This window comes from Sciurus vulgaris, assembly GCF_902686455.1.
Source record: "Sciurus vulgaris genome assembly, chromosome: 2".
Classification (NCBI taxonomy): domain Eukaryota; kingdom Metazoa; phylum Chordata; class Mammalia; order Rodentia; family Sciuridae; genus Sciurus; species Sciurus vulgaris.
The window spans coordinates 203,234,336-203,374,072 of record NC_136462.1 but is presented as its reverse complement, the minus strand read 5'-3'; the positions used below and the strand labels follow the sequence as shown (position 1 = coordinate 203,374,072).

General features: G+C 53.9%; 4 protein-coding genes and 1 long non-coding RNA gene across 14 annotated transcripts; 3 read left to right on the top strand and 2 right to left on the bottom strand.

Annotated features, from left to right (window-relative positions):
• The first annotated feature begins 19,858 nt into the window (after positions 1 to 19,858).
• On the top strand, positions 19,859 to 29,751 carry BHLHE23 (basic helix-loop-helix family member e23). Its single transcript, XM_079128033.1, has 2 exons — positions 19,859 to 21,653; positions 29,230 to 29,751. The coding sequence occupies exon 1, from the start codon at positions 19,992 to 19,994 to the stop codon at positions 20,664 to 20,666; it is 675 nt and encodes a 224-aa protein (XP_078984159.1). The 5' UTR covers positions 19,859 to 19,991; the 3' UTR covers positions 20,667 to 21,653; positions 29,230 to 29,751.
• Positions 29,752 to 52,956: 23,205 nt separating this feature from the next.
• Positions 52,957 to 67,815, bottom strand: SLC17A9 (solute carrier family 17 member 9; the record flags this gene model as incomplete). 3 transcript variants are annotated; one of them, XM_079128012.1, is made up of 13 exons in its annotated part: positions 52,957 to 53,287; positions 53,898 to 53,927; positions 54,048 to 54,103; positions 54,550 to 54,665; positions 55,573 to 55,607; positions 56,434 to 56,521; positions 57,197 to 57,293; positions 57,463 to 57,559; positions 57,995 to 58,125; positions 59,350 to 59,449; positions 60,247 to 60,386; positions 60,722 to 60,919; positions 67,601 to 67,815. In XM_079128012.1, 13 exons carry the CDS (start codon positions 67,813 to 67,815, stop codon positions 53,124 to 53,126), a joined length of 1,467 nt encoding a protein of 488 aa, XP_078984138.1. In that variant the 3' UTR covers positions 52,957 to 53,123. The 3 variants fall into 3 exon arrangements, with proteins under 3 accessions (XP_078984138.1, XP_078984139.1, XP_078984140.1); XM_079128013.1 differs by lacking the exon at positions 57,197 to 57,293 and having other exon boundaries at positions 58,015 to 58,125; XM_079128014.1 differs by lacking the exons at positions 55,573 to 55,607; positions 57,197 to 57,293.
• Positions 67,816 to 67,896: 81 nt separating this feature from the next.
• LOC306654453 lies at positions 67,897 to 69,765 on the top strand. The gene is made up of 2 exons (XR_013761970.1): positions 67,897 to 68,033; positions 69,537 to 69,765. It is a non-coding gene; the product is annotated as an uncharacterized lncRNA (long non-coding RNA).
• Positions 69,766 to 74,528: 4,763 nt separating this feature from the next.
• GID8 (GID complex subunit 8 homolog) lies at positions 74,529 to 81,182 on the bottom strand. 3 transcript variants are annotated; one of them, XM_079128030.1, is made up of 5 exons: positions 81,023 to 81,182; positions 78,248 to 78,377; positions 76,605 to 76,801; positions 76,009 to 76,206; positions 74,529 to 75,214 (listed from the first exon to the last, which is right to left on the bottom strand). In XM_079128030.1, exons 2-5 carry the CDS (start codon positions 78,363 to 78,365, stop codon positions 75,041 to 75,043), a joined length of 687 nt encoding a protein of 228 aa, XP_078984156.1. In that variant the 5' UTR covers positions 78,366 to 78,377; positions 81,023 to 81,182; the 3' UTR covers positions 74,529 to 75,040. The 3 variants fall into 3 exon arrangements, with proteins under 3 accessions (XP_078984156.1, XP_078984158.1, XP_078984157.1); XM_079128032.1 differs by lacking the exon at positions 81,023 to 81,182 and adding an exon at positions 80,954 to 81,015 and having other exon boundaries at positions 78,248 to 78,378; XM_079128031.1 differs by lacking the exon at positions 81,023 to 81,182 and adding an exon at positions 79,748 to 79,886.
• Positions 81,183 to 81,316: 134 nt separating this feature from the next.
• DIDO1 (death inducer-obliterator 1) lies at positions 81,317 to 131,551 on the top strand. 6 transcript variants are annotated; one of them, XM_079127985.1, is made up of 17 exons: positions 81,318 to 81,449; positions 98,998 to 99,204; positions 100,100 to 100,207; positions 100,850 to 101,684; positions 102,380 to 102,701; positions 104,291 to 104,503; positions 105,418 to 105,631; positions 113,632 to 114,100; positions 114,238 to 114,397; positions 115,237 to 115,353; positions 115,501 to 115,605; positions 115,936 to 116,071; positions 116,303 to 116,798; positions 117,244 to 117,397; positions 118,083 to 118,172; positions 119,112 to 119,307; positions 126,838 to 131,551. In XM_079127985.1, exons 4-17 carry the CDS (start codon positions 100,852 to 100,854, stop codon positions 130,068 to 130,070), a joined length of 6,738 nt encoding a protein of 2,245 aa, XP_078984111.1. In that variant the 5' UTR covers positions 81,318 to 81,449; positions 98,998 to 99,204; positions 100,100 to 100,207; positions 100,850 to 100,851; the 3' UTR covers positions 130,071 to 131,551. The 6 variants fall into 6 exon arrangements, with proteins under 6 accessions (XP_078984110.1, XP_078984111.1, XP_078984106.1 ...); XM_079127980.1 differs by having other exon boundaries at positions 116,303 to 116,831; XM_079127982.1 differs by having other exon boundaries at positions 81,330 to 81,475; positions 116,303 to 116,831.
• The last annotated feature ends 8,186 nt before the right edge of the window (positions 131,552 to 139,737 follow it).

Genomic DNA, 139,737 nt, shown 5'->3' with positions numbered 1-139,737 from the left:
TATGACAAGCTGACAACTGGCTTCCCTACTCCCAACGTTCCCGCCACAGAGGGGGAGCGCATGGGCACCCAGCAGCCTGGTCCCAGGATCCTGGCCAGCCTGCAGTATGTCCGTCAGTCAGCCCGCTTCCCACCTGGCCACCCTGCACATGGGTTTCGAGCAGAAGTGGAGGACAAGAACCTGATGCGTCCTCACCTCGGGGCATGTGGCGACCAGGAGAGCGTGGGGGCTGCAGTTCAGAGTGGAGCCACTGCAGGAACCTCAGAGCCTCTCCCCTGCCAGGCAGAGGGCAGCAGACCCAGAGCCGCACCTGTCCACACGCAGCCACCACCCTCCCCGGGACAGCTCCATCTCCCCGCCCCTCCTTCCCGAGGTGCAGAGGCTCCTGAGCGCTGAGGCCCAGAGGGTGCGAGGGCCACTCTGGGGTTTGTGGCTGTGGGGGGCACACGGAAGCATCCAGGTGTGAGCGCCAAGAGCAACCCATCGGCCTTCCTCCATCCGGGGAATCTGCTCCTTGCCACACAGGGCTTCCAACGCTCACTGTGGTGCCATGCTAAGGCAGGTCACCATGGGTCTGTTTACTGTGGCCCCACGTGCGGGTCCTGGCCCAAGATGTGCCAAGCAGCCTGAGGGTGGGGAGAGGGCCCCAGCTCCTCTGCAAGGCAGGGGCAGGTCCCAGCCCAGCACGTGGCCCAGAGGGACAGACGGGGACAAGGCTGGAGGGGCGTGCAGACGGCTTGTTATTGTGAGATTTCCAAAGCGGTTCCTTTAAGTGCACCGAGCAAACTGTGAGAGGGTCCTGTGGCTCTGGACAGGAGGACCCACCCGCACTCCCGGCACTCAGGGTGCCTGGCTCAGCTCCCAGCAAACAGATGCCACCTGCCATTGCAGGTCCTGGGCCTGAACTGGAGCCAACATTCAACGTTCCGCCAAGAAAAGTGGCCACATGCACAGAGGCCACCAGAGGCCGCAGCGCAGGAGCCACACGGTTCCGATTTCTTGGTCAGTGATGGCAGCTGGGGCAAGTGCCCAGGTGAAGAGCTACCATGAGGTCCCAGCAGGTAGACGCTGCAGGTGGACCAGCCAGCCCTGGGCTCAGTGAGCAGTATGTGCTTCCCTTCTGCCCCAGCAGAAGCAGCACCTGTGCCCATACGTGAAGCCCGACTATGAAGCAAGATAAGGAGGGACTCAGTCCAGGCTGAGTGACCTCACCAGCCACTAGGCAGCTCCAGAGAACTAGCTCAGGAGGGAGGCACCCTTCCTCCTGCCTGCAAAGGAGCCACCAGGCTGCACCACCTGAACCCCACACAGCAGGGAGGCCACTTGGTGTACCACGAGGATCCCTGGTGACCTTGGCAGGTGTCATCACTGGACCAGGGGGTCACATGCCCTTCATCTTGTGATTCTCAACCCCCAAGCATTGTGACAGCCCTTTGCAGAGTTTTGGGCTGATGGGCCCCAGTGAATATCATGGTGTCCACCCCGTCATTCTGCTCAAACCCAGATCTCTGCTCATTAGTTTTCTCTCCTCACAGCAAAAACCTGCTCATGAACTTTTAGATAATGTAAAACCCACTGGGAAATTCCACAATGGAGAAGGAAAAGGTCAACTGAAGAAAACCTGGAAGAACATAGGAGACCCCCACCCAGGAATGTTCCAGCAAGAGTGAGTTACTCAGGGTCCTTAATCCATCCCCCAAAGAAGCCCTGGATTGCCAAGTAAGCATGAGGGACAGGTGAGGGCTGGGGCCACCAGGGGTCAGTTAGGTATGGGGAGAACACAGCCCCACTGGGGGTAACATAGTACCAGTTCAGAGGCATTGGGAGGTGGGGGCAGTTGGAGAGCAGCAACACAGGAAGCCAACACCACCCTTTGGGAGGTGGGCACAACCACTGTTCAGGGGCCAGGAGAGCAGCTGTGGCAGAATGAGGGGACATGGTCCTGGGATCAAGCTGGTATTAACCTCCTACATTGCAGTACCTTGAGATGCACACTGCTTTCCCGGAGAATCACTGAGAACATGACTCAACATAAATTTAACAACCAACAGGGGCATCAAGAGGGTATGCTAGAAACATCTGCATAGCAGAGGTGGGTGCAGTGGAGGAAGGACAGAGAAAGAAAAAGACATGAGACACAGAAAACACACAAGTGTCAGATGTAGGTTCTTCTCTATCAACTATTACACTAAATGTGAATGAACTAATGCTTCAGTTGACTGGCTGAGATCGTCAGACTGGATAAAAAAAAATCAAGGTCCACCCTATGCTCTCTATAAGAGGCAAAGAGGTTGAAAGAAAAAGGATGGAAAAATACATCCCATTGAATAATGATCACAACACAGCTGGAATGGCTGTAATTACATCTGAGCAAACAAACCTTATGAGTGTGAGTAGACACAAAGGGGCTTTCATGGTGACAAAAGCCAGCATGACAGAGCAGCACCACTGTCATAAATGTGCACCCACCTAACAGCCTCAGAGAACATGAAGCAGATTCAACAGGACAGAAAACAGAAATAGATCATTCAACAGGGTTGAACAGTCTCAATCACGGATAGCTCATCTATACAGAAAACCACAAAGATGCAGAAGAACTTACCAACTCTCGGCAGGTCAGCTGTACCGTTCCTGAGGACACCCCACAAGACAGCAGCAACCCTCTGCTGTGGAACACTCTCCAGGACAGACTCCAGGCCAGGCTGCAAAAGAAGCCTTGCTCACTGAAAAGGACTTAAACCATACACAGCATGTGCTGCAACTAAAGTGGAATTGATTGGAAATGAACAACAGAAATAAATTTGGGACATGAGCAAATATTTAAAAACTCAACCACACATTTCTAAATCATTAATGGTAAAAAAGAAACCACAAGGGATCTTAGAAAATAATCGGAACCGAATGAAAACTAAACAACACAACCAAATGCACAAGAGGCAGCTAGGCAGTGCCTGGAGGGAAATCCATAACCCCAGACACCACAGATAAAAGACAGTCTTGAATCAATATTGTATTATTCCACCTAAAAAACAGCAACAACTCGGAAAAAAGAAGAGCAAATCAAACCCAAAGGGAGCAGAAGGAGGGAAGTCACAAATCTCAGAGTGGACAAGGATGAGTAGAAAATAGAAAGCCAGTCTAAAATCACATGAAATCAAAAGCTGGTTTTTTAAAAGAGCCACAGAAATGATTAATGTCTAATGAAAATGACCATTAAAAAGTGAGAAGAGTCCTAGTGTTAAAATCGGGGTGAAAGAAGGACCATGGCTACTGACCTCACCCAAGCCAGCAGAGTGGTGGAGGAGTGCAGCTCACGCCAACCCCCGACGACTCAGGGAAGCTGACAGGCTCCTGGAGAGACAAACTTCCAAAAGAACTTACAAAGAAATGGGAAGCTGAGAACAGCCGTAGCAGGGACCAGAATCGACCTGGCCACAAAGCCACCCGTGCAAGAGCGCACCTCAGGGGCTTCAGGGGCCAGTTCTGCCAGACATTCAGGGCAGGATGTGGGCTCACACAGGCAGGAAGCAGGGGCAGTGATGCTTTGAGGTCAGCCCAGGACCAGGTTCATCCCAACCAGACACAGGAGAAGAGAAGGCCACACAACACAACCTCTCGGGAACGCAGACAAAGCTCAACCAGCCTGAAGGAGATCTAGCACACCCGCAGCCAACATGCACACGGGCGGTGGAAGATGGACACTAGACGGGGCAGGAGTGGGCAGGGATGCTGCTTTGCCATTTCCAGGCTACAGAGCAGGCTAATGGGACCACCAGACAGACAGACGCTGTCAGCACCTAAATAGGGACACGATGCCCATCCATTCAGTCACGCCCCTGCCCACCTCTACAGGCGTGCCTGTATCCACAGGCTGTGGGGTGGGGGCCCGTCTCTCAAGGCCTCCACTGTCCCTGGTCACATTCTAGAGCACATGAGAGGTGGGCCTGAGGAGCCCCAGAAGGCAGGGCTGGGGGACCAAGGCCTAGACCCTGCTGACGAGGAGGAAACAGGCCGTGGGATCCGCACATGGCCATTACACTTGCCCTTCGCTGACTCCTCTGTGGCCAAGCTCAGGACACAGGAGGACCAGTCATGGCTCTTAGGACACAGAGAATGTCTAGTCCTATCTGAGCCCCTGGTGCATCCCTCAGGGGATTATTCTCCCTCTGTCTTCTCCCCTTGTGTAAGACCCCACGACTCAGCAGGACATCCGGGAGGGACGAGGCCCAGAAGACCCAGGGAGGGAGGAAGGGCAGCCCGGAGAAGGGGGAGGCCAGAGGAGGGAGGCCCCCTCTGCTCTGCTGAGCTGCCGTAGTCCAGCCGGCCCCTCTGGGTCCTCAGACCTCCTCTCTGCCCAGTTTGGCCAAAGGGCCAGCTGTCCACTGAGGAGAGCTATCTCTCCACATGACTGTAGAGCCCGTGGACACGAAGGGTGAGGTGGCGGGAAGAAGGCCAGAAGGAAGCCCGTGATTGCTCCTCCAGTGGCACAAGGCAGAGCGACAGTTCCAGGGAGCGCAAGGCGGCCTCTGGCTGACTTTACAAGCCAGTGATGCACACAGTGCCATCAGGATCGGTCACGGTCAACGGAAGGGCACAAAGGAACAGGGCCACTCACCAGGGGAGGAGGGAAGAAAAGAGCCGGGATCAGCTCCCACAGCACCCTGGGCAGGGGACCCTCAGGGTGGGTGCAGCTCCCACAGCACCCTGGGCAGGGGACCCTCAGGGTGGGTGCAGCTCCCACAGCACCCTGGGCAGGGGACCCTCAGGGTGGGTGCAGCTCCCACAGCACCCTGGGCAGGGACCCTCAGGGGAGGGTGCAGATCCCACAGCACCCTGGGCAGGGAGCCCTCAGGGAGGGAGCAGCTCCCATGAGCACCCTGGGCAGGGGACCCACAGGGGAGGAAGCAGCTCCCACTGCACCCTGGGCAGGAAACCCTCAGGGGTGGGAGCAGCTCCCACTGCACCCTGGGCAGGGGACCCTCAGGGGTGGGAGCAGCTCCCATGAGCACCCTGGGCAGGGGACCCTCAGGGAGGGAGCAGCTCCCACAAGCACTCTGGGCAGGGGACCCTCAGGGTGGGTGCAGCTCCCACAGCACCCTGGGCAGGGGACCCTCAGGGTGGGTGCAGCTCCCACAGCACCCTGGGCAGGGAGCCCTCAGGGTGGGTGCAGATCCCACAGCACTCTGGGCAGGGGACTCTCAGGGTGGGTGCAGCTCCCATGAGTACCCTGGGCAGGGGACCCACAGGGGAGGAAGCAGCTCCCACTGCACCCTGGGCAGGGGACCCTCAGGGGTGGGAGCAGCTCCCATGAGCACCCTGGGCAGGGGACTCTCAGGGAGGGAGCAGCTCCCATGAGCACCCTGGGCAGGGGACCCACAGGGGAGGAAGCAGCTCCCACTGCACCCTGGGCAGGAAACCCTCAGGGGTGGGAGCAGCTCCCATGAGCACCCTGGGCAGGGGACTCTCAGGGAGGGAGCAGCTCCCATGAGCACCCTGGGCAGGGGACCCACAGGGGAGGAAGCAGCTCCCACTGCACCCTGGGCAGGAAACCCTCAGGGGTGGGAGCAGCTCCCATGAGCACCCTGGGCAGGGGACCCTCAGGGGAGGGTGCAGCTCCCATGAGCACCCTGGGCAGGGGACCCTCAGGGGAGGAAGCAGCTCCCACTGCACCCTGGGCAGGGGACCCTCAGGGGTGGGAGCAGCTCCCATGAGCACCCTGGGCAGGGGACCCTCAGGGAGGGAGCAGCTCCCACAAGCACTCTGGGCAGGGGACCCTCAGAGGAGGGAGCAGCTCCCATGAGTATCCTGGGCAGGAGACCCTCAGGGGTGGGAGCAGCTCCCACAGCACCCTGGGCAGGGGACCCTCAGGGTGGGTGCAGCTCCCATGAGCACCCTGGGCAGGGGACCCTCAGGGTGGGTGCAGCTCCCATGAGCACCCTGGGCAGGGGACCCTCAGGGGAGGGAGCAGCTCCCACAAGCACCCTGGGCAGGGGACCCTCAAAGGAGGGAGCAGCTCCCATGAGCCCCCAGGGCAGGGGACCCTCAGGGTGGGTGCACCTCCCATGAGCACCCTGGGCAGGGGACCCTCAGGAGAGGGAGCAGCTCCCACAGCACCCTGGGCAGGGGACCCTCAGAGGAGGGAGCAGCTCCCACAAGCATCCTGGGCAGGGGACCCTCAGGGGAGGGTGCAGCTCCCACCAGCCCCCTGGGTAGAGGACCCTCAGGGGTGGGATCAGCTCCTATGAGCACCCTGGACAGGGGACCCTCAGGGTGGGATCAGCTCCCATGAGCACCCTGGGCAGGGGACCCTCAGGGTGGGATCAGCTCCCATGAGCACCCTGGGCAGGGGACCCTCAGGGAGGGAGCACCTCCCACAAGCACCCTGGGCAGGGACCCTCAGGGTGGGTGCAGCTCCCACCAGCCCCCTGGGCAGGGACCCTCAGGGGAGGGAGCACCTCCCATGAGCACCCTGGGCAGGGGACCCTCAGGGGAGGGTGCAACTCCCATGAGCACCCTGGGCAGGGGACCCTCAGGGAGGGTATAGCTCCCATGAGCACCCTGGGCAGGGGACACTCACAGGGCGGGAGCAGCTCCCATGCCCACCAGCAACCTGGGCTTGTGTTCTCCGGTCTCTGCCTGAGCCCCCGCCTGTGCCCCCGAGGCCTCCCCGGCTGGGTGCAGGTGGGAGTCCAGCCCCACTCCTGTCCTTCTCAGCTCATGTCATTTCTGATCATGGAGATTCACTAAGGCCAGAGGCTCAGTGTGGGCCTGACACCTCAGCGCATTCAGGGCTCCGCCCCAGGCCCAGTGCCGCGACAGCTGCCCGACTCTGCCGCAGGTTTTCTGGAGGGCACCCCATGCCCTGCATTTCCGCAAAGGAGAGTCTCCCAGCCAGCCCAGCCTGCTCTGGAGTCCAGATGAAGCTGCGCTGATCCGGCCCAGCCCCAGCATGGAGGGGCGGGCACACGAGCCAGGACACAGGCCCTGCCCACAGGACATGTGGCCGCACCACCCGGCCCCTACCCAGCCCCCAGAGAGAGGAGAGGTGTCTATTCTGCCTTTTTCCTGCCAGTGGCCAGATTCACAGGTGCTGTGTTAGAATGGCGCGGGCACCGCCACCCCTGTGGCGACTGTGCTTCTTAGATAATAATGGGACTTTTCCAATTGGGCATCTGATTAGATGGTCACACTTGCAGCCCGAGACCCTGGACAGATGAGATCACCCAAGACCAGGCAATTCCATAGGGTCCTCGGGCCCCTGCTGGCCCTGGGGACAGGAGTTGGCCACCCCCAATTAAGTCCAGCCTCCCCTGTCCTCCTGGGGGCTGTGCTGTCCCTGGGCAAGAGCCTTCTCCCCAGGCCACCCCACTCTTCCCCACACACCCTCCTGGGGCCTGAGGCTGACAGGAGAGGTTTCAGAGGGGAGGCTGCTAGAGCCTCTTACCCCTCGCAGCCCACAGGGTGGGCCCCGCCAGGAGCAGAACTTGGCCCGTCCAGAACTCAGTCACCTCCAGGGCCAGAAGCCCTGGCAGGTGTGTTCCAGCCTGCCCATCACCTGGGGTCCAGGCTCAGGTCCCTCTGTCTCAGGAGAGGCCAAGAGCCCAAGACCCCCACCCCACGCTGCTTCCCCTCAGGGTCAGTGTCCCTCAGACCCTCCCAGCCTGGACAGGGGGGTGGGGAGTGTAAACCAGGAGCAGAGTCCCTCAGGGAAGGACTCCACCCCACCCTCAAACGCCAGGGAAAGTCCACTCCCTGGCCTGCTCGGCCCCGCGTTCCGTGCAGGTGGAGGGGTCTGGGCCCGACGCTCGGTGCTGGACGCCTCCTCAACGCCTGCTTCTGCACCAGCAACAGGGTCTGGTTTACGGGAAGCAAGGCCTCTAGGCCAGCAGCACCACTGACTGTGGCAGGTGCATGCACTGACCTGGGCTCCCTCGGGGGATCATGGACGCTAACGTAAGCAGGGGCCAGGCGTCACACCGTGAGTCACGGTGGCCCCAGCTCACCTGTAGGACGTGAGGCAGACCCTCCGTGAACCCCAAGGTGCTGCCGCAGCGTGGACCATGCACAGACCCTTCTGCCTGGGCCACATGGCTGCTCCCGCGAGCTGGTCGTGCCTCCATCAGTGACTGTCCTCATGCACTGGGGAAGGAAGGGAGGCAGGGCACGCCCTCGCCCAGAACCCAGCAGGCAGTGGCCTGGCCATCTGGGATCCGGGACACACGAGCACACAGCACCAGCAAGTCCTGACCAGACCACGGGACGTTCGTTTTTCCTCTGCGTCCCTCCATGCTGGAACAACTTCTGACCCGCACTCTGGGGACAGAGTAGGTCCATCAGCAACAACTTCAAGCAAGGGCGCCCAGTGGCCCAGTGGACCTGGTGGGCAGCACCCAGGACCAGTGGCTTCTACGGGTGCTTCCCGCTTCTCGCAGCCTTGTCTCCCAGGCCTGGGCAAGTGCAGCGCTCCTGTGTGCAGAGGAGGCCAGCAGGGTGGAGCTGAAATGGACCTCCTGGCCAGGCGTCCAGTCCAGGCCCAGGGCTCAGACGAGCTGGCGTCTGCTAGCCAGAGCCTGCAGGTGGTCCCCAGCCGCCTCCTCCCACACTGCACTGAGGCAATGCCTGGCCTCCCTCTGGGCAAGGAGGCTGAGGTGACAGCTCAGGGCTCCCCCTACTCCCAGCCTCCTGCTGGTCACTCTCAGGAGCATTCCTGCAGGCAGAGAGGGGGTCCCACACCTGGACCAGTTGAGCCCTTTCTCTCCACACAGAGAAGAGGCTTCCAGGAGAGCCAGCCGACCCCAGTGCCTGAGGGTGGGCGGCCACAGGCAGACGCCAGAGGTGGCCTGTGTTCTGGGCTCTAAAACAGACCCTTGTCCTATTATTTAAATCGTGAGCTCTTCAAAGCAGAGGACCCACAGCCACATCCCCGGCCTCCTCCCAGTGCAATGCCGGGGCCCTTGGCAAGCCGGCCCCCGGCGGGCGAGGGGCCAGGAGCCCTCAGGTCTAGAGACACTAACTGCTGGGGCTCTGCTGGTCTGGTTTTGGTCTGAGAAGTGACAAATGCCTCTCCAAGGTGGTGTCGTGTGGTGCTCCAGCTCTCACCGAGAGGAAGCCCCAGGTGTGAGTGTGACAATGAAAAGCCACCCTTCATCCACCCTGCCGCCCCACTCCATTGCCCACCGACCTGGAACCTCGGTGAGGCCCGGGGAGCTGAGCAGGTAGCAGGGGCTGCCCAGAGGGGAGTAGGCTGCCAGGGACCCCAGGAGGAAACAGCGGTCAGAACACACCACCACTGGCACCCAGCACTTGAGCATCTCCAGCTGGGCTGAAGCGGCCCCCAGGGAGACCCCTGGTGCCCTGACTCAGCCCTCCCCCAAAAGGGCTTACTGGACCCTGGGACAGATGCCGTCAGTCCTGTGGCAGGGGACAACTAATACACTGCCATCAAAGCCAGCCTCCTAAGGGCCACAAGCAACTGTAGGCAGGAGCCACTCTTTGTGCCCATAGTGGGGCCAGCCACAGCCCCAGGCCCTCGGGGCTCCCCCAAGTGGATGGGTGGAGCAGAGAGCCCTGTGATTCCCTCTGTCCTGGGCTGGGCAAGTGGCTCTCTCCAGGCCTCCAGTGCAGAGCTGCAGAGACACAGAGCCCCAGGTCATCCCGGAAGGCAGCAGCATCCGGTGGTCTCCAAGGAACAGGCTCCTCTGCAGGGAGAGGGAGGAAGAGGGAAGGGGAGCGAGGGAGACCAGGCAGGGGTTCCAGATCAGCAGCAGCCCCAGCGCTATCAGGAGGCCTGGCCAGAGAGCCCGTGAAATGGATCAGGCTTTGCCTCCCAGCGGACAAGCAGAGGGGCTTGGGCTTCCACCTGCTTGTGCCCAGCTCCACAGCCACTGGGCTGGCCAGTGTTCAGGCAGCCAGGGGCCAAGATCCCATGGAGCTGCTCCCCGGGAGCTGAGGGGCAGCAGGGTCCCCTGCCACAACCCAAGGAAGAGCAGACCAGGCACTGCCTGTCACTCACCACCTGCACGAGTGTGGGGCTCAGGTGGGCGTCCTGCAGAGCACTGTGGTGCTGTGTGCCTCATCTCCACGTCCTCCAGCGTCACATTCTGCAGGAGCTGTGCAGAGTTCTGATCTCCTGCCCTGTCCTTAAAAATCACTCAAATTTGTCCATTATCAAATCGGCTCTGAGCAGGTGGGTGCTGTGCACATGATCACCACCAGGTGGCGCCACCACAGCTGACCACTGTGCCAACCTCCGTCCTGGACCAGCCCCTGGGGGGTCCTCCTGGCTGGGCGGGGCTGGGGGAGATCCTCCTGGTGGAGGGGGAAGGGGGTCCTAGGCTAGGCCCCAAGGCAGCAGGCTCTCTTGCAGGACCTGTTGGAGGGCACCACGTGTTCACACACACCTCATTTCCTCTGCCACAGCCATTCCTTTCCTGAGACAGGTTAACAGTAGTGGGGTTGTCTCGATCCTCCACTAGGGTGGACCTGGGGCGAGGCTAGTCGCAGTGGAAACTCCCCCAGGGCGGGCAGCGTGGACCACGGAAAGAAGTGGAATCCAGACAACGGGTGGAGGTGAGCCCAAATCTCACTTCAAAGAGGGGAGGAGGAGGGAGGCTGGCAGAGATGGACAGGAGCCCCTGCAGGTGAGGAGGAGGCAGGGAGGCTGGTGGAGGTGGCCAGAGATCCTGCAGGTGAGAGGGAAGAAGGGAGGCTGGTGGAGGTGACCAGAGCCCCTGCAGGTAAGGAGAGGCAGGGAGGCTGGTGGAGGTGGCACACCATGTGGCACCTCCCTGCTAAGTCGGGAGGACCCTTCATAAGGCAGCTGACCCAGGTCTGTGTAGCTGACGAGAAGGGCAGACTCTGCCCACCATCTCAGGTGAGCACTGTGGTGCCAGTGCCAGTGCTCACCCTGCTGCGTGGACTGCCCACAGAATGTCATGCCCACTGGCCCCTAATCAGGCCCTACACCACTGCAGGGATCTGTTGTAAGTCCAAAGAGGCTTGACGGGAGCTGACGGACCAAGGAGAAGGGGCCGCCAGGTCTCTGGTGGCCCCCTGGAGCTGCACACCCATGTTATGGGTGGGAAACTCAGTCCTGCAGAGCTTCTGGGAGGACACTCGGGAGGCCAGAGCAGAGCAGGGACACCTGGGTCCACACTGCACCTCCAGCAAGGGTGCATCCCAACAGGCAGGTGCTGCGACGCTGGTTCACTCACTTCACCTCAGGCGAGGAGAGAGCTGGGGGCCCAGCCAGCAAAGAACTTGCCTGACCTCCTCCTGGAGGCCATCTCCCATGCCCGACGCCTGTGCCCTCCTGGTGACCCAGCCCCAGCATGTGAGCCACAGCCTGCCCCTCCCTGTCCCCTCCATGTCCTCTCCCACGCTGGGATTCCCATCTGAAGTGTCCACCCAAAGCTCACCAGGGGCAGCGCTGCTGCACCCAGGGGCTTGAGGGTGCGGCGGGCGTAGGGCAGGTCCACCTCATCACCCTCCCTCTGGTCCACCCAGCACAGCCCAGCACTGGCCGCCACCTGGCAGCATCCCAGTTGCTCCCAAGGGCCCAGGGCTGCCATCCGACCTCAAGAACTGTCAAAGAAAACTCGACCACTGCACTCCTGCTGCCCCAAAACCCAGCCTGGAATCGGCCGCAGTGGTGCAAAGCCAAGGACTTGCTGCCCCCTGGAGGCCAGAAGGAGGCCTGCCCAAGCCCACGGCCCCCGCCCCCCCATGACTCCCTGCAGGGACAGTCCTGAGCAGGCTCCTAGGGTGGAGGTGGTGGGGCCGTTGACACAGGAAGGGGAGTCTGCAGCAGCACCAGACCTGAGGCCCACCCAGGGGCTGGGGTGGGGAGGAGGAGGCCACACGGGGAGCACTCTACCCGAGGAGCCCTTGAGGTGAGGGCACCACGTGGCAGAGGTGGACAGGCCCAGCTGCATGGGAGGAGGTGGCCGCTCCACTCAGGGCAACAGGCGGCCACCACAGAGGGCCAGGGTGGCCGCTGCAGAAGGGTAAGATCTGATGTTTTCACAGGTCACATCAACAGGTCACAGGGAGGTCAACTACAAGGAGACCGGCTGGTCACCTACCGCAGTAACAAGCCTCCAAAACGTGGTGACCCAAAACAACTGCCATTTTATTGCTCAAGACCCTGGGGGTCCCGAATGGGAGCAGGGCGGAGCTGGTAGCTGCTCTGCTCCCTGTGGTCAGGGCTGGGCTGTGTCAGAAGTCCCAGGCAGCATCACTGACACTCCTGGGGTCTGAGGAGGCGCTGGGCCAGGCCACCTCCTCCTCAGCGGGAGGCCTGGACTGGAGGCTGCAGGGGGGAGAGTGGAAGGCAGAGGCCACCACACCCAGAACTGGCATGGGCCCCCATGCTGCGTGCAAGGTGGTCACAGGCCAGCCCAGGTGCAGGGAGGGGCAGAAAGCCACCACCCAGAGGGGAGCCACAGTCCTGGGCAGGTGGGAGGAACCGAGGCAGCTCTCAGCAGAACAGGCAGGGCACCAAGGCAGGCACAGGCTGGAGCCGGGGTGATGATGGGGCTGGGTGGGTGTGGAAGGAAGGGCCCAGCGGCGGGTCTCAGACGCCCTGGGCAGGGTGCATGGAACAGTGTCAGCAGGCCTCCCTCCTGAGCAGCAAGAGATGGATCCTGGCTCCGGTCGCCCTGCCAGCCAGGGTGCGGGGTGGGCACTGGGACGCAGGAACGTCTAGATCCACCCGACTCCAGGCCTAAGGCCCATTCCAGGGGCCCCAGAGGCACACCCCTCCCCAAACCAAGGGGAGCCATGTCCCACCACCCAGGACTAGACACAGGGAGGGGCTGTGGGAGCCTGGCTGCCCTCCCTGGCTGGACCCTGCACAGCCTCCAGGTGCCCCCACCCAGGAAAGCCAGCAAGGAGGGGCAGCCCCGCCTGGCCTCTGCGGACTGCACCTCCACCACGCACATCCACCCCTCCTCAGGACCTTGGGGCCTGCTCACTGGAGCACAGCCGAGCCCAGGGGCCGGACACCCTGTCCTGCTCTCCCTGACCGGTAGGGGGCGGCTCTGGCTCCCCTCTGCTACTCTGAGTCTGCCCAGCACATTCCTAGCAAGAGCTGAGTGTCCTCACTGCACCCAGGACCAGGGCAGTGGCTGCTGGGCACACCGCCTCTCCCAGAAAACGCCCTTGGGAGAACTTCCGCAAAGGCGCCAGCTCTGAAGGACTGTGCTGAGACAGGGCCGCAGGATGTGGCTTCCCAGGGTTGGCGCCAATCCGGGTGCTTCAGGCCGCATTGGGGGAGCTGGTGGCCCCATGTTCGAAGCTGGGACAAGAAAGAGCTGTGCCTAGAGGCCAGCGTGAATGGCAGGCTCGCGAGGCGGCAGATGACCCAATCCCGAAGACCTGCAGTGGCCGGACAAGGGTGGTCCCGGGTCCCTGGTGCCCACTTCTTCAGAAGTGAGCGAGTCCTGCTGGGGGAAACAAAAGAGCCCCTAATGATTTCTGCAGAAGAATCTCAAAATAGGACATCCAGCACATGACAGAAGTTCCAGACGGTAAAGGCAGCAACTCCCCGTGCGCCACGGCAGGGGCTTGGCAAAGGCAGAGGGACAGGCAGACACCTGACTGCACGCAGTCTCGGAAGGAAGGCGAGATTTAGGTTTCAGTAGAGACCTGCAAAAACACAGAAAGTCAGCACAGGAAACAAAATGAATCGTAAGGGTAGGGAGAGCCTTTGACAGAAAATTCAGCTAAGGAGAAACTTAGCAAACCGGTGGAGCTGGAGCGAAGTGTGAGAACCCAAAAGGGCCCAGGAAGAAATGCTAAGACGGCCAGAGGCAGGGAGAAGGGCCAGGGCCAGCGTGCTGCACCCACAACCCAGGCAGGCTGAGAATAGGGCTTCGGTGCTGAGAGCTGATGGCCACGAGTGTCCAGGACTAGTTGAAGGCATCAAGTCACAAAGCCAAGAAGCCACACACCCAGAGGGGAGCGAGGAGGAAAGCCCCCGCCCAGCACCCAGGAGAGTGATCTTCTCCCCTCCCCTAGACAGCTGGACAAGCCAGCCTCAACCCTTAGGTCCACCAGGTGCTGTGGTCTCAGGCAAATGCTGCCCCCAAACTAGGGACAGTCCACCAGGCGAGCAACCTCCCTGGGAACCAGGCCAGGCAGAAACACCACACTTGAGGCTCAGCGTGTGCAGGTCGGCAGGACCAGGTGTAGAGGGCTCACCTGTACTAACTTTACCTCCACAGCCCCTCCCGGGTTCTCCCCATAGACACTGGAGAAAAATCCCCCCGTGCTTCGGCAGAAGGGGCAAAGTGGACACTGAAACATGTACAGCATCCTCTTCTTACCAAGCCCCACCCCCAAGACAGACCTTTGCCAGGGCCTACCCTGATGGGTCGTTTTTTTTTAAATATACATTTTTTTTTTTTTAGTTGTAGATGGACACAATACCTTCATTTTATTTATTCATTTATTTGTATGTGGTGCTGAGAATCAAGCCTCAGCCCAGCCCCCCAGTGGGGTTTTATTGGAGCTGACCAACCAGGGAAGGGGATACCCACTCCGGCTCCCTCTAGCCTGCCTGCCACGCTGGGCAAGGAGGCCCAACCCCTTCTCCTTGCTGCTCTAGTCTCCCCCAAGGAGAAAACAAAACGAAGTCGAGGTGCTCCCAGTCCTGAGGACAGGCTCTCTGAAGCACTGAGACTCCAGTGAAGCGCCACATGCCTAACAGGGAAGAGAAGAACGGGAGAAGGGGACAGAAGAAATATGTGAGCAATGACCATGGGTAGTTTGTGAAGCTCAGATCCAGAGAGCTCAGACAAGGCCAAGCAGGATCAGTATTACAATCTACAGCAGGCACACCCTAGTCAAGCCACACACAAAGATCAAAGGCAAAGAGAAAACCTTGAAAGAGGTCGGATGGGAAAACTCCTTACCAGAGAGAATAAGGACAAGAATCACACCCGATTTCTCTCCAGAGACTATGCAAGCAAGAAGAGAGTGGAGTCTAATTTTTAATTTGTTAAAGAAAAAACTGAAATGACCCATTGAAATGATCTTCAGTAGTTTTAAAGAAATGAAGACTTGCTCAAACAAAAATTGAGAGAATTTGTCATCAACAGATTTGCCTCATGGTTAGGTAAAAAAACACACCTTTTCTTGTCCCCATCTCCCTTGGTTCTCTGGTGGCACCTATAGTTTATCTCTGCTGGTCAGGTCGGGGGCTTCCTTCTCCCCTCCTGTCTGTCAGGGACTCTGACTCTTCACACTCTGGTGTCAACCGCCTGACCTTTCCATCCTGCTGTTTCCTCCAGCTGCCTTTCCTACATCCCCAGTCATCTTACATTTAAGGCTAAATACTGTGTTCTAAAAATGGGCCACAGACTTGGTATTTCTCATGGTGCTGATGTGTGCTGCATCTTCTCTTGGACTCCTGCGAGGGACGCTGAAGGTTCAGTCTATGGGCCACTGTCTGGGGTCACCAGTAATTCTGGGAGGTGGTCAGTACCAGGGGACTATCTTACATGGGTCCTGGTGGCTGGCATCACGCTAAAGCATCCCCTGAAACATCCCAAAGTAAGAGAAGCAGCCACAGCACCCATTCCAGCATGAATAGTCCAGGGCAGGTGAGTAGAGAAACAGAGTCGGCAGCACCTGCTGGGCTAGGGAAGGACGGGGCGCAACCGGGATGCAGGGCCTCTTCCCTGGTGGTGGAAACGTGGTACCGCAGATTGTGATGTTTGCACAACACTGAACTCACAGGCCAGGAAACTCTGAACCACAAAGGTGCACTGTGCAGCGTGTGAACTGTGTCCCAGTGAAGTCTTCTAAAAAGGCAAAACCAAAAACCTCCCTCTAGCTCCCGCAATAGGCTGCAGTGCTGCTGGAGGGGAGCGGGCAGACAGCAGGGACGCAGGAGCAGGAACGCCAGGCATGGCGAGTGAGGAGCTTCCAGTCTCTTCTCCTCTTCCCCAGGGGAGTGGGGGGGGGGGGCACCCAGAAGGGCTGCAGGAATGTGGCTCCCTAAGCGCCCTCCAGGGGCACCTGGCAAAAGGGCCCCTAACACGAGTCAGTCCACCCCCGAGGCCAGCCCCCACCAGAACAATGGGTCTTAGGGCAGGGTCTCCCCTGCACTGTCAGGTCCCAGGGAACAGCCAAGCCAGGCCTGCTCCCTCAGAGGCCCTCCGAGCCCAGGCACAGCCTTGTCCCAGGGAGCCTGCCCCAGGGAATGAGCCCAGCCAGACGCACGCTCACCTTCCACAATTAGGAACGATCACAGGAAAAGACAACAACTCAAAGTAGGCTTGGGTTGTAGCACAATCAGTAGAAACAGGAAGAGGTCTGGAGTCAGCATCCTCTGGGCACGTCCAGCCTGTGCTTTGCCTTCCTGGCCAGCGCTGGCCAGCGCAGCCTTCTGTGTGAATGTTTCAGGGATTTGACAAGAAAACCGCAGGCACGGCTAGGAGTGACCAGCACCAGCTCTCACCTCAGACGGCCTCACCACCCGAAGCGGGCCAGGCCCCAGAAGGCCATGTGGTTGCACTCAGGGCTGCGCGGTGGCCTCTGCCAGGCTGCCCTTCCTTCTCTCTTCTTGAATTCTCCAGAAGACTCTCGCGTTGGGTGGTGTGTGCATTTGGGGGACGCTGCCTGGGTCGGCGGCCGCCTGGATGGGAGCCCTGAGGTGCTCACGATGTCTCCTGGCTGGACACTCTCCACCCTGCAGACGAGGCCGCGTGCCTCCCCAGGGCCCTTGCACTCTGTGCACCCCGCCCGCTCTCCACACCCGCCGCCTCCTGCCTGCCAAGGGGCTCCCTCCACCGCACCTCAGGCCCCGCTGCCCACCAGCCCTCCTTTCCTCAGACGTGGCAACTAGACCCCAGCAGCAGCCACAGGGTGCCCACATGGGCCCTGACAGTGTCACCATGCTTCCAGGGCCAGCACTGCTGTCATGTGGTGGTGCTGCAGGGAGGCGAGGGAACCTCGGGGCTGAGGTGAGGCCATGTGCGCCACAAAGATGACCCTGCTTGGCCACAGCCCAGAGAGGCTGAGCAACTAGCCAGAAGATGCCTCAGAGCAGAGTCACCGCCCACTGCCCCGCCCCGCCCCGCCCAGGAGAGGTGCCAGAGCAGGGCCAGGCTGGGGCTCTGCCTCGGCACCTGCAGGCAACTCCCAGCCTCAGAGGCACCCCTGCCCTCGCCAGCCAGGCAGCATCCAGCCGAGGACAAGGAGCACAGGAAAGCAGGGAAGCCAGGTTTGTCCTCCTAGGGTGAGCCCCACCAATCTGTGCAGGGTGGCGAGGGGCCCAGGAAGCTGCACTGCAATCTTCCCTCAGGGCAGCAGGTGGCAGCGTCGCACCAAAAACTGGCCTCGCCAGCGAGTGTTTTTAATCCCGTGGGATCCTGCTGAGTCCACACTGGCCCAGCAGGTGGCTTTCCCCAGATGCCCTTTGGAGGCCCACCCCTGTGCCAGGCCCACCCCTGTGCCCTGCCCGCCCCTGCCTCCAGCCCTTCAGAGCTGGTAGAGGCTAGCGGAGGTTTTTGATTGGCCCCCAGTCCCACTCCAGTCCAGCCCACCCGCAGGGAGGGAGCCTCTGACTGATGTGACTTCAGGTCGCCACGCACGAGGCCCTAGACCCAGCTCTGGGTGGAGGTCGACCCTCGACTGCAGATTGACGCCTGTACATCCCCAGACTCACCCTACCCTTCAGAGCCCTCGCCAATGCCAGCTCTGCACCTTCTGGCCTCCCATCCCCTCCCGCAGCTCTGAGTCCTGGACCCCATGGAGGCAGCCCCTCTGCCCCTTGCCAAGCCTGTCGGCCTCCAGGACCCATAGGATCTCCACCGCCCCACGTACCCTGCTCGCGGCAGCCTCAGCTGGGGCAGTGCCGTTCTGGAGGGGACCCTGGAGGGGACCTGCAGGGAGTGCTCCACCCCCGACAGCATGGCAGCCAGAGTGGCCTCTGGAAGACAGGGCTCTCACCAGGACTCCTCACACCTGGGGACAGGACACACTGGTGGCAGGTGACACCCTCCAGAACACAGTCAGCCAGATGGGAAAGCCAGCGGGAGACAAGAGCTGGACCCCTGCCGCTCCTCTCTGGCTTCCCTCCCAGCCCCAGAGCAAGGCCTGATGCTCCAGGATCGCTTAGCCATGTTGTGTCTTTCTTCTTAAGCATGAACACTCAGCATGGCATCTAGGGAGGCCTGTTATGGCTAGACTTCTAGAACCTTCCAGAGAGCACACAGCGCTCACTCCACAAATGTGCACTGGGCACGGACACAGCTGCCCAGAGCACTCGATGTTGGATCATCTCTGCGTTCCTCTCCCTAGTGGAAGCTGGAGGACAGAGATCAAGCAGCTCTGCCAAGGCACAAGCTCACAGGCAGGCCTTCCGAGTGGTTCCGCAGCTTGCTAGAAGCCGGGCCTGTCTCACTGAGCAGGGAGCAGCCACTCCTCACTAATCCACCCAGCCTTTAGGCAGGTTCCCACCTGGGAGTCTGGGGTCCTGGCCTTTGCCCGCTGTTGGAAGGATCGACGAGGTGGATCTTGAGCTGGTGCGGCTGACAGGGAATGGGGGGGTGCCCCTGGAGGGCTGGGGAAAGTCCTCCAAGTGCAGGCACTCTCCACACTTGGGGGTTTTGTTGATAAACACAGAGGAAGATCTGCCAGCAGGGGTGGACACAAGCACCCAGCTCCACATGCTCTCCTAATAGGAGAGGGACGCCTAGTTCTTCTACCCTGCCCAGGTTGAAATGCTCATAGGGTTTTCAATCACATAGAAACTCCTGACAGTCAGGCATGGGCCCCCACCTCCACTCCCTGGAAAGATTTTTGGCTCTAGAGACTCCTCACCCTGAGGGAAGCTGTGTCCAGGGACCCATTCAGCCCCAGACCCATTCCTACAAGTGGGAGAAATTTCAGGATTGGGCATGCTGAACTCAGCTGTCACCCCTGCAGGCATCTGGCAGCACCGTGGTGGGAGGCCACCTGCAATGCCCCAAAGACTTCTCGACTGGGACTCAGATCAGGGACAGAAGACACCCCCAGCTCATGGTCAGCTCCAAGAGTGACAGCAGGAGCCCAGGCCCCTCGCCAGCTCTCGCTGTTCTGCTCCCCAATTCCACCATCAACCCCTCTACTCACCTAGCAAAGAGAGAAAATTCACATCCCACACAGGACAAGATGTGGGAAACTCTCACGTGAAATACCAACTGAAAGAAGGGGCTTCAGGCAAGGGTTTTATCCTATAAATTCTGATCCCTGCTTCGAATCACTTCTTGATGTTGGGGGATGTGGGAGTCACCTCAGCAGGCACCGGGCACCTGTGGGGGACAGTGCGGCAGCTGCTGGCCAGGGAAAGGGCCCCCGTGCTCACAGATCGCTGACCGCCCAGCTGATCAACCTGGTCACTAACCACCCGGGAACGCACTGCTCAGGCCCATTCGGGATGGAGGGCCAAGACTTCCAGAGCGAAGGTCCATACAGCGAGGGCAGTGGCTGGGTAGGCACTGCGCCCACGCTTGTACACAAGCTACCGCTCAGCTGTCGTGGCTCCTGCGAGCTTATGAGGGTGCCCACGTGAAACGCAAGCGTCTGGGGGTGCCAACCCGGGACACCAGGAGGCCGGGTCGCTGAGAGGCAGGTGAGTGCTTCTGGATCCTGCCTCCCTTACCCGCCCTCCTGGCCGTCTGTGCCGCCGGTGGAGTCGCGCTGTGGGAGAGGCAGCCACCAGGTCCCCTCTGATTGGACGGCTCGAAGTCCCGGCCTGCGCCTCCGCGGCTTAAAGCCGAGGCGGGGGCGAGTTGGAACCAGAGCCCGCCCCCGGGCCGGCCGGGCGCGCCGCGGTGAGGAGGAGGAGGAGGAGGAGGAGGAGGAGGAGGAGGAGGAGGAAGCGGCGGCGGCGGGGCGGAGGCCGGCGGGAGAGGCCGGGCGCTAAGGCTCAGGAACAGACGGGCAGCCAGAGGGGCTCACGGGGCCGGGAATCACGTAGCGCCGGCCGGTTCGGGCGGGCTATGGCCGAGCTCAAGTCGCTGTCAGGGGACGCATACCTGGCGCTGAGCCATGGTTACGCGGCGGCCGCAGGCCTCGCCTACGGGGCGGTGAGGGGCCCCGAGACGGCCCGCGGCTACGGCGCGCCAGGTCCGGGCGGCGACCTCCCCGCCGTGCCCGCGCCCCGCGCCCCCGCCGCAGCGGCTGAGAGCAGCGGTGAGCAGAGTGGCGATGAGGACGACGCCTTCGAGCAGCGGCGGCGGCGGCGCGGGCCAGGGGCCGCAGCGGACGTGCGGCGGCGGCCCAGGGAGCAGCGCTCGCTGCGACTCAGCATCAACGCGCGCGAGCGGCGGCGCATGCACGACCTGAACGACGCCCTGGACGGGCTCCGCGCGGTCATCCCCTATGCGCACAGCCCGTCCGTGCGAAAGCTCTCCAAGATCGCCACGCTGCTGCTCGCCAAGAACTACATCCTCATGCAGGCCCAGGCCCTGGACGAGATGCGGCGCCTGGTGGCCTACCTCAACCAAAGCCAGGGCCTGGCCGCGCCCGTGGCCGCCGCGCCCTTGACGCCCTTCGGCCAGGCCGCCGTGTATCCCTTCTCGGCGAGCGCCACGCTGGGGCCCTGCCCCGACAAGTGCGCCGCCTTCTCGGGGTCGCCCTCGGCACTCTGCAAACACTGTAACGAGAAGCCGTGAAGAGGCCGCACCCCTTCCGCTCCATCTTCCCATTTACGTTGCCCCCTGACTCTCACCCTGCCAGTACTGGAGATGCGTGGCTGGACCCCAAGTGGAGAAGGCTGGCGGATCTCGCTCCCAGACCTTGTGCGCCCAACAGTTTGGGGCCGTGCAAAGCGCGAAGCTGATCCTGGCACGGATAGACCTGGAGTCCAGGCGCTGAAATCCACGCCTGAGAATCCTCAGCTCCTGCTGGGCACTCTCCCTGACCATTGCCAGGGGCCATGGAGTCTAGGGACGGGCGGTGGCGGATGACTAACCGTGGTCCCCTTCGGCCACCGCCAGTACCTCCCAAAACAACGCGGAGGAGTCACAGGTCCTCAGCGGGGGTAGATACTGGTCCCACCGAGGACGGGGTCTTGCCTGGCGCCGGCACAGAGCGCAGGCACCGAGCGTCGGAGGGGTTTGGCCGGTCGATACCCCACAACCAGACTCGACCACCACCTGGTTGGCCCTTACAGCCACACTGCAGGGACGCGCTCCCTCTGGGCGCGTTCCCAAGAATGCGCGTCTCTCGGCACACCCCGCCAGCGCAGGTTCCAGGACTCCAGCCCTCCCCATGATTAGCGTCGTTCGCTCTGAGACTCCACCACCGCGGTTTGCAAAGGAGCTGCTGGCAGTGCGCAGCAGGACCCCGGGCGACTCTCCAGCCTTTTCCAAGTCTGAGTTTGTTCGATTATTTTCTTGCCTGCCTAGAGGCACAGGAAGCGAAGGCCTCTTGGAAGTCCGCGATTTCGGATTCGTCCCTAAACAGGTCTGGACCCCTCAGGCACCGCTTTCCGCCCCGTGGGATGGAGAACTTGGTGCGCCCTCTACCTAGGACTGCTTGATGGAGCCGGGTCCTCACAGCCTGCGCGGGTCAGCACAGGACCCGAATCTAGCCCCAGGACCTCCCTACCAACTCCCGCACGTTTCCAAGGGTGGAGGGAGGAGGCCCGGCTACAACGGGTGAGTAATCTATTGGGTCCCCGAGACCCCCATGGCCATGAGCAGTAATGGGGTCTGTCTCTCAAAATTGGTACGCAGCTCTGAATTCTGTCACTGTCCTTGGTTCAAGGGGCAGCGCACGCCCACCAGGCAGCCCCACACAGAGCACCCAACGCCTTCTGCAGAGCCGGCAATTGGATTTCCCCTTCATTAATACTATGCTACTGTGCAGAGGCTCTCTGTCCCAGGGAGCCCCTGTCCACGGCGCTTAACTCTAATTAATACATTTTAAAAGGCCTTTTTGTATTTGCAAAATGAAGTGTAAGTCGTATTTATCAAGACATATGCTAACACTGGCTCCTGCTAATTTCCATTTTTATTTCTTCTACATCTTTTCCCTCAATAGTTCAATTCACAGTTTTGCACATCCAAAAAACTTAGTGTTAGACTATTCCAGATCCCCTTTAGTAAGTCAAGGCAGGAAAACTAGGTTAATTGTGGGGTCGTTTGAAAGCCATCTGACATCAACTTTGTAAATTACTTACTTGTTGTAATGTAAGTATTTCAGTTAAGACAGAGATGTGTAGTACATCATGAATACCATCAGAATAAAGTATCTGAAATAAACTTATTTTACAAAAAACTAATGATTAAATTTTAATATCATATTGAATAGTGTCCATCTGTGACTGAATTCATAATTTCAATTTTCAGACAATTGTATCAAGGGACAGCTGCTTCTTGGGCCCAGATAGTCTCTGATCCACAGCACTACTTGTTAGCTAGTACATGAAGTAAGAAATTGGTGAAGGAAAATCTTCCCCCGTTGGATGAAAACAAGTTTTAAAAAGAATCATTTCACTAGTAAAAAATTTCTTTGATAACTTAGCTTGAATGAAGGTTCAAATTAAATTTAAATAGCTTGTATTACCAAACTGTCTGTTTTTCTCTAAAATCTCGCAAGTCTCTCATGGGGGTTGAGTGGAATGTAGTTTTTCATATTGAGATTAAGTAGCTTTTTCAACAATGGCGACTAAGGAAGCAATCCAGTCTACCAAAGTAGACACCCCAGGTTTGCAGACCCAACCTCCCCTCCCGAGACCACCCTATGGCCTGCGTGCCAGCCTGCAGCTCTTCTGAAATAGCCAAGGTTGTCTTCTCTCCCAAGGGTCGTGCTCCGGCAGGTGTGTGGAGAACCTGAAAAGAGCTCCACACAGGTGCAGCCCCACGCCAGGGCAGGCTTCTCCAGCACTGGGTGAGGCGCAGTGGGGGAGGGGGGCTTCTCTTATCAGGGGGAGCTGAGCCAGCCCTCTGCAGAGTTCAGGTGTAGGAGCTTTTTAGGGGGGCCAGTGTCCCCAGGACTGCGCTATCCCACCAGCCCTTCGAATCAGCACGTCCCACACAGAACCAAGCAGGGCTGTCTCCTAATGGCCACATAAAAAAGTAAACAGAAGCAGGTGAGATCAGCTTTATTGATCACTTTTATTCACCCCAACATATCCAAAATATCACCATGTCCTCTTGTAATCCATGTTTATAAATGATCAGTGAGATCTTTTACTTTTTTTGGTACCAAATCTTCAAACTGCAGTCTTGTGTGCAAAACCCACCTCTGCTTGGACCAGCCACGTATCCAGTGCTCAGTCACCACACATGGTGAGCACGGCCCCCCGTCTGTGCTGTGTGCAAAACACCTGAAGTGACTGTTCCTTTGCCTCTTTGCCTAATAGTAACCAGAAATGTTCACTGACACCAGGAGTAAATTCTAGAGCTAGGCACACAGGCAAAGTCTTCCTCCAAAGTGCAGGTGGGCTGGGGCAGGCAGCAGGAAGAGCCACCACCATCCTTCTGCCTAGAGAGGTGGGGTCCGAGCCTCCGCAGGCATGCAGGTTCCCCAGGCCCTCCAGCCTCTCGGCCTCTCGTTGGCTAACCAATGCGCCTGGGAGCCACTGGGTTAGGGTGGATACCCTCCTCCATCATCAAAGGCACATGCATGGTGACAACCCTGGGTCCTCCCCACCCTGGGGAGGGGTAGTCTTGGAGCAGAGCCACCTGCCCCTGCTAACCACACAGGTGAAGGCCTCAGCACTTTGCAAACCAGGGTTCACCTCTGGTTGTGAGCTCCTGGCTTGGTCTTTCCAGGGCGTGGTTCCTTGACAAAGCCTGGCTCTAGGAGTTTGAAGCTGGCTTCCCTGAGTCCAGCGGAGGAGTCCCTCTGTGGGCAGAAGTGTCACATCACCCAGCCAGGTCCTACGCCGTCTGCCCACCACATTCCTGTGGTGTCTGCTGCTGGCCTGCCTCCTTGCCCCTCCTTGCGTGCCAGGTGGAGAGTCCCATGCAGGTCAGAAGACAGTGTTGAGGCTCCTGGCCTCCCCTCTCCTCCTTCCTCATGCACACCCAGGCTGCCGCACACTCCTCTGGTGTCTGCGGCCCTGCGCTCAGCCTGCCACCTCTGCCACCTGCTCAGAAGGCTCCTGCACCTGTAGCCCCGGGTGTGGAGGTGCCTGGCCCCATGGCCTTTGTTCCCTCGTTAAGAAATGCCATCGCCAGAACATGCCTGGCTTGCAGACACAAGCAGCAAGCTTCAAACTGGGGCAGAGCTACCCTGGCCCAGCCCTGACCCCTGGGGCCTGGGGTTGGCCCCAGAGTTCCCAGCACCCTCCTACCAGCAGGCTGGACTCCGGCTGCTTCCTCTCATCAGTTTCATCCCAAAGAAGAGCTCTTCCCTCTCACTGTGCAGGTGTTGCCAGGGCACTGGGGAACCTTTTACCTTGTGATCAAGCTGAAGCGCGTCCAGTACAGACAGGGCCCAGCAAAGAGGCCCGTCTGTTTCCTTCCGGGCCGGGAACGTTAACCGACAAATGCTGCTTTCCTCAAAGGGTGGGTGGAACACACAAATATCCTCCTGGCCCCAAAGCCACCCTGGCTTCTCATCAGCTATTGAAAAGGACCTGGAGCAAGACCCTGAGCAGCAGCCCCTAAGCCCTGGTTAATCCAGCAGAGAATGATTACAGCAATTTTATAATGTAAATTTGTTTGTGATATGTTTTTAGTCTTTAATCTCTTTGGGCATCCCATTTGAAGGGATGGAGATAGAGGGATTTGCTGTGTATTAAATCATTTCTCCAACAATTGCCTCTTTGGACTTGTGGCCCTGGCCACTGTGTTCCAAAACGCTAGCGAGAGTCTGTTTCATAAAACTGGAAAGTTAAAACACAGTCACAAATTCAACCCTGGAGGAGCAAAGCCTGGATCGCCACTAAATGCACAAAGGTCAAGTGGTGAGGAAAGAGACCTCTCAAGCTGGCATTTCCCGGGGTAAAAAGAGGTTGATGCCATCCTTTCTGGGTCCAAGTGTGCTCCTCTAATTAGAGAGGCTGCTTTTGCTCTCAGATGTGTTCTTGAGTCTCTTGTAAAGGAGAGTCAGGCTGGTGAGGAGCTTGTGTGGAAGGGAGCCTCTGCAGAGGCCATATTGCCTGCCTCCTCTCTCCCTGGTTTGTGTCCATGGCTCGAACAGAAAGACAAGGTGCCTCCTGGCTCAGGTAGCTGCAGTCTGCGTTTCCAGAAGGCACAGCCAGCCGTGTGTGGACCCGCCAGTGGCCTCTGTTCCCCACGACACTCAGGCCACCTGGCAGACCTGCTCACCCTGGGCCACCTGGGATGGGAGCAGACTTTGGCTTAGGGGATTCACAGGACGTTCAGGTGCTTCAGAGAACGTCCAGACTCTTCCCGACCACCCTGGGTCTGCCTCCAGTCCCACTGTGTCCATGCAATGAGCCCACAGTCAGTCTCCCTCCCGGGAACCCCTGATTCAGCCTGACATGAGGCCAGACCCCAGTTCCACGTGGACAGCCCTGTCTGACCTGATGAGGCTTCAGCCAGTCTTGGTATTTGACTGCAGCGCACAGGATGCTCCCAGAGGCCACGGGCATCTGACAGGACGCATCCTTGTGCCAGCGTTCGCTGCCTCTGCTGGTGGTGTCCGGAGCCGCGTGCCCGCCCCCTCGGCACTTCCAGTCTTCTGATTTCGGATGACACTGACATCACAACAGCCCTGGGAACAGCTGGGCTCTGAGCTTCACACATGTGGACAAACCACGTCTCCAGAAACACCTGGGGCCGCGAGCCTGCTGCCACCATCTGACAAGGGTCAGAGCTGACCTCAGGCAGCAAGCTGCACCCCAAAGGCAGGACTGGCATGGTGGGCGGGAGCCAGGACCCTGCAGGCCAAGACACCGTGACAGTGACACACGGGGACCCTGATGGAGGTACCCAGGAGCTTCGACACCCAGGTTCAGACCTCCTGGGAGCCGGCTGGTGCCCAGGGCCGCTGAGGCCAGCTCTGGCAGAAGGGCCCTGTGTGGAAGTGCTCCTCCTCACAGGTCTGTCCCAACCTCCAGGGCCCGTGAAGCCCTCGGTGCCGAACTCAGTGAGGTTGGAACTTCTGTTCAAACATCCAGGTTGGATGGGAAGATGTTAATTTGATGTTAGAGAAGCTGGGTTTCCAAAGTAAATGCCTTTCACCTGCTGCTGAAACTCAAAAGTAACCCTCTTCTTCCACCCTGGGATCTGCCCTCTGGGCTGAGTCAGCAGTGATGTGCAGACAGAGCAGATTCACGCAGCGCGGTACGTCCTGCTGCTCTGCCGTAGTAACTTCAGGGCGTGCAGGTTCTGCTGGAGGGCTGTCAGGCAGGGAGCCACTGCCTGCCGCCCCTTCTCCCCTCCTCCCGCTCCCAGTGCCCACCCCTGCAGCCTCTTTGGGAAGAAAAGTTTCTGTCACAACCCCTCCTCGTCGGCAGCCCTGTCCCCTGACCATCAACATGTGCTCCTTAAAATGCCCCACACATACCATGGGATCTTGAGCCCTGGTCGCTGCCCCAGCTGAGGTGTGGATTGCACCAGCTTCAGGGGGACCTGGCTGGTCTGCAAAGGCAGCATTGGCCAGCCATCTGCAGCAGCCTTGTGCCCGTTAGACAGGGGACATGCACAGAGCTGGGGCATGGGGCACCCACTTTCTCTCTGCCCCATGTTACCTGAACGTGCTGCCGCATGGTGTGCATGTGTGTGCACGTGTTGTGTGTGCGTGTGTGTTCCCTGTGGTGTGTCCTTGCCTGGCTGGCGCACCTGCTGCCGCACCCAGGCTTCTCCCGATGCAGCCCCTAGATTCTGGGACCTGGTTCTGAGCAGATTGTTCCCATCCCACGAGGATCGCCAACTCCTCTGGTCTCCTCACCTGGCTCTGAGAGGCCCTGTGCCTCCTTCCCCTCTGCCCAGTCTGGGCATGTTTTACTGAGGTTATGTGGAGAGCCAGCACCCCAGTTATCTGGGACACAAGTCTTTCAGACTAAGGAAAAGTCCTGGAAACACAAAGAGCAGATCGCCCAGCAGGTTGCTCCTGGAGCCTGGTAGAAAACGGAAGGTAGAGCCAGCAGGGCAGCTGATGGGGCTCCTGCCAGGCCAGCACCCCCAGGCCTCCTGCTGGCCAGCCCCTCCACCTGCTCCTCCCCATCTCACTTGTCAGCCAGTCCCTTGCTCAGGGGCGCATCTGACCTCTGACCTCCGTCCACAGTGTTACACGGGAAAGGAGCCCAGGGAGGGGGAGCCCGAGGCTGCAGAGCCCTCTAGGGACTGCCAGGCAGAAGGGCAGACGCGGCTGAGCCCTGGGCCCTGGCAGGTCGCCATGGCACCACAGCTAGCTTCAGTGGATCGCATGGACCAAAGGAAGGGAAGACCCCCCCCCGCCGAGTCCTCCCAGGCCTCAACTCTGTCCCTGAGGGCAGCCATGGCTCAGCCTGTCCCAGCTTCGATGGTCCCCTGGCAGGCAGCCGGGAGGGAACGAGACCATGGCAGAGCAGCTGCTTCGGGAGCCACCCTGGGAGAGCAGAGGAGGACAGCTCACAGCCTGGCCGCCACAGCCAGCCTCAAGCTTCCTGTCTTGTGGTGAAGTCTGAGCAAGGACAGAACCGGCCAGGGGGCTGACCCTGGATGGTCCTGGCCAAGCAGCTGACTTCTCACTTGGCATTTGTAGGAGGAGATGCTGTGGAACCCCTGGGGACAGGACCCTCATGCTGGGGCATGTGACCTGGGGCTGCGGCACTGCCCAAGCCCCCTCACAGGCTTCCTGAAACCTGAAGCCCAAAGGGAGTGAGACTCTGCTGACCTAGGACATGTTCTGCTGACAAATGCACTTTTGAAAGCTTCCATTTCCAGAACTTTCTGGAGCTGAGAACTGTGGTCTGGGACAAGGAGCCATAGGATTATACTGGCCATGTTTTCCAAGGGGGTGGCTGGGGCTAGAGGTTCAGAGGGAAGCTCATTCTTCCAAACAGCAAAGTTCTGATTCCAACTCAGTCTGCTCAGCCCCACTGGCCCCACCGTGTGCATTGTTCCAAGACACACAGCACAGAAATGTGCCTGAAGACCAAAGGCCCAGAGGAATTGGGCATCCAGCTGAAAGCAAACATTGAAGTTCACACAGGGCACCTTGCTGCCCACATGGCTGCTCCTAAAGGCAGGTGGGAAGTTTCTGTGCAGATCAGGAGACAGAGCCAGGACCACCGGTGGGACCCAAGAGAGGTAGCATTCACTCAGCAGGGGGACAGCCTCGTTGTACAACTATAGGGAGCAAGGACAGACAAATTTGGTCACAATCAGGATGGACTCAGGTGGGGGGGGGTCATTCCCTGGGCTGCAGTCATTTCCTGGGTCTCAATCCCTCACCCCAGGTGCCTCTACCCATCCTGGCCACCTCCCCACTGCCCAGTGTCCCAGCTTCTGTGCTGGATAAGATGCGGGGGACGCCCACCTGGCAGGACATGAAGCCTGGGAGGGGGCAGGGGTTGACCGGGTGGTCTCTGGTTTCCTGCTTATTACTGCTGGCTTAAAGGGTGCTTTTGAGAACATGGCTCCCCCAGACCTGTTCTTTGATGGAACTGTCTCTGGCTTGGTGGGGACCTTGTGGTCAAATCTACCACGGCGATGCTGACAGATGAGGGAAGCAGAGGGACTCTCAAGGACACTGACCCCATTAAGCAGCCTCACTGCGGCTTGCAGACTGGCTGAATGCGCAGGTCAAGGGAGCACTGGGCCTTCCGCTGGCCCTGCCCCTGCCTCTGCCTCTCCCCAGTGTGAACAAAGAGCCTTCCATGCAAGGCCAGAGGTCCTGCCCAGCAGTCTCCCTCCCACACCAGGGAGAGGCTGCCTGAGCTCCGCCAGCCCAGTGCCTGGGCAGGGAGAGGCTCAGGGGCCTGGGCTCTGTCCCCAGCACTGTGTGCCTGCGTCCTCAGCAAACCCTCCACCAGGAGACCTGGGCCCCTGTCCCTGCTCCGTGGAGAGGCAGAACTGAGGAGGGAGCAGGACGTTCTGGCTGCCCTTGCAGGCTGCAATCACAGCCATCCCCCGGGCAGACCCAGGCTCCGCGAGCACTCCTGTCCGGAAGGGGCAGGAGGTCAGGTCCCCACTCCTGCTGAGGGAGAAGCACGTCCAACAGATGGCCCTCCCACAAGGAAGCTCCTTCTTTCACAACGCAATTCTGTTAATCTTTTTATTGTGGTAAAATGTGCAAAACACTTATCATTTAACTTTTTTTTTTTCCCAGTGCTGGGGTCAAACCCAGGGCCTCAAGTACACGGGGCGGACCTGCCGAAGCCACCCAGCCCCATCCTAACCCTCTTGAGTTTACAATCCAGCGGCGCCAAGGACATTCTCCAGGCTGTGCCACCAAGATCCACCTCTGGGACTCGTGAGGTCAAGTCTACTGATGTCCACTTCACACACACCCAAGTCCACCTTCTGGGACACAGTTCCATGTACCTAGGCACAGAACACTATAGAACATCACCCTCGTCCCCTGCCTGTGACCACTGAGCTGTCCCGTCTGCAGGTTCCAGCCATGGCCTCCATAGAGCCACAGTGAATGGAGGGGTTGGCGGCCTCCTTGCTCAGTGCGGAGCAGCCGAGGCTCCTGCCTCAAGCCTCACGCCCACGGGGCTGGTGCTGCTGGCATTGTTACCCAGTAGCTGCAGTGGCTGCTGCAGACATGTGGTCCTGGGCCACCTGGATTTCTGCAGCAGTAATGGGCGTGAGCTTCTGTGACACCACAGACATGTTGCAGGGTGAAGTGGCCAGTCTGGCCTTAATCTCGCTGGGAAGACGTGATCCATCTGTGTTGAGGTTTCCAAAGGAGGCTCTGCCTGGAACTCTGGACCCCAGAGCAGACACAGGGAGGCCCCAGCGTGATCCCTGCTAAAGGTCCTCTGTCCCTGCGTCCCACGTTCCTACAGCTGCTTCTGGACTGAGGCAGCAGTGATACACCTGGTGGGTGGAGACTAGGCAGGAGGAGGGAGTTGGCTTGCCCAGTCTGCTGTGGGGCCCAGCTCGCCATCCTGGCCAGGAGGCCTGAGCCTGTATGCCCGTTGAGGATTGGCTAAGCAGAAGCTACAAGGGTACCCTAGGAGGAGGTGGGGATGTCAGGGCAGTGAGCCCAGGGCTGCCCAGTGCTTGGCAGTGGGCACTAAAGACCCCCAGAAATCACAGAATAAAAAGCAGTCATGGAAAATCTCCTGAAGGGATAGGAAATGCATGTTCAATTGAGAAAGGAAGGAAATGAGTAGGTGCTCCAAAATCACAGCCCAGGAAATGCAGGGGGGCCAGAGAGGCGCCCCCGAGCCACAGGCTACCTCCGTGAGGTGGGAAGATGGGGACTTTTCCCTACTTGGAATGTTTTTGTTGTTGCCAGGGATTGAAAACAGGGGCACTTGACCACTGAGCCACATCCCTAGCCCTTTTTATTTTTTACTTTGAAACAAGGACTCACTAAGTTGTTTAGGGCCTAAGTACCCCAGGCTGGCCTTGAACTTGTGATCCTCCTGCCTCGGCCTCCCTCGATGGGATTACAGGCCTGCACCTCTGTGCCTGCCTGCTTCCTCCTCACATCTTGGCTCAACTTTCTCCTCTTGTTGTGCTTCTTTGATGGAGAAGTCTCTAATAAGCCAAGCACGTCCTCAGGGCGAGCGGCAGATACCCTGTTGGGGACCCCCAGAGGCCCCTCTCGCCTTGTGGGAGCACCTGCTGTGCCAGGGGCTGTGTTCCAGGGAGGCACTCATAATCCCCCTGTGGCAGCACAGTTATCCCTCCGGCGCGATGGGATGTTATGGATGAGGCTGTGATTAAATTTCCTCCGTAATGACCCTAAGTAAATCTTTGCAATTTTCATTTTGCTGAGAATAAATATAGATCTGTGCCCTGTTGACTCCCATTTTAATCCAAAATCACTCATTAAATGGAGACCAGCAGACGTCGATTGGTGAGACCTTGGACTGAGGCTTGGATGGAGGTCCAGATCAGCATCCAGATGGACAGAGCAGCTGCCCTTGCGTGCTGGACGCTGATCTGGAAGGGTGACCTGCTTCTCCACACATTACACATGGTAACTGCAACCCTGCCTCAGAAGAAGCCTGCCTAGAAGGTTCTCTGCCTGTAGAGAAAACCCACTCCACCCAGGAGCAGGTGATTCTGCACAGGTGAGCAGTCTCTAGGCCCAGTAGTGCCTACTGACCAATCTCTCCTGGAAACTACTGACTACACCCAGCTACACCCAGCTGGGGAGGTGAGATTTTAAAACATCAAATAAATCCCAAGTACTGCACAGGACATATTGATGCCAAAATGTTTGCATTGTTGCATGTCTGAAATTCAAACTGAACTGGGCTTCCTGTATTATTTGCAACATCTAGCCCCCGCCCCCCCCCACACACACACTTAGCCCCCAGTGTCCCCAAGTCACATTAACCAGGAAAACTCATGTGGTTCAAACACCCAGTGGAAACCCACCTGATAACCCTTCCTCCCAAAGATGACAGGCATGCCTGCCCGCTGGGTTTCCTGGGGTAGGACTGCTCATGGAACTTGCAGTCCCAGCACAAAATGCAATATGAAGCCCTTATTCCAAAATCATTAAGGAATTTAGGTGGTGACCACAGGGCAGTAAACCAAGCTCAGGTCTGTTACAAGCACAGGAACCAGCATAATGCTCAGGTCGCCTAGGAAGCCAACCAGGCCTGCGGTGGGGTGGAGGAATAACTGCACCCCAACCAGGCTGCACCTCAAGCTGAGCCCAAGAGAGACTCCCCTTCTTAAGATCCTCCTCCTCCATCCCACACAGCCTGGACCAGAGCCACATCCACACACAATATGTGCCCATGCACACACATGCACATAGGCCCACTCACACGAGCACATCCACACACACACACTCCATCAACTCACACACACAAGTGCATACACACATACAACCATTCCCACATACAAAACACTCACCCATGTATGCACACCCCCACACACCCACTCACCCATGTATGCACACATACCCGTTCACATGTGTACACATTCACACATCGGCGATCATTAAAAATGCATGTATGCTCACACACCCACTATTACACACCTGTTCACACTTATGCTTCACACACACACGAGCTCACATCCATTCACACATGCACACACTCAAACACCAACACTAACACATGAGCACACATGTGCATATCAGCTAACACATGCATACACCCCTCACACATATGCATATGTACACAAACCCACTAACCTGTGTACACACCCACACATTCTCTCACACATACATGTACACATCCACTCATGAATGTGCACATATGCATAAAACCACTTATACCCAATCACACATGCACATGTGTGCACACCCACACATTCACTCGCATGTGTACATACCCACTCACACATGTACATTTACACACCTATTTACAACCACTGATGTTTTGCACACCTTCACACACCCACACTTGCACACACATGCATAGACCCACCTGATGCTCCTGTGCACTCAATCACTCATATGTGTGAACACCTTCACACACCCACTCGTGCGCACACACCAACTCACAGGTGCACATGTGGGGACATACCTAGTCACATATGTGCCCACATGCACACACCCACACACACTGAATCACATGTGCAAACCTGCTCACACCTACACACCCACTCACATGCACATGCACACAAATATGCACATGTGCACCCACCCACTTGCACACTTACACACACCTTCTTGCATCCTCATGCACACATGCACACACCCACTCACACATGCACTAACATCCACACACCCACTCACATGCTTGCACCAAATCACACATGCACTCATGCACACACACATCCACTCAAGCACACCTGTGCATGTCCTCACACACCCACTCACAGATGCACACATGCACACACCCCACTCACACAGGTGTGTATGCACATTCACACACACCCTCCCATGGACACACACATGCACACACATGCACACACATGCACACATACCCACTCAAGCTCGCATGTGCAAACACAGATACACACCCACTCACAAATGCACATATGCACCCACACCCACTCATACAAGTGTGTACACATGCACATTCACACATACATGCTTGCATACACTTCCATTTGAACACTTCAGGAAGTGGTGACAAGTTTGTTCAGCTGCCGCCACCCTTGTCCTGTTCATGGAAACAGAATCTACTCAGCATCTGTGGATAGGCAGCCAGGCCATTTCCTCCTTCTGGGAAGGTGCTGAGTGCTCTGCTGGCCCTGCATGCGCCTGAGCTGTGCTGTCCACACAGCTAATGGGATGGCAATAGCATTGTGACATCAGCTAGAGGCAGAAAATGACGGCCACAATCAGCAGATGGGACATTGTGCAGCCTCTAAAAGTAACCGGGCACCATCCCGCAAGACCCCAGTGAGTGGGCAGGGGCAGCTGGGGAAGGTGCCGGGCTGCCGGGGGGTGTGGACCTCCTCTCCCAGCCTGAGTGGCCTCTGCGTTTCCCCCACTATGAATATTTCTAATCAAAACAAGAAAGCGCCTATGGTGGGTTGAGTGGTGACCCCCAAAAGATAGGTCTGTATGGGTCCAGCTTGACCAGCAGGGAGCCAGCTTTAGCCATGGCTGCATAAGGTCCCTGAGGCACCCTGCACGGCGTCCCAGGAGACCACTAGGGCGGGCATTCAGCATCTACACAGGCCCTGGCCCCAGGGCCCTGACTGGCATTGCTTGAGGTAAGTCAGGTGCTCTTGGCTTGGATGGGGTCACTCACCACGTGTTCGCATGCTGCCCAGGACCACACTTCCGTCTCTAAGTCTCCAACAAGTCACTCCCTGTGGCCCTGGACCTGTCTGCTGTCTTCAGTCTCTGGGTACCTTGGTTCTCATGCACAGGGGCCCAATCATTCCAGGATGAGGTCCACAGCCCAATCTGCAGAACCTGTGGATGTGGCCTCTGATGGGGACACAGGGACAAGGCTGAGGATCTGGACATGTTAGCCCCATCATCCTGACACACATTCTGGCCAGAGGAAGAGGGGCTCGGGGACAGAGGGACATGGCAGTGGTGACACACACGCAGCAGAGAGCAAGGTGGACTGAGGTGGCCTGACTGCCACCTCCAGGAGCAAGAGGAGGTGAGGAGGACTTCTGCCGAGCCCTAGGAGGGACATGGCACAGTGACCCCTGGCGTAGGGCTTCTGCCCCAGAACTGTCCTGAGTGCCCAGTCTTGGTGCTGAGTTACAGCAGCCCGAGGACATGCCCCGTGCAGGATTTGGCAGGTTGGCTCCACAGACCATGAAGATGCTCTCTTTACACCAGGTGGGGTTTATTTCAGTGATAATGTGGAAGCAAGAACAAAAGCAAAAGAGAAAGATGAGAGAAAGGGAAGGAGCGCTTCGCCTGATGGGGGAGACACCGACACCTGAGGGCCTGCTGCTGGGACTCCCAGGGCAGCTTCTCAGGTCCTCCTGGGCAGTCCAGGCAGAGCGTCCTCTCCACAGGCGGGACTCCTGAGTCTCAGTCTCCCTCAGACAGCCTGCGGTGACCTAGTGATCCCCTCGAGGGCACTCCGTCCCCCAGGATTGGTTGGGTCCCTGCAGGGAGGAGTGGCGGCCTTGAGTTCCTGGTGGAGGCAGCGCTCCTCGGGGGTCCCATCAGGGCATACAGAGGTCACGCAGCACATGGACAGCAAAGAGTTTGACGCTTTCGTTAGCCCCAACCTCACTGGGGACAGAGACAAAGGACAGCCACCGTGCCACTTGGAATCCATACAGGGCAGCAGGGTATATGCAGCTCTCTTCGGTGACTTGGTCCTCCCAAATGAACCCCCAGAGCGAGCAAGCCAGCTGGGCCCCAGAAGCCAAGCAGCAGGGTCAGTGGACCCTCAGGGCCCTTCTGCCCGCTGCCCAGAAGCCACATTGTGGGGTCGTGCAGGAGTGACCTCAGGCAGTAGGCATGCACACTGAATGCTCAGGGAGATCACGGCACGCGTAGGAAACCCGGCCCTCGTCTGCGCTGAGGTGAGGGGCTGCCTCAGGTTCCTTGCTGCCACCAGAGGGGCAGAACACAAAGCAGTGTTGGCCAGATCCACAAGCTTGTCCACAGAGGACTGTCTCTCGCCTGCACACATCAGGACTGGGGCGTCACAGGTGTTTTGACACACCCGCCCGCACCGCGGTTGTCCAGGAAGATGTGTGCCTGAGCAAAACACCCAGCACTGCCCAGCTCGGGACCTGACACAAGCAACAAGGCTCCTGAGGGTGCTGGGCATGCCAGAAGGCTGTGCCAGAGGGCCATCCACAGGGGCTGCACCTCAGTGGCCAGGAAGCCGCAGCATCCAGGCCAGGAAGTAAACGTATACCTGTTCCCACAGAGAATGAGAATCTAAGCTGCAGAGTGACAGGCTTCAAGCCCCACGTGGGTGTGACAGAAACCCTTGGTCTGCAGAGAGTTGGTTTCGTTTAGTGCTAGGGACTGAACGCACGGCACTTGACCACTGAGTCACATTCCCAGGCTTGTTTGACTTTTACTTTGAGACAGGGTCTCCATAAGTTGCCCAGGTTGGCCTGGAAGTTACCTGGCAACCCTTGTGCCTCAGTTTCCCCAGTTGCTGGGATTACAGGTATGGCCTCCACACCTTTCCAAGAAAAGGATTGCCCCCCACAAAGGGTACCTGCTCTAAAACCACCACACTGGGATAGCTCATTGACAGTGATATAAAGAAAACACCCAGAGATCCCTACCACACGTAAGTAGCTAGGTCTGGACTCAACCTTTAGACATGTCCTCTGTAGTTGCTTGTGGATGTTCCCAGATGGTGGCCAGAGTCTCCTTCATTCATCCCTTTCAAGATCCATCACTGTCTTCTCTCAGGTTCTTTGCTGAGTGACCTCAGATAGTGACTGCTCTGCTTGGGCTCATCTCTCCCTTCCACTCCTCCAGGCCCCTCAGGAGCTGGCTGATGCACAGGCTCTCACAGGGCTGGATCCCCCTGACCAGAGCTATGTCCACCCTGCATCTTGTGCACCAGGGCATGACTGGTGTGAGAGGCACTTGCCAGCCCACGGGGGTGAGCTTTCCAGCTCTTGGTAAGATGTCTCTGTGTCCCTACCTATCTACACTGAGTACCCTGCCCCAGTCCCCAAACACTTGGGAAGAGAGACACAGCTAGGCTGACTTCACCTGCCCACAGAGACTGTCTCTTATGAGCAGTAATAAATGTCCATGTTAACTAACTTAACGGCTTAACCAGGTGACCACCATATCACACGGGTGCCATTCTGGACTCCATATTAAAAGCACAGTATTAAGTTTCTTCTGTATGATTGACTTTAAGCTTCTATTGTTTTAAAACAAAGCAGAGGTTCCGTTAGAACATTCCGAAGGGATGCTGGAGGCTTGCACCCCTCCCTCCCTGTGGAGGACAGAAGACTTCAGATCCTGGGATCCCAAAATGCCCCCAGATGCAGTGCAACCTTCCCTTCCCACCCCTCTGGCCTGGTCATGAGCAGAAAATCGGGGCAGCCATAGCCAGGGCCTGGACCAATGCCCAAGAGACCTGGACAAGCTGCTGACCACCTGAGCCTCAGCATCCTGGTCTGCGGAATGGTTTTAAAGACCCTGATCCTAGGCTGGGGCGGAGCACACTGCCACCTGGGCCTGCAAAGCCCCAGGAAGCGGGCCTTCCCTGCAACATCAGAATGCTTGACAGGACCAGTCTCACAGAAGCCAGTTCACACACTACTCAGAAAAGGTCCTCCCACCTGTGGGCGTGAACCCATCTTCTCCTGTGCAAATGTTTCCCAGCTGAGAATGACCCCACGGGGCACCCTCCTGCAGCAGGGCAGCCTCTAGGCCAGGTGGATGACCACCTTCACTGCTCTTGGTCATCTGCACCCCTGCCCCATGCTTTCCACATCCCTGCCCACTGCCATCCATACCCACCTACACCCTGCCTACCTGCACCCTGCCCACCTGTGAAACTGCCCACCTGCACCCTGCCCACCTGTGAACCTGCCCACCTGCACCCTGCCCACCTGTGAACCTGCCCACCTGCACCCTGCCCACCTGTGAACCTGCCCACCTGCACCCTGCCCACCTGTGAACTGCACCCCTGCCCACCTGCACCATGCTGCTCCCACAACACTGGTCCCATCAGTAGGGCTGCATTCCCGAGTCCTGCCCTTGCCCTGCCTGGCTGCCCACATTTGCTTTTGTAGGTCAGGTCCAGGTCAGTCGAGGTGTCTACCTGACTGACAAGGCCCAACAGAAAGCTAATGCAGGTTGGACAGCAGCCTCCCACAGTGTCAGTTCCTGTGGATGACCCAAGGTACCTCTGGGAAGGGGACTCCAGGTGAGTGGGTGTCCCCCTGTCTGGGCAAGAACCAGAGGGCCTTGGACTGGGCTGGACCGAACAGTGTCATGACTGACAACTGTGCAAAACACAGGTTCTGAGACCCTGGGGCTGGCCTGGTGCCACCTCCCCTGAGCAGGGATTGCCTCTCCTGAACACCTCACCTGGTGCCTCACTGAGCACGTCACCTAAGCACCTTGTCTGACAGGGCTGCCTAGTCTCCAGGACTGGAAGTCTTGGTTCACCTTGTAAAGTCAAGAAAGTAGGATGTGTTCATGTGGTAAGCATGGGCAGAGGCGGCCACTGTCTCAGGGCTCTCTGGACCCCTGTGGGCCCAGGGCCCAGACTAAGACTTGCCCGTGTTGACCATCACCAGATTCACTCTGGACTGTCGCTTGGTCTCCACACCCCAGGGCTGAACGTATCAGCCGAAGCAGACACACACAAGGCCTCCTTCCCAGAGCAGGCGCCAGAGCCAGGCCCTTGGAGAATTGAGCCCACTCCCTGCGCCCAGGCCAGGTAGGTCTCTGAAAGGCCAGAGACACCCTGCTAGCCTTGGTGGTCTGTGTCAGGTCAAGGGAGATGTGGCGGGGTGCCACGGGAGGGATACAGTGGACCATCACTACTGCTGCCACCCCTGGGACCCACAGCCACACATCCAGGGTGCAGACACCTCAGGGAACGTGCCCTTGTGTGGGTGATGCCCAGTCCCGGGTCCATGCCAGTCCCAGGGGCCTCTGTGTGGGTGATACTGTGCATCTGCTCCATGTGCTGGTGTGAGTCACATGTGGCTGCTTCTGTGGGCCTCAGCCTCCCTCCAGGGCCCGTGCCGTGGGCCTTCTTTTTCCTCTCTCCCTTGAAGTCTGGGGAGATGCCTGGCTTCACATGGGCCTTGGGCCCATGCCAACCCTCTGCCCAGGAGACAAGTGTGACCTCCGTAGGCTACGTCCATCCTGCCGAGGCTCCCGTGGACTCAGAAGGCAGTTTGCCAGGAAGCATCCATCTCTGGGGAGCAGAGCAGGAGCCCATGCTACAGGGGCACCTGCCTGGGTCCTCTCCATAAACCCAGCCCCAGCTCCAGCCAGCAGCCTGGCTCATGCATATTGATGGAGCTTCCTTTGTGCTGAGCCAGCTCCTGACCACACGGTCCCACTCAGGCCTGCTGCAGAGCAGCGGCCACTCCAGGTTCGATCCGGCTTTGTTGAATGTCAGGGCGCGGCAGTGACAGATGGATGCTAGCTTCAAACCTCCGTGTGCTGAGCTCGCACAAAAGAGCCAGGATGTTTTCAGTGTGGCACACTCGCCTCGGGCGGGTTTCCAATCCCCTCCGCCAGCCGCTCAGGCTTCTTATCAGTCAGACGCCTTAAGCACTTTGTCAACTTGGACATCTGGCCACACGTTTTTAAAAATTTTTCCTTTGCTAAAATATTTAGTGGTGTGACAGGGGCTTAGCTGGAGACCGTGTCAGGCAGGGCTCACATCCAGCCATGCAGCAAAGCGCGGTGTTGTGCTAGCCACCAGGGCCCTGGATGGGGAGGGAGAGCCGGGCACTGTCCTGGCAGGAGCTGCTCTTCTCTGCCCAAGTCTGGATGTGCTGCTCCAGGGCAGGACAGATGTGCCACTGGAGCCTCCACTGAGCTGCCAGCAGCCAAAGGCCCCTGAGACCTGGCGACCCCAGCACAGCTGTAACGGAACAGGGACTCGCATACTTGTGCCGCAGACCTGTGGCAGTGTCACCTGTGACTGCTCCACACTGCAGTGTCTGAGAGGCGGGGTCAGTGCAAGTGCACAACTAGGGAGTGGGCAAACCCAGTGAGGTCCACCACGCAGTGGGATACTGTCCAGTCCCGAGAAGGAGACGCAAGGACACGCCCCAACCGCCTGCCAATGGAGAGAGAGGCCGGCACCAGAAGCCGCATGGTGTGCCTCCTCCTGTGACTTGCCCAGAGTAGGCAAGGCCTGGGCAGCGAGGGCAGGCCCGCAGGCTGGGAGGGGCCGGGCTGCTGCTGGGTGTGGTCTCTGGGGCAAGGAGGCAGGGCTGTGGATAGCAGGCGCTAGGGGCCCTCTGCATCCTTGGTGCCACTCCAGCACACTCCACGGCCCAAGGGTCAAGTTCACCCACACATCTTACAGTTTAAAAATGTGAGATCCAGAGAAAAGAATGTGGATGTTGGCCCGGCAGCCTCAGTCATGGAGGGCCTGGCCCAGAGCAGGCGCCTGGCCATGCCTGGTGGACTCCAGTGGACAGCAGCCCCGCAGGAAGTTGAGAGCACCCTAAGAAGGGGACTTAAGGGGCATCTGGGGGGAGCAGCATGGTGCTCAGGGGAAGAGAGGACAATGCCAGGTGGGCCACAAGGAGTGCCCTGGCTGGAGCACAGGTCGGAGGTCGAAGGCCTGCCATGGGGCAGGGAGTGGGGTCTGGTCTTGGCCCTGGGCTCAGAGGTTGCTGCCAGAGCAAGGAGGCGGGCTGGGGCAGCTCACACGGCTGACCGGACATTGCCAGTTCTGCTGGAGTCCTTCCCACGGTGCCCGGGAACAACCCACAGCAGCTCCCTACCGGACCCTGCACACCACCTGCTGTGGCCCCGGTGGGGAGGTTGAGGCTCAGAGGAAGTAGGCCTGTTCCTGGCTGAGTCTGTAGCTCCCACAGGCAGACAAGGCCTAGGGCCAGAGTCCGAGCCTGGACCCCAGCTGGGCTGCAGTGGCTAGCACTGAGGGTGGGCAAGAGGGCGGCAGTGACCATACAGCACCAGTGAGGACACCAAGGTGGGGGACTGGGGCCAGGAGGAGCAAGCCTGTGGTGCCTGAGGGGGCCAAGGGCCTGTGACTGGGTGTCCGTGAGGGCAGGGTCACCTTCAGAGACCACTGCTTCCTCCCCACCCCCTTAGAGCAGCACAGGGTGCCAGCCTGACCAGCTCCCCTGCTGCCCCCCATGTGCGGCTCCGTCTTCTGTTAGCGCGCACTAGCTGGAGATGCAGGGAGGACAGGAGTGACCATCAGAAGAATGGCCTGCAAGACTGTGGCCGTGTACTGGACGGGGCAGGCAGGAGGACTTCATTTGTTCTTCAGCCCAAACACATGACATCCCCAGGCTCCAGTCCACGCCCCAGACCACTGGGGAGTGTCTTCGGGATGTGTCCAGACCAGGCTAGCAAGCACTGCAGCAAGGGCCGCATGTGGAGGCTGAGGCCACCTCAAAGGGCAAATCCTGGACCAGGGGAAGCCATGGCCACTGGAAGGTCCCTCCTGGGAGGAGGTAGAGAGGTGGGCAGGAGGCTAAGGGTGCATTTGGGGGAAACTAGAGCTGGACCACTGCTCCCTTCCCGGAGCCTGGCCTGACTCACAGCATCATGCCTACTGGATGGTAGCCAAAACAGCTTCCCTGCCCCAAGGCCTCCTGCTCCCCGGGGCCTGCCCTGCTCCTAGCCATCCCTTTCTCCAGCAGCCCAAGGCTCTCTGCTGTCCCCAGCCTGCCCATGCCTGCTCACGGCTTCAGCAAGATTTCAGTCCTCCCAGGCCCTCACCCAGCCTGCCAGCCCCCAGCCCTGCACCTGCCCCCAACCCCACACCTGCCCACACCCTCTGTCCACAGTCTCCGGGAGAAGAGGAGGGCAGCCCCTGAAGACCCCAAGGTGGGTTGGCTACTGCATCCCCTGAATCCATCCTCAGCCCTCATGCCATGACCTTCTGGAGAACCTGTGACCTTTAGGAGATTCCAGAGGCTTCCATGCAGCCAATTTGCTCCACAGTGTCTCCCAAAAACTTCCTGCGCCAAATGCAGAGAGGCATTAGTTTCAGTTCCTGCAACCCTCAGGCCTTTGCACATATGGATACAAAGCCCTAGTGCCCGCATTGCTCCCTCGCCTCCTTGGGGAAGACATCACAACCTCCCTTAGCCCAGGCTGGACGCCATCTTCCCCTGGTACAGCTGGTTGCTGCAGATCCTGAGCTGTGCGGAATGGGGTCTGGCCCCTTGGGCAGGACCTGAGGCAGAGTAGAGCCTCTGGGTTAGCGCCTGAACCTCAGAGGGGACAACAGCTGCCATGTCCCGCCCCAGGTGGAGGGAGGAGGGCAGGGCCAAGCCAGCTGGGCCTGGCCCCCACGAAGAGGCAAGCCAAGGGTCCCAGGGTAGGGCTGCCAAGTGGCCGCCACCCAGATCTGCTCCTTCCGACACTGGCCCGCTCACTGCACCTTCTTCAAAAGGAACACTGTTCTCCTCTCAAGGAGACCGTTCTCCTTCCTCCCTGCCCTCCAGAGGGGCTTCCATGCTCCAGTAAAGCCGCAGTGACATGAAACGCTCCTGCAGCCAGCCTGCCAATTAGTCCCACCACAAGGGCCGCGCTCTCGTGTGACTGCCGTGTTTCCAGACGGCGTTCCCTCCTGTTCCAGCAAGTGCCAAGCCTGGCATCCTGCCTCGGTGGTCCTTTGTGTGCTACCACCCACGCCTGGCCCCTGGGACCCCTGGTGGCCCTAGCCTGCAGCCCCTCCCCAGCGGCGCCTGGACCCTGCCTCCGGTCTGGACTCTGTTGTTCCCGCGCCTTCAGATGTTCAGCAGCATGAATATTCTTATTTTTTATTTAAAACTAATTTGGAGTTCTCGCTCTCCAAGGGGCTTCTAATCACCAAAAAGTGCCTGCGGCAAGAGCTGATTGACAGGCAGCGTGGCCACTTCTGAGGAACAAATTGGCTGCTGGCAGTGCCACCTACAAAGGGAGCGTCCAAGTGCCTGTTATTTATGAGCGATTAGGAAAAGCTTTCAGCAGCAGCTTCCCACATGGGCAAACACCTGTCAGACACCGCCAGCCATGAAGCCAGTGGTTACTTTGTTTAGAAAGTCATTAAAATTGAATGTCAGCTAAAACTTAGGAAAACATTTATTCTTCAAACCCTTTGAATCTTGCCCGCGAGCAAACAGACACCCAACTCTCTCCCCACCAGAGGAAGATGCAGTTTGTGAACAGTGAGGCAAAGCCGCAGGAGAGAAGCGACTCCCAGACAGGATGCAGGGCCCTGGGCCCAGAGCGCCTGTCCCTGCCCTGCAGGGCAGCACCGAGTGGGACCTGCCAGCACAGGGACTGTGGGAGTGCTCAGGGCCTTTCTCTATCCTTCATTCTACTGCAAGTAAACTCAGTTCTACCGCCTGCTCTGGAGAGTGACCCATCTTGCAGGCTGGGCAGGGACTGGGCTGGCCACGCTGCCCTGTCTGTCCTCAGTGCCTCCCATGACATCCTGGACTCACTGACAGGCAGCCCAGCGTTTGGCCCACCAGGAGGCAGCAGCAGCCCCGGCCTCTGCAAGAGCTGCCCAGAAGTCACCAGTCAGGGCCAGTTCTGGAGATGGCTCCTTGCAGACACCCATGCGCCCAGGATGGGGTCAGGGCCATGGGCAGGGGTTACTAATTAAGGAGCCAGAGAAGAGCCAGTCCAGGTCAGAGTTCGTCTCCTCACCCAAAGTGTCCATCTGTCTCCCAAGTCCCTGCCTGTCCCAACAACAGATGGGCCAGGAGGAAGACTGGCCTGAGGCCACTCACGCCACCAACAATCCACTCCATATGGACCAAACCTCAAGAGAGAAGGGGCAGGAAGCCCCATTACAGGTAAAGCCCACCCTCGCTCATCCCCACTGGGAAGGGAGGACTGAGTTGGACCACCGAGGGGGGTGGGGGCAGCCAGGCCCCTTGCAGGTCATCACCTCCCATCAGGAGGCTCTGACCCACTGTGCTGGCCCCAGGAATGTTGCTCTTGGCCCAGGCCATTCTTCTCAGCCACCATCACCACTGGCTGGGTGCAAGGATCACATCTGTTGTCCACTACAGATTGCTGGAAGAATGAATTCCTCCTGACCAGGACACTACTCATGTAGAAACAGAGACCTGGAGGGCAGAGGGTACACACAGCAAATGTTTACATGGACCCCGTAGCCAAGCTTGTGAAAATCACTTCAGTAAAGTCAAGACGGAGAAGCGCTGGGAGGCCAGCCTGTGATCCCGCCCGCTAGGAACCACTCCCACAATTCTGCCCACTGGAGGCCGTGCCTATGATCTCACCCGCTCGGAGGCCACGCCCATGAGCCCACCCACTCGGAGCCCACGCCCATGAGCCCACCCACTCGGAGCCCACGCCCATGAGCCCACCCACTCGGAGGCCGCCTGGGACCCCATACACTTAGGAGGTAGAGCAGGAAGACAAGTTCCAGGTCAGCGTGGGCAGCTTAGGGAGATCCCGTCTCAAAATCAAAAATGAGGAGGACCGGGTTGCTCACTGGGAGAGGGCTCCGGGTTCAATCCCCAGTACGAAGCCCCACTTGAGGGCATCTTGAAGAGCACAGACCCGCGGGGAAGGAGCCCGCCCGGCCGGCCGTTGGTCTCCGAGAAAGGGGTGTCAGGCTGCCCTGGCTTGTCCAACCTCCCACACCCACTCACGCCGGGAACAGAGGCGTGCCCATGGACTGCTGAGGGAGGACGGTGACACGGGGCGGGTGGGACGGTGCCCTCGACTGAGGGCTCCAAGGAAGGGGAAGTGCCAGCACCCAGCTACCCATACGACTAGCAAGAACCATTGCTGGGGAGAGGAGGTCGTCCTGGAGCGACGGGGTGGCACCCAGAGAAGTGGGCGATCCCGCTACTGGCCTCCTGGGACAGGCAGGGGCGCATCGTGGGCCAGAGGGAGAGGGCAGGTCCCTCTGCTGGACCCTCGGGCTAATCAGCTTCGGATGAGTGTCCTGGCATCTGGGGCGGGGCCCCTGTTGGGGTGTGCTCAGCAAATGCGTGGTGAGACACCTGCCCAGCACAAGGTCAGGTGGACGCAGGAGCGGGGGCCAGGTGACGGAACTGCCCAGAGCCCACGGACGGCCTCCAGAGGGATGCTTCAGTTGCTGGCTGTCAGGCACTTTCCCCACTCATCTCCCACTCCGTTTTCAGCAGAGCGAGTGGTCTGTGGAGGTGAGGTAGAGAAGAGCCAGACCAGCACAGCACCCGCCTGCCTCTCCTCCCACAGGCCTGGCCTCCCTGGCAGGGCTGCCCACTCCCAGGGGCCCGTACCTTCTTTTCCCACCTTCCAAGGAGTGTCAGCATATGGTCCCCTTGATCCTCCCATGACCTTGACCCTCCGACCCCATCAAGGGCTGGTCGGCACGGACATCTGGCCACCACCCCAGCCCACCTCACTAGGTGCTGGAGCAGAAAGGAAAAGCTTCCAGGGTAGCCCCTGTCCAGTCCTCAGGGTTGAGGCAAAGTTCACGTAACATGAAACCCACTGCTTTGCCAGGCAAGTACTCCACCTCCTGAGCACATGCCTCCTAAAACCCACTGCTTCTAACCAACAGTTCCATGGCATTTGGTACCTTCAAACCCCTGCAAACCACCACCTCTATCTAGCGCCAAATCACTTTTATCTCCCCAGAGAACAGCCTGTGCCCATAAGCTGGCCCTCCCCACCCGGCGCCCACCTGCGGCACCCCCAGCTGTCTCTCTGTGGGCTCGCCTGTTCTGAGCAGTCCAAGCCCAGGAACTCCAGCGTGCATGGCTCATGGCTCCTCTGCCGCGCAGTGCTCTCCAGGCTCACCTGGGTTGCCCTGCCCGTCCTTGCTTCTGTGGCTGCGTATGATTCCCGGCATGATGGACCAGGCATTGGCACTGCCCCCAGATGGACAGCTGGCTGGTGAGGGCAGCGTGCTGCTTAGGCCTGCTTGCATTTCTCTTGGGTAGACACCCAGGTGTGGACCCACTGGTCACATGGTAACTTACATCAACCTCTGGGGTGCCACAGTTCTCCACGGTCAGGACAGACAACTGTGTGGCACTCCCAGCACGGTGTGCCAGGGTTGCATTTATCCACATCCTTGCTCACTCCAGCCATCTGGCTTTTGGATGCAGTAGGAATGAACCAGCGTCACTGCAAGGTCCTGCTTTGTCCTTCAGGCTTTGTCCTGAAGGCTGATGCTGATGAGCACCCGCACGTGGACCTGCGTGGCTGGCAGGACTGGCCTGCGCTGTAAGGTTACCCGGCGCTATTCTTCTGGGAGCATGTACTGCTATTAACCTGCCTGGGATTAGGCATTTCTCTCCTTTCTAATAGATGGAGAGTCTCTGACAACAAGACATGGGTCCCTCTGGAGCTCTGAGCGGTGCAGGCAGCGTATTCCGTGTGGGGTTAGGGGTCAGCCTCAGGCCAGGACTCTGGAGATTTACAGAGGGTGGTCCTCAGGAGTTCTGGAGCTGGGAGAGCTCTCAGGGTTGTCCCAATTGGGGCCAAAGCACAAGGGCTTCACCCTCCATCTGACAAGTCACAGCTCATGCCAGGGAAGGGGCCTCTACTGTGAGCCAGGGGCCAACGCAGCCTGGAAGCCATGGCCGTCTCCAGGGAGCCTCAGGATAGGTGGGGGATGGGGAACCCTGCTGTGTGGGTTGAATCCTGTCCCCAGCACACTGCTGACATCCTGCCCCAGGATCTCGGAGACCCTGACTGGAGATGGGGGTCTTTACAGAGGTCACTGAGTCACAGCAAGACCACCTGGGTGGCTTAGTCTAGCACAACTGGTGTCTGCATGAGAAGAGGGAACCAGGACACAGACACCAGAACAGAACTACATGAGGACACAGGAAGGGGCAGTGCAAAACAAAGAGAAAGGCCTCAGGGAAACCCACCTGCCCACAGCTGGACCTCAGACTGCAGCCTGCAGGACTGGGAGGAGATTTCTTATTTATGCTGCTGGTCAGTGGCCTCTGTTCCAGTAGCACCTGGAGACCCATCCTGCCCCAGTTGTGGGCATGTGTACATGGACGTTCCCAATGCTGTTCACAGAGAACATACACAGAGGCAGCTCCAAGAGTCGGCCATGTGAGGAGAGAGCACCCCCCAAGTCCCAAATGCCCCTGTTGGTTGTAGCCAGTGCTGGGCACAGGGCCAGTCTATGTGGGTGTATTAGTCAGCTTTTTCTCTGCTGTAACTAAATAACCCAACCAGCACAACTGTAGAGGAGGAAACGTTTATTTGAGGGCTCACGGTTTCCGAGGTCTTGGACCATAGAAGGCGGGCTCCATTCCTTGGAGCTCCAGGTGAGGCAGGACATCATGGAGGAAGAGCGTGGCAGAGGGAAGCAGCTCACATCATCAGGAAGCAGAGAGAGAAAGAAAGAGACTCCGCTCTCCAGATACAAAATATATACCCCATAGTCATGCCCCAATTCCAGTCTCCTCCAGCCACACCCTACCATTTCAATTAATCTCATCAGGATTAATTCGCTGATTGGGTTAAGACTCTTACAACCCAGTCATTTCTCCTCTGAACCTTCCTGCATTGTCTCACATGAGAGCTTTTGGGGGACACCTCACAACAGTGGGCTCAAACACCTCTGCAGTTAGACCAGCCAGATCCCTGTGGCAGCTGTGCTGGAGAGGGGCCCAGCCCTCCTCTTCATGGGAGAGCAAAGTAAAATACTAAGGTGCATCTCCTGTCTCCACCTGGCTGGAGGTTCTCCAAGCCTGACGAAGAAGGGAACATGGAGCTGCTTGCGGGTTCTGAGGATGGTAATTAATGTTAAATGCATTCAGTAATTTAATTGGACAGGCAATATTTTATGTGACGTGTCTCTGGCGTGCTAGTGGCTTCTCGGTCAGTATGACCTTGCCAGGGACACTGCCGCCGAAGGCTTTTCTCCTAAAGCACCCTGAAGTCTGGCTGCCGTCTTCACACAGGCACACTGCTTGTGGAAGAGTGACATCAGCATTGGAAAATTCTCTGCAAGCAACAATTGGAAACAAAGCTCAGACAGCCACGGGGTAGGGGGGCTCCTGCCGGCAGCCACAGCCAGGGCTGGGTGTTTGGGCTGGCAGTGCCCCACACTGTGACGAGCTCCCAGCCACGGAGACACTGTCCCAGTGCCCTGCCAGCATCAGCACACCCCTTCCCTTTTCCCATCCCATGATCTCGAGTTCAAGTTGTCCTGACTACTTGCCCAGCACACAGATGATGGCTCAACCCCTCCTGTGGGACTCTTCCCTCCCCCTGGGGGCCCCTCGGATATTACAGCTGCTTCAGAATTTGCCCCAGACCTGCTTTATTTTCTGCTGGTCACTGCATTGTCTCTGAGGGTTTCTGGAGGTCAGGGTTCAGGGGAGGCTCAGAGGACCACCCTGTCTTGGAGTCAGTTGGCCTGGAACTGGAGCAGCAGAGGCTGGGGCAGCTGCTCTGGGTGCTCCTGCATGGGCTGACAGGCCTTCCTCACAGCATGGCACTGGGTCCCAAGAACAAGTGTCCCGACACCATGCGAATCTGCAGGTGTCACAGTCCACCAGGCTCAATGGGAGGAACGGAATCCACCTCTTAGAGCAGAGGATGGACATGGGGCCAGGTTTTAAAACAGCCTGAGCATCCTATGTAGATGACTCCCTGCTCCCCTGTGCCCACCTTGCCTGACATGAGCACAGTGAGATGGGCCATCGGGGCTAGGACAGCTTGGGATAAGTGTCCCTACTTCCTCCTGAAGCTGCACCTGTCCTCCAGGCAAAGATGGGGTGGGGGGAGGAGTGGAGCAGGGATGAGGGCTCCTGTGACCCAGGAGGCTCCTGACGGCTTCAGCTGACACCCTTCACCAGGACACAAAAGAGCATGGCAATAGGGAGCCCCTGTCCCCCACGCCACCTGTGTGGTGCTGGGATGAGCACATGCACAGAGCTACCAGCAGAACCTTCACAGAATCACCCTGCATCCACTGAGTCCTAGAGACAGGTACGCGTGTACGTGTGCACGGGTGACATGACCACACACGGCTACTTGTGTGCATGTGGTGCCATGTGGGGTGCATATGCACACGTTGGTAGGTGTATCGAGCATGCAGGTGAGCCATCTGTGCACTTGTGCGAGTGTGTGCTGCTGTGTATTCAGTGTGCAAAGGTGCTCTATGACACACAGAGGAGACAGAGGAGACATGGAGAGCCGCTTGCTTGTTTGTCCAGCAGGAGGCCGGGTCTGGGGAGGTCCCTGGCAAGGTGGGGTGCAGGGCTGAGGGTGGGTAGGTGGGGTAGGTGTGTGATGGGGAGTAGGAGGCTGTGGTGCGAAGCCCTTCCTGACCACTGGGGCGGCTTTCCCCAGGAGTGGCAGCACCGTTGTCTGCCTCCAGGCTGCGGGAGAGGAGTGGCAGGAGGAAGCAACGGGCCGGCCTGGGCCTGCGGGCGGCTTACAGGAGCACAGGATGAGGCCTGGGAAGGGCCAGCCCAAGGTCTCCATCCTCCTCCAAGGCCCAGCTTCAGGCCCCCTGCAGGACTCCGGGACCCTCAGGGGCTGGGTGGGGGCCAAGGTTCCACACGTGGGGCTCTCAGCCTCCCTCAGTGGCTCTTAAAGCAAGGGGCTCCTGCACAGGCCTGTGACCCTCATGGCTGCCTGCCTCCCACCAGCGTCTCTGAACATCGGAAGCATCTTTTTGTGTTCCAAAGGCCAAAGGGCCAAGCTTGCCTTTGATTAAAATGCTCGTCCTTTAATTAAAGACCGCACAACACATGAAGGGCATCCGCTGGAATATGAGGTGCGACATAGTCATTACCCTGCTGCTAATTACTAATTAATGAAGCTATTTCAATTAATAGCTTCCCCACTGCAGCTCCCCCTTGGCCAGGCCCCGTGCTGGGCGCGTCCTGCATCACAGAGAGCTGGCCCTGTGCCAGTCTCCCAGGCTGAATATTCATGCCTCAGCCTTCAGTGCTTTCGATTAAACGTGATAAAGTAAACACCATCAAAAGTACGCCTCCACTCACGGGCCTCTTTCCTCCCTCCCTGCTTGGCAGGAGCCAGGCCAGGGGGGAGGGACCACCAGCTGGTCACACAGTGGACAGAGTGGGGCTGGTGGCTGGGAGGCCCCACCCAGGACATTGTCCCAGGTCAGGATGGCTCCCCAGGGGTAAATGTCCTGGAGTTCCTAAGAGAGCCAGCAGGGACCTCAGGGCACTGCTGTCCTACACACAAAAGACAATGGTCTAGAAATAGGGGGGCAGCCCAAGAGGTGGAGGCGACATTAACATACTAATTAGGAATATTAAGTGGCCATTAAAGATCATGCTTTGAAGAAATGACAGAAAAGTGCCACTTATGGTGACCAGGAGGGAGATCCAGGGCTGGGGGAAGGATTGGTGGGTGGCTTGGGCCAGACACAGCTGTGGTTCTGGAGCTGTGTGCAGGTGAGGATGGGAGGCAGGGAGACTCTGACAGAGGTTCCGGGGAGACCCTGGGGGTGTCCAGGACAGGCCTCTGGCCACAGCAGGACCATGGGCCCGTGGGATGTGTCCTCCTTGGAATGCTGCCCATGCTGTTACGCAGTGTGCAAAGGCACATGGAGGCAGCTGCCTCTTGTTCCGGATCCCACGGAGGCCACGCTTAGGACAGTCTTCCTCTCCTGGCCCCAGGGTCCTTGGGGGATCGAAGCCACATCTTAGATGAAGGCCTGTCCCCTCAGGGCATGGGTAGACAGTCCTGTACCTCAACACTGCAGTCTCAGTGGCCCCACCTGTGCCAGGTGAGGGAACAGCCCTCCGCTAGCTGCTGAGCCCCCAAGGTCCCTGGTCACTCCTGCCCTGTGGCTTTGATGGGGATGACCAGGGAACGGACGCCCTAGGGCAGGCATGTGCCTGGATGGAGGGGGCAATGGGGTTGGAGCTCAGCACTGCAATGATTTCATGCTGCCAGGTCTGGGGCCTGCACCCCCACACGCACATCGCCAGCCCTATGGGAGCCCCCTTCCAGCAGGCCTCTTCCTCGGCCCCACCATGAAGTAGACGTGGCTCTTCCCTGCCCTCGTCCACTCTGCCCACTCCCCTCTGTGCCCACTGGGCACTCTGTCCCACGTGGAGCCCAGAGGCTGGCACAGTCCTGTCCAACAGCGCCCTCTGTCGGCTGGCGGGGGAATGGCAACCTCGTGTCTGAGGTCTGGGCCAAGGGGCATAGGCTGTACACAGGTGCGTGCTCACCACTGGCACTCAGGCCCACACTCGCGCACACAATCCCTGCTTCCAGGGAGTGCAGTCTAAGAGTGGGCGCCCTGGCGGATCCTAGCCTGGCAGGTCCCTTCAGGCCCCAACCAGAGCCCCTGGACTGACTGGGTCACTCTGGTAGCCCAGGAAGTTGCCTCTGAGCTCTAAAATCCCAGTCCTAGAAACTGGAGCTCTGGGTAGCCAGCATCAGGCTGGGGGCTGGGGACCTGCCTCCCTAGTCCCTCATTCATGGCAGGGTCAGTCTCCTAACAAAGCCTGGGCTGCCTGTGTAGTGCAGGGCTGGGAGGGCCTCTGACCAGTGTTCCAAGGGATGGCCACAGGAGCTCCAAGTCCTAGCAGGTGCTTTCAGGGCTGGGACTGACCTGGCAGAGGCAGGGTCATGACCTATTGCTGATTCCACCCTGCTCACTGTGCCGGGCTCATCTACTGATAGAAGATCTGGTTTCGCCCAGGGCTCATGGTGAGGTGGAAGGGCCTCCCCAAGCCTGCTGGGGCCACCTGCCAGGGTGGGCCTGTCTGCAGCAGAGAGCAGGCATGTGGATCTACCTGCAGAGATGGGGCTGGGCCGCCCCTCTTGGCCACCTGTGCCCTTCCTCCCAGCAAACATCTGCCCAGGGTCCCACACGACCTTGGGAAGGCAGGACCCAGGCCTAGGGTGATAGTCCAGGCAAAGCAGTATGGGGGAGCTGCACACCAGTCTGTGCCCCAAATTCCAGGCAGCATCCTCCTCCTGGCCTCCCCAGAGGTCGGGCCCCACAGCTCTGTTAGACCTAAGAGATTTCTCTGGGGTCCAAGGCCCCTGCTGGAGCTTCAGCAGCTCAAAGCACTGAAACCCAAGGGGGCTCGGAGCCCATGAGAAGGACATGCTCCCTCTCAGTGATTCCACAGCTGTGGATGCAAAACGGGGTGCTGACTGCCCAGCCACACACACTGCAGCAGCATGCACCCTGCCAGGAGTCAGAGCAGCCCAGGTGTCCAGCGGGGGAGGAGTGGAGGGACAACGTGGCCCTTCCAGACGGCCTTGTGCCGAGAGAAGTGAGCCAGTCACAGAAGGACCAGTCTTAGGTGCCCCTAAAGGACGAGGCTCCTAGAGCTGCCCTCCAGAGGGGAGCCTCTCCCCCAGTGGGCGCCTGAGGGTGTGTCTCCTGCAGCCTGCCCCTCTCCAGGACTTACCCTGACTGATGAGGTGGTCAGCCCACTGAACAGATGCAGGAATCGCCACTAGCCAGACAGAAGTGGAACAGCGTGCCAGGCCCGCAGCCTAGGAGTTAATGTTTAGCAGGGATGGAGCTTGTTCTGCGAGAGGACAAGGTTCTATGGGTGGGTGGCATGACGGTGACACAGCAACGTGAATGTGCTTGACACCACTGAACTGTGGCTGAGAAGGTTGAGGCAGGAAGTTCGACTCTGAGGGCATGTGGACCCAGGAGAGGGGGAGGGCCTGGCTCAGTGGAGGCTCTGCTCTGGAGTTTATAGGACAGGCATTCCTTGGCTTGGCTCCCAGCCTCAGGGCCCAAGTCATAGAGACTTCCGGAAGCCCTACCTGAGGTTTGTAGGAAACTCCAGCAGAGCCCGCTCTAACTGTACCTGTGGAAGTAAGTGGGCCCACTTCAAGGTGCTAGGCTCATTTCACAATCAAGAATTGTCCTCTGAGGTTCTTCTTGATCAAAACTGGGAGACGGTAGGGAAACGTGTGCCTCTCTACAAAGTTGCGTGTATCCTCTCCTAGCACACCTCTGGTTCCAGGGTGCCCCTGGCTCTAGAAAGCTCCATACAACATCCACAGCAGGTCATCAGTTCTGCAGAGGAGAACCAGCTGCAACCAGGCACCAAGATCTTGTGCTCACATTCATTCTAGTGCTCCTGACCAGGAAGCCATGGGCTCTGGGGACTTTCCCTGAGCTGGATGGAACTCCTCACTGGTCTCCTCACAAATGGGTCTACAACACCTTATCATGTGCTCACTAGTAAAACAGAGGTGTTAAATAAAACAGAAGTCATCTTTTTAAATAGTTTAAGTCATTTAAATAAGGCTGGGTGTTGTTTTGCACATTTCTATAGCTTCTCTTCTCCAAACATCTTCTAGAATTCACTCTGATTCATGAGAACACCAGCTCCTCATACAGACAGGGAGGTAGGAAGGCAAGGCAGATGTCCCTGCAGAGCCCAAGGGCCCACAGGTGCCTACGCAGGACACATCAGTCCTGCCAAAATCCACAGGATCAGGGAACTGGGGCCCTGGGGGCTCTCAGAGGTGGGCAGGGCCTCTCTGGTCCACTGCCCACCCAGCCACCTGGGATGGTGGCCTGGCTGCTGGGAGAAGCAGGAACACCGGGGGCGGGGTCCCAGGACATGGGGCACTCTGCAGCACTGCCGGGTGTCCTGACTGGAGGGAAGGAGGCAGGAGGGAGCTCTGGCATGCAGCAGGACCTCCTCCACATCCTACTGTTCACAGCTCCACCAGAAAGCGGCTGTCGGAAATGAGGCTGGGGGCCGGGGTGGCGCACCTCCAGCCCAGCACCAGGGCTCGGGCCAGAAGAGCCGTTCCCCAAACAAGCCAACTGCAGGTGGAGATCACACCGGCCCTGTGAGGAGGGCAGGGCCATGCCCACCGGCAGGCAGGGAAACTGAGGCTCAGAGAGGTGGGCCCACATGGTGCCCTGGGCCCCTCTCCAGCTCATCGGCCTCCGGAGTGCTCTGCTGTGCTTCCTCCTCTGCTCACACCACTAAGGTCGAGACTCACTGAGTCCTAGATGGAACCTTTGTCCCTGAAAACTGCTGGCACCAGGATCCAGGTGGGACTGGAGAGTCAGGGAGCTAGAGGTCCTCACGGGCGGGGCTCAGGTCCACCCTCTGGGCCTGTCCGAACACCAGGAAGGTGCCCAGCCCCAAGATGCTGATGACAGCTACCAGGTTGAACACACAAGTCCAGGAGCCTGTGGCCTCGATCAGATAGCCGCCCAGACACACGCCCACCACACCTAGACCCAAGAGAGCAGGGATAGGCTTAGGGCCAGGCCAGAGTGGGAGAGGAGCTGTGGGCAGGGCCTGGCACACAGCCACCAGGCACCCAGGTGGGTCTGGGGACATAGCCTTCAAGGTCAAGGGAGGCTAGGCTAAGAATCTGGGGTCTTGGAGGGCAGGAACCCCATAGTCAACCAATAGTCAGCCCAGATAAATCTCCCACCCCATGTCCCTCCCAGGGGAACTGAGAGCAAAGGGCAAGTGGCAGGAGGGGCCAGGTGGAGAATGAGCCCAGCACTCAGCAGAGGGACAGGTGGTGTCAAGGGTCCTAAACTGCCAGGCTTGACGCCTACCTGGGGCCAGGTGGGGGGGGGGGTGGCCTGTGAGCTGCCCACCATCAGCAGAGCTAAGTGGAAACTTCAAAAGCAGCTTTGTGCCTTCCCTGGGGTGGTTTGAGGCTCCTGCCCTCCCCTGACGTGGGACCCCTCATGGGACGCTGCAGTCCACCCTGCAGGACTGGAGACTCAGCTGGGGGTGCAGGACTCCAGCAGGCTGTTGGGCCTGCTTTCTAGTGCACTGGAGCCTGGAGGGCAGGAGAACCCCTGGGCACAGAGGCCCGCCCCTCACCTGCCAGGGCCCCTGCAGTGTTGGCCACACCTGGGAACAGGCCAGAGAGAAAAGACATCAGAGACTGACCGCGGTGGCTCCCCCACCCCACCACCTGGGCGTGGCTCTCCGGCCCCTGGGTGGGCAAAGCTGGCTGAGCAATGTCCTCACCAAACAGAAATCCAGCACAGGATGGGGCCAGGTCCTGGATGTTAACGGAGATGCCACTGTGGGAAGCAGGAGAGAAGGCAGATGAGTGGCCTCCCCACTATCACTGAGGCCTTGCACCCTCAGGGCTCCCTTGACCTGGAGGCCACCCCAGACTGGCTGTACAAAGGCACACCCACCTGCACAACGCTGACTGTGGGTGCTAAAGCAGCTCCCGGTAAGGTTCAGAGGCAGCCACGTTTAGATGTGGTCCCCGCAGACTGGGCGCGTGCATGGATCACCCAGGCTGCTGCTACTGGCGGGCTCCCTGCAGGCCCCCCAGCCGGTCCTCTCCACCCCTCACTGCCCTGGTCCCCACCCTCTGGATGCACAAATCAGCCAGACCAGGATACACCCATGGGTTCTGTCCTGTCCTCTCCTTTCACAGTCCCTAAGCCAGGACACACCAAGGCCTGGGGTGCCTCCAACAGCACTGGTCACTGGTGCATGAGCAGCAGCCCGTTACCTGTGGTTGAAGGTCTGGAGGCCAATGGAGGCAGATGCGAAGACCACAGCCTTAAGAAAGCTCGAGGTGTGACCCAGACACAATGCGAAAACGCTGGATAGGCCAAGGCCCATCACCTGCAGGCAGTGTGGGGTGAGGGGCATCAGGACAACACAGGCACAGGGCCATCCTGGTGCCACCAAGCCCTGCTCTGACACTTCCTGGGTGACCTGGCTGAATTTCCACTCCACCCTAATCCTGCTAGTGTTTGAGGCAGGAAGCCTGAAGCCAGGAGGCCCTCTTCAGGGGGCTGGCTGAAATTGGTCAGATCTCAGAGCTGCCAGAGGGACCCCAGACCACCTCTAACTCCAGCATGGGGAAAACAGGAGAATCCCTGCCCTCATCAGCCACCTGCCCCTCATCTCTTTGCCCCAGGTGGGAAGTTGATCTGGGGGCTTCTTCTCCCACTTGTAACTCAGTCAAGAATAAGACTTGACCATTCTATCCATGCTTGGTCTTGTTGCTGTTGGTCCCACAATCCCAGGAGGGAAAAAGGACCCAGGCTTTAGGGTCAAAAATGGGTAACACTGGCTGGCCCCATCTCAGCCACCCAGGAGCACTGAGCCTGGCCTTCCTGACCCCAAATACCCCTCAGTGTGGGGGCCCTCTGTAGGTCAGCTGACCTACTGGCAGAGCTGGAGGCCACAGGCCCTGCCTAGGTGCCAGATCCCAAAAGTGGGGGCACAGAGAGCCCCCACTCAGGGCTCAGAGAAGTCTCAGGTCAGTCCCCAACACTGACCCCAGAGTGCCCTCCATCTAAACCAGCTGATTCTGAGTCCTGGCACTGGTCAGGCACCTGTGTCCACACTTGTGTGGGCACTGAAGGCCCTGACTGCCTTCCCTGTGGCAGCTGCAGCTGGTCTAGCCCATGACCTTGACCTTAGCCTTTTCCCAGAAGTCAGGAGATTTGGGGTCATAACCTTCAGGTCCCAGGAGACCAGAACAAAACAGTGATGTCCAGAGAAAACGAAATGATCTCCCTACCTGCATCAACTTGCGCACCACGATGGTCGTGTAACCTAAGCAGGGAAACAGGCCCCGGGCAGCCCCATCAGCCCTGGGGCCCACTCTCAGGGCATTCCTGAGTGCAGCCCCCGCAAACTGCAGAGGGCCGTGGGGAGGAGGAGGACGGGCAGCCAGGCGGTGCCCTGGGGCTGCAGGCGGATCCCCGCCAGCACAGTAGGTGAGCGTCAGAGGATCCCACAGGGCACAGCACAGCCCTGGGGGCAGCCGTGAAGGTGCCAGCTGTCAGGGAGGGAGTCTGCTTTCTCTGTGTCTATCTATACTCCCTCTTTTTGTCCACAGAAGTGCGAGCTACCTTTGTACTGAGGGAAAACACTGACGTTCTGAGCACGAGTGTGCAGGTGTGTGAGCGTCTGTGAGCACACTGCCCCGGGCTGCGTGTGCGGCCAGTGCGTGGTGGACTCCCAGCCGGTCCAAGAGCCCCCCTCACCCCACACTCTGGAAGGTTCAAGGGGTAAGTGGGCACTTGTGGCCTCTGACCCCACCAGCACCTCTCCTCCCGAGAGGGCCAGGAGCGGCGCAGGCCCAGAGCAGCCCAGGCCCAGAGCAGCCCCACAGTCATGGCGCAAGGCCCTCGTGCTCCCCAGCTGCAGCCTTCAGTGGGGATCTGCTGAAGAAGCGGCTGCCGCAGGCTCTTCAGCCCTGCACTGCGTTCATTCCCTGGGCTGCCTCTGAAAGCCAGGATCCCCCTCTGTCAGAGGGTGGTCCTCGGGGGGCCAGAGCCTCTCCCCAGCGCTGCAGCTGCACCCACAGAAGGGAGCCTCTCCCCCAGTGGGTGCCTGAGGGTGTGTCTCCTGCAGCCTGCCCCTCTCCAGGACTTACCCTGACTGATGAGGTGGTCAGAGAGAAACCCACTGAACAGACTGGCAGGAATCGCCACCAACCAGGGCACCACATTGAAGATCCAGCCCTGTGGGGAGGAGCCTGGCCTCAGCGGTGGCTAAGTGGCACAGCCTCTGAGAGGAGGTGCAGGCAGGACAGCTGCCCAGAAGAGCTCTGACACCCCCACAAGCCGGCCCCAGAGCGAGGAGCTTGGAGCAGGGCAGATTTCACCAGCACGCCCGCCTACCCATGGCACACCCTGGGAGTCCCAGACCCACAGAGGCTCCCCCTGCAGTTAGGTCCCCAGATTGCTTCCCACCCAGCCCCCACCCTGGGAGTGGGCAACCCAGGTCATCCCGGTCACCAGAACCAGGAGGGTGATCAACAGCCTCAACAGAGGAGCCGGGGGAGGTAGGTGGTCCCCGGTCCCCATTCCACCTTGTTCAGGTTTCCCTCCAGAAGGGCATGAAGAGACCAGCAGATGGGCTGGCCTTGCCCTGAGGGCGGGGGTCTGCTGAGCAGCAGATCCAGGTCATGGGCTGGGAAAGCTGCCACTGCCACAGGGATCAGCACTCAGGGCCTCAGAACCAGCACCTGCTCCTAGTATGGACAAAGTCGCCCCCACCTCAAGCCCACAGAATGTCAAACCACCTAGAGCCAAGGGGCCTGCCCCACGTGTGCCAGGACCTCAGAGGCACAGTGCAAGGGCCAGGCAGTTTTAGGGCCCTTCTCACCCTGTGTGAACCCTGGAAGGGTGACCCACCTTGGAATGGGGGAAAGTCTCTTTGAAGAAGGTGGGCAGCCAGGAGAGGAGGATGAAGAAGGAGCATGCTGAGGACAGCTGGGAGCAGATGACGGCCCTGCGTGGGGCACAGGCTCAGGCTCCAGCCTGCCAAGCCCTTCCCACACAGGCTGGGCCTGTGAGAACCACCCACTCCTGCTCCTGCGTGCCATCTAGGCACAGCCTGGTCCATAGCCCATGATGGTCCTTGCCCCACACTCTGCCTGGCCATGCCAGCCCCAGCTCACCAGACAGAAGGCTTCCGAAAGAGCAGTCTCCAGGGCACTTTGGAGGGCCTGGCCATGGACAAGCCTTGTGCCAGGACACCCAGGGTCAGGATGAGGTCTGAGGGAATAAGCAGTTGCACAGCAATGGCCTCACGGGCCAGGAGACCCCACGTCTGTTCCTATAGGTCAAGCACTGGTATGGTCCCAGAGGTGGGCAAAGCTCGCCACCCTCTCAGGAGGCCCTCCCTTGGGGCCAAACTCTGTGTGCACCTAGCGCCCTCGAGCCAGCTGAAGCCTTGCCTGCTCTTGCCACCTGCTTTTGCCTGCAGGCCTCCTAGTCTGCCCTGCCCTAACGGAGCTTGGTGGACTGAATGGGTGGCCATAGTGGGCGGAGAACTCAGCGCCCGGCACTCTTTTTCAGGCTCCAGTCCAGAGGAGTCTGCACGTCCGTCGAAGTCGCAGTGCTACAGTCCTACCCAGCGACCCCGCTTCTCCGTGCCCAGCGGCTGTGAGGGGAGGAGGCTCTGGGACCCGCCCTGGTAGCCCCAGTTACCTTTCTCACTCAGCAGGTACCTGTACACGTAACACACCCAGAGCAGAGTGAGGCCGCCCGAGAAATAGAAGACGCTCTGCCAGCCACACCAGTCCAGGAGCAGGGAGCCCACGGCCCCCGTCACCAGCATCCTGGGGGGACAGGGAGGAGTGTAGCCATGAGCCATGGCCACCCTCCACAGACAGACGCCCGAGACCCATTCCTGATGCCCCTGAGCCCCTGGGAGGGTGTGTTGGCCGCCTTGAGACAGCTGTGTGGAGTCCCAGGCCCTGTGTTTTGCAAAGGGTGCCAAGTGTCAGGAGAGACTAGGCTACAGTGCAAGGGGCATTGGGGAAAAGCCACGGGGACAGGGCCCAGGGACAACTGCTGTGGGACCTGAGCTGTTTTCAGCTTCTTGCTTCTAGGCATTCAGATGGACCTACAGTCTGTCACAGACCCTAAAACTAAGAAAGGCAGCGGGAAGACAGACCTCGGAACACCTGGATGAAGCCTGCACCCCTGTCCATCCAGAGCACAGCATTAGGAGGAGCTCTATGAGACACCCCCAGACCTCCTCCTGAGGGTCCTGTGGTCCCAGGCAAGCCCAGCCTCCCTCACCCACCCCTTGTCCCCTGTAGTGCTCCCCACTGAGCAGCACCAGGGACAGTTCCTGGGGCACATGGGGTCTCTGGACTTGAGGTGCAGTCCCTCCCTGAGCCTGCACCTCCCCACCTGCACCTGAGACAGGTAGCATCTCACCTGGGGGCCCACAGCAGTCCCTCACCCCACAGAGCAGCCCACACAGAGCCCTCTGCTCCACACTTCAATGCCCCAGAAACCGCCAGTGGACCTTCAGGTGCTTATCGGGCACTTGGACCTCACTGGTGCTCCGTGCTTTAATTGCTAAATCCGGTCCCACCACAGGCCCCCCTGCCCTCTGATTCCTGCTGTCCCTGAAATCAGCAGCTGAGGGCTTGAGCTCCGCACCAGCAAGTCTGTGTCCACCCTCATGAGTCCAGCAAACAACCCTTCTCCCAGGGAAGGCTCTGGAGCTGCCTGAGGGTGGGCGAAGGAGGAACATCGGAGAGCATAGGTCTCAGGGGCCACACTCGAGCCCACAGACTCACCTGGGGATGGGCAGCAAAGGGCAGGACCACCTCTGGCTCCACTGGCACACAGGGCAGGGAGAGGGACGCAGCGACCACTGGCCCAGCCCACAGCCACAGCCACAGTCACACCACTGTGAGCCACCGGAGACGCCTGCACAGGCCCGAGGAGCTGCGACCAGCACCACAGAGCCAGCCTCCAGGCAGCATGGCCTTCAAGGCACCCAGCCCACCACCCGTCCCTGGGCACCCGTTAGAGCCAGGCCCTACCCGAACTGGGAGCCGGCCCCCACAGTGCTGTAGGTGAAGGCCCTCTCACTCTCTCGAACTCTCTGGGACAGCAGGCTGGTCAGGGCAGGGAAGTAAACACCTGGAACAAGAAGAGGATGTGGTCACAGGGCCTCTGCAGAAGTCCAGTGACCCAGCAGTGACAACCAGGCCAGGAGGCTCTTCCTGGGCCATGTACATCCAGAGGATGTCCATCGTCCTCCCTGACACATCCCAACCCAAGGGACCAGAAGGCTGAGGAAACACTCAGTGTGGGTGAGGATCTGCAAAACCAGCTTCTGCTTCCAAGGGTCCCCTCCCAGGATAGCAGCACAGCCCGCCCCTGTAGCTACCCACAGACACACACACCCTGTCCCCAGCAGAGTGGTCCTCCCCACAGCTTCAGAGCTAAATTTCATCCTAGGATGTCTTTAGACACTGGGCTCCTCAGTAGCCTGGAAGTTTGGATGCTACCTCAGGACTCACCCCTTCATTCTAGAGGGTTCTAGAGCCCTGGCCTAGAGGCACGGAGTCTGCATTCTACGTCATCATCATCCATGAGGGTGGCACCCAGGAATCATCAGCCTAGATCCCTCTCAACTTTCCATCATGGCATCGAATGAAATCACTCAGAAGCCAGGTTCCTCAAGGGTACTGTCAGCCACTGACCCAGGGCAGGGATCTCTCCAGAGCTTGAGGCCCCCAAGGCAAGGAGCCACAAGGTTGGGAGCTGCTAGCCTCTCCCTCTGCCGTGGACAACACACACAGACAGTGCAAGGCCCCTGATCAGACTTTCAGCAGAGGACTTAGGCAGGCACACGTGGGCACTCACCTGTCCACCCACCCAGTGACAGAGGTGAAGGCCAGCAGCAGGAGGGAAGTGACCCGAGGCACCCCTACCTTGGAGCAGACCCATGAGGACACGAGAGAAGACCATGGAGACCAGGTGGGCACTGCCAAGGTGGGCGAGCAGTGGGGTGGCCATGGTGATGGAGCCCCAAGTGGTAGCAGATAGCAGGATGACCTTCTCACCCCCGATGCTGGAGTGGATGCAAGAGGGCAGGACGAGGTGGTTATGCAGGCAGGCTGAGCACACCACCTCTGTGCAGAGGAGTCCTCTGGAGTGGTACTGCCGTAAGCCTGCCCATAAGCAGGAGACGCCCAGAGCTGAGAGCAGCCCTGCAGCCATGCCCAAGCCCAGAGCTGCTCCTTGGAATGCTGGACAGGGCTTCTGGGCAGGAACCCTCAATTTTTTGAAGGTCCCTAGTCCAGAAGCCCTTCTTCCCATGTACATGGCAGCCCATCTGCCCTTGAGAGGCCCACATGGATTAGCCCCCCTTCAGCCTGGGTGATGGGGAGTGGAGAGAACAGTTACCGGTCCCCAAGGTGGCCACCCATGACCTGTGTCAGGCAATAGCCCCAGAAGAAACTGCTAAGCACAATGCCAGCTTCCTTCTTGTTCCAGCCAAAGTCCTGGCTCATGGCGACGGTGCAGACGGGCATGGTGACGCGGGCGCAGTACAGTAGGCAGGTACCCAGCAGGAGTGTCCCTGTCCACACCTGGCATTCAGGCCTGCAGGACAGGAGGAGAGGGTCTGGCTCTGGAGAGGCCCCCACAGGGAGCCTTGAGCTCAGAGAGCCCCTGAGTTTGGGGAACGTGGCTTCATACAGGGGAAGCCCTGGGAGTTGGTGCACTTCTGGGGCATTTTGGCAATCGAACTGTCTAAACACACCTTCCCATCACTTCCCAAACAGATGTGATGGCAGAGGCTGGGAATGCCCGAATGCTCCACAGGAGGGACAGGCCAAATAAATATTGGGCCAGCGCCACCTACCACCAAGACCGCAACTAGACCCAAGCAGAGGACAGGACGCACACAGTACCCAGGTTCTCAAGTTTCCCTCAGACCACAGGGTCCCAGGAAGGCAGCCAGGCCAGGTGGGCCTGACAACTAACAATCTGCTGGAGGCTGCTCTGCAGGTCACGGGGACCCGGAGGTTGACAGGAGCTCCCAGGGAGCAGCACAGAGAGACCCCAAGGATTTCCTAGGGAAGCTGCCAGGCCTGCCCAGCAGAGGACATTGGGGCAGACAGGGCTGGGGACCCAGGAAAGGACACAGCACCACGGGGACCATGGGGCCCAAGGAGGAACCTGGAAGGGATGAGGAAGCTGGATGAGCTCAGTCCTGCGCAGGGCTCAGTCCTATGCAGCAGGGTTCAGTCCTGTGCAGGGCCCACCCAGCTTCCAGCTCCCAGCTCCCAGGCAGGCATGGCCATTGTGCTGTCCTGGAGCTGTGACAGTCATTCAACAATGTGAGTAGCAGGAAGGTGGCCAGCTGTGACTCCATGCTGTAGGCTCTGATAATGAACAGGCTGGTGGCGGGACACGAAGCCATAACTGAGCTCTTGATCACCAGGTCTAGTGGGCTGCAGAGTCTTGAGGTCTTTGTATTGAATTTGGCATCTTCTTTGTAAGTTTGGGTTGTTCAAAATAAAATCACTCAGTTTCTCATGGTGGTAAAGGCCTCTTGGCAGAGTGGACTGTCATCCAGACCAGGCCAAATTCCATCCCCTGCTGGGGTGACCCGGGGTGTCCTGGGTTGGCCAGGGCAAGGGGGCAGCAAAAGGGAAGGAGGTGCCCAGACAGGAGGCTACACTACAGGGCCTGCAGCCAGCCTGCAGACAGACCAGCTGGGGTCAGGATGGCAGCCCACACAACTGGGGCACTGAGCTTTGAGGAAGAGGGGCTGAGAAGAACACAGGGGCAGCTGCCCCCCAATTCCCGCCTCCGGGAAACCTTTCCTTCCTGGCATTAGCACTGAGCCCTCCAGGTGGGACACCAGTGGCAGTCCCCCACGCCCGCTACCAACTCTAGGCAGGGGACCTCAGGGTCACAGGCCTGTAGAACACCAGCTCTGTCTGCAGCCTGCAGCGAGCACAACCTGCAGTCCCTGCTCTTGGCCTGCTCTTGCTCTCTAGGTCCCAGCTCCTCAGGTACCAGATGAAACTACTCAGGCGCTAACGAGCAGTTACCCCTGCCCAGTGCTGGGGTTCTGCACGGGAGACTCCAGAACATGCTCCCTGCAGCTTGCACTGCTCAGAGGCCAGGCGGTGGGGTCCCCTCCAAAACTCCTGTCCACACCACTACTTCCTTCTGTCCTCCTTTCCTCCTTCCCTCCCTCCAACACTGTTGACAGCACTCAGGGGAGCCCCACAGACTTCTGGGAATGAAGGCAGACTCAGGCCCTGATTGCCTGAAGCAGCCAGTAGAAACCAAGTTAAAAGAAAGACCAAATCTCTGGCTCGGGGTTGATGTGACCAGGAAGTGGTCCAGGAAGTCAATGGGACCCAGATCCAGGCCTAACATAGGCAGCAGAGTTCCAGGGGAGAAAGGTCCAGTGCGCAGAGCAGAGCATAGCACCACTATGACATATCCCGCAGAGTAAGCAGGGAAATGGGTCCCACTGGGAAGACAGCAAGGTGCACAGACTGAGAGAGTTAGGAGTGCCCAGTTGGCCTGGCATGGCCTAGACATAGGGTCTGCAAGGGGCCCACACTTTTCACTGTGCTGTGGAATAGATGTAGCAGCTGGGGTTGGGCCTCCTTGAGTCAGATGCCAGACAGGGGCTCAGGAAGGGTCAGGCTAGAGTCCGTGACAAGAAGAGCCTTGGGGACATGGGTAGAAACTGCAGGGCAGGAGAGAGGAGAGTCCAGTGCTGCGGTTCAGTCCTGGGACCTGCAGACGCTCTCAGAGAAAAGCCAAATGGCATTCTTGGGTACCCAGGGTCACATCTCAGGGCTGCTGGATCCAGCTTTGTGACTGGCTTGGGGTGAGCCTGAGGAGTCTGGCGGGTGTGGGGAGGTGGGACTCAGGTAACTGGCAGGGGAGGGGACCAGCCATGTTGCACAGGCTCACATCCACCCTGGGGAGTCCAGCTGACAGCAGGGACCCTGCAGTGAAACCCCACTCAACTCATCTGGCCCACTGGTCCTTACTTCGGTCGACATCACTGGCGTTCGAGGTGGAGAGAATGCCTCTGATGGATGGCGGGTTGGAGGGTCCACAACTGAGGGGCTGGATCACCGCACAGACCTGCCCTCCATTGCCTTGCCCCAGGCCTCAGCCCACCGACAGCCCCAGACCCTCCCCTCAGGTAGGTGACTTCAAGACTTGCTCTCCCTCTTCTGGCCTGATGAGTAAACTCTACCACTGACTCAGTGATGGGTGTCCTGCACTGGGGTAAACTGGTCCTGGTTCAGTAGCAACAGGCCATGACGAGAGGGGCCCTTCGCCTCTGTGGTCTCCCTCAAGGCTCCACACCCCTAGCCAGCAGTGGGACAGTTGTCCCCAACCACCAGCAGGACAGGCCCCAGAGCACCACCAGAGGGGACAGTCAAGACAGCAGGAGTAGAGATGTCTGAGGAGCAGCCTTGGCCCAGAGCAGCCCCAGAGACGTGTGGACTGAATGGCAGGTGGGCCCTGGCTGGGGACACTGGGGAGAAGCAGAGGAGCCAGAGGAGCGTGGATGCTTCCATGTGAATGACTTCTCTTCTTAGAGAAGGGGAGGGGCCGGGAGAGGACGTTGGTGGTGGGGTGCTCGGGAACTCTCCGCATCACCTTCAAAATTATTCTGAAACACATGTTCGGTTTTCTAAATAAAAAGACTTGAGCACAGTGTGTCCCGTGGGAACTGTGGCAATCAGGGGAGCTGGAGGAGCCCTTCTGGCTGCTGGTGGAGCAGGAAGAAGGGCACCCCTGAGAGCAGGGCCCGGAGGAGGCTGGACAGGACTCAGCGTAGCTGCTGCTGGACGGGGTAGGGGTCAGAGTGCAGGCTGCAGAGTCAGGCAGGGAAGTGCAGCAGCGACCCAGAGGCAGTGGCCAGCAGGAGTGCTGGACGCCTGAGTGGAGAACGGAGCCACCCAGGCCCGCAGAGGGAGGGCCAGGAAGAGGGCCAGGATGCTGGTTGGAAGCCCACAGAGACAGCGAATCACCAAGACAATGATAGGGCTCTGCAGAGAGGAGGCCTTGAGCCACAAGCCAGGAATCCAAGTCATCAGTGCCCCAGGGTGTCCACCAGGGAAGGGGCAGCACGGGCCTCAAAGAGCAGCTGTCAACAGAATAGAGATGACCACAAGCAGATGGGGACCTGGAGAGTCATGCCCTGTTCTCCTGAAAAGCAGGTATCTGGGCGCTGGGGGACCAGCAGCAGCCCTGGGACTGAGGTGTGGAAAGCGCGGAGCACATGGGGCAGGCATCCCAGTCCTGCAGCGCTCCCCAGGGGCCACGTGCAGGCTGAGCCTGCCCCTACCCCACAAGAGCCTGAGCCTCGGCCAAGCCCTTCCCAAGGTGACAAAAGGCCCTTGAGGTCCCAGCTCTGATGATACTTGAACATGGCACCTGCTGGGATCAGGGCTTCTGAGTCTCAAAGGCGGAAGTAGAGCCCTCTAATGGTGTGAGAAGAGCTGAGTCCTCTGACAGAGGACCTGGGCCCTGGGAGAGGGCTGCAAGCACGGAGCCGACCGCACCCTCTCGGCAGGTGCCCCACTTATGGCCAAGCCCAGCTGTGCCACGCAGCAGAACCTGGAGCTCACTGCTCCTCCCAGCAGCTGGGGTCACCAAATGACCCCAGGTGCAGGTGATCCGAATGTTAGTATTCTTTATGAAACCAGAGAGGACAAGGCTGGCGCTGGGTGGGGTGGTTAGGTGGGAAGAGGGTCTCTGTTCCTTTGGTCTGGGGAAATTGCAAACCATTGGCTCAAGCAAGGTTCTGACCCTCCCGAGCTGGACTGCGGATGCGTGGTTCTCACTTCATCAGGAACTGAGTTTCTGAGCCTCACCCTCCAGTCTGACTCTGGGCCCTGGGACACCTGGGAGGGGCCACGCTGCCCAGTTCAGGCTCCCAAGACTCCTTGAGGAGCCCACTGCCAGGGCTCCCAGTGCTGCCCCCATGCCCCTGGACTGCATACCTCCTGGGGGCATTGTCCTGAGCAAACACTACTACTGGGTACTGGAACACAGGGGAACTCAGTCCAAGTTGTTGCTTGCCAGTCTGCCCTGTCCTGCCCTTCAGCACTGCCCTGGCCTATAGAGCCATCCTGGGTCAGCTATGTGCACACATTCAAGTGGGGTGTGTTTCTTTCTGGCTGGATGCAGGAGGACAGCCACAGGCTGTGAGCGTAGTCCTTATGATCTCCCACTATAAGCCAGAGTCCAAAGGTGACTTTAAAAAGGAGCTGTATTCCTTTATGTGGTCAAAGCTGCAAAGGTGTCACTGGCATCTGGAAGGGCCCTACCCAGCATGCTACTCCTCCCTCCCTAGGTGCAACTATGACAGTAGCCCCTTTGCTCTCCAGGGGGAAGAACAGTTAGAAATGGTGGGGGCCAGATGGAACCCACCCCCCCAGAAGGCCAGCACCATTTAGAGAATACAGTGCTTGACCACAATAGGTCAAGAAAAACACACCAGCTTCCAGGCAACCAGTGCGTGTTGAGCTGAAGGCATCGTGGAAGGGCCTGCAGCAGGTGCGGCGGGCATTGTGGGGGCATTGTGCTGTCTTCTTCTCTGGAACCCACCTCCGTGCCTGGGCTGGAAGTGCGGGCTAGGCTGGTGAAGGGATTTCCAGAACTGCTGGGGACACAGGAGGAAGTCTGACCAGAGGTAGTAACTCCAAGGTCAACAGTTACTTGGGGGCCATTCAGGACCCCAAGGCCTAGGGAATCGGCCATCTTGCTTAGGGGCTGGTTAGGAACAGGAGCTTGGGGCAAGACTGCCTGAAAAGGCTCGCCCGCCCCACTCACTTGGGGCCTGAGCTTCCGTGGGTACTCCCAAAGTGGCAGGTGCTTCTGGTGAGCCTTCTGCAGCCTTGCTTCCGCAGATGGCCTGTGCAGAGGCACATGCGGCTGAGCACACAGGTGGGTATGTGGTCCTTGACACATGTGGACACCAGGGGCCAAGAGCCCAGCAAGCCGAGAACATCCCAGTACCACCTCCCCCTGCCCCATGATCCGCTGAAGAGGCCTGCCTCCCAAGCCAGGCAGAGGACTCTTGGAGGAGACACATGTACACCAAGGGAGAATCTATTGCCATTATTTAAACACACATATGGGCTATGAATGTCTTGATCCCACAAGTCCCCCCATCACAAATTCTCTGCAACCACCCAGTCAAGAAAGGCCTATGGAGCAAGTAACACAGTAGGCACAGGGGGAAGTGGTCAAGGGGAAGGCCAGGCAGAGCCATTAAGTTGCACCCTGCAGTGACATTCACAGAAGCACTCCGTAGGCTCTGGTCACGCCTCAGGAGCCAATGCGTTGGGCAGAGGCTACTGGATACACAGGCTTGAGGAGGGAGGCCATGAGCAAGGGGCAGGCCACGTGCCCTGATGCTGGAACACCCAAGGACGGCCCTCCTCTTCTAACTGGTGCTTGCTGGTCTATGACTTGGCTTTGTCCAGCATGGCTCCCCACATCCCTGCTGGCTATGCCTCTTGCAAAGCCCCAGCCTAGGGAGCTTCTTTTGACCCCCACCGTGTGCAGTGTGGCACTGGTCCTCAGGCCCTCCCTTCATTCCTCCCAGTAATTCCAGGGGCCTTGGCCCCAGAACACTGGAGGTGCTGGGCCAGATTCTCTGGGGACTCAGTCAGCTCTGGAGTGTGCAGGGCCTGATCCTGGCCCCAGATCCAGTGCCCTGACCAAGGGACCTCAGCTCACAGAACCAGAGCAGGGTGGGGGCTCCTCTTGGGGGTTCCCATTTAGACTCTCTTGCCAGCTGGCTCATAGTCAGCTGCCACCATCTCTCTCCTGGCTTCTGTGGATGTCATATGCCCAGGGACCAGTGGAAACAGTATGAATAGTGATGAGTGACCTGCCCAGCTTCTCCTGCAATAAGAGGCCAGTGGGGTACTTGCCTCAGCCTGGTACCCAGTTAGTACAGGTGCCCTCATGATCGGCCTCAGCTGGGGTCTTCCATAGGACGCAGTCCCAACCCATTCAGTCCTCTAAGGACACTGCCTGGGACTCAGAATCAGCTGAGAGGGCTCAGGGGCCACTTGGCAGGTTCTGGGACTTGGAGGGAAGTTGAGTCCTCCGTCCTGGGGGCTAGAGCTGGGGGAGAATGAAGCTAGCCAGGAGAGGACTGGTAGGCAGTCTCCCTAGTCCAGCACTCTCTACTGAGTGAGGTCCTGCTGGCAGCATCTCTGCTCCCTCCCCAAATGTTGGGCACCCCCCCTCCCCCACGACTGCCCCCTGCCCCACCTGGACCACTGGACGTTTTCAGCTGCATCTCTGCGGGTCTCATCTGGGGGTGGTTGCATCAGGTTGGGCGATAGGACAACATGGGCACAGCAGTGTCCCTGTGCCCTGCCCTCCGCCTCCCTCCCAGACAGCGCTGCCCAAGTCCACGTGTCAGTCCCAGCCGCTTCCGTCTGGCCCTCCCAGGAGGTGTCGCCGGACTTGGGTCCCCGCCCCATTAAACAAAGTCCAGGGAGGTTGGCTGGGACTTCCCTACAGTCCCGCAGGAAGGGCTGGGCTGCACTGCAGCCCCCAGGATTGGCACTGGGACTTCCGGGCTGTGGAGGAGACCTACCCTGGGGGGACCCTGGAACCGGATGTGCCAGCCCAGCTGTAGACCTTGGGCAGGCTCTGGAGCCGTGGGGGCCTCTGTTCCTGTCTACAAACTGTGGATGATGTAAGTTCCCCCTGGGTTCCGTACTAATTTAGTAAAGATTGGGGATAAATCCTTGACCAGGTGGGAAGACAGCAAAACTGCTGGGTAATCAGTTTTTAAAATCAATTTATTGGTGTAAGCTCCACCTGGGGAACCCCTCCCAAGCTGGGCTGGTAAGAGGCAGGTGACTCAGGGTTGCAGTCCACAGAGTGCTTAAGGAGTAAGGTGGTCACTCACCACAAGCCCACGGCACAGCTGTCCCGAGCACTAGTGTGGGTCTGGCTTTGGGCTGGTGCCAGGGGCTAGGGACGGGTCCAGGCTGACTCAAGCCTGCTGCTGAGGAGCCTGCACTACGCTGACATTGAGCATGAGGCACACACAGCAGAAAAAGGCAGTGGACACACAGGGGTCTCTCCTCACGCCAGCTCCATGTTGAAACCTGCCAAAGGCTCACTGCATTAGGAAAGAGACAGATTTCCCTGTATCCTTGAGATGCCTGTGCTTTCAACAGCCCAGCCCCGCGCAGGGCCCTGCCTGCCTCCTGGTGTGCACTGCACAGCTCCACAAGTGTTTGCAGTAGAGCTCTAATATTAGGATCTGGGGCTGGGGGTGTAGCTCAGTAGAATGCATGCTTAGCATGTATGAGGCCCAGGGTTCAATCTCCAGCATTTAAAAAAAAAAACGGACCTAAAAGCAGTTACTCCTCCACATCAAAGGCTCAGCAGAGGATTTCTGTCAGTATCCCTACCCACCACCGCACAGGAGTTTGAGAATTTTTCCTACACTATGGCTATCAAGTCTTCTGTTCCCTTCCTAGTAACTGGCTTTCATTCATTGCATGAAGTTCTTTGATGATAATTTTATAAAGTCCCAGAATCACAATGTGCGGGACATTCGTCATTTCTTCTTGGAGCTGATGTTCTGGGTAGGTGGACAAAAGGAGAGAAGGGATGTCATTTCAAGTAGTTTGGATAAGGAGGACCCTGCAGAACACTTCAGAGGCCTGCATGGAGTGAGCCAGCTGTGGTGGAGGGCATGCTGCCCACAGGCTGGGGCTGAGGAAGGGGAAAGAGGCAAGGCACGAGGTCAAGGCAGTGGGGAAAGACAATCCAGGGATGGAAGTCAGGAAGTCCCCAGAAGCTTGGAGACCACCTGGATGCAAGTGCACAGCTCATGGCTAGCGTGGTGACAGGAAGGACAAGGCTACTGCCTCATTCAGGCCCTGGGGCCCTGTCCTAAGGCAGAAAGTGTGGGTACAGGTGCAATGCCACGTCTCAGGTATTGGTGGTGGCCAGGGTACGGTACTCTTCAGCTTCCAGCTGATTCTGTGAGTTTCTCACACCCAACCAACAAACTCTACACTTCCAGACGGGAAATTCGGTGCCCTGAAGATGACAAAGGGGACACCTGGGTCTTGGGATACATGACAACAGTGTCACAGCCTGAGGCATGGCTTCCTGCTCTGGAGGCCTGTGGTTCTGCCTGGGGGTGTGGCCTGTAGACCTGGCCTGTTTTGCATTCCAGGTGCTGCTGCAGGGAGACACGCTGCGCATTTCCTTTAAGCTACTGCCGGCCTCTGGCTGATGCTGCTGTCCTGGCTTCCTCCACATCCGCCACCATCACTGAGAAGCATGCAGGAGGAAGGGAGGTGTGGATCCAGATAACAAAGGCAAACCCCACGCGGGCCCATCTCCTCCCTCTACCCACTTAACTCTACCCCATCCAGCCCAACATGCACCATCCTAAAGGTAAGTCCAAACCAATGGCACTGAAACATGAGGTTTGCTTTCCTGTTACTGACAGGCATCATGATAATTGAGATCTTAATGCTTGACACATTAGCATGGATGACTGCAGAGGGGGCATCCACATTCTGGACTGACCACTCTGGTAGAGAAGAAAATGGGACATGGCCCACCTGAGATTCCACAGGGAACCAGCTGAGGGCTGAGATGGCAGCAGCTCTCTGTGCAGTGTGGGAACTGCATGTGCAAATCCTGCTGCTCCGGACGACTTGTTCTTTTCAAGATGCTGTGACTTTGGTTCAAATCCTACAAAACTGCTGGTCAAGATATCTAACTGGAGTGTGCAGAGACCGGAGACTGTTGTGACCTGAGTCTGTGGCCAAGCAGGGACCCTGGGCTTGAACAGCTGACAGTCCTGCAGGCTGTAGCTGACTGCTGCCCTCTTTGGCCCCTCCTGGTCACAACTCTTGGTAATGGGTCAGCTTGTTTCACCTCCAAACACCAGCTGGGAAATGACCAGCTGTCAGACATCTGACCCATGGGAAGGATAAAACCTTGTGTGAACAGTCATCAGTGGGCCTGCAGGAAGGGAGGAGACAGCTGGGCGGAGGCCACGTCTGCTGGGCACAGGAGGCCACTGCACTCTAATGGTCATCCTCCCCAACAGCCAAATGCCAGGCGGAAGTCTCCCACCCGGCCACAGAGCAGCTGGGCAGGCTTGCACCTGGACCTGCACCTAAAACACACTCCTGCAAGGACACTGTGCACAGGGTCCTCTCATCTCCAAGAGTCAAATTTCTTGGTCTCCGCTGGGTGCAAACAGGTCTATGGCTCCACCAGGTGGTTTTTCTTTGCATGTGGTCACATTGGAACTTTAAACCTGGCCTTTTAATTAGGAGACAGTGAGTAGCTGCAGATAAACTGGGCACCACATTCCTACTAAGTATCCATCCATACCCTGAGACAGAACACCTCCGGAACATCTCCTCCCCAACAGGTGGGGAGTCATCACCAATGAACCACACGCATCTGTGAGCCAGCTGCATCAAATGCCTCAGGTCCATGGGTCAGTGACCCAGGCCTCAAAGCCACTCTGTCGGGATAGTCTACCTACAGGAACACAGGCCCCAAAAGAGTCTAGCACAATGAGCTATACCAAGGGCCATGCAAATGCTGTATTGTACGTGTGTGTGTGTGTGTGTGTGTGTGTGTGTGTGTGTGCGTGTGTGTGTTGCTGGGGATTGAACCCAAGGTCCTGTGCATGTGAGGCAAGCACTCTACCAACTAAGCTATATCCACAGCTCCCTGTACTGTACTTTTGTGAGTAAAATGTTGCAAGCAAAGATAGTACCCCAACACAGGCAGAGTATCCCACACGGGTCATAGCACCAGAAGTCTCTCCGACTGCCACGCAAAAGCTCACACCCAAACACTCCGGTGACTACCGTCATGAACCACTGAGTTGCCTTCTGCAGGCATGAGGCAAATGAGCGCCGGCATCAGGACCACATCCAGGTCCTGTCTCGTCACAGAACAGTGATGGGGAAGGCCTTCCTTTCCTATGCTGTGACATCAGACGAGCACCAAGTGCATGACGTCATGTCACAGGTGCCACAGCTGGGCTCTTCCTCTCCAGTCTTCCATCAGCCCGAGCTCTTACCGTGATGGCTGACAGCACAGGAAAGCACCCTCTGGAACACCTGCAGCTATCAGCTGAGTGACGGTCCCTTATTTTGGATATGCTTGGAGATTTTCTTGTACAAAGATAAGTACAAGAGTGGGGAAAGATTAAAACCAAAGTGTAGTTACAGGACAGTAGTTTCTTCCAATTCTAATATACTGACTTCCAACAAAAATGTGTTAGTATGGTATTCTCTATTCTTATCAATGTATCTTTATGGAAGGAAAAAAAGCTCTCAGACGGCCACTCTGGGAAAAGTGTGAAAAATCTTTACTATCAAATTCAGAACAGGTAGTAAAGTTGCTATTCTGAGTTTCTCAGAAGATACGGGGCTTGTCAGGGCACGAATGCCTCTCTGGAACGAGAAGTGACAAAATCCAATGTGCACAACAGTACTTCGGCAGACTAGGACTTCTTGCAGGATTTTACATGGCTCCTGCGGACAATGCAATTTACTGTTCATCTGAAAAAACAATATACCTATTTCTGAAACCAAAACATACCCCATTGCAAGAACTGATGTGGTGGCATCAGAATAAATCACTGACAAAGCAGTGATGAGTGAAGGCTAGGGACAGCTGGCACCCATGTCATGGTGTCCTGCCACACCACACCACATCACACCACACCACATCACACCACACCACACCTTCCACTAGCAGGGGTGCAAACCATTCTGTTCACCTGAGGCTTTTGATTTGATCTTTTGTTCATACCGAGACTGGAAAGCGACAACCTGGAAGGGAGTCCTGCTCCACTACCCTGAAGATGTCAGCATCTGTATCAAAAAATGTAAGAATCTTCCTGAAACCCTGGTCCCTCCACTCTCCAAAACCACCAGTGTATAGAAAGAAGGAAATAAAGTCTGCTGCCCCAACCTTGACCCCTCCTTGGAGGGTGGACTCTGGTTTGTGGTTTCTGCATGCCCAGGGCCACTGGTCTTCAGCCATATCTTCAGTGCAGGCCACGGTCAACACCTGCCTTTTCCAGAACCTGGAAACCTAATTCAAGTGGCAAACACACAAGTTCTCAAGTAATGGACAATATCCCCATGACTAAGAAAGTTCCAGAACAGGTTTATTCCTCACATGACTTCAGGATATAGGAACAGAACACCAGGATACTCTCAAGCTTCCTGTATTTCAAGGCACTTCCCATCAAAAGGCATAAAAAGAAGAAATAAACTACTCTGTGAAAAACTGAATTTTTTTCCCTTTTCTTTCAAGCACTGGGGATCAAACACAGGACCCTGCGCATTCTGGGCAAGTACCCTGCCACTGAGCTGCACCCTTTATCTGTTAACTTTCATCTTTTTTTGGGGGGGTGTGCTGGGGATCAAACCCAGGGCCTTGTGCTTACAAGGCAAGCACTCTACCGTCTGAGCGATCTCCCCAGCCCCAACTTTCATCTTAAGACAGGCTCTCACCAGTCACTGATCCTCTCGCCTCAGCCTCCCACGTACCTGGAACTACGGGCATGTGCCACAGTGCCCAGCTACCATCACCACGTCCTAATGAACACATCAGTGGGACTGGGACCCAGAAGAAACAAAGTAGAAAAGCCAAATCGCACAGGTGCCCATCATCTCAGAGCAGCCTAACCTCACTTGCTTGCCGCAGAGACTAAGAGCAAAGTGCTGCTGAAGCTGTTCTGACAGAATGGGTAAATAAAACACCATCTTCTTGTCTTGTCACCACCTGATGACCCTTTGTGCATGTGCTGGATCACACACGCACTGTCCATGGAAATAATGTCATATACACCAATAAGAGATAGTTAATAACATGCTGGTCATCTAGTGTCTTTCAAAATTTGTATAGTTTTCTCTCTCTCTCTCCCCACTTTCTGCTACGTCCAACCTATTTTAACTAACTGAAGATTAAAACTCCCTTCCCCTATAACTTTTCATTCTCGAACCTAAGGAAGGAAAGTTCTAAAGAAAGCCTCCATCTGAACACAACTGCTGAGACCCACTGTGTCCAGGAGCAGCACTGCCGAAGGGGCAGCCTGGGGGCCGCAGTGTTCCACCATGGCTGCCAACAGGCTCTGCAGTTGTTACTAACTCACAAACCATCTAAGTCAAATCTCCTACCCAGAGAAAAATGAAGTAGAGAGACTGAGAACACCTCACCAGGCTGTAGGTGAGGCAGCAGCACCGAGGGAGAAAGGTGTGGCAGAGCAGCCCACCAGCAGGCGATCATCTGACTGGCTCAGGCACTGGCAAGATGGCAATGCCCCTCTGTCTGACCTTGCTGGTCCAGATGCCTTGTGCTGCCCAAGGGTAGAGCAAGCAGAATCCCCCCATTCGGTAGCTAAAAGTGTTGCTCTCCAGCAGGCCCCAGGCCCCAGAACACCCTACCTCAGCATTAGGACTCAGCTGAGGGACAATGGCATCTCAATCCCTGCAGGCAGGTGAGTACTCCCACCCTAGGACAGTCCCTGCGTTGTCTCCACGGTCAGACTTGGTCAGACTTGCTGAGCGGTTCTGTGGCCACACTCCCAACACCGGCTTTCAGCACCGCCCTAGAGGCCCCTCTGCAACCAGAGCCTGTCCCATCTGTACTCACGTGTGTATGTGCCCATCACCGATGCACCTGCGTCACGCCACCAGGTGCCAGGCCAGTTCCCTCCTGCGTTCCACTGGTTGGGAACAGAGGCAACAGCAGCAGCACTTTCAGGCACCTGACCGTGAGACCAGGTAAGGAATTGCTCTGCTAAGCTACAGACCAGGGAGCAGAATGTACAGGCCTTGGGGAGAGCCTCGGGCACCCTCCTGCATCGGCCCCACCAGCACCAAGCTGCCTTACGCCTGAGCACAGCAAGGAAGCACCAGCCAGAGGCTGCTGAGAGGACAGTGTTTTTCAGTGGCCATTCTGGTCATTCTTGAAATCAAAGAGAAACCTTTATTTTCAACAAAACTGCCTACAAGAGATGGTTCACTGATTCGTCCCTCATCACATACAGCACCAAAATATATATTTAAAAAATTAAAACGCACACAGCTCCACCCTCACACACACATCTCCCCAAGAGCCACATAACCCAGACCAAAGAGAAAAACAAATTCAACTCAATACCCTCACGCAAAAGTCATCTTTGAATTAGGATTTACAAATTTATATATTCTGTCCTAGAGAAGAAGAAAAATGAAAAACACAGGATGAGGAAAAACTTGAAGATGAAGGCCTGACAAGACTCAGGAAAATCAACAAAGGCATCATCTGCCTACAAGCCAACAAAAGCAAGGTGATGGATGCTCTTCACGTCCCTTGAGGGGAGGCCCAGGTTAAACTGGCAGCCCTAGGAACCCAGCCCCGAGGGCAGCCAGGCACAGGAGCACCCTGACAGTGACGCATGGCATCCAGGTCCTCAGGACACACCACGTGCACAGCCAGCCAGCCTTCCCAGATGTGCCCTTTACTGTGGGGCTTCCAGCATTTAAAAGGGCCGTTTTCCTTTTAAGAAAGATGCTGAGTCAAAAAAAAAAAAAAAAAAAAAAAAAATGTACAGGGGAAAAGGTTTCTACTGCAGTGAGATCCTTGGGTCGAGCCGAGGGAAGGCGAGTCCTGTGCGCAGAAAGCGCGGGGTTGGCTGCACAGGCTCTACTTGGGCTCCTCGATCACACCTTTGCTAAGGTCTGTCATTTTGGGATATTTTACTTTCTTCTGGTCCAGCTCATTCTGAGCCCAAAGTAGCAGTTTCAGTAATTTTGCCAGCTTGGGTGTTGATTCGCGATTTTCATAATCTAGAACGGCTTGGTTAACTTCACTCCAAACCTAGAAAACAGACACATCCGATCAAGGTCACCATGCACATGGCGCACCAGCAAAGTCTACCAACAATAGGCATTTTATGCTCTTGGAAACCATTTTCACATGAGAAGTTTGCAATTCATTTAAATGAATGTTAAACCCATGATTATGAGCCACTCTGGAGACATTAAACAGTCCTTGCCCACAGTAGCTTTTATAGTCTGGTCAGCAAGTGTCACCTCCAATCTTGAGGTCACTTAAGTGCTGAGGGGACTGTAAGAGAGCAGAGGCCAACACAGTGGACAGTGTGATTCCCTCCTAAAGAGCCCCAGGTGGCCTTCTGGGAGAGGCAGTCCTCCCAAAGTGGGGCAGGGAGGACAAAGCCCAGGAGAGAAGCCAGTTGGCCCTGGGGGAGAGGGACACAGGTATGGGAGCATTGCGCTGTTGTGTGTGGCTGGACACAAGAGTAGCGGCAAGAAGCAGGAGTCCCAGAAGAAAACACAATCATAAATTAAAACCACCTAGGACACCTGTTTCCTAGGAGTTTCCAAATGAACAGAAGGAAGGTTAAGATAAATTTTAAAAAAAAAATTAGCAAAGGGGTTTGGACTCTGCCAGACCATCACAACTCTGCTGCTCCTCATTCGACAAGATAAGAGAGAAAGAGCCAGGGAGGAGTCACCACTATCACCCCAAAGAGCCACAGCCAGAGCCCTGTCCCGCCCCACACCACAAACGCAGCACACATTCCACCCTTTGGAAAACCCTCTCTGATCATCCACTGAGGGTAAAAGGGCCTTCCCTTTAGTAGACCCTACCTTCTGCCTCTGCATCATGTGGAGGAGGTCTCCAAAGGGCGACTCCTCGGGGCTGTCGAAGGCCAGCAGGGCCAGGGTGCGCTCCATCTCGGTGAGGCACTCTCTGCTCTCCTCGCCCTGCTCTGCCAGCTGCGTCTGGGCAAACTCCAGTGCTGCCTCAGTCTCTCGCTGGCGGATCAACTCAATCAAATGCTGTTGCTGGTCAAAGGCAAAGACAGACAGGCTTAGACAGACACAACCGGTAGGCAACACCGAGCACTTGGTTCCAAACAAAGGCATAGCTCATGGGGCTGGGGTGTAGCTCAGGGGTGGAGCACCGGCTTAGCATGTGTGCAAGGCCCTGGATTCCATCCCCAGCACCATCAAAAAAAAAAAGTACAACTCCAAGGAGAGGCTTTTCTAACGTCTCCAGGTTGTTAAATTTGTATTTTAAAAGCAAAAAGGAGCTTCTGAAATAGGTAAAGCAGCTAATTCTAACGCCATCCCCACAAAAACTAAAATAATATTCTATTAATGCTGGTAAGCCTGCTTATTTGTCTTTGCAAACAACCTTAATTTAGCAAGTATCCACATCCAACAAGACTGATGACACTCACCTGCAGATGAAAGTAAAGGTACCGGTTTGTGTCCAAGAGCTCCGGATGAAGGCTGTTGATCAATGCGATGGCCTCCTGAATCTGACCCTTCAGAATCATCTCCCGAATCTTGATTCGCTCATCAAGAGTTTCCAGATCCACACTGGGTTCAATTCCAGATTCCATGCGAAATTTCTCCGCTGCTTCCTTAAAGCCCTCTAGAAATGAAAACTACACTTACCACTAGGAAAGGCAGTGGGGGACTACTGCAGCCTTCACACCTCTAGAATGTCCAACTGCCTCAGTTAGATAGCCCCTGACACCAACCACATTTTCTTAGGGACTTGGTGTTCTTGTCTCTGTGATTCATAGGCTATGCCCTCCAAACAAGGAACTGAAAAACAGTGCACTTCATTCCTTTTCCACCCCATCCAAACAGCCCAGCCTCCCAGCCAAGAGGTTAGAATGACTCTAGTCCACTAGTCAAAGGAAGCTGGGACTATAGGCTGGCATGCCAGAGCTCACAGCTGGCTCCCCGTAAGGCAGACACACTGGCTGTGCCTGAGGGCTGCTGTGCGCATGCCGGCTTCTCCTGCCTGAGCTGGCTACTTCCTTGCCAACATCAACAAGGCGTTTGTTCCCCTCCGCCCCACCACAACTACAAACATAGATTTCCTTACCAACTTGCTGGAATTTTTTTAAGAGATCAACTTGAAGCGGGGACTGGGGATTAAGAGAAGGAAGATTTTAATTTAAAGGGGGATCAGGAATGAACAGGAGGGAGACTTTTCATTTCCTGCCTTTTGAAAACCCCTGAATTTTCTCACTAGAGTTGTCAATGACATTCTTCCTGCCAAAAGGAGGGGGTCCTGGTACTATTTCTTTCTGCATGCTCCTGCTCTTCCCCTTCCCCTTTTTGTCTATCTGTTTATTTTGTGGTACTGGGGTGGTCTACCACTGGCCTACATTCCCAGTTCCCATTTCTTTCTCTCTTTCTTTCAGACAGGGTCTTACTATTTTGCCAGGCTGGCTTCCAACTTGCAATTCTATTGCCTCAGTATCCCAAACAGCTGGGATTGCGGCCTGGGCTGCCATGCCCAGTTCCCCCTTCTCTCTTTTAAGTTGGGCACTCCTTACAGAAATAGTATTTTACCAAGCTGGCCAGAAAACATCAATTATTTGGCCTTTAAGTCCATTTCAGAATAGTTTTGTCTTCCTTTGTTTTGGTATTGGGCTTGAACCCAGGGATGCTTAACCACTGAGTTACAACCCCAGCCCTTTTTATTTTTTATTTTGAGACAGGGTCTCGCTAAGTTGCCGAGGCTGGCTTTGAATTGGATGCTCCGGTCTCAGCCTCCCAAGTGGCTGGAATGACAGGCATGCACCAAAGCACCCAGCTCAGAACAGTCTTAATGGTCTGGATTACCTAACCCTAAAACTGTCAAAGGCCAAGACACTGATTTTTGACTTAGCTCTCAAAGACCTGGAATAAGTCTCTCATCTCCAGGAAAGGCTGTATTTAACAGTTTACTAGTGTGTCAGCTGAGCACTGCAGGCTCTCAATGCCTGAACATGATGTGGCATAACCACTGAGCTTGGGGAATAAAACCCTCTTGTACAAAAGGGAGTGCTGTGTCCAATGGCTGTCTCTACAGCGCCATTACCTGTGACCAAGTAGTTCATGATGAGGCGGTTCATGTCCGCCCGCTGGACGTGCAGGTTGTTGAGCTTTTCCATCCACTCATCTTTCGTGATCTCATCAGGCTTTTCTGCATAACTCATTCTGGTTTATTTCTACAGAAAAAAGGTTTGATAATTAGTGAAAAGATTTATTCCCACTGGATCCTCTCAGAAAGTAAATGCAGGGCTGGAGTTGTAGCTCAGTGGTAGAGTTCTTGCCTGAAATGTGTGAGGCACTGGGTTCGATCCTCAGTACCACATAAAAATAAATAAACAAAAACAACACTATTTAGATCATCCAAAAAATGCACAGCACAGAGTAGATACTGAATAAAGTTTTTTAAAAAAAGTCAATGCAGCAGTGCAGTAGGAGATGGAGGGATGGGAAATGCTGTAAACCTTGAACACAGCAGGTACAAAGGACCCAAGGCCCAAATGCATGTGTGGGAGCACCAAGGCTGGGTGTGCAGAAAGCAGAGGGGGTGAAACAAAGCAGCAGAGGCCTGAGAACACAGGGGCAAGGGGTCAGTGGTATCAGAGAGTGGAGGCCTTCTGAGCGAAGGGAGATGTTTAGGATCCTGGCTAAGTTTAATGGGAGCTACTGGGGCTTACAAGCTACAATGAGAAAAACGAGACTGCAAACCTATGCCCACCCGACTGGCAAAGATAAGAAACCCAACAATACTAAGTGCTGGCAAAGACACTTCCCTCACCCTCTTTTACTTCAGTATCAGAAGGCTGATTCATTGAAATCCATCAGGGTTAGTTGTAAAGCTGCATGTGGTGCCCCTTACAACCCAGCATTTCCACTTCTGCTAAATCTACACTGTAGAAAAGCTCATCACATGCACCCAGTGCAGACAACCCTGATCACAGAAGTTCTATTCAAAACAGCAAGAACATGAAAGCCACCCACCTGGATGATCATTCAGCAGGAATATGGGTAAAGAAACTGTAGTACAGAGCCCACATCCAAAACCCTTAGATAGGTACATTCTAGAACCCAAAACTTTTCAGATTCTGCATAGATGACATGGCATAAGTTTCTATATATTTTACAATAGCTTCTCTAAGGCCTGAGGCAGCACCACACAATCAGGTATTATTTCTTCAGTGAAATGTGTGCATGTTCACACTAAGTGCAAGGGAGGCTGTTAAGACTTTACAAAATCAGGTTTTGCCACCAAACAGGTTAAAAAAAAAAAAAAAAAAAAACTTTTGGTTTCAGAGAAGGGATTGTGGTCATGTACCACTCAATAAAATTTAATAAAGCAATTAAAGTAAATAAAATCACACAGAGTCATGTGGATGACTCTTATAAAACAATGTTAAATACAAAAAGTTTAAATAGAGACCCAAGTGAGGCATGAGTTTTGGAAAGAACAGATGACAAACTATGTTAGCAATAAGTATCTATATTGCAGAACTTTTTGTTTTGTATTTTTAGGTACAGCTGTGAAATCTGATACTTAGGAGGAGGTTACCTGTGTAGGAGGGTGGGATGATGGAGATCAAAGGGGTTGCTGTGCTAGCTCAAGAGCACTAGTTGGGCTCTTGAGGTGGAGTTGCAGCGCTCCAACCTGCTACTTTTCATACTTTGCCACTGAAATATACATATAGATATTACTTTTACACCCGACAAAGCTCATGCTGATTTGCTTCAATATATTAAATTAGAAAAATGGCTGAAAGTGGGGTGAACACTGAACCACTGAGCAGCAACAGAGATAAGAGACACCCAGATGGAGGTGCTTTGGTCATGGAGCCAATGGCTAGTCCTGGGCTGAATGTGAATGTGCTAGGACAAAAGTAAGGGAAGAACTCAGATCAGACTCTAAGCATTAGACCTTGGAGGATGGCACCACAAACAAGGAGGCAGGACTGTAGGCAGAACAGGTTTGAGGAGCAGGGCAGGTCTGGATGACTACTAAGCCGCTGGAGAAGTTTAGCAGGCATCTGGATTACAGGTCCCCAGCCCCACGCTGGAAACATTAATTAGGGAAACACCTGTGGCTAGGATGAAACTATCTAAAGCCAAGAGTTCAGCCAAGACCACCCAGGGAGAGGGTAGACAGGGAACATGAAGGGGGCACATCACTCAGGGATGCACGAACTTCAGAGATCAAGCAGAGATGTGAAGGAGCCAGCAGGTGAGACTTGCTGAGGGGCACTAGGGAAGAAGGGAGGTAAACGTGGTGGGCTGTCACCAGCTCTGATGTCTGGAGGCTACAAGTCAACTGCAGAACTCGGGAGCCAGACCAAAAGCTCTTATTCACAGACAATACCAGTGAGCTACGAAGCACTGTGAAGTCCCCGGAAAAGACACCTTCCTCTCACTTTCCAGGTGTAATCAGCAGTCACACTGGCACCACTCGGAGGAGACCCGGCCCTCCAGTTTCTGCAGGAAGACTCAGTTGCCTCTGAACTCCAGCAGCTACACGGGCACCACAGACCCGCATCGTCCCCTGCGCACGACCGAGGCTGGCTTTGCACAGCGGCTCCAACGCAGTGCCGCTACGAAAGTCGTGCTGGTCCCAATAGGACGCACTCTCTCGATCCCAGCCCGGACCGAGCGCGGGCCTGGCCTGCAGCACGCTCCCTTCCAGGAGAGACGGCCGCCGGGAGCCCGCCGGGCAGGAAGGCGCGGCAGGACTGCCCAGCCCCGACCCCAGTTCGCGCCGTCCTTACCCCCCGGCCAGCCCGCCTGGTCCCGCGGAGACGCGGAGCCCGGCCGCCAGGACCCGCCGCGGCCATCTTACCTTGAGAATCCCGCCTCCCGCGCGGCGCAGTCTGGGCGGCGGCGGCGGCTCCGCGGCCGCTCCCGGGGCCGGGGAGGGGCGGCGGCGGCAATCACCCAGCAGAGGGAGGCGGAGGCCGCGGCGGAGGCGGGGGCGGGGCGGGGAACCGGAGGGCAGACGCGCCGGCGTCCGCCCCTTAGTCACCTCTCGCGAGACCACGAGATAGCCAATGGAGCGCTTCGGAGAGGGGGCGGGGCTACAGGCCGCCGGAAGTGATGCCTTAGCTTCCGTTCTTGCGCGTAACTTGCCGTCGGCGCCCTCGCTCTACGGGTTGGCGCGAGAGTCAAAAGGTGTCGGCCGCTTCTGCGCAAGATGGCCGCCGCGGAGGCGTCCGAGTACGGAGCCGTACTGCCGGGATGGCGACGTCTAGACTGAATCCGAGGCGAAGGTCCCGGCTCCTTTCCCGTCGTTTGTGTGAGGCCGGAGGGGATGGGGCGGGGTGGGGAGGCGCCGGCGCCTGAGACGAGGAGGACGTCTCTCGGCTGGCGGCCTGCCTGGCTTGCGTCCCAAAGGCCCAGGCAAGGCCGCCCGGCGGGAGCTCTCCCTTCTGTGGGTGGAAGCGAGTTCCTCGGGGTTAGTAGGCGGACGTTGCCGAGCGCGACCTCGTTTGAGGCAGAGCAGTGGTTAGAACGACCCAGCCGAGGGCGTCCGGCTCAGCCGACCTCGAGGATCGATGGAGGGGACCCCCGCTGCCGGGCGCGCACGGAGGGGACCCCTGTCCCAGGACGCGCGAGGGGGCCCCCTGCCCCAGGGCGGGTCCTGGAAATGCACGCAGTGCTTCGAGTGCTGGGCGGCCTGAAGAGCGGCCCGGCGGGAGGTGGAAATGTACGTTTGAGTATTTAATCGTTTGTTATTGTCTGCCTGCTCGAGAAGAATGCAAACCATCGCTGCAGGGTATCGTGTCGTTAAAAAGATCTAGGAAAAGACTTAGGAAGAAATATTTACAAGTCGGCGAGATGGCTTGGGTGATTCTCAAAAGCGAACTGAGTCGTGGGAAATTGAGGTCGGACTTTTCCTCATCGAAAGTAAATCCAATTCGGCAAATAGGTTGCATAGTAGACATTTTCCATTAACCGAATAAGCTAAATCTGCAGGCCCAAGCTGTTTAGAACGCATATGCAGTGCAGACATCTTCTGCCGTGCGTAACCCTAGGTAAACAACTCTGTCAACTCAAAACTGTGCAAGGGGGCGCCCAGGGAAAAGCGTGGGGGAAGCCCAAGGAGAAGAGAATGATCCATTTTGAGGCTGCACTGGTGCTGTATTTGGGTGGTGGGTTAGCACCAGCAGCCAACCAGTGCCAAGTCCTACTTTTCTTACTCCTTCCTAGAAACTGTCCCTGGTTTAGTGTTTTCTGGCCTCAGCGTGAAGCCATGACCTTTGCTCCTTGAATTATCACAGCATCTTCCTGACCCAGGTCCTTTACAGTTCTGCCAGCTCCCCTCTGAAGACCATGCAGACAGGTTGATACTTCCAGCGCCATCTCTCCTTGTCACTGTCCTCTGAAACCCTTTGGGGACTCCCCAGCTGCCTACTTAATGTGACCTGAAAGTCTCACCCTTCCTGCTCTCACCCTGCCTGCTCCAACCATCCCGACCTTTTGTGGTTCTCCAGTCACCAAGCCTGATTGTCTCTCACCCTGACAAGATGTGCCCTGTGGAACAGGCTTCCTTGAGGTCTTCCCTAACAAAGCTGAATTTGGTGCCTCTCCCTTGTTCTCACATGGTACCCTAAACCATTCCCTCTGCCTCTCTACACCCTATCCCCTGTCACTGTTGCTGATAGTAAATCATGATTTGCCATCAAAAAGTCACAAGGGCTAGGGCATATCTGATTATAGCTAAAGCATCTAGTAGGACTTGATATGAATTTGTTGAATAGATGAAGGAATAAATCAGTTAGGAGGGTTGAGGACCTTTACCCGAAGTGACAGTAGCAAAAATGGAAAGGGGAGACCTTGAGGTAGGCAGAAATGGGCAGTCCCTAGTGATGGGCAGTTTGTGGGAGCTCAGGGGAAGAAACCCAGAGTGGTACACAGGTGTGCAGCCTGGCTTCTTGGGGTGCCACCACTAAGGGGACAATTCTGATGAAGGATGTGGAGCAGGAGGAGAGGAGCCATGAGCTCAGTGCAGGCTGTGTTGGACTTGGTGCCTGTCTGATACATTGAAAGCTCAAGGGGAAGATCAGGGCTGCAGCTGAGAGCTGATAGCATTCAGAGTGAGACCTACAAGTGAAGGATAGGTTAATTCCAGACTCCAGGAGAAAGGCAACCTGTTCTCTCTCACTAAGGAAAAGGAGCCTGTTAGGCAACAGTGCAGTGCCAGAGGGCTCTCCCCAAAGCTGTAGGCAGTGTTTTAAGAAGCTGTGAGCAGTGGTGTCCACGCAGCAGGAAGATACAGGCAACAGTCACAAGAACTGCCCACTGTGGTGTTGGTGGCAGAGCAAGGAGTCGAATGTGATGAGTAGGTGAAGGTGAAGACAGCTAGGGACGGGCAGCAGGTGTGGAGAGAAGTGACCACATGAGGAACAACAGGTGGAGTGGCTGAGCAGGTCTGTTGCTGGGCTTTTGGCTGGTATGTTTGGGTTTAAAGGGTGACAATCTGCTGAATAGAGAACACCAGAGAAGGGCCTGGGTAGGGTGTAGGGTCAGAAGTCAGGAGTCAGGAGCTCATTTCTGCATGTGTAGGTTTTGTAGTGCTGTGTGAGGCATAAAGTGGAATTGCTGGGGAGCAGGTAAATGGATATATCCAGATCCAGGTAGAGGTGAAGGAAAGCACAGCCAGGCATGCAGAGGCGTCTGTCTGGAGTATCTAGAGCAGACAGGAAAGCCTGGACCAGAGTCCTGGAGAGACACAGTGCTAAGCAGCGTGAGGGGTGTGGGAGAGAACAGGGCTCGGGACAGGCCCACCTTGGTTCCCATCTGTGGCAGTCACCAAGTTGACCACGATGTCAGCCTAGTGGGTTCGTCGACTGGCTGGAATTTCTATATGGAGGAGAGGGAAGCCATAGGGCCTGGCTAGTGGCCGGGCCGTTGGGCATTCAGAAGTACCTCTGTTCTGCACGCCAAGGTGCGACTTTGAATCTGAGAAGTCGCCTCATTGTGAAAGAGATCAACAGTTCTTTAAAAACAACAGTGTTAAAGATATACACTTTTCCCCTCCACATTTTTTAAAGGTGCATTATAGTTGTATGTAATGTGGAATTTGTTGTTACATATTAATACATGCATGCAGTATAATAACATAATAAGACCGATATTCCTCCCCAGCATTCCCCATCCACTCCTACCCATGGTCCCTTTCCTCTATTCTGCTGACCTAAAAGTATATTTCTTAAAAGAACGTTAATGAGGTGTTATTATTTTTTTTAAGGGAAAAGTCTCTTGAGATTAAAATACAAATGCTTCCATTACTTGTCATAAAATGTCCAAAAACCATGTTTTATACAACCACATTATTTCAACAGATGTTTTTGTTTTACTCTAAAAACTCAAAAGCATAATCCTTAAATTCTGAAACCCCAGCTGTCAAAGAGATTTGGCAATGTAAACTTTCTGAATTTTCAGGATAATTTATAAACTTTATCATTTGCTACTGCTCAAAATAATTCACATTGTAGGTAGCAAATACCTAGATGCCAATTTCAACAGACATAGCTTTTCACGGTATTTTTAAGTTTCTCAATGAACATGTTGGAAGGAGCAGGAATGATTTTGCTGTTATTCTGCTGCACATATTCTGGCACCAGGTGTGTAGAACCAAGACTTCACAGAGCATTTTAGAGGAGCGTGATATGGTCTCCCTTCCCTCTCCCTGAAGCACTGATCATACATCTCTTTGGTTGGGTAAGGATAGTCCTCTACCCTCCACCCCATACTGGGGATTGAATCCAGGGGTTTATTTTTATTTTAGAGTTGCTGAGTTGTCCAGGCTGGCATTGAACTTGTGGTCCTCCTGCCTCATCCTTCCAAGTTGCTGGGATGACAGGCATGTACCACTGTGCCCAGCAGTAATATCTTTTTTCTTTCCTTCCTCCCTCCCTTCCTTCCTTCCTTCCTTCCTTCCCTCCTTCCTTCCTTCCTTCCTTCCCTCCTTCCTTCCCTCCTTCCCTCCCTCCCTCCCTCCCTCCCTCCCTCCCTCCCTTCCTTCCTTCCTTCCTTCCTTCCTTCCTTCCCTCCCTCCCTCCCACCTTTAACCCCTAAGGCTGGTAAACACTTGCTTAACGTGCTCCTGGGTTCAATTACCAGGACTGTCAGAAATAAAAAAGGTCCCTTTTAGTGCTTGCTGGGGTGGGACACACACTGGTTCCAGCATGCTGTTCCTGAAAGGACTGTGCCCTTGAGGAAGAGGTGGTCCTGCTATTGCAGTCCTGTGGGAAAGTCTAAACAGACACCATTTTGAGTGGTAGTTTCTTAATTTACCTAGTCAACATACTTTCTGTGTACAGTTGCATATTGAGTTTGATAGAATGCCCTAGCTGATCAGGATTTGATATACACATATTAGCTTTGGATGTGATTTTTTTTTAAATTAGCATTATATAAATATATCTGTACACACACACGTGTGTGCATAGCTATATCCGTATATATTGTAAGCATTTTTTTTAGCATGGGCACAGCTGTTGTGATCAGATGTCTGGGAGGTAGAAGCACTGAGTAGCGATGAGGCAGGTTTTTTTTGTTAATTTTTGTTTGTTTTTTTTTTTTTTTTTTGTCATCTTTTTCATTCTCTCACATTTAGTTTTTTTCTTCTTTTTGTGCTGGGGATCAAACCTAGGGCCTTATGCATGCTAGGCAATCACTCTACCACTGAGTCGCACCCCAGCACACGTTTACTCTTTAAATGGTCATTTTCTATAGGGTGGAGAGAAACTTTATTATGTCCAGTTCTTCATTCTCTGTGCGGCCAGAACAGGAAGTGTCATCGACCTCTCAACTTCCATAGGCAGATTTGTGTCAACCTTATTTCTCCTGTGGACACATCAGTTTCTGAATTTTAGAAGCAGTTGTTTAAGTTGGAATTCAAACAGGATTCTGATATAGGAAGGTGATTTTTGGTGAGATTCAGAATAAAACTAGAGCCCCTTGAGGTTCCTTTGGATGCCCCACCATTCAAACTCCTTGTTATTCCTGTGACTTTCCTGCAAATGCGTGCTGTTCATTCTCACCCTGTTTCTTGAGCTAAGCAAGAACAGTTAATTTATATAGCAAGGTTGAGTGTCCCTGATCCAAAATGATTGGGACCAGAAGTGTTTTGGAATCTTGGATATTTTTGGATTTTGGAATATTTGCAAACACAGTGTGCATGCTAAGATATCCTGGGGATGGGACCAAGTCTAAACACAGAATTCATTTTTATTTCATGTATATGCCTTAAACACATACCCTGGGGGTAATTTATATAGTATTCAGTGTGTCTGCGTTTTGACTGTGACCCAGCACACGTGAGGTCAGATGTGGAATTTTCTACTTGTAGAATCCTGTCAGAGCTCAAAAGTTTTTGATTTTGAAGCATTCTGTATTTCAGATTTTTTGATTAGGAATGCTCGACCTGTATTCCTGTTCCGAAAGGTCACTGTTTAGACCTGATTTCAAAAAGTCTCTTGCTTTTTAAGTGTTTTTATTTGAGAAACAAAGAAAGACCCTTAATTGTCACCATACAAATGTGGTCCGCCCTTCCCCCTAAGGTGTCTCCCCCACCCCCACCCCCAACCGCCAAGCTGGGAGGCATCAGGCTGGTGGAAGGCCTCTTTGTGTCTAGAACTGACATGTAAATCAAGTGTCTTCCTTTGCCAAGTCGCACCTTTCTGTCTGTTCTCACCTGCTGGGGCTCAGGGGCTCCTGCAGTGCCCACGACCACCTCTCCCTCTCCTCTGCCCCACGTGCTGGTGTGTGAACTGTAAGGGCATAGCCACTGTGCTCCTAGACTGCTTTTCTGTCAAACTCGGCAAAAGGCATTATAGTTTTGGTCTTCTTACTTGATCCATGTCTTTAAAGATTGTTGAGATAAAACTAGATAGGAAATAGTTTTTTCATGTTTTATACTAATTAAAGCATCACTTTCTTCTGAAGCTGGCTGTATTTACTTTTCTCTGAACTCAAAAGGAAAACAGGCATCTCAGTAACATGAAGCATTCATGAAGCAATCATCTGGTTTTGTATTAATGTGTGCACTCATTTAGGTAACAGGGTTTTATTATAGGAGATACAAAGACACTGACACACTTTAAGAATCTCGGGGAAGTGGTAGAATTGGGGATAGTACATCTGGATTCAGTTCTCTGTCTTATGTGCAGTTCTTTTTGCCTCTTGTAGATACTGTTTTTTTTGAGTCCATAGCTGCCTTGTCCTGAGTAACCTCCAGAGAATAAGGGGTCAAAGATCTACCCCTTTTTCTTCTAATTAAAAGAAAAGCTTAATTAGAAGGAACATTGTGTTTTTAGTCATGCACACATGCAAGCCACAAACATCCAGTGTCTGTAAATTATTTGGCACAGCATTAATGGAGGGGTCCCTTCTCCCATCTTATTTCCTTTCCCTTTCCTATTCTTTTCCTAAGAGACAAAGTTGGGAATCTCTACTATTCCTTGGACCCTGTATCACCGTCACATGCCACGCTGGCTTTCTCTCTGCCTGGGGTGGGAACACAAAGTTTAACTTCCAGAACCAGGTTTTACCTTGGATTTCTTTGTTTGGTTTTCTTGCTCTTTTCAGTCCTGCCAATCCTGTTATTTCATGCACTGCCCTCTGTACTGTCACTGTGCAGTCTGCTCATTGTCTCAGCAGCATTGAACCAGACTCACTCTGGTGTTTGCTGTGAAGTTGCCCTTTCTGAGGGTGCTCTTCCTCAGTAATGCAAAGGCAGTATCTGCCCTGCTGAGGGACAAAGATCTGGCTAGGGCCTTAACCTACTGTTTTCTTTAAGTGGAACCAAAGAACATGCTTATCTGTTTTGCTTTGGGGGAAGAAGTAGTGAATCTGATTGTGAATTGATTGCTTGTGCAAGTAGGCTTTGTAAGGCTGCCTGTGGGGCTGGGGTGCAGCTCAGAGATGGAGGCTCACCTAGCATGGCTCTGGCTTCATCCGCATCACCACGTTAGCTGGTCTTACACAGTGTAAAAGTAATAAAAACTCACCAGTTTCTTAGAAAGTAAAACAAAACATAGTGGTTTAAGCTTTCACTGACAGTAAGAAAATACATGGCTTTCTGATTCCACATGTTCTGCATCCATACACTCAGCCAAGTGGACCAAAAATATTAGGAAAAAAATTGCTCCATACTGAACATGTACAGACTCTTTTCTTGTCATTATTCCCTAAACAGCACAGAGTAACACTGTTTACATAGCATTTATATTGATTAGGTATTACAAGTCATTTAGAGATGATTTAAGGTATATGGGAGGGTGTACGCAAGTTACGTGCAGACTGCACTATTTTATGTAACGACATGCACATCCAGATTTTGGTATCCTGGGTCTTGGACCCAGCCCCACTCCATACCCTGAGGATACCTGGACAGTGTGCTGGGTTCATTTGTCTTTTCCTTGGGTGTGTGTGTGTGTGGGGGGGTGCCTCCTGCCTCCTGTCCCTGGGGAATGGTCTTGTGCCTTGTGATTACCTGTTCATGCACTTTTGTGAGTCCACAAGATTTGGGCACAGCCTGAGTGCCGGGACCCTGGGTTGCAGTGCGTGAAGGTCTTGCCCCAGGTAGACATGGCCTGAGCAGTGAGATCAAATGCTGCCCCTGCCTGCCTGAGTGCTTGCAGTGGGGGGGAGTCCTGCCTGCTGCCTGGTACCTCCCAACTAGAGTGCAGGTCAGGGAAGAAGGGCCAACAGGGCCAGGCAGCTACTGGAATCCCCTGCTGTGCTCCTTCACCCTCCCCCTTCCCCTCCTCCTCGCCCCTCCTCCCGCATTAAGGGTAGAGAAGCAAGCAACTTGGGCCAGGCCCCAGCCCACTACCTCTGTGGGTGTTGACCACCAGCAGGTATCTCCTGGAGCTCCTGCCTGGCCTCCATGCCACGTGTTGGTTCAACTTTGGGATTTTCTTGCTAGATTAGGGCATTCAGGGAAGAATTTTTCGAGACAACTGGAATTTGTTCATTTTGCCCCCTGAGTTTTACTTTGAAATAAGGTTAGGAGGAAGTACTCATTTTAAAGTTGAGCAGGGCTCAACTTTAAATACCCAGAGTAGCCGCTCCTGATGGCCACGCCTAGCATCCCAGCAACTTCTGAGGGTGGAAGGGGAGGAGTGTAGTCAGTCTGCTTGCAGGCCCTGGGGAACCCAGGAGGCCCAAGGGCTGCAGCGGTCCAGCTCTTGCCTTTCCCCTGCTTTCACTTGGTTGTGCAGGTTTAAGTTTTCCGGGCTTCCCCCTTGTCCTCTTTCCTCTCTGAATGCCCCACCTGAAACTGCACCCCAGAGTTAAAATCTTTTGAAATCTCACCCTGTTGGATAAAGAATTTGCTGCTGGTTTTGCTTCCTGTAAAGAAGCGAGAGGCCAGCCAGAGACTCTCCTGGAGCTACTCTCCAGACCTCCTGTGGCTTTCCTCCTTCCCCCATCAGAGTCCCCTTTCTACCAACTGCTTGCCCAAGGTCACACTACCTGCCTGTGTGTGCTGGGGATGAAACTCTTGGCACGCTAGGCGTGTCCACTAACACTGAGCTACTCTCCCGCCCCCACTGTGTGGTTGCTAAACTAAACTCCCCACTGTACCGTTTCTGGGGGCAAAAACCCTCTCTCCTCTACCAGGAGGCACACTCAAGGGAGGGCTGTGAGTACTTCCCTGCCAGATTCCACTGGTTCTAATGGCTCACACCAGCAAAAACCAGCCTTGGTTATACATCAGAGTTTTCTTTTCTCTGCCCAGTACTTGGGATTGAATCCGGGACCTTGTTCATAATAGGCAAGTACTCTTATCACTAAGTTAACGTCCCCATCCATAGCTAAGTTTTCTTTTGGAGATAGTCTCAGGAATGGGCGGGTCTTGTAATCTTGGGAGATGTTTATTAGAAACTACGGCTTCCCAGGCCCCTGGCTCATGGATGGATGGAAGCGTTGGAGTCATTTGCATTTTTGCTGAACACTTTACATCTCTTTGCTCTCACTGAGGGATCAACACCTGTTCAGGGTACTCCTTCCAAGACTTGAGTCGCTGTTCACAGCGAAGTAGAAGCAGGGGGCTTGCTCTCAACGCAGGTATCAATGCGCCCACTCCTGTGTTTCCTGAGACATTTGGGGACAGAAATGATGGGGTGTCACCAGTTAGCTAAATAAAGGCAGGCTAGGTGGAAGGTTGAAAACCCACAAGACCTCAGTGCCTTCTCGACAGTAAACGTACGCTGGCCCATGTCAACCCCGTGGGCACACACGCCCAGACCCTGCTTTTTGGCACCGAAGGGGGCACGGTTCGGGTCCAGGGGAAACCCCGCGGGCAGCACACCCCTGGGTGCTGGAGGGCGAGAAGGGCGGCCAGCGGAAGGGAATCCTGGGCCTTTCCTTCCTGATCCTCTCCCCCGCAGCTGCCGCGGAGCGCCGGTCCCTGCTGGCCAAAGCGTTGAGGAGCGAAGTGCCCGGGCGACCCAAGGAGCCGCCCCCTAAGGCGCGCAGCCCAGCCGCGAGGCGGAAGCAGTTGTTCTAGACTGCGCGGAGCTGGGCGGGGCGCGGCGTGGCTGCGCGGCGGCCGCTCTACCCGCGCGGCGTCTCGCTGGCCGGCCTCCGCCTGCCGCGCGGGGGCGCCGCTCTGCCCCGCCGCGTCTCGCCGGCCCCCGCCCGTCGCGCGCTCTAGCCGGGCCGCGGCGCAGGAAATGGCCGCGGGAGTCCGGCGGCCGCGGTGAGTGCTCCGGGGCGCGGCGGAGGGGCGGGCGCCGCGCCGGCCGCACTCGGGAGCGGGGCGGAGCCGGGCCCGCGCGGCGCCGCTGCCGCCGAGAAGATGGCGGGCGGTCTTGCTCCGGCGCGGCGCCCCGAGAGGGCGGCGCGATTAGCTGAATCACGGGCGGCGCGGGCGGGCGGGCGGGCGGGCGAGGGCCCTGCTGGGCGAGGCCGCGCCGCGGGCGGAAGGCCGGGGTCGCCCCCCTGGTGGCCTTCGCGCGGCGCGGGGTCGCCGAGGAGGCCGAGCGTCCCGTGGGTGCCGGCGTTTCCCGCTGGCCCTGAAGAGCCGGGGCGGTGCCTCCAGGCCCCCTGCCCGTCGCCCGCGCACCCTGGGCGAGGCCCTTCGCTCCTGTGCCGGCGGGCGCCCCAGTCGTTCGCGAAGCCCCCTGCCCCGGGCTCCCTAGCAGTCCCCGGCTGGTGTCGGATGGTGCAGGCTGACTCCGTTACAGGAGTTGCATGATTAACAGCCAGCGATAAGGAGCTCGTCGGAAGGACGAGGGCAAAGCCCAAAGTCTGAAGTGAGCTCGCTTCGTCCGAGTGCACATGCTTGCTCTGACAGTCTGTTGCCCAGGCTTTGTTTTGTTCTCTTGATTAGTAAATTTGAGGGTGAATTGATAAGGGGAGTTGAATTGGTAGTCGCACCTGTTTTTTAAGAATTCTCTAGCTGTGACTATCAAAAAACATCACTAGGTGGTAGTTGTCTTGTGTGGTGTAATTTGTAAGGCAGATATTTCTCTTCCTGAGCACCAGAACCTAGGTGCTCGGATTCATATGCTGATAGAGATATTTAAGTGGTATTTAGCATATCTTTATAAAAAGATGAATCAGCACATGCCTTTCTAAAATGGCAAAGTAGCCCGCCCCCTGTAGTGTCAGCGACTGGGGAGGCTGAGGTGGGAGAATCTTTCTGTCCCCACCAATTCTAGACCAGGCAGGGCAACTTAGCCAGACCCTGTCTCAGAAAGGGGGTGAGTAGTGTAAGTCAGTTTTTTACAAAATAAAACTGGCTTTTGTGTGATTTGGTTATAAAGATAAATACATATAGAAAATTAAACAATGTGTGAAAATAGGACACCAGAAAGGAGCCCCATACTACAGTTATTACCTGTTGGTGACCGTGAGTGTGTGTGGTGGCTGTGAATGTTTAGAGAATGTGGCTGCTGCCTGGGCTGGTTGTCCCTGCTATTGCATTTCCAGGTTTTGAAACTCCTATGGCTCTGAATGCTGGATGCTTGTCTTTTGATTTAGATCTTGACTTTTACCCTATGGATGTTTTCATGATATTTTTCACTCTAGTCATCTATGGTGAATGTTAGTTGTGCTCATTTTGTCACCTTTTGGGAAAACCTACCTGTGCATGTCCTCATGAGTTTGCTTTGTCAAAAGGAAAGCAGCCCCACCCTCTCCTTGAGGACAGGGATGACACCTTTGTCCCCTATGCCCATCACATGGGAGGTTTTGGTAAATACTTGTTGGAGAAACAACCTTAGAGAGCTTATTCTGCAAGCTCTCACCAACATTTGTGCTGTCCTTTTGATGGGGACTTTGGCCATTTGTTGCACACTTGCCAAGCACCATACTGATTTGGCACTTGATATAGTATTGGTTCAGAAACCTTTTGGAAAGTGTCTGCATTGCCCCCATTTCACAGATGGGGAAGTGTGGCTCAGTGCACTAGGAACATCCCCAGAGGTTCTGCTTGCAGCTAGAACTGAAGTCTGGGAACCTGCTTCCTCATGCATGGGCTGCTCTGTGAGCTCCCACCCCACAAATGTCTGGCTTGGAGAGAGTCTTGCTATGGTGCTGGGCACTGGAGACTGCTGTCAACAGGGGCAAGACCAGCAACTCGGAACCTATACCAAGAGGGCTGTTCTCAGAAGCTCTAGGGTCCTCACCATATAGGTGCTGACTCAGTCTGGATTTGTTAGATTGTAACTTTAAAATAGTGTTTTCTCATTAAAAAATTTTTTTAAAATTATAAATCTTTCTCTTATTTTGCACTCAGAGCTGTCATATCAGATACACAAGGCAGACTACATCAACACAATTGAAGTACACAAAATTAGTAAAAATCACTTGAAGGAAACAGCAAGGCCCCACAGTAGTATTTTCTCTTTTGTAGCATTTCTCAAGTAGTAAAATAGCCTTTCTGGTTCTCTGCCACCTGTGCACTGAATACAGGAAGTTGCTTCTTAGGCTTGACTCTCAAATTCAGCACTTCATGGATCTGTAAAAGTTGACACAGGAAATCTTACTTGTGCCAGAACTCCTTTCGCATAAGTTCCAGTCTTCCACCTCCACCCCTACCCTGCAACAGATAAATAGGTATTGTCCTTCCCCAACCCCATGGAAGGAAGGAAGAGTCCAGCCAAAAAACAGTCCATTCCTGGTATTTGAGTTTCCAAGACCTCTAGTGCTGTGGCCTGAAACTCGGAAGCTTCCCTAAGATGTAGCTCCTCCTTGCACGGTGAATGCTGGAGGGAAGTTACAGCCTGAACTTAGGTGGCAGCCATCCAGAGCCCTCGCAGTGAGCCATCACCAGAAACAGGGGGTCTGGAAAATGCAAGTATTGCAGCAGTTTTTGTTGTCCTCAGAGTCCTGACAGAAGGGATAGGGGGCAGGTGGCTCTGGGCAAGTTGAGGGGCAGCCCCTTCAAATCCTGTCTGTGGAGTTCAGTGCCCCACACCAGCCACTCTCAGATGAACTCCAGACCTCTTCATTCTCCTCAAAGTCCTGAAAAAAACCAAGAGTTCTTGTTTAGACTGTGTATGTTGATGCCACAAAGGAGACATTTAATTTTTAAATACATTTTATAACTTTTAGGATGATCAGCCTTTACATTCTTTGCATTTTATCATAAATAGCATTTTATGGGAACTACTTCCCAAGTCCAAAATATTTAATGGGAAAGATGACATTTATGTTTTTGCAAATCTGTCTGGCTGACAGCAGCTGAATTCTCACGTCCCTGTTCTTAAGCTTCCGGAGAACTGTCCACACCCTCTTGTGAGTGAAGGTAGACAGGGCACATAATGTCTTAGTATTATGCAAATGGCTTAGATTTGGGGAGTAGGGGGGGCCTGAACCACCTTCTAAGAGTTTACTTTTGAAGGTCCTGTTATTTTGGGAAATGAGAGTGTAAAATATAGTTGGTCATAAACATCCGAAGTGCATTACTTTCAAGAAGATAGATAGTGTCTTTGAACTGTGCTCATGGGCTCGACCAATTTCTTGTATTTTTGGAAGAAGTGTGAAATCAGTCTAAGGTGCATTTCAATGTGAACTCTTCTCAGTGAGGCAAGTTGCAGGCTGCCTTTGTCTCAGGCTCAATGAGACCAGGATTCCTGCTGTGGCCCCATTGCTGCCTGGAGCACACCTTCATTGTGCACACTGGCACTTTGCTGCATTTACTGTGAGTGTGCTTTTCATTTATACACAACTCGTGGATCCCCTTGGAGCCGTGCTAGTGGAGGGGCTGGGTAAGGGCTAGTCCTGGGTGCTGAGAGGGCAGTGGCCAGTGAAGGGGGAGACCCCATGATCAGAGTTGCCCAGAGCTACAGATCCCGGAATCTCTGGAGTCCTTTGCATTTGAATGCAGGACTGTCCTGGAAACATGGCATCCTCCTGTGCGCTTAGGACGCATTATCAACTCTAGATTTCCTGATGAGTATCTGAACCTATACACTGCAGTGACCGCTCAGGCTTGGTGATGACCTTTCATTAAGAGCAACATTCACCCTGGTACAGGGACATGGTGTCTCAGGGACAGTATGGAAGAGACAGGAGGGATGCCCAGCCCAAGTGGCCATCTGGGAGACTGTAGCCTACTTCTGAACAGACAGCAGTGAGACCCTTGCATTTTTCTTTTGCCTGACACCTTACTGTCTGGTTCCTGGCCATCACTTGGACAGTTAAAATCCCCACTTGAGTTGCCATTGAGGGCACAGGCCTTTGCTTGTGCCAGAAACCAGAGACAAGGGGTGTGGGGGGCCTGGCTGCGGCCTTCGTCTCCAAGCATTTTTCTCTTGGTTTCCCTCCTGGGCCCAAACCTCACCTCCACAAATGATGATCGTGCATGACCTTTGCTGCTGCAAACTGGGGCCCAGAAGGGGGCTGAAGAGCAGCCTATAGGCAGGTATCATGTCGACTGCACGCAACTGCTGCTGAGGCAAAAGGACATGAAACTTGCTTTTCTGAAATTTCTAGACACATCCTTATTATTTGATTATTCCATTAATAAAAACTGAGTTGTAGCTGGATTCAGTGACACTGGCCACAGGCCTATAATCCCAGCTACTTGGGAGGCTGAGGGGGGATCACAAGTTGGAGGCCAGCCTGGGCAACTCAATAAGACTTTCTCAAAATCAAATAAGAAGGGCTGGGGATGTGCTCAGTGGTAAAGTGCCCCTGGGTTCAATCCCTAGTACCACAAGCAAAACCGAGTTGTAGAAGAGCCCTTTCTCGGTGATCTTTCTTTTTGTTTTTAGTAAAGAACTTTAAGCTAACATATTCTCAGTCCCTCTTCATCCACATTATAAAAGATCGCTGAGACAGAAGATCCTTAGTAGAACACATAAGTAAGTGTAAACTTTGGCTTAGTCTGCCACAGTTTACAAGTTCTGAACACAGTTCAAAATAATGAGGTTTTGTTAATATAAGCATTGGGTGTGATTTCTGACTGGCAGGATAGAATTGCTTCAGAATTAAAAATGTTAATTAGAGTTTTGCTTTAGGAGAAAATGAAGTTTGAAAAACAAGTTTTGCCACCAAATGGGACAAAATATGCACTTGTGTATTATCTTTTTGTCTCGAATGAATATGGTAACTTCACCATGGTTCTATAGCTTATTTTAAGGTGTCTTAGCAGTTGATCACATATTCTCACGTGTGTGGAACTAGTTTCTTGTAGATAGACTTGCTTTCCTTATTCACTTAAAGCAAAGTTAGAATAGTAACAATTGAACATTTAGATGTATGTGGGTTAAAAAGTCATGCATCACTATAATATTCAAGATTCCTTTTTAAGTAATAATATAAGACATTTCGAGAGGGTATGTTTAAGTAATAGTATAAAATAAGATTTTAAGAGGGTTTTTCAAAAATTTGGTCAGGCAGCCAGCATCTGGCAGCGTCGGACTCCAAGGGGAGTTGGGAGATCGTTGCTGAACCTTCGTGGAGAAAGTGTTTGTGCAACATCAATGGTATTATTACATGCTTTGCACATTCCCAGTGTGTCCTTAGGCTAATATGAATGACATGTAGCCATGTCCACGTATGTTCCTGGACCTCTGGGGGTCCTCAGCCCTCCCTATAGCTAAGGTCAAAACTTTCAACAGTGATGAGCCTTTTCCTCCAAGTTGACGTTTGGACCCATGTGCAAAGCTCCCTGTGTTTCTTACCATGCACTGCACCTTTGAAATAGGCCAGTTTCCCTTAAGAATGAATGTCCTTGATGAAGCAGTGGAAGTATTAGTTTTATAAACATCAACCTTAGTCGTATATCAGTCTAACCTGGCCTGTGAAGAGATGGCAAGTGCACCTAACACACTTCTGCATGCACACAGTGGGCTTCTCTGGGAGCAGCCCTTGGGAGCCAGGACTGTGAACTGAGCCAGCCAGCCACCTTCTCAGCAGAAACGGGCGGCTGGCGCACCAGGTGTTTGGCAGGTGTTTTCTCCAAGTTGAATGGTATGGGTCTCAAGGAAAGCAGCTGACAGTATTTGTTGGTAAAGATAAAATTTACACTTTCAAGAGAAAACTTAATATTTTCTACTGTGCTTGTGATCCCTGCCTGATAGTTAGACTTCTAGGAGATGCCAGCTGACATTAACAAATGCATTTCTTTTGTGTCCTCTGCCTGAAACTCATGCCACTGTTCTAAGAAAACAACTCCCCAGTAAAGATGTACTTAAAGTGCAAGACAGACCAGTAGGTTTCAATGTAAGAAAGTGAAACATTCATTGATCTGGTTTCAGATTCCATGTTGCAGTTGCTTTTATGAAAGTGCTACTTGTCCAGATTTTGTGTAATGTCAATGAACGCCCACAATTAGGTAGAAGATTGTTGAAACATTTCTCCGGTTTCTAATGACATACTGTGTAAGGCAGGGCTTTCTTCAGGTATTTCAGCTAAGACTCTGCACAGCAGATAGACTGCAGAGCACATAGGAAGATCCAGCTGTGGACTGGGAGGGCTGAACAGGAGGGCTGAAGCATCTTAGTAAGACCTTGTTTCCAAAGGCAAAAAGTCCTGGAGAGCATGCCTGGGTTCTCTCCTCAGCACTGTTTAAAAAAAAAAAGAAAAAAAAAAAAAAAATCCAACTGTCTTCTATTAAGCCAGGGATTTGTGAAAATATGAAATACTACTCAGCACTAGTTTGTGATTGTTTAGAAATAGCATTTTTTCATTAATAAAGTGTTAATGTGTAATGGATTTATTTTTTAAGTATATACTGAAAACATTGGAAATATAAGTGAATACTTCCTGCATAAATAAATAAGCTCTTTGGAGTATCAGTTGAGACCAGCAGTTTGGGAGCTACAGCTGAGGGAAACCACAGGGTCCACTCCTGACTGTGCTGACTAGCTAGCAGAGCTGGTGAGGAGTGTTGGCTGGCAGGGGTACGGCTAATGCCCATATTCACAGCATTTCCCTGTTGATGTTTAGTGTGAAATGGAGAAGTTTTCACTGAGAAAAAACATGCTTAGAAGTGTAGAAAGCTAATTATAAATTCAGTACATCAGTGTTCACCTGCAGTGTCCCTTTCCCACCTGGAGAGATGCCTGGCTTTCTCCTGGGAGGAAGTTGTCACTAGTATGTTACTACAGTGTTGTGGCCACATTCGCTGTGATGTGCTGTGCAGCTCTACCCATTGCACAATAGGTTGCCATAGAAACTTAACGCTTTTTTTTTTTTTTTTTTTTACTTTTACCTTAGGCATATGTTTTATTTTGTTTTTACTTTTGTCTTGATATATCTACATATGTTTCTATCTTATACATTAATTGAACTTTTACATTTAGTTCTCTGTGTTGGTAAGAATTTAACAGTTGGATATAAGGTGATCTGCTCTTTCAAAATACCCTTTTTTTGTTTACTTTTGGAGGGTGGTGCCAAGGATTGAACTCAGGGGCACTTGACCACTGAGCCACATCCCCAGCCTATTTTGTGTTCTTTAGAGACAGGGTCTCACTGAGTTGCTTAGCCACCTTGCTGTTGCTGAGGCTGGCTTTGAACTCTCCTGCCTCAGCCTCCAGAGCTGCTGGGATTATGGGAGTGTCCGCGCCTGACTTGTTTGCTTATTTTTTTTGTGGTACTGGGGGTTGAACCCAGGGCCTCAGGCATGCTAGGCAGGGGCTGTGCCACCAAGGTGCACTCCAGCCCTGAACTGAAGTTTTTCTTAAGCGATCTTTCATTCCTGAGAACTTCTGGGTTTCTTTGCCTTTGTAAATGTTCGTGTTTTCCTCTTGAGAAGTGGTTTCTGAACTCCTGAAACCATTGTCTGGAGGCTGGGTTTCTCATGGAGGAGAGCCGTGTCTGTGATGGTGTCATGTGAACAGAGGGCTAATGTCACTGTCCCTTTAAAGGAGGTAGAATGTTTGTCCTTTGTTCTGGGTCACCAGGGAGACCACAGTTAGAGGGAAGGCAGTTGGAGCCAGGCAGAGGAGGAGGTAAGAGGTGGGTTCTGCTCCCAGAGCAGGCTCTGGGCCACAGCTGGGGGTGGGAGGCAGCTCTGGAGAACCTGTCGAGAGAGAACAGGCGTCTGAGTGAGTGCTGAATGGATATGGAAGCAGAAATGTTTGTTTGTAATATACATCTATAGACTGTGCTGCTTTGAGGTTCAGTAAACAGAAACGCTAGCCTTCTGACTAAGCTTTTTTAGTTAAATAATAGAACTCTGATATTGGGAATTTTGAATAATTTTAACAATTTTGTAGTTCAGCCTCTCCACTCTTTGGTTACATAACAGGTAACTTAGTTTGGTGTCTTGATTTTTTTCTGAATTACTAATGTGTGGTTCAGTTACAGTTACTGAAGATCTGTAACCTGTTTTTTATTTTCCTCTAGGAGTTTACTTCGGTAGCTGTCTCTTGATCGTCTGGATTGTTGAAAAGTTCAAATTCTCTTGAGAAGGAGAGTGAGCGAGCAGTGACCTGACTGCGGCCAGGTCAGGCCTAGCCAGGCCTGGCCACTGGCTAGACCAAGTGTCTTTGCCGGCCAAGCCTTGTCACATTTAGGATTTCAGGGGAAAAAAAGCCTTCTTCACTGGGGCAGGTAAAGCATCAATTATGTTAAACACTAGCAACAAAATGTTCACTTAATAAGCTTATATTTCTTATTCATAAAGTGTTCTTATCTGTAAAGGGAGATGTAATGTAGCATTCATATTTATTTGAAATATTCTAGAATCTAGGCAAAGATTTTTAGATGAACATTTAAGCATCTGTTGAGATTTGATGCAGCATTCCTTTACACTCTCATATTGTATGTTCTCTGATAAGAGCTGAATTTTGTAGAAGAGAATCCTTGTGGCAGAAAAACATCCATTCACAGGAGGCAGGCATCAGAGTCTCTCTCAGACCCCGTCTGAGCTGCCTGGGGTCCCGAGGGGAAAGGACTGCACTAATGAGCCTTTCTGGGAAGGCTGATAACTGGCCTCTCAAATTGCTTTTTGAGTAAAAATCCCAAGGGCTGTGTGGAAATTAGGACCCAACACTCCATAGAGCAGGTTTGCTCTACCCTGGGGCTAGGGTGTAGCTCAGTGGTAGGCTGCTTGTTTAGCAGCATAGAGTGCTTATTGGTACTCGGGGCCCTGGGTTTGATCCCTAGTACCATACCAGTTAAAACTTGGTATAAACTTGGTGCAAAAGCAGGAAAACCATGTTCCTAAAAATGTTCGCAGTGAGAATGAAAGGGCAATTACAGTCAGCCCGGTGCCTACTACACAGGTCCTCAGTGCCCACGTATCCTTGAGTTTGTGCTCTGACTTTAAATTGATGTTGGCACCTAGGCAGTTGGGGTTACCTCGGGTCACTAAACAGGGTGTGGGTCAGGGTTGCAGGGTGATGGAGTCACTGTCAGGCAGCATCCATAGATGAGACTACATCTGCTAAGAAGAAAAAGTTAGATTTCTGGCAATTTTCAAATTTTGTATATTTTGCATTTTTAGGGTTTTCATTTTATACCAGTCTTAGGATGGAGCATGGCATGAATTCAGAGTTGTCATTTAAATTTAAATGTGATTAAAACCTGGACAAATTGGAAAAGAATTCTCAAGGTATATCCTGTCTCTAAGTGTCATTGTGTGTGTTGTCCCTGCCCTGTGCTGGGGTGGAACCCAGGGCCTTGCTGATGCCAGGCAAGTACTGTGATACTGAGCTACACCCCAGCCCTGTTTTTCCAGTTTCTCATTTTAGACAATAAAAAGTTCACAAGCATCCCTGGGGAGGACCCAGGCTAAGGCTCCGGAGTCCAGGATAGACTTGGTCGGAAGTGTCACCGTATTGGGTGCCCTGAGACTAGCCAGATCCATGCAAAGTGCCATGGACTAGCACACTTCTGGGCACCAGCCGAGTGTCTCTGGACCTCGCTGTTTCTGTCAAGTCCTTGTGCCCTGGAGCTGCTCTTTGCTCATGGTTTTATGCGCTGTGTGAAGCTGAGTCTTACGTGGTAAAGGGCAATCACACATTTCGATCTGTTGCTCAGATTTTCTTCTGCGAAGGATTTACTCTGACTCTTGATCTTCTTCACAAATCACAAGTTGTCCTCAGGAGTTACAGGGACCCTGGGCAGGAGCACGTAGTTTGCGTACAGCTCCACCTTTGTGAATGGAAACTCACCCGTTGCATTGCTATTGCTGATGCACACCCCTGTGTGTGATTCAGGGCTGTTGGTCAGTGTGATTATCTTTCATCACTAGGTATGGATGATAAAGGGGACCCAGGCAATGAAGATGCGCCTAAGGCTATCAAACCCACCAGCAAAGAGTTCAGGAAGACCTGGGGGTTTCGCAGAACCACCATTGCCAAGCGTGAAGGTGCGGGAGATGCTGAGGTGGACCCTGCCGAACAGCAGCCACAGCAGAACAGCCTCTCCCTGCGCCGCAGTGGGAGGCAGCCGAAGCGCACCGAGCGTGTGGAAGAGTTCCTTACCACAGTCCGACGTCGAGGGAGGAGGAACGTGCCCGTTTCCCTGGAGGATTCCAGCGAGCCAGCGTCCTGCCCAGTCACAGACGTGGAGACCGCCTCGGAAGGGAGTGTGGAGAGCAGCTCTGAGGTGAAGGGTGGCCCTGCACCCGGTTCCACGGGGGCGAAGACGCGTCCCGCCTCTTCTGAAAAGGCAAAAGAAGGCGATGAGGAGGACGACACCTCTGACAGCGACAGCGATGGCCTCACTTTGAAAGAACTTCAGAATCGCCTACGGAGAAAGCGTGAACAAGAACCAGTGGAGAGGCCTCTGAGAGGCATCCAGAATCGCCTGCGCAAGAAGCGTCGGGAGGAAGACCCTACGCAAACCGTGGACGTCCAGGCGGGCAGTGCTGGCGAGGACACACCGCCCTGCAAGCAGGAGCCAGACGCAGGCCAGGCTGCTGCGTCCCAGGGCGCAAAAGATGAGAGAGAGAGTCAGTCGGAGGGGACAGCAGCTCAGAGGACTACCGAGGAAGACCCAGGGGACGTGGGCAGACCTAAGCCTGAGTGTGAGGGCTACGACCCCAACGCACTGTACTGCCTCTGTCGCCAGCCTCACAATAACAGGTAGGTCAGGCCAGGCTTCCGGGCTGGAGGCTGTGTGCCTTCAGAGTGCACCAGGGGAGCATCTGCCCTCTGTGTCGACATCGGAGTGTTTGAAAGCTGGGCCTCGCGAGTCAGATCAAGTCACTTTGAGAAGAACAGACAGAAGCAGTGGGCTTTCTAGGGGTTACCTAGAGCTCCCTCTACCACTGGCTTCTGGGTGCTGGGGGTGGTAGCATGTCCCTGTGGGCTAATTGGGAATGAAGGTGCTGCTGTCATGTGGAGATCACACTGAATCCTCTAGTTTACTCTTTTTTTTTTTTTTTTTTTTGATAAACTTTATTTTGATTCATTGTACACAAATGGGGTACAACTGTTGTTTCTCTGGTTGTAGATGATAGTTTACTCTTAAAAAGCTACAGTCAAGCCAGGCATAGTGGCACATGCCTGTAATCCCAACAGCTCGAGCCTGAGGCAGGAGGATCACAAGTTCAAAGCCAGCATCAGTAGCTTAGCAAGAGCCTGTCTCAAAATGAAAATGGCTATGGATGTAGCTCAGTATTTAAGCACCCTTGGGTTCAATCCCCGAAAAAAAGCTTCAGTCAAAAAGAAAACCAAACTATTTGCACTCTTTTTTAATAATAGAATGTTAAAGCCAATTTGACCTCGCAATATACTAGTAAGTGTATCACTGCCTTCTCGTGCGTGTGTCCTTTCAGGTTCATGATCTGCTGTGACCGATGTGAGGAGTGGTTCCATGGCGACTGTGTGGGCATTTCCGAGGCTCGAGGTCGACTCCTGGAAAGGAATGGGGAGGATTACATCTGTCCAAACTGCACCATTCTTCAAGTGCAGGATGAGACAAATTCAGACACCACAGAAGAGCAGGAAGCTAGATGTAGACCTGGAGTTGTGGATGGCACGGACTGCACAAGTATAGGGACAGTGGAGCAGAAGTCTAGCGAAGACCAGGGGATAAAGGGTAGAATTGAGAAAGCTGCAAACCCCAGTGGCAAGAAAAAACTCAAGATATTCCAGCCTGTAAGTATTTCTCTCCAGGGAGAACATAAGGGGCTCAACCTTACAGATGACAGACTTACAGTTGGCAGAAGCACCAAGACTGGGAGAGTGTCTTTCCTTGGGAGTGAGTTAGGGTTTTTCTGTGCCCTAACAGGAAAATACCCTATACCTGGCTTCTGTTTATGCCGTGTATTGTCCCAAGGATGTCCTTTAAAAAAAAAAAAAAAAAAAATGTACCTGTCGACTTTCTATGCCAGTACTGACTTTTAAAAATTTAGCCTTTCTTGCTGGATGCTGTGCATGCATGTCATCCCAGGAGCTTAGCTATACCCTGTCTCAACAGGAAAAGGGCTCTAGTGATGGAGTTCAGTGGTAGAGCACCCTGGGTTCAATCCCCAGGACTTCCACCCCCCAAATTTGTCTTTCTTTGGTGTCTTTCTCATGCTTTTAGCACTGTTGCCCTGCTGAGTGTGGCACACTTGGTATATCTCTGTCCACCTGGCTTGAAGCCCCTGGGGCCACAACACTGTTGACATCTGCTAGTGAGAACCATCTCCTGCACTCACAGGGCTGTATCCCATTTCCCATGAGGGGCACAGTTCAGCACCTTTTTTAACCTGGATCTCTTGCGTCCTCAGCAGAGGATTGAGATTGCTATGTGTAGAAGCATCTCTGTTAACCTTCTCACACTGTTATCTCTAAGCTGGGAATGTGTGAGGACGGGCCATTTAGATGATCATATGATGGAAATGTTCAGAAGGGAATACAGGAAAACAGGACATAAACTGGTAATATGTGGTTGGGTCATCAGTAAGCTCATGTTTGACATAAGGTTGAATTTATTCTACATAGAACTTATCAATGGAAGAAAAGCAATGATGTTAAATATTTGAGAAGTTAGATCTTTCTCAAGTGAACATGGATGTGCCTGTGGTTGATCCAGTTAACCATCACGTGTGCTTCAGAGGTGTTGAGCTGGACAGCCGTGTGTGCTCTGGTGTGTTTTCGTTTCCTCTTTGCATGATGTTACTACAAGTTGCCATAAGCTCAACTTGGAACTTCATGCATTCCTGCTTGCAGTCTCCAGGCGTCAGAGCCTGGTTTGCCTAGCTGTGTCTTCTGCTCAGTGTCTTAGGGGCCTGTGGTGAGGGTTGCATGGGCATGGTCTCATGAGATGTTGGTGAGCCCTCACGTCAATTAGTATGAATGTTATCCTGTGCAGTTTTCATGGCATATTAAAAATCAGTTTCTCTAAATTCAAATTCAGTCGGGTTTCATGTATTTTATTTGCCAATATCATAGCCTTGGGTGACCCCCTCTCAAAACAGCAGCTTACCTCAAAAGCGCCTTGGAGTCTTCTCTTCAGGAGAGACCTAGTCCCTCCCTGTCCAGTCTTACTCATGTTCCCTCCAAGTCCAGCCTCAAGGGTGAGGAAGACTACAGAGCATGTGTAGCAGAAGTAACCAGAGAGTCCTGCCACCATACCAAAAATACTGTTCTGTGTCTCTCAGTTAAGAGCAGTGACCTTGGCACTTGGTAATGCCGTCACGAGGTGCTGGCTGTGGACGTTGGAGTGTACTTCATCTGAAGTCACCTGTCTCGTTCTGCAGGTCGTAGAGGCTCCTGGTGCTTCGCGGTGCATCGGCCCTGGGTGCTCCAGTGTGGCGCAGCCTGACTCGGTGTATTGCAGTAATGACTGCATTCTCAAACATGCGGCAGCTACTATGAGATTTCTAAGTTCAGGTAAAGAACAAAAACCAAGACCTAAGGAAAAGGTCAAGATCAAGCCAGAAAAGCTCAATCTTCCAAAGTGTAGTGTTCAGGTAAGCAGACCAGGATCACCCTGGGAATCCTTGGAGCACAAGTGTGTGCACGTGCTTTCCCATGGACTTGGGAGCGTAGGGGACAGCAGGTGTCCATGCTTTGCAGCTTATGTCCCTTTTGTTTCTGTCATCCTCCTTTAGCTGAGGGCTGGTTAGCATGGATACAGTAGCATCAATGCAGGCAGCTGGCTGCTGTGGAGAACCTCAGATCTCAGAATGCAAATCATAGTCTTACCAAAGCCAGTAGTCAAGAGTGTGCAGAGTGGACTCAGCAGCTAGAGAAGGGGCGGGCTCTGGACAAGGTTCTGTGCCCCGTGTAAGACATCTCTCAGAGATGTCTTATTCTCTATGACTTGGGAAGAAGTGGGGATTATCTTTGAATGCTTACTTAGAAGTTGCTTACTTAGACTTGAGATGATTTTTAAAGCTGGTAGTTTTGAAAACTTGGAACTGCCAAAGAAGCAGTGACTACCATACACAGAGGATGTCAGAACTGGGAGTACCGGGACCCTGCCAGTTTACTGTCTCCAGGCTGCCAGCAGAGAACATAGAAATGTCATTCATTCTCTGCCTTCCACTTTGTATTAGCTTATTTCAGTGGCTCATGCAAGGGGTTCATTCTTCCGTCATTTGGGAACCTCACGTCTTGCCAGGGTTGCAGCAGTTCCATATCAGTGACCCTTCTGTCACCCATGAACAGTTGAAACCCAAGTGCTCTGTGGGGATGCCAAGGGTCTGCTGGGCTTGTAGATGTAGCCACTCTGAGCAGATGTGGTGTATGAGCCTGGGTGGGCAAGGGGTCTTAAGGGATTCAAGGAGGAGGAGATGGTGACACGGCCTTCTTTGCCCAGAGAAACAAAATAAGAGTTTCATTTTTGGTCTTCTTAATGACTGGAGTCTCACTGATTGTCCAGGCAGGGATTAAACTCTCTTCTGTGCACAAGAGACCAGCTCCAGAGAAGAGGGAGAATCTGGCAAAGAAGATGATGGTGGCTCCCTCGAGGAGCGAAGCTCTGGGGAAGGAGGCCCCCTGCGAGAGCAGCACTCCATCCTGGGCAAGTGACCACAACTACAACGCAGTGAAGCCAGAGAAGACGGTTGCTCTCTCGCCACCGCTGTTGTGTAAATGTACGTATCACCCATGGGCTGGCCTCCCAGCCCTCAGGACTAGGAGTCGCAGCTGTGTTTTAGTGTTGATGGTAGGCACCAGCTCACCATCAGCTGTAAAAAGACGCCTGTGTCAAGGACACCTCTGGACCCAGGTGTCCGTGCCTAGCGTGTGGGACTTCCTCTCAGTGTTCTCCAAAGATCTGTACAAGCCTCGCTGCTAAATGTCTCACTTTGGGGTTGGTGCAGTTCTTCCATTTCTTTCTTTAGTATCAGGCTCTGGTAAGTATTGTATTACTTCCAGCAAAATCAAATTGCATCAATGCACTGCCCATACTCCTGGTTCACCACTATCCCATCAGCTTTATCACAACCCTACTTAAAACTTGAGTTTTCCCACATAACCTTCTGCATATAAAATCACTTCCTTTTTGTATGCTGTGACATCTCTTTCTGTAAATCAATATTGCTCTGGTAGACGGGGCTAGGTGGGATTTTTAGTAGTTAGCGTTTTTGACCAGATGCTTTGCTCATGTCCAGTTCACATATTACACACTCGTGTAAACACATGTCCTGATTTTGAAAGCCATTTGCTGCTGCTGAGCAGACCCCACAGTAAGTGAGCGTGGTGTCCTTCACACTCAGCAATGTCCTCACAAGGGGACAGTTGTGGGCTGGTGCCACAGGGTAGCAACTTTTTGACTCTCAAGTGTTTATAGACTGTTACCCTGCCCCAGATTTCAGACCTATGAAATGAAGATACTTCAAGTAGATCTTTGGAACCTCAGATTAGATGATCACCTTACACTTATTCTTGTCTCAGTCTCAAAACCTAAGTCTCAGACATTTAAATTAGATTCAGTAGCACATCTCACTATTATACATTGTTTCAATTCCGTTTTCACCCATGCCTTCTCTGCATTTTGTACCTTTCTAAAAGCACTGAAAGGTCAAATATCCCTGGACTGCAGGAGCAGAGATGTGTGCTGCTTTCCCTTTCAGTCGACCTTCAGTGCCTCCCTGAGTGAGGGCACCTTGTAGGAAGTGCTAGATCGCAGGTGGCTAAGAAAACGTGAAGGTCAAAGGGCAAGGAAGTGGAGTCACAGGTCGATGAATTAACCAGCTGCTGCATTATGATGGACCTCAGTACACCTTAGATTGTGCAGTGGATTTCATGCTAGCAGATGATGCCTCTCAAATGCTCATCAAAGATAATTAAATAGCACTTTTACAGAGCTAACAAATGTACTCAAAATGAGCACCACCTATCTGTGAATGGGTAGAGGGTCGCCACTTTTAGTACTGGCTGAAATGTGTAAAATTGGTTGTAGGCACATAACAATAAAGGAAAGAAAAACCCAGGGTATAACCACAGCACAGACAGCCGGGTGACTGGTCTCGGTTTAGTTAACCTCCATCTGCATCCAGAAGGGGAACTCCGCCCCTGAAGCCCCAAGGAGGCATTTTAGGAGACCTGTGCACTGGTGGGGGGAGACAGGGGTCGGGGGCTCTACCCAAGGTGCTGTCTCCTGTCTCACCAAGGGGGAAGGGAGGGGCAGGAGCATGGGATCAGCAAGGAGCTGGTTCCTCGGTCTGTCTTTGACCTTTCCATGTTGGCTCCTCAGTGGAGTGGGTGTGCTTCAGTGGCAGGAAGTCGGGACAAACTAACTGAATGACCTTCCCAGCACGTGGACATCTCAGAATTAAAGTAATGGACATCCAGAGTATAGCATGCCTAAGGAACGCGCTTCCAAGCTGGTCACTGATGATTATTTTCCTGTTATTCCAGAAATGTCTTCCCAAACAATGATTGGGAGGAGACTAGGGTCATGGTAAGGTCATCCGAGCCCAACGCTGGTGAGCAGCAGCACTGTGTCTCTGCCTTTCCCCCAAACACTTCCTTGCCTTTGTGGTAGCAGGGCACAAGTCCTGAGCCCTGGTTGGTGTGATGGAAGGGGTACCATGCACAGCCGTGGTCACTGCCTCTCCACCTGGCTGCAGAGCACACTTCCTGGGCTGGGGGTGGCGGGCGAGGCTCTGAGTGAAGCTGATGCTGGGAACACTTCCAGTTCACTCTCTTGGAGTTGCTTCAACCGGCGAGTATGAGGACCTGCGTGGTAGAGCCCCGCCGCTGGAGGTGCCTGGGCCTCCTGCCCTCGTGGCACTGGTGCTGCCCCAGGTGGACGCGGGCTGGCTGGGCAGGAAGCTCTGCTGCTGCTTCGTGATCTCCAGGTGACGCGATTCATGCACACTTCCTCTGTATTTTAAAATTGTGTTTTAGGATTTCTGTACAATTCTAGCTTATGGAAACGGTTCGCATTGTTTCTCCAGAGATCCTGGTGCTTTTGTATTTATACCTTCCATGGGTTTTCCCTTTACTTCCACCTTGAGTGCACCTCCCACTACTGTCAAGGCATGAAGTGGGTTAAACATTTTTTTCTAAAACATTCCTGGTGTATTAGATAATGAAATTTAATTTTGGTATTTACATCTATAGACAAAATTGTTAGTATTTTGGATTTGATAAATGGCTCACTGAATGGGGATCCAAATAGATTTTGACAGAAAAACATTTCATCTAGCTGTGGGAATTGAAAAGGAAAACCTTAACCCCCTACAGACCCAAATCCGAGTGATTTGCTGTGCATCTTACCCAGGTAGAAGCATTTCCTCGTTGATGCGTGCGAACCACACAGACGAGCCAGGTGGTGTGGTGAAATGGATCAAGGCAAACACAGGTTTTCACCTGGGTGACTTGGGCTCTGGGCTCCAAAAGCACATTTCATTAAAATCCTAAGTGGAACAGATTCCTTGTAACATGGGGGATGCTAGAACCCCAGGTGTGTAGAAATCCAAAGCTGGGGGTGGGTCCTGTTTTACCAGCTCATGAGCCATATGTCTCTCCACAGTTGTCAGTGGCAATAAAGTGGGAGTGGGAGGAACCTGACTACATGTAAACCAATCTCATATTGATGAAGGCTTTGGCTTGATAGCTGTTTGTAGTGTTATCCATTAAATGATCCTTTTTGTTGTTGTTACCATTTGGTTGTCAAAAACGACAGTCTTGGTATTTTAAAGTATTCTTATAAACTTAAGAAATAGCCTGCCATTCAGAAAACCTTGATTACAACTCTATAAACTTGAACCTGCCAGGTGAGCCCCCCTCTCCACTGTCCTGCAGCTGCCCTCTTCCTCTCCATACTTCAGCCTCCTTGGGGAGGCAGTGAGGGGTGGAAGTGTCCAGTGGGGTTGGTCCTGCTGGATTCACCTCTCTGGGACCTTTTGGAGCTGTGAATCTACTCTAATACTCTAAAGATTAATACTCCAGGAAAAGCCCTTTGCTGGCATTGCAGATGTCATAGAGTGCAAAGGTCACCTCCGAAGATGGCTGCTATAACTTCAGTAGGATACACACGTTTCAGGTATATTTATATAAAGTAACATACTTAGTATTTCTTTGCTGTTACCCATCAACACGCACATAGTTATTCTTCTAAAAGTTAGAATGTTTGCTACTTTGATTTATGAAAGTTGGGGCAACTTTGATTTGCACAAATCTGGACGAGCTCAGCAAGAAGAACATCAGGTAACTGGCAGCTCATCCACCTGGGGTCTGCACGGTGCCATCAGCTTTGGGGGTTTTACACACTGAGTAGGACCCTTTGGGTCTGGAGGTACTGGGGAGGGTAAGTGGGTTATTTCAACCTGCTCCTGTCATTTGGCTAGAATTTAACCTTACTAGAGTAGTCATGCCTGCTCCCTCAGCTCTGCTCCGAGTCCAGTCCCAGGCTGCCCTCTGGTGCTGACAGCGAATGCCCACGCACCCCTCCCCCCCCACACACACACTCCAATTGTGGTTCACTTTGAAGTGTAACTTGACCCCAATTCTTCATTGCCAACTCAACACGAATCACATTTAAGTTTAATTTTCAAGTTACTTTGTATAAAACTTAAACCAAGGAAGAATAATTTGTTTCTAGATGTTACAATTGTTTTTGCAAGTGTCCTTTGAAGAGTTAAAGCCTCTCTGTTAAGATTAAAGTAACTCAAATATTTGACATATTGGGGGGGGGGGGGGACCTAGAGAAACTTAATAGCCCTCAATGGTGACCAGGCATGGACCCCTGCAGAAACTGCAGTCACAATGGCCATCTGCCCTGAGGAACATCCACATTGTGACCTTGTTATCGACGTTTCCTTTTTCATATAAAAGTCAATTGGTAACTTCTTGTACTTTTAAGAGGCTGAATAATTTGAAAATATTTAAGCGTACTGAGAGGAGCAAAAGCAAAACATTTTCTCTTGTCATTGTCACTTGAGTCTTCATACTAGGAAAGATCTTGAAGTGAAGAAACCGTTGAAATGGAAACCACGTCCACGTGGCTCACAGCTGAGGTGGCAGTGGTGTCCAGGAGCGGGTTTTTCGGCCAGGCCTGGTTTCCAGGTACAGGCTGGCAGTGAGGATGCAGACAGGAGGGGAGGGAGAGCGATCCGCTCCCTCACAGCAACTGGTGGGAAAGCCCTGTGCTCAGGCGAGTGATTTCACCTGTCCCTCTCCCTGAGGAATTCCAGAAGAGGGCCATCATCAGGTCGGGGGGTTTGGGTGGCTGGGGATCTGCGGATGGTCTGCCCTGTGCCTGTGGTTCTGTCCTTTTATGCCACAGCCTTCATTTGGACAGTTGCACAGGTTTTTTCCAAAGGAGCACGTTGACATATTTCCTCCACTGGAAGCCCTGTTTTCTCCCATTCTCTGTTGAGGCCCAATAGTGCCACCCAGTGACCAGTAATGCTATAGCTCCCCAGCCAGGCTTCAGCGTGACAAAGCTCCTGAGTTGGAGCGTGCGCTGAGCCTAATGCACAGTGACCGGCCACGTTCTGTGGTCATCTGAAGCCCAAATAAATTTCCATTACAAACAGCCCGCCCTGGCAGCAACAGTTTGACCTGGGATGGGCACAACCCACTGGGGATACTCCTGTGACTACTAAGCTTCAGGGCAGCATTTTTCCTCCCCACAAACAGGCCTATGGTTAGGAGCCAAAGGAGGCAGTGCTGACAGAATGGCGGCTCCTGTAGGATCAGCAGATGAGCTTGGACTGGACAGTAGAGGCCAGACCTGAGAGATGTGCTGTGTTCTTCCAGAATGGGCTTTCCCTTCTTGGTTACAGGCACCTCTTGCCCTTCTGTAAACTTACAGCACAATACAGTGAAGTGGGGGGTGTGGCTCATTGATAATAGTGTTCAGTGGCACAAGGCCCTGGGTTCCTCCCAGCCCTGCAAAGAGAATTTTTATTAGCTACAAATCCATTTGTAGCTCTACTTGAATAAAAATCAGTTTCTTACTGTCACTGCCATTCCAGCAGCAGCTGACCAAGTCCAGCACCAGCAGCACAGCTCCCACTTGGAGGGGACAGGGTGTGTGCAGGACTCTAGAGCATTTGCTGTGTTGGACTGCTGACAGGTTTTAAACACCTCCCTCTGAAGTGGAAGAGGGCTTGGTGTGGCAGGACACCTGCAGGTGAGCTGCATCTGTTGGCATAAGCGTTTGGGGACGTCTTATCAGCGATTTGTTTGCCTAATACCTGTTCACATACTAGGGGTTATAAAGATTGGCTTTAAACAGCAGAGGCGTGTCCCCTGCTTTGTAGTAGATGTAGTAGACACTCAGGTAGGTCTCCACTCCTGAGTAAACTGTCTTAATCACATGTGCTGGGAGTGTCCTAGAAATATTTCCTTGACTTGGATTTTCCCTGAATGGCATTAAGGGGGAGATACCTTAAAGCAGTAGAGGGTTTGGTCTTAATGCAGACATGGTATGAAGCTCAGTTTGGAGAGGTGGAGTTCATGGTTTTGAAACCCATAGGTGTATGTAACCAGAAACAAGGTAAACATCGAATGTCACTGAAGATTCGTTTCAGGTCATTTTACACAGTTATATCAGGGTTTTGTTGAGGTTCCGGAAATTCCTTATGCCAGCTTTTTAGAACCATTTAATAGTGTGATATTAAGATTTTTTTCAGCAAAGTTTCCATAAAGGCAGTGGCTGGTTTGGGGACTCACCCTTAACCACGGCAGGGTCATTCTCTGGTGATCAGGTACATAGCTCTGCAGAGGACACAGTCCTTTGGAGGTTGTGCTGCAGGACCTCTTCCCTCCTGTGCTGGGGAACGGTCATTCCCTCTCTGCCCCACCCCCTGCTTCCCTCTAGAACAGGGGCCTCCGCTGGTTTTATTTAACCTGGCAGGATCACGTATGTGCTCCCTGACTTGAGGTGAGTTACATTCTCATAAGCCTGCCTTAAAGTGGAAAAAAACTGTACATTGCAGTCCTTTTTTGGGAGGCAGGGATACTGAGAATTGAACTCAGGGGTGCTTTACCAGATAGCTGGCCACCATGCCTGGGAAGTTGGACAGTCATTGTGTGTGTTACATTGTGAAAGTGCTCTGGATAGTAAAGAACAGTTTTTCCTTCGTTCCTAGCGTGTCCCTGTTTTCTGTTTTGCTTTATGGTGTCCTCTCTTAGAAATCAGCCCCCCTGTAGCCTCTCTGATTCAGAGGAATGCAGCACTCCTGGACACGCAGTCGGGCATGGAGTAACTGCTGAGCTCAGGTCTGGGCTGAGCCCACCCCTGCAGGGAGAAGTGGGAGGGGCTCTGTGAGAGGGAGACAGGGATTGCCTTTGAGGAGGGAGGGTGAAGCAGAGGTTGGGGATGTGGAACCTTGCAGTGGGACTGATGCTTATGAACACCCTGTCCTAAGCTGTAGATCCACATGGTGCTGGTATGAGTAAAAAATCAAGAGATTTTTTTACTCTATAAAGTGATGCATCCCCCAGGCAATTAGTGCCTTTTGGTGAGCTGGGCACTTGGCAGCATTATGGTCTGCTCCAGAGTTGGTGGCCCCAACGCCCTGCCAGCTTGGTGAGGTCTGTAGAAGGGCCACATGGGCCTGGGCCTGGGAGGCTTCAGGAGGAGTTTGTTGAATCAGGCCTTGCTTGTAGATGGGGCCTCTGCCCTTTCCTGAGTTTCCCACCCTCTCTCGTATGTCAGATGGTCAGTGAGAGCAATCATTACTAACCTGCAGCACCTGTTGACTCCCATGAAGGGTTTGGAGCTCGCTGCTTTAGATGCCCTCGCTGGCTCTGTCTCCAGGCATCTCCCTCCTGGGTCTCGGCACCTGAGTTCCTGCCTGGTACACAGTATGCACACAGCCAAGATGCAGTGCTAAGCTCTGGTTGGGGTGCTCTGGTACAGAGTTTTAATGTAGTTGATTCTGTACTGACTTGTGACCGACTTTGTGAAGGTTGAGGGATTTCAACTGGTTGTGGTTGTTTTGTTTTCTTGTGAGCTGTTGGTGACAATTCTTGTTTGGATTCAAAGCACCAGGTTGTCCTCTCACCACACTGATAGAATTACTAACTCAGGCTTATATGTGGGAATGTCTATAATAGCAGCATCATTCTTCTTAGCATCTGACTCTTGGTGTTAAAATAAGATTGATGTTCCACGTTACAAATTTGTCACCTTTCCATATTTTTATTAGTATCTTTTACAGTTGGTTCCTGCATGAGACCTCACCCTAACAGGAGGGTACCAGCCTTGGTGATGTGGGGTGGACATATGTGGAAGAACTTGTCCATTTTCCCCTTCCTGATAAGATTGAATTTACAAAAAAAAAGATCTGTACTTGAATTCTTACTGAAAGCACTACTGTAAATCTACCCTTTTTTAACGTGAAATTTGCCTTTCAGTTTTACAGCATGGTGGTTAAATGGAGCCTTTAGTAATTAGCACGTTGGTAGAACTGAAAGGTTTAATGTAATAATAAAGTGTTTTTCTTTAATAAAGTATAGTCACCGTCATAAATATGCTGGCAGCTCTTAATTGCATTTCTGAGTTTTAAGATTTAAAAACCCTTTTCTCTAAGTGGGCTGCTCATCAGAGCCCAGGAATGAAGCTGGTTCCAGGGAGAGTGAATCACGTGCTGCTGCTGTCTCACTGGGCTGCCTGTGCTCTGCTTTGCAGCTGTGAAGGAGGACAGGAGAGCAGAGGACAGAGCAGTGGCGGCAGCCGCAGCCTCGCGGAAAACGGCACCTCCAGGCTCCTCAGTGGGCAGGCAACCTTCGCCTAGAAGTCTGGTCCCAAAGAAGCCTCCTCCTTTCACTAATGTGGCCGGAGCCAGACCAGCCTTTAAAAAGTCACCCTCAGGCTTCAAGGGCACCATTCCTAAGAGGCCTTGGCTCTCAGTCACCCAGTCAGGTGCTTCAGCTGCCCGGCCCGCAGGACCAACGCCTATCGCTATGGCAGCTGCTTCCAAGAAGTCACCTGGCTCTGCTGCTTTGGTGGGAGCCATCAGGAAGCCAGTGGCAACTTCTGTCCCCGCAGCCTCACCAGCCCCAGGACGTATTGGGGTCGCAAACCCTGCCCCATCCCAGCCAAATTCACAAATTCGGCAAAATATAAGACGTTCCTTGAAAGAGATTTTGTGGAAAAGGTGGGCTCTATTTCATGTCTGGTCTGTTGAGTGGGAGGATGTTTGGTTTTTAACATGGTCATTTCAAGATTGCCCTCTGTTAAAAAAGTATGTGCAAATGCAAGTGGTTTATGTGATTCTTTCTTCATTCTATTCAGAGTCAATGACAGTGATGACTTAGTCATGACAGAGAATGAAGTAGGAAAAATTGCCCTCCACATTGAGAAGGAGATGTTTAACTTGTTCCAAGTTACAGATAATCGCTATAAGAGTAAATACCGCAGCATCATGTTCAACCTCAAGGATCCCAAGAATCAGGTGTGTGCGCACTCCACCTCTGTGTTGGAACACTCCTGACAAAGAAACCCGACCTCCACTTTTCCAGTAGCCAGATCTCAGAGTCCACAGCAAATGCCACGTTCTGAGGCATTGGCCCCCTTTCCACCTTTCTGGACCCTGCCCTGCCCTGCCCTGTCTGAACTGGAGTCCTGCTGGGATGCTACCCTCACCATCATCTTTCCATTAGAATAGTCTCTAAAATGTGTCCGTAAAGTCATGTGCCTGTCACTATTGTTCCAAAATAAAGTTGGAAGTTTATATCATAAACCATATGGGGTGTCCACCTTCTGGCTTGGACAGCCTTTTTCCCCCTTGTTTCCGAGCATGCCTCATTAACTGAGGCTTTGATAGATATAGTGAGGGCTGTACCTGCAGGTCTCACCTTAGTCCTCATAGCAGCTGTGGGTAGAAGGGATGAGCCACTGACCTGGTACAGCCCCTCCTGCTCCCAGGATCCTTTCTGGGTTCTTCTCTCTCTGAACCCATGTCCGCATTAGAATCAGTATTGCACACTGTGTGCACCTTCCAGAGTTGGCAGCCCCCTAGTAGCGGTGCCTTTCCTGTCTTTATTGCTGACTACACACAATTCGTCTTCCTGAGGAGCTGTCAGCTCACCTGGGACAACCTGGTGCTTCCTCTGAGATGTTGGGGAGCTTGGCGAGGTCTACCTACAGCTCCTGGCACAGTGCTCAGGGCTGTTCCTATGACCATGCTCCCTGGGCATGATGTCTTGTGCTGCTTTGCTTCTTCCGTATGCTTTCAAGTAAGCAGATGCTTAAACATTTCTTGAAGAGTGAATGGAAGATGTTTGTTTGTAGGGACTGTTCCATCGTGTTCTGCGTGAAGAAATATCTCTGTCAAAACTTGTGAGAATGAAGCCAGAAGAACTTGTATCTAAAGAGCTTTCCATGTGGAAAGAGAGGCCAGCAAAATCCGTGAGTGTTGATGGGGGCAGTCACTTGAGGTCCTGGAGGCTTCACTTTTCCAGAAGTTAATTAACCTGTTGTTTATAGGAGAGATGTGGTTTCTGCCTAGAACACTGGGTTCACTTTTAAGGCCTTGATTTTATCTTTTTCAAATAGGTCATGGATTCCAGAACTAAATTACATAATGAAAGCAAGAAGACCACTGTTAAGCCAGAAGCCATTCCTGACATGGAAGATTCTCCACCCGTGTCAGATTCAGATGTGAGCATTCGAGGTTTTCAGTGTCACGGACTGAGGTTAACCCCTTCCAGTGCCCTTGGGTGTCTTGAATGACAGCAGGACCGGGCTTGTAGCCTGTGTATTTTTTTTTTTTTTTTTTTTTTTTTTTTGTGCTGGGGATCGAACCCAGGGCCTTGTGCTTACAAGGCAAGCACTCTACCAACTGAGCTATCTCCCCAACCCCCAGTTGCAGCATTCTTTGGCCCTCCTAGCAGGCTCTTGATGGCTTGCCTTTCTTCCTTGTGTTCTGCAACTGTGGGGTGGATTGGAAAAGAAGTGACCTGCTCATTTTTCTTCTTCTTTCACTCTTAGGAACAGCAGGAGTCAGTACGGGCAGCCCCTGAGAAGAGTGCTGCACCCCTCCTCGATGTCTTCAGCAGCATGCTGAAGGACACCACAAGTCAGCACAGGGCCCATCTTTTTGATCTAAACTGTAAAATTTGTACAGGTGAGTATAACTTGGGGGGTAGAGCCTTGGAAAGGAGCAATCTGAATTTTGTTTGGAATCACTTAGAGACAGTTTAGAGGCAGTTGTATTGCCCAGAGTCTGTAGGGAGAGAAAAGTTGGAGTGCTGTTCTGGCCTTCACAGGTGAGCCTCCTTCATCTTGATTCTCCTGGAAGCCGTGGCCTGCCCAAGAGCAGGCTGTGCTCTTGAACATTTGTCCTTGCATTCCTCAGGTCAGCTTCCATCTGCAGAAGATGAGCCAGCCCCTAAGAAACAGAAGCTGTCAGCTTCTGCTAAGAAAGAAGACTTAAAACCCAAGTACGACAATTCTCCCCTGGACCCGCCTCCTAGCTCAGCTGATGAAGGGACTGCAGAGACTCCACCCGAAAACACCGCAGAGCCAGAGCCAGAAGGTGCTCCTCATGCAAACCTGGAGAGAAGGCACCTCCCTGGACCTCCAGGAGAGGGTCGCCCTGAGCCCGCCCTGCTGGAAGGCCTGTCCCCCTGCCCAGCCTCCTGTGGGGGTGGGGTGGTCACCACAGTCACAGTGTCCGGCCGGGACCCGAGGACTGCCCTGAGTGGTTCATGCATGGCCACAGCCTCCACCACAGTCCACCTGGACAGCACCCACATGGTGGAAGCCAGACCAGACATGCTGAAGCCTGCTTTAACCACTGTGACGGTGCCCAAGTCCATCCTGGCAAAGCCGTCCTCATCTCCTGACCCAAGGTACTTGTCAGTTCCACCATCACCAAGTACCAGGTGCGTACTCAAGCTAGGGCCTGAACCACCCAAGATGCTTTGTTTCTTTTACGTTTGAAAGGGAACGTGGTGATCAAATATGTAAACTCCAAAATTTACCCAGAAATCAGCTTTGTACCTTCGAATCCTAAAAAAGCCCAATTTCTTAGGGTGTCTGATTGGCATTCTGGAGGTACAGATCTTGAAAGCTGAATTTGAATTGATAGCCATCCAGATTTGTTGACTGTTCAGCTTCTTTTCTTTGGCTAAAACATCCATTTAAATCACTACAGTTAATGTAGTTAATTGGCCAAAGAAAGATGCCAACCTTGGAAGGTCCACTTTTACTTTTCAACATGAAGTGTCCATACTGTAGGAATTCCCATTGTGCAAAAAGAGTGACCTGTTCATCACCTGTGGTTCTGTTTTACAGCACCTCCGAGTCACGGTCTCCTCCAGAAGGAGACACGGCCCTCTTTCTGTCTCGGCTCAGCACCATTTGGAAAGGATTTATTAACATGCAGAGTGTGGCAAAATTTGTCACTAAGGCGTATCCTGTCTCTGGGTGTTTTGATTATCTCAGCGAGGTTAGAACCGTGAGTGTGTGTGTGTGTGTGTGTGTGTGTGTGTGTGTGTGTCTCCTACCAGGCTGTTCTGGCAGGGCAGCAGGTCATGCAGTGTGCTCCAGCAGAGATCAGCTCCCAAGGCACTGCCAAGTGTGTGAGTGTGAGTGCCCAGACTTGGCATGGGTGGGCAGTGTGGATGACCCTGTAGTAGGTCTTCGTTGGTGCAGTTAAACACATAGCACTGGCAATTATGACCTAATGAGGAATCGCTGGTCAGTCTTCCTGACTGGTGTCTAGTCTACATCTTTACTATATGTGAAAGAGTCATAAAAACTTGGAACCACTGGGCATGGTGGCCACACCTGTGTCCCAACTACTCAGAAGGCCAAGGCAAGAGGATCAGAAGACTAGCCTGGGTAACTAGAATATTGCTCAGTGGTAGAGCGCTCACCTGGCATATGTGAGGCCTTTTTTATCACCAAAAAGCTAAAACTAAAAGCATAGAACAGTACCGGCCCCGTGGGCAGAGGCAGTGACCATACCACTGGTGGGCTTGATGATTCCTGATCGCCTTTCAGCCATTTGCGTTTTCCTTGAGTGCTTGGTCCTGGTGTCTTCACATCCTGGGTGGTTGGTGTGTAACTCCTTCTTAGCCTCTGAGTGCCACAACATCACTAGTTATTGACTCCAAGCACTTCCTGTTTAGGACTTGCCTGACACAATTCACATTGGTGGGAGAATCGCTCCGAAGACGGTCTGGGATTATGTTGGCAAGCTCAAGTCTTCCGTATCTAAGGTATCCATTTATAATATGATCTGTAGTGATGGAGAAGGTATTGCTCTGTTTTCTTCCTAGCTTTTGTGTGTGTGTGTGTGTTGCTGGGGATTGAACTCAGGGCCTTGTGCTTATGAGGCAAGCACTCTACCAACTGAGCTATCTCCCCAGCCCATCTTCCTAGCTTTTTAACACGTCTAAATTTATAGTTGTATTATTATGTAAAAGTGTATTTGAGTAGTACAGTAATAGGAGTTGGTTTCTGATTTGTTGTGATAATGTACATGCAGTTTGATTTTAGTAAGAAATATGTGAACTTTGCTTCATTGTGTTTCCATGGCTGAAGGAGAAGAGGTGGGAACTGGAGGTGGCCTGGCCTGCACCATATACTAGTCTGAGCTTGAGTGGGCTTCATTTTCCTGGGAGCCCCTGAGATTTATCTGTAGCTGTTTGTCCTGCGTACAGCTTCCTCTTCGGTGGGCGGTGGGGGGGACAGTCCTGTAGTTGCTTTCAGACTCTCAGACAAGCCAGGCCCTCTGTCAGCCAGCCCTCCGAGGTGGAGATGACTAGGCGACTCTTGCAGCTTCTACACCCTGTTCGCCGTGGCCTGTCATCTGTGTGCAAGCCTGCTGTGTCAGACGTGGCTGAACCCACCTGTGCCCAGAATGGCTTACTGAGAGGAGTACCCGTGAGGTCAAGGCTGAGTGCAGTGGTTTAAAGGATTTTGTGCTGAAACAAGAATTCTGTCTAGTAGGCTAAAGCTTGAACCTTTATTTTCTTTATACCTCATTATTTTAACATACTGGGCAACAGGACTATGGAAATAAGAATCAGAATTGCTAACTCTCTGCTTTGGAATCTGTGTGTGAGATTCAGGCTCAGACTTTAGACATAAAGGGCATGCTTGTCTGGGGGCAGCCACAAGTGACTGTTTTGCCATGTGCTCTTTTTGCCTTGCAGGAGCTCTGTCTGATCCGCTTTCACCCCGCAACAGAGGAGGAAGAGGTTGCCTACATTTCTCTCTACTCCTATTTTAGCAGCCGTGGCCGCTTTGGTGTTGTAGCAAATAACAACAGGCACGTTAAGGACCTCTACTTGATTCCACTGAGTGCTAAAGACCCGGTGCCACCCAAACTCTTGCCTTTTGAGGGACCAGGTAAGCACTGCCTTTTGGGAGGTCATTAGGCATGTCCAGTCCCCACACACCTCCTCCCCCTACACAGTCCCACTGAGTTGTCACAAGGTGGACCTGCCACCTTCCCCAACGGGTCTTCCCAGGAGCTGGAGTTAGAGGAGTGAACAAAGCGTTGTTTGGCCCGGGAGCCTGTCCTCTGCAACACAGATGTGGCCTGGAAGTACCCGTTAGTGCAGGCATTGCCTCAGGGTTAGGAAGAGGGAGACGCCCACGACTTCCAGCTGTCCTATTGGAGTCTCGCTCAGGTCATGACACCCAAGGACCAGCCTGGGGGAGTGGAAGGCAGCGCTCCTGTGCCTTCCTGCAGGACCCTTCACTCCCTGGAAGGCTTGTCACTGCACTCAGCTCTGGAGTAGGTCAGTGTCAGTTCTCCAAGGGATGGATTCCTGGGGGTGTGAAAGTTAGAGTGACGTAGAAGAACATTCTCACAGTGAATACTCTGGTAATTTTAGGAAGTCCCTTCCTCTTTGGCGAACTCCTTCATCTTTATACTTGCTCCTTCCTTAGAAAGTGTGGTGTCTAAAGGGTTATTTGTAAATTAACCTGGAAAGTGTTCCAGGTTTGTTCCAAGATGAGGTGATTCCAAGGGGGGCTGGTCCAGTGATGTCCAGCTCTGAGACCCTTTGAAGAGGGGTGTGGCACCAGGTGCCCACACTGAACCAGAAGTCCCCAGAGGCTGGTCTTACCTAACATCTGATGTGCCTGTCACATGCTCAGTGCTCTTTAAAGTGCTTTGTGGTAGAGGTGCCACTGGAGGCCGTGAGCACTCACAGCTGCGGCCTCGACCCTGCACCCGCTGCCGTGCAGGCCTCGGCACAGCTCTCCTGCCACAGCCTGTGGTGCCCTTAGCCCACGTGCCCTAGGTAGCTGGGTTCTGGGGCCAGAGCCATCGCCCACGCATGGCCCTTCCTGATGAGCCACCCTTAGTCCCAGCTTGGGCTCAGCCTGGACCTGCTTTCTGGAATTATATGCCCATAAAGATATTGATAAGTATCAATACTTCCAGAGTAAAACTTAACTGGCATGATACATGAAGCCATTTTAATGCCAAGCACATTTTAAAAACTACGTGCTTTAGTGTGTCCTGCCACATCCTACTTGGGGTAAGAAATGTGACCTGGGTGACAGAAAGAGCCCTGAAGGTGGTTGGTGGCAGCCATGTGAAGAGCACTGGCCAGTGCCATCAGGACCAGGGGAAAGAGGCATCCAGTCCTCTTGGAAGTGAAGATCCAGAAGCTGACCCTCAGACACCTGTGGAGAGCATCTGGTCAGTTGCAAGCGTGGGAGTCAGAGTCCACGAGACTCCTCACGGAGAGCTGTGCTGCCACGAGCACTTCCTAGCAGAGTGATGCGGAGTGGGTCCCTTGCTGAGAAATGCAGGTTCCACCTTTGTTTGTACCCAGCCTCACCTCCAGCTTGGCAGTGCCAGATGAGGAGGGGTCACCAGGGATGTGGAGCCACCTGGAGTTAGTGTGGGGTAGAGTACACGGGCCCCCATGGTCCCTGCCAAGCACAGGAATTAAAGGAGGGTCCAACAGCAGACAGTAGAAAGGTCAAGGGAGGTCACCAAGAAACAGGCCACACCTCCATGGTGAGCTGCAGCAGCCGATCACAGGGTACAGCGCTGCAGAACAGCACTTCCAAGATATAGGGGCAGGAGGGGGTCCTCCACTAAGTGTGACTGGGCACTGAGCACCCAGACTTTCATGCTTAGTGACCAGCTAAGTGGTTACTCACCACTGCGTGACATTGTCTAGAGAGGACATTTGAAAAGACAGATGTCCATCCACAATAAAGAACAAATGTGTTCTGTTGAAATAGAAAGGAGAGTTTTAGAAAAGTAACCAATGAAGTATTGCCTGTGAGCTTCTGAAGACTTTAATACACGGACTTGAATGAGCTGTTCTTCATTTTCTGGCACCACTGCTGGCATGTGCATGTGGTGTCTGCACAATGGCAGCCGCACTTTGGCCAGGGCTGGGCTCCTTGGACCTGGCCCCATACAGGTGGCTTGGCTTGGCATTTTCTAGACACAGGTGCGTGCACATATCCTGGTCCATGGTGCAGTGTGTGTGTGTGTGTGTGAAAGGCCAAGCGGGAACCTTTCTCCCAGCTCGGGGTCCCTGTCCTCAACCAGTCCAGCTCAGGCCCCATGTGAGGGTGGTGACAGTATCTCCCCAGCAGACCCACAGTCCCGGCTGAACATCTGCCGCATGGCAGACAGGGGTCCCTGCACTCCCTGCGTCACTCACCTAGGAAGTGTCGGGGCTGGGGTCTCCACAGGCCCCCTTCGCCCCAGAACCTTGATCATTATCAAGGTTGCCAGCCCTCCGTAGTCTGTGCAGCACATGGAGCCTAGTCCTGAAGGACAGACTGGCACTCCAGCACTGAGCTGCTGTCTGCAGTAGGGTGGGTATGAGCAGGTGGTCAGTCCTCTCCACTGTATGCTCAGAAGGGCTCAGAGGGTGGTGGCTGCAGGAGAGCGACCCACTCATCCATCTGCCTCACTGCACACCACAAAGAATCCCAAGGGCAAGCTCTGCTTTTCACACTTGGGAAGCACACTGAGACCCCAAAGGTGCCTCGGCCCTAGCTGGCCCACCCTCCCACATTTGGTTCCCCTGTGGAGCTGCTCCCACAGGGCTTGACCACACACAGATCACACAGTCAGGTTCAGCACACGCCCAGAGTCTGCTCAGTTTCTCTGGGACACTTCTGTTCTTGTGCATTTTAATGATCCTCTCCACAAAAATGTAGGTGGTCTTGTTGTGTCAAACAGCCTTTCTTAGTAACCTGGCATCATTCTTTCAAAGGAAAGCTTGAAGGCCTGGGATGCCTAAACGTCTGTGGGCCCTCTCCACTTGGACGTTAGCTCAGCAGGACTCATTGGCAGGATCTGGGTTGGGGTTGCAGAGTGCAGGTCTGGGCCTCAGTCACAGGAGCCAGACTAGTCAAGGGGAAGTTCATCTTGCTCATCTTTGTGGTCTGGTAGTGCTGGACCTGAAATCAGGATGCCCCCAAGGCACTCACCAGGACCATTGCCAGGTCAGAGAACCGGGCTTGGTCTTGATGTAGTGCCTGCTGTGCAACCCAGTCCACTGCAGGCTGGTGCAGTCTTCCCTGAGCCACCTCCTTGGCACTGTGGCTGTACACAGGGAAGCTTTGGAGATGCAGCAAATTCCGCCGTATCTTTTTGTATTTTAACTGCGTCTCAGTTAGCAGGGAAGTTGTCTGCCTTGAAACATTGGCAGGTAAGCAGTTCTTCAGTTTTCATGTGTTTGTATCAGTGGCTTTGCACAGAAACTGTAATCAAATTCATACACAGTGTTGAATGGAATGTACTACTTTCTCATTCGAAATCAATAAAAATATTTCATGGAAACTGGTCATTGTTTGTTTGACTTGGAACTGTCTGGTAGCTCCTGGCCACCTGCTGCAGGTCAGCCTTTGCTACTTGTCAGAGCAGGCAGCTCCCAGGGGCTTGCCAGGCAGTTAGTTGAGCAGCAGAGGCCTGGGACTGGTGCTGCTGCAGGACCTGTCCTGCACCCAAGCACCTGGAAGAAGATGGACAGCACCTCCTCTTGCCTGAGACACTCATTGGCCCAGGGCTTCTGTCAGCTTTTAGGGATTCAGAGTGGGAAAGAGGGAGGGTTCTGAGAGTGCATGTGTGCGCCTGCACGCGCTCAGTGGGTCTGGAAAGTGTAGTGCTCCCCACGTCCGCCAGGTCTCTATCCAAGCCATGTTTGAGAACTCTTGTTTATTAACTTCCACACAATTTCTGTTCCAACAGGTGTTTGGCAGATTCTGACCATAGAGGCTTTTCATTGTAAATAACGAATAGTTGAATGTGCCAAGTAGATTTAAGGTTGTCTGTCATTTTGATAGCTGTGCCATTTGGAGTCAGCTTTCAGGTGGTTTCTGTAATAAAACAGCACCAAACTGTGGCACATCAGGGACAGCAGGGGCAGTCATGGAGTGCTGCTGCCTGGCGTCTTGGAGGCAGGTGATTTCTCCTCTCCAGCCACATCATCTCTTCACAGTCCCCTTGCTGACACACCTGGATGCAGGTCCTGGTTTTTGTCTTATCTCAGGAGGTTAATTGTCACACACCTTTCAACCACAGCACTGTCCTTGGTCTGTCTGTCTCCTGTATGTGAGGTCTAAAATTCCGTGTCTGAGGCTGGACCCTTGCACCTTGACAACCAATGGAGACACACGTGGAGTTTCCAAGTGCTCGTTTCCACAGGTGCTACATTGTGAAAGAAAACGTTGACCCTGCTGCCCCAGCACCCTTGACCTTTGTAGAAATGGAGGACGGCATGTTTCAACAGCTGGTATTCAGCATTCCACCACCTGACTGCTTGTTTTCACCTACGTATGAATTGCAAATTCCACAACAGCCCTGGGTAGGGGGAGGTGGGTGGGTAAGCATCCTGTTGGCCACTTCATAGCCTAGGACACACCTGCCCCTTTCTGTGGGAGCTCTCAGGGTGGGGCAGGCTGGAGAGATGAGGTCCTCAGCTGCCTTCACCCATGGGGCCCAGCTGGAAGCACTTGGGACTTTTACTCTCAGTGGAGCACAGTTGGGTTTAAATTGGCATGTGCCCTTCCCGGCAGTGAGGATGCTCCTCAGCCCAAAGTGGATGTGTGCATTCTTCCACAGGCAGGAGCCGCTTCCCAGGGCTAGCTTGGGTCCCGTGTCCATGTGTCCACAGCAGCACTGAGACATGAGGCAGGTGGCGAGGTGGTCTGTTTCAGAAGAGGAGTCTGCACCTTGGGATAGCCCAATTTGGATTTAGAATCCTGGAAGAGATGAGAGGGAAATTGAATGCACACTGACTTATGTGAAGCTGGATTGGCCTCTGGTGTGCAGACAGGAGGGTCAGGGGTTGACAGTGTTTTAGAGTACCCACTGCTGGTTGATACCAGTTGGAGGTGGCCTGCTGCGCACATGACCAGCGTAGATAGTGCACTCACTTCACTGTGAGAACCGTGGCAGCAGAGGTCAATCTGGGGCATCTTGCGGGGCTCGGGTACTCCTGTTTTTGCTAACAAGTCTGGTGGGCCCACCAGCTTTAGTTGGAGTGGTGATGTGCCTTCACACACCCTTTATTGACCCGAGACTTGGTTTGTACCACAGGCCCTTTTTTAGAAGTTGGACTTCTCCATAGTGAGGCAGCTCAGTCCTTCTGTGTTGAGGGTGAGTGGTCAGCACTGAGCTGACCTGCTCCACTTCTCCACACCAAGGACCCCCACCCCCACAGCCTGCAGATCCCGTCCCCACTTGTGCTGTAGTGTCAGGTTCTGGAGAGAGCTTGACTCACAGAGCTGCTCCCTGGAACCACGGTTCCTCCAGGCCCCAGGTGCTCCACAGGTGCTCAGCAGACAGCCCTCCCCCGCCCCCACCGATCTGGGCCTTGAACGTGCTAGGCAAGCACTCAACCCCTGAGCTACCCCCCCAGCCTCAACAGGCATTTGATACAGAAAGGCCGTGAAAGCCAGTTTAACTATTGGTCCTGTCCCAACACCATGGATTCCAACATGTTGTATTCAGTAAATTAATAGCAGTTATGGTGAAAGTAGTACTGTTTCAAATTAAGATGTCCTTCATTCATGCTCATTAGGAAATGAGCTTGAAAGATTGCCCTTCACAATTGCTGGCTGTAGAAAGTGGAATGTGATGCTCAGTGTGTCCTCCTGACTTTCCGGTTTCTGTCCCCTCTGCTTGGCTCTCCTCTGATGCTCACCGTGCCATTTCTCTAGTGAAAAGGTGGTGGGAAGGTCCTCGGGAATGGTTTCGGTGGCTACCTCCCCTCAGCTCACGCACACCCGCCTGTGAAGCAGGAGGCTCTGGGAGCCTGGGAGGAGGGAGAGGAGCAGCTGCAGCAGGGGCTGGGTCTGGCTTCCTCTGCATGGGCGGGCGGGAGAGGACGCCCTCACGTGCTCAGCCTGCTGGTGGAGTTCCTTCCTGGGACTTAGAAAAATATGAACTCACATGAGAACAGCATAATATTCAAAAGCACTACTGGAAGTGATTTATGATTGTCTTTAAAATCACAAAAATAATCTTTAGTAATGGTTTTAATTATAAGAAAAATCAATGAATACCTTTTGTGTACCACAGTAATATTTACTTTAGTAATGGTTTTAATTATAAGAAAAATCAATGAATACCTTTTGTGTACCACAGTAATATTTAATTACCTGCAAATCAAATATATGATTAGGTTAATTTAAATATGTTTATGCTATTGAAACACATTTTGACCTTGGTGTGTTATTTCCCTCCTGAATTATTGTCTTGTGACTTGGCCTTATTGTTCCTCTTTTTATTCTTAATTTATGAGTGTCAGGGTAGGGGGGGCCTCACTAGAATATGAGCACCTCTTTTTTTTTTTTTTAATTTTTAGTTGTAGATGAAGACAATACCTTTATTTTATTTATTTTTATGTGGTACTGAGGATCAAACCCAGCATGTGCTAGGCAAGTGCTCTGCCACTGAGCGACAGCCCCAATCCTTAGCATTTCTGATCTAAGTTGACCCATCTTAGAATGTGTGGAATGGCCCTTTTCAAGAAATAATCATCTTTTCAATCACTGTGCCCTAGAATCCCATGTGTCCTCTCCCCGAGCAGCGCTGCGCTGGCTGCCTCGCTGCTGCTCACCGGGTCCTCGTAACCCTAGAGTGGCCAGCCACTTCACGCAACTTCACTCTTCTCACTGACCGCAAACCTCACGCCAGAGCCTGATGATCGCTCCGGCTGGCTTGTGCTTCACTGGGCATTAGTAATGGAGTTGAGCTGGTCCCCAGACCTTTACTGCTAGGATGTGCAGCTTCGGAGTTCACTTCGTACGCTGAAGACAAAGGGTCATTCCCACCCTGACGTGCAGCAGGGGCAAGCAAAAGGAGAGCAAAGCTTTGGTGTTCGCCCCGGGACCCAGAGGCTGGGGCCTGTGGCTTGGCCGACAGAGTCTTGAGAGGGCCTTGCCCACTGCTCCCCTGGCTGCTATAGCATGAGGTGTGACATTTTTAAATGGAGCTAAGTTCTGAGGATGGGATGAATGTGCTCAGGAATTGGACCCAGGTTTGTTGATTTATGACTAGTGGGTTAATCACTTTCCCCCTTTAGGACGGCTGCTGTCAGGACCAGACAGGCGTACTGGTGTGTTCAAGGACTAGAGCTGCTGGTCTTTTGCCATAATCCTCAAAATCTTGGTTTTATTTTGCCACAGAAACTCTTCTTTTATTTGATAAACATTCCCTACAAAAAACCTTAATACAGGGCTGGGGTTGTAGCTCAGTGGTGGAGCATTTGCCTAACGGGAGGCACTGGGTTCGATCCTCAGCATCACATAAAGAAAATAAATAAAGGTCTTGTGTCCACCTACAACTTAAAAAAAAAAAAAAAACTTAATACAATTTGCCTCTGAAGATGAAAGCTAGATTCAGATTCTAAAGTTTACACAAATATTTTGGTTTTTGTTTTTCAGGTCTTGAGTCCCCACGTCCAAATATGATCCTTGGGTTAGTGATCTGTCAAAAAATAAAACGTCCTTCAAGTGCCGGAGAGCTAGACAAGGTGGACGAGAAGCGAGCCCGACCTCAGCAAGAAGAAGTGGGTGTTTCCATCTATCCCAGGGTGACTACAGCCCCACAGCCCGAGAAGAAGGCCCCCAAGTACCAGCTCTACTCTGCAGACACGGCTGTCAGCACCACGCCCCCTGGGTCCCCTCCACCCCCACCCCCTCTTCCTGAACCCCCAGTGTTGAAAATGCTGTCATCCCTCAAGCCAGGGGTCACTAGCACCACTGTAGCACCTGCGGCGGCAGCCGCTGCTCCCAGAGCAGCCTCCCCTGTCACTTCATCCACCGCAAAAACAGCTTCACCGCTGGAGCACATCCTGCAGACTCTCTTTGGAAAGAAGAAGGCATTTGAGCCCCCAATGAAAGAGTCTGCTGGACCACCTCAGGCTCTCCAGCAGGATTCTAAATCCCAGAGTGAAGACGGAGTGTCTGCTGCTCCTTTGTTAGATCCAATTGTTCAGCAGTTTGGTCAGTTCTCGAAAGACAAGACTCTGGAGGAGGAGGAAGACGACAGGCCCTATGACCCGGAGGAAGAGTACGACCCAGAGCGAGCCTTTGACACCCCTCTGGCTGAGCGAGGGAGTCACCATGATGGGGAAAAGGCTCCTGACACAGCAGAGAGGGAAGAGGTGGCCTATGACCCTGAAGATGAAACTATTTTGGAAGAAGCCAAAGTGACCATTGATGACCTTCCCAACAGGATGTGCACGGACATGAGAAGCAGCTCCACCGAGAGACCTGTGGAGTTTGCCCCCACGGGGCCCGCTCCCTCCTTGGTTGAGCAGCAGAGAATGTTAGAAGAACTGAACAAACAAATCGAGGAGCAGAAGAGGCAGCTGGAGGAGCAAGAGGAGGCGCTAAGGCAGCAGAGGGCGGCCGTGGGAGTCTCCATGGCGCACTTCTCTGTTTCGGATGCACTGATGTCACCGCCTCCAAAGTCGACCCTGGCCAAGGCTGAGCTGTTCCCACAGGAGCAGCAGGCCCCAGACCAGAGTCAGGGGGCTTCCGGGGCAAACCAGAGCTCGGACGCCAGGCAGAGCAGAGATCCGCGGCAGGCCAGGCGGCTTGCTGCCGAGAGCAGTGAGAGCGAAGCCCTCCCCAGGCCCCCAGCAGGTGGCCCTCGAGGCCTGCAGGCCAGCCTCCCCTCCAGAGAAGCTTCTGCTGGCCAGGTTCCTGTGCCCAACCAGGAAGCAAAGGAGTCAGCAGCTACCTCATGGGCTGCAGGGGAAAAGGCTGCTGCCCTGTTAGCTGAGCAGGATGGCCAGAGGTGTGAGCACCCCGGAAGCTCTGTAGCACAGGCCCTAGAGAGTGTCCATCCCCAGGCAGCTGGAGACAGCGTGGCCAGACCTGCCCGGAGAGTGCTGCTGCCCACGCCCCCAAGCACAGCCTTTCAGCCTGGCTTCCCTCTGCAAAGTGAACTGCAGAGTTTCAATGCCCCCGGAGGGAGAGAGCCTTTCCCAGGGCCCGTGTTCATGCCTCAGGAAAAGCCTCTTGGCTCGTCCTCATCCGAGGACCCAAGAAACGCCCAACCTGCTGGGAAGAGCGGCAGCCCGGCAGTCGACACAGAGGCAGGCAGAGAGCCACTGCCCGGTGCCCTGTTCCCTCCACCTGGGCAGAAAGCAGGGGCCCCTCTGCCCCAGTTTCCTTGCCAGCGCGAACCTGCACCTCGCACTTTTGGGATGTCAGGACTTCATGGCCCCAGCTTCCCGGGACCAAGGGGGTCAGTCCCTCCATTTTCCGAGGAGAACATCCCTAACAGTGATGGTCCAAGGGGACCCTCACCTGCCAGATTCGGAGTCCAGAAGGGGCCCATCCCTTCCTTATTCTCAGGGCAGCATGGGCCACCGCCCTATGGGGACACCAGGGGCCCCTCGCCCTCCTACCTTGGTGGGCCCAGAGGAGGAGCGCCAGCACAATTTGAAGAGCGCAAGGACCTCCCTGGGGAGAAAAGAGAGTTCCAGGACGTCCCGTACAGCGAAGCAGCTGGCGCCCCTCCCCAGTGTGAGGGGCCAGAACAGACCCAGTTCATGGGGAGCAGGGGTGCCCCGCCTTTCCAGTTTGGAGGCCAGAGGCGGCCTCTACTGACTCAACTGAAAGGACCTCGAGGAGGCCCCTCACCTGCTCAGTTTGGAGGTCAGAGGGGACCACCCCCTGGCCACTTTGTGGGCCCCAGAGGGCCCCATCCTGCTCAGTTTGACACTGCCCGGGGCCCCCATCCCAGTCAGTTTGAAGGGCCGAGAGGCCAGGCACCAAGCTTCATGCCGGGCCCCAGAGGCATTCAGCCTCAGCAGTTTGAAGAACAGAGGGTGCACTCGCCACCCAGGTTTGCAAGTCAGAGGGCACCAGCACCTCTGCCATTTGGAGGACCAAGGGGCGCGGCTCCCTTTACTGAAAAGAATGAACAGACACCTTCCCGATTTCACTTTCAAGGCCCTTCCCCACAAGGGATGAAGCCACCGCCCAGGCCCCTGCTGGAGCTCCCGAGCCACCCACCGCAGCTCAGGAAGGATCGGTGGGACGAGGCGGGCCCGGCAGCAGCGGCGCCCTCCAGTACAGCGGCAGGACAGGGCGCTGAGGCTGAGGGCCAGTGGGGGTCAGCCGAGTTCCGAGAGGGCAAAGGCCACGAGTATAGGAACCAGGCTTTCGAAGCGAGGCAGAGAGAGCGGTTTGAATCCGGGCCCAAAGAAAAACCACCAGATGAGCCAGAAGCCCAAGTGCAAGAGAGTCGGCAGGGCCGGGTCTTTGAGGACCGGAGGCGAGAGCGAGAGCGTGGCAGAAACTGGAGTCGGGAGAGAGACTGGGAGAGGAGCCGGGAGTGGGAGAGACACCGAGACAAAGACTGCAGCCGGGAGTGGGACAAGAGGGGCACCAACAGGGACAAGGAGCGCGAGGCCGACCGGGCCAGGGAGTGGGACCGGAGCAGGGAGAGGAGCAGAAACCGGGACCGGGACCGGAGGCGGGACCGAGATCGGTCCCGGAGTAGGGACCGCGAGCGGGAGAGGGCCCGCGACAAGGACCGAGAGCTGCGCGAGCGAGGCCGGGACCGCAAAGACCGCAGCAAGAGCACGGAAGGTGCCCGGGACGCGAAGCCCGAGGCCGCCAGGGCCCCAGACGCAGACGCCGCTCCTGCCCAGGCCTAGGCCTGCACAGGCGGCCCAGCACAGGTGTGCACCAGGCATGGGTGTAGGCCTGGCCGAGATTCTTTTAAAAACCCACGTTCATAAAATGTGTTGAGCAAGCAGTTTTTGAAATAGCTATGAACTTAGTTGCAGGCTAGAATATTCTGGACTTCAAAAATTACTGTAATTTTGTGTATAATGGTTTCTTAACAAGATTTCACATCTTTACAATTCTGATACTTTTTTAAAAAACCTAAGAACTCTTAATATTTCCATTTAACTTAGAGAAATGGGAAGGTGTCTACAAAAGCATATTGCTTTTTCAGATTATAAAGTTATCTTTTCCAAGAACTCGACTGTTGTAAATTTTAAGGGAATTTCAGTGGACCTTAGAGCCATACCTTAGCTGGCATCTCGTCTGTCCTGTCTACCAGGCCACCCACAGGGCCCCCAGCTGCTATCCTGGCAGGTGCTGACAGGCTGCAGAGGACAGTCTTACTACCTGCCCTGGGAAGTCGAGAAGCCCAGAACTTGCAAATGCATCTTTCTTTAGTCATAAAGGAATTGAGTTACAAGTTTAAACCCAGAAGCCAAAACATGTTTCTTAGTTTTTCTCAGTTTTTATATATCACCTTTGAGTTTTTTTTTTTTTTCAAAAACATAATTAAAAGCAGCATCTATCCTTGCAGAAATTGTAGCATTTTAAATAACAATGAAAAATGTCTAAATTTTACCAGCCTAAAGAAAGAAAAAATAAACCAATTAAGTATACGTAAGGGGGTGGGGGTCTCTTCATTATGCACAATCAGGAACATGGTATCAAATTCTGCCTCTGAGCAGCGCTATCCCATCCCGGGACCGCTGCCGTGGGCAGGTGTTGGTGTGAAAGTTTGTTACAGGAATGGAGGATCTTTGTACGAAGGGAGCAGAAGAGTGGCCATTGGGCAGCAAGGGCGAGCACGACGGGCTTCCCGAAAGGCAGGGTGTCCGCCTGTTGCCTGCGTCTGGGCAGCGCTCGGTGTGGAGTGGAGAAGCCTGGCAGCCTGTTCGACTGTACAATACACTTTGGTAATTCTTTTTATATTTTCATAAGCTTAGTTTTGCAGATATAAGATTAGAGACTTCCATTTGTTCTTTGGAGTCTTTTATTCCATTGTACATCACTACAGATTTTTCACTTTATAGCACAAATTTTTAAGTTGAGAAAACGTCAAGAACTTAGCAGTTTGAGATGTTTATGAACCAAGTGTCAGTAGGTTAAATTACATTAAAGTAGGTGTCAAGTTCCAACATCTAATATGATGTGAAGGTTTTTTTTACATATAAAGCAAATTTTTCTAATTTAAATACAGAAGTGTAAAAATCAAGTGTGTTTCTTTAGGTTTACTTGATAGAAATTTCTGTAAATTGTATTTTGTATTGCAGAGTGTTATATCACTGTACATTAAAACACAGGACTTCATAGGTTTTGTTACTTGAAGTAGAATAAACATCTACAGAGAGTTATTGTCTCGGGTCTTCACTTGGCCTTGGCCCCCAGGTCCCCTCAGCAGCTCTGGGCCCTCCCTCTGTCTGCTGCTGGCCCTGCTCATAGGCAGGCAGTTCCTGGAGTTAGTGAGACCTCTGCAAGGCTTAGGGCCTGTGGTCTGTCAGGGCAGCTGGCGCTGTGGTAGGCGTTTACCCCCAAAGCCCAGCCCTGGCCCCTGGCTCCCCGTTGAAAGGAGCCGGGGCCACCACAATGGCCAGGAAGCAGCGAGTCTGGCAGTCAGCCTGAGTGCCTGCACATGGCCCTGCCTACAGACGCCATCTGCTGGTAACACATGCTCAGCAGGCACGGGTGTCCGACAGCCTGGTTGAGCAGACGCCGTGGGGGTGGGGACGTTCCAGGGCAAGACCCCACAGCACAGACTACACAGGCCCCTGCGTGGCAGGGCATTTGGTGGGACCCTGCACTAACAGCAAATCTGAAAGCAAGCTCAAAAAGGAGGGCTTTCTGGGGCATCAGTGCTGGCCAGCAGCCCCATGCCATCGGCAGGCCACTGTTGTGGCCCTCAGAACCACCTCTGGTGGCCCGTAACTTCAGAAAGGCCACATGCCAAGTGTACCAGGTGACCACAAGGCAGCCACGGGGCTGCCCAATAGGAGAGGTGGAAATTTTCTGCCAAGCTATCTCAGCAAAGAGCCCCACTACCAAACCTGTCTGGCCTGCAAGGTGCTGTGGTCGCCCCAGAGGTCTCAGGAGTGTGCTCCGTGTTGACTTGGACTCAACCCTTCATGGTGCCTTAGTGTTGGCCTCCTTGTTATCCCCAAACCTGGAGGAAACCATGATCTCCCTGCCAAGGTCAAGGCCTGCCCACTCCCAACCTCTTGGACCAGCACCACTGCCTCTGGCCCCTGCCCTTCAGCCAGCATTGCCCACCTCAGGCAGGGGTGCTGCACTCCACTTGGCTTTAGAAAGCCACCTGCTTCTGGGTTGGAGGGCAGCCCGACCCCCAGCCTTGTCCACAACATGAGACGTGCCAGGGCCCCAGAGCCTTGACCACCGGCAGACAGGGCCATTTGGATGTGTGCATATCCGCAGAAGCAGCTCTTGTGGCGGGGGATGGGAAAGCTATTTGGAAGCCTCAAAGGTTGAGGTTCTCCAACAGAGGAGAGTGCCAAGGGGGCAGGGTGCCCTTTCCTGCCCCTGGCCATACTGACCCCACAGCATCAGCAACAACAGTGGCTGTGCCCTGGGGAGGGGCAGCAATGGGGACCCTGGCTGTGGCTGAGCTCTGGGAGGACCGGAAGGGAGGGGAGAGGAGGAAGCCAGAACTTGAGTGTGGGCTCCTGCAGCAGGTGGCAAGGGCCAGCCAGGCAGCTGTCCATGCCTGCCTTCAGCAGCCCCTGCCTCCCGTGGCACACTCCAAGAGCGTGGCTACTGCTGACCCTTGGGATGTTTTTCCCCAAGCTTTTTCCCTCTCTGCGTCTGATTTTTTCCTTTCACAAAGTTGGGTACATTCTTGGGCTTGTCACATCCTGAGTGATTCCCGAAGGCACCAAGTATTCATCAGAAGTGTCCTTGGTGGTCTTTCCAAGAGCGCCGCAGTTGTGGGTGTAGTGGTGCTCTGTTCCCCCGACCCCCGCGTCTATCCCTGACTCACCACTGACCTCTCTTGCTGAGGAGTCGGTCAGGAAGCAGAGCTGCAGCCATGACTTAAAGATACGGAAAGACACCCTTGCACTCAGAGCTGGGATTCCTGGAATTAGGGTTGCACTGATTTAGAGGCACTAAGGAAAGAATTTAAAGTGAAAGCACTCACTCACAAGCCTACTAGGGCTAAGGATCACTGCCAGAGAAACCTGGTGCTGACAGCTCCAAGCCGGGGTGGTTTCCAGGTGAGAATCCATATACAGCCTTCCTAAGACTGCTGAACAGGCTGCTCCCATCACTATCAAGCCAGGAGTGGAGGTCGCAGTCACCACTGCAGATGCCTAAGTCAGCTATTTATAAATTATCAGTTGTTAAAAAAAGAATTTACATTTTTTGCATTTTTGAAAAGTTTCTTTTTCCCCCAGTACTGGAGATAGAACCCAGGGGCACTCTCTGAGCTATATTTATCTCTTACTTTGAGACAGGACCTCATTAAGTTGCTCAGGCAGGCCTGGAACTTGTGATCCTCCTGCCTCAGTCTCCTGAGTCTCAGATTATAGGCGTGAGCCATGGTACCCGGCTGGACGTCTTGGCCGTAGTGTTAAGTGAGTCTACATGTGCTACAAGTTACTATCCTATGCCCTGAAAGGGATGTTTTACTGTGTGTAAATTATATCTCAGAGGAGGGGTATCCTGTGTTAGCTTTCTATCACTGTGACAAAACACCTGAAGGAAACAACTTGGAGGAGGACAGATTTATTTTGGCTCACAGTTTCAGAGGCTTCAACCCATGTCGCTTGGCTCTGTTGCCTCTGGCCTGAAGCAAGGCAGGGCATGGCAACAGCAGCACATGGAGGAGCAGAGACGGAAGGAAGGGGCCCCGGACACCACACCTTCCTAGGACAGGCTTCGATGACCTCATCGTTTCCACCATGCTCATCCCTGCACCCTAAACTCCAAAGGGCACCTCAGCTGCTCATGGTTCCTCACCTGGAAGGTGACCCCAACCTTTGCTCCTAGAGGTCTGGGGCACAGCAGCCCAGCCCAGACTGCATTATTTTTAGTTTTTATTGACTTTACTCACAGGACCTGGGAATATGAAGAAGTCCCCAGGGGTTTTCCTGCATCTTCTACCGAGGACCCAACTTACCCTTGGAAGTCAGGGCCCCTCACCCAGCCAGTTCAGCGGCCCGCCCCTTCCTTGCCTGCCTACCCACAGGCACAAGGACTTCCCAGTGGCCAGTTTTCCCTCCACCTGCAGTTCTGTGTCCTCTGCAGCAAGCCTCTTCCCCTTGGAAGCCCTCTAAAACCTAAGATGCACGAAGAGAAGTGGTGAGAGGAGCCACTCCCACTCCCACCCTTCGACCCCCAGACCCGAGTGCTGGCTTCGGGAGGAGGTGCCACAGGTTGGCTGCTAACCTAGAGCACACACAGCATCCTGGAGGACCTGCCTCAGCCTGCAAGGCCTCACCACTCCACTGGGGTTGCCACAGAGTCTTCAAAAGCCATCAGATTCACTGCCTGGCAGATGGAGAATGTGGGAAGTCCAGTGAACTCCATGAGCAGGGCTGTTGCTGCCCTTGACTGGCTGGGCAGTTGGTTGCTAGGTCAGAGCAATGCTCTGCTGAGGGCCACAATGGTAGGTAAGGCATCTTGTAATTCCACGGATAGTGGTTTTGAGAGAAGAGCTGCAGGCAGGATCCAGAGTGAGTGTTTATCCCCGCGAGAACACCTACCACCCCTTCCAGGACTCGGGTTGAAGGAGGAAGGTGGAGCTGTTGCTGGGCTAGCTTCTGCTCCACTCCAGTGAGGTCAGCACAGGTAAGCCACCGCAAGCACGAACTACAAAATCCCTGGCAACCCTGCCCACGGATCTGCCAAGAATTAAAAAACAAAATCCCGTTTGCCATAGTCTGAGTATTTATGTCTTTCAAAAGACATAAATGCTTACACCTGATCCCTTTGTGGGTGAAGTGGCAGTATTAAGAGGTGGAGACTCTGGAGGTGTGGTTGTGAGAGCTGAGCCCTCATGAGTGGGATCAGTGCCCTTACTGGAAGAGGCTGGAGGGGGACTGTTATCCCCTTATGCCCTGTGAGGGTGCAGCAAGAGCAACAGGCCCTCCGAGACACCGGACCTGCTGCTGCCTCAACAGTGGCCTGTGCAGCCTCTGCAACTGTGAGCCATGAATTCTTGTTGCTTTGTAAGTTACTCAGTTTAACATATTTTGTTATAGCAGACTGAATAGACTGAGGCACTGCTGGGCTTTTGTTGAAACTGGATACAGCTGGGCGCGGTGGTGTACACCTGTAATCCTAGTGGCTCGGTATGCTGAGGCAGGAGGATCTCGTGTTCAAAGCCAGCCTCAGCAAAAGCAAGGTGCCAAGCAACTCATTGAGACCCAGTTTCTAAATAAAATACAAAATAGGGCTGGGGATGTGGCTCAGTGGTGGAGTGCCCCTGAGTTCAATTCCTGGTACCCCCAACCGGAAGAAGAAATTGGATACATCTATTCCAGGAAGTACGGACATCTTAGTGCTATTGAACTTTCCAAACCATGAATATGGTAAATCTCTACATTTGTACACCCCCTTTTTTTTTTTTTTATTTCTCTCAACGATATTTTGTAGTTTGCATTGTACAGGTCTTTCACATCCTTTGTCAAATTTTCTTTCTTTTTTCTTTTTTTTTTTTTGCCCCTGCTTACTTCTTAACAAATCACACATGACTTTCCACATAGTTCATCATGCTGTTTTCAAGTAGAGATGTGTGCTTCTTTTTTCCAATCTTAATGCCTTTCCTTTTTCTTGCCTTGGTGTACTAAGTAGAATCTTCAGTACCATGTTGAATAAAAATGGTGATGGTGGCTACCGTGCTGTGTGCCTAATCTTCAGAGTAAAAGACATGCAGCAGACTGGAAGTCCAAGACCAGGTTGGTAGCAGACAGTCCATACATGTGTCTTACCAGGTTGAGGGTGTTACCTTCCATTCCTCGTTTGCAGAGTCCCCCAACTTCAGTACCAGGGATTGGGCCCAGGGTGCTTAACCACTGAGCTATATCCCATCCCCAGCCCTTTTTAGTTTTTATTTTGAGACAGGGTCTACTAAGTTGCTTAGGGCCTCACTAAATTGCTGAGGTTGGCTTTGAACTTGCCATCCTCCTGCCTCAGCCTCCCAAGCCACTGGGATTACAGGCATGGTCACCATGCCTGGCCCTTATTTGCAGAGTTTTGGTCAGAAACAGATGTTGGGTTTGTCAAATACATTTCCTCCCATGTTTTAGATAATCACAAGGCTTTTATTTTCAATCTATTGATATGACAAATTACATTAGTTGAATTTCAAATGTTAAGCAAAACTTACATCATTGGAATAAATTCTACTTGGTCTTTATGCATTATACTTTTTAAAATAAACCGAATCTGATTGGATTTAATTTGCCAAGATTTTTAAAAAGAAGTGTCACCTTTTCATACGTGGTGGATATTGCTCTAGGGCAATATCCCTAGATATTCTTTGTCTGGGTTTGGTTTCAGTCATGCTGGTTTCATGGAATACACTGGGATACAGTCATTCCTCTTCGATTCCTTGGTGGAGGTTGAGTAGAGCTGGTGTAATTTCTTCCTTAAATATTTGGTGGGATTCTCTAGAAAAGACGTCTGGCCTGGGAGTACTCTCTGTGGGAGAGTTCTTAACTACAAATTCAATTTAATTTGTAGATATAGAATCATTGAGGTTGCCTATTTCTTCCTGAGGGAACTTTGGTAATTTATGTCTTTTGAAGAGTTTGTCCAATTCATCTAAGTCGCTGATTTTATTGACATAAGGTTGTTCATAATCTTCCCCAATTGACATTTGCCATCTGTGGACTCTTTAGTGCCGTCTCCTCTTATTCCTGATACTAGTCATTTGCTTTTCTTCTTTTCCCCCTGCTTAGTCTGGCTAGAGGTTTATAGATTTCGTTGATCAGTTTTTAGTTTCATTGATTTTTCTCTATTTTTCTGTTTAATTTATTGCTGTTCTGAATTTTGTTACTGCCTGTTTTCAGCTTTCTGTTCTCTTCTTTTCCTTGATCCTCAGTGTAGTTGTTAAGATCAACACTTGTGGGCTGGGTGTGTAGCTCAGTGGTGGAGCACTTGCCTAGCATGGTGAAGCACTGGGTTCAATTCTCAGCACTGTATATAAATAAGTAAAAATAAAAAGGTCCATCAACAACTAAAAAGCTATAAGAAAAAATCAACACCTGTGACTTTTCTTTTGCGACAGGCATCAAGTGCTATATATCTCCAAGTACTTCAGCACCAGCACCATTCCACAAATCACCTGCTTTTTTTTTTTTTTTAACTGCTTATTCTCTTCAAAATACTTCCTAGTTTTCCTTTTGATTTCTCTGACCCCTAGGATATTTCAAGGTGCATAGTTTAGCTGCCAAATGTTTGCAGGTTTTTCATTCATCTTCACATTAGTTTGCAATCAAGTTCAACTGTGGTTGGGGGCATACTTTGTGTGATTTGAATCTCCTTACATTTATGGAAACACATTTTATGGTCCCAAATATGGTTATCTTATACACCCCGAGTGCCCTTGAGGAGCCATGCATGCTGCAGGTGTTCCTGAAGCCCTCTGGGTCAGCCTGGCTGAGGGCATTGTTCAGCCTGTCAAGCCTACTGGTGCTATCTGCTCCTCCCACCAGTCACTGTGAGGGTGTTGGTGCCTCCCACTGTCCCTATGGGTCTGTCCACTTCTGCCTGCTCCCCACACTCCACGTTCTAGTTGAGGGCACTTTACCACCGAGCCACACTCCTGACCCTTTTTAATTTTGAGACAGAGCCTTGCTAATTTGCTGAGGCTGGCCTTGAGTTTGGGATCCTTCTGTCTCAGCCTCCCCAGCCCCTGGGATGATGGGTGTGGCCACCGCACCCAGCACAGTTGAGTGTATTCTAATTAGGGAAGTGTACAGCCACCTGGAGGGATGGGTCTCTTTGCATTACCAAAATGACCCTCATTTGGGAAGAGCACTTGGCTCTGACATCTACTTTGATAAATTATGTCATCCCTGCAGCTTCCTATAACAGTGCAAGCTAGGTGTCCCTTTTCTATCCTCTCACTTTTTGCCTCCTTAAGATGACTTCCCCATGGATACTCTGCAGTCTGACCTCTCGTCCATTGTGGTAATCTCTACTTTTTCGTGATTATGTCATTTACATTCTATATTTTGTGGATTTTAGACCTTCCATCTAGCCACTCATCTCCACTTTCACCATGAGTTATTTGTTCTATGTTCACCCTTTTTCCTGCCTCTTTTATGGCAGGTTCCATTGTATTTGTGGGTTCATCAGAGGTTGCTTTAGGACTGACTGCTCCCAGTCCCTCCCTTCTGCTGTGTAGGTACGGATACCTATCCAGTGTTGTCCTGACTGTGTCCGGAGGACTTCCTTACGTCTCCAGTGGGGCTAGTTTCCTAGTGATGGGTCATCTAGAGTGTGTGTGTGTGTTGCTGGGGATTGAACCCAGGGCCTTGTGCATGCTAGACAAGCACTCAGCCTTTCTTAGTTTTTGTATGTTCAAAAAAGTATTTATTTTGCCTTAGTTCTTAAAAAATGTCTTGCTGGGAATAGAACATAAGTGCCGTCTTCCCTGTAGCACTTTCTAGATACCACTCCACTGTGCCCCTGCTCACTCTGTTCCCAATGAGCTGTCTGCAGTGACCAGCTCGTACCTGTGCTTCTCTGAACATGATGTCTTTTTTCTCTAGTTGCTTTTAGTTGATTTTAGTGATTTTCAGTAATTTGATTATGAGTCTTGTCATCATTTTTCTGCTTGAGGTCAGAGCCTCTTGGGTCTGTGGGTTTGTAGTTCACAAGACGCTTCTCAGTCATTGCTTTCTGGGGTGTGCTTCTCCATCCCTCTGGCCCAGAGGGCCAGAACATCCATATGAAGTCACCCCGAAGCTCTGTGGCACTCAGTTCACTGGCTCTCCTCTCTCTGTAACTTGGGTGACTCCTGCTGCCACTTCCCCAGTTCTTTCCATCTGCCCTCCTCCCTGGTTTCTGCTTTTTAGATCCTACACTGCACCCTGTGCAGTATTTCAGTGTACACATGACTTCGGCTTTGCGAGCCTGGCAGTCCCTGGCCCACTGTGGAATCACTGTAAACTCTCAGTCAGATTATTGGCATTGCTGGACACTTCGAAGACTTGTCAATACCTCGCTATCGTCAATAATGAGCTGAGGGGTCAGCTGTGAGAGGTGTTTTCTCTTCTCCTGCCCTTGGCTGATTCGGCTGGGACAACTCGGCTGACAGTGTTTTCCATTCTGGGTGGCAGCTCTGCTTCTCTCACTGGCAGTGGTTCTGCCATTTACCATTATGCTCTTATGGCATGTGCCTTTCATTTTTCCTAATCTTGGGATCATTTCCACTTCAGAGAGACAGAACCTGTAGTTGTCTTTTACAGAGATTTTGGAATTTTTATAAATCAATGTATTCTTAAAAGGAGAAACCAATAAAACATCAAATCTGTTCTACTATATTCAGTATAGTTCTGTATTATATATTAA

Excerpts from the sequence above, each read along its gene's own strand:
- BHLHE23 (XM_079128033.1), top strand. The coding sequence starts at position 19,992 with ATGGCCGAGCTCAAGTCGCTGTCAGGGGACGCATACCTGGCGCTGAGC.
- GID8 (XM_079128030.1), bottom strand. The coding sequence starts at position 78,365 with ATGAGTTATGCAGAAAAGCCTGATGAGATCACGAAAGATGAGTGGATG. Across the intron at positions 76,802-78,247 it reads CATGAACTACTTGGTCACAG|AGGGCTTTAAGGAAGCAGCG; the intron begins GTAATGGCGCTG and ends TTTCATTTCTAG. Across the intron at positions 76,207-76,604 it reads ACCTTTACTTTCATCTGCAG|CAACAGCATTTGATTGAGTT; the intron begins GTGAGTGTCATC and ends GCCTTTGACCAG.
- DIDO1 (XM_079127984.1), top strand. The coding sequence starts at position 100,852 with ATGGATGATAAAGGGGACCCAGGCAATGAAGATGCGCCTAAGGCTATC. Across the intron at positions 115,354-115,500 it reads AAGAGAGGCCAGCAAAATCC|GTCATGGATTCCAGAACTAA; the intron begins GTGAGTGTTGAT and ends TTTTTCAAATAG. Across the intron at positions 117,398-118,082 it reads GTTTTGATTATCTCAGCGAG|GACTTGCCTGACACAATTCA; the intron begins GTTAGAACCGTG and ends CTTCCTGTTTAG.